A 144,179-nucleotide genomic window follows, 5' to 3' on the forward strand; every position below is an offset into this window, starting at 1 on the left:
AATAAAATGGACATCTTTTGGCATCAACGACTTGGCCATATGCCTTTTCACAAAATGGCCTCTATCCCTTTCTTATCAGATAAAGTATCTTCCACACAACCTTTTGTCTGTCCAGTTTGCCCTATGGCTAGGCAACAAAGATTACCCTTTCATGATAGCACAATTCACTCAACAGCTCCTTTTCAACTGATCCACGTAGACAGTTGGGGACATATAACACTAGGACTTATAATGGGTTTCTGTATTTTTTGACTCTGGTAGATGATTACACAAGAATAACCTGGACTCACCTCCTTTCTTGCAAAAGCAATGCTCTTGCAGTTCTCAAAGCCTTTACCTCCATGGTTACTGTCCATTTCAAATCTAAAGTCCAGACCTTTAGGTCAGACAATGCTTATGAGCTTGGTAGTAGCACTGAAGCTGCTGCTTTCTTTTCCAGCAAAGGGATACTTCATCAAACTACCATTCCACACACCCCACAACAAAATGGGGTTGTAGAAAGGAAACACAAACATCTTCTTGAAGTGGCTAGAGCTTTACTTTTTCAATCAAACCTTCCTCTCAAATATTGGGGTGATTGTGTCCTTACTGCCACATACTTAATAAATAGAATGCCTTCCCCTGTGCTAAACCAGATCTCTCCCTTTGAAAAACTTCATCATCTTCCACCTACTTATGACCACCTTAGATCCTTTGGTTGTCTCTGTTTTGCCACCTCTCCTAAGGCTGGTAGAGATAAATTTCAACCTAGGGCAATCAAATCTCTCTTCTTAGGCTATCCTTGTGGTAAGAAAGGCTACAAACTTCTAAATCTCAACAATCACTCAATCTTCTACTCTAGAGATGTGATTTTTCATGAACATATCTTCCCTTACTCTTCCCCTTCTACATCTCTGTTCCCTCCACCACCTGCTCCTCTATTTGTGGATTCCCCACCCAAATCCTATGCTCCAGTTCACCCTCAAGCTCCTTTTTCACCTCCCACATCACAACCTCCAGCTTCTTCATCTCCTCCTACACAAACTACACCTGTTTCCCCTCCTGGATTTCCAGTTTTACCAACTCAACCTCCCATTGTTCCTCCTGTCCCTCCACCTAGGGCTTCTACCAGAACCAAGTCCCAACCATCTTACCTTTCTGATTATATATGCTCTTCAGTTTCTGGTCCATCCAAGGTTCCCGGTAATGCTCTTCATGTCAATGAACCTCAGTTTTATCAACAGGCTGCCTCTCAGCCTGCTTGGCAAGAAGCTATGTTGAAAGAATTTCAGGCCCTAGATGCAAATCACACTTGGGATATTGTCCCTCTCCCCTCTCACAAGAAGGCCATCCCCTGTAAATGGGTTTACAAGATTAAGCAGAGGGTTGATGGTTCTATTGAAAGATACAAGGCTCGCCTTGTCATTAGGGGGGACACACAAAAAGAGGGCATTGACTTCACTGAGACTTTTTCACCTGTCATCAAACTTACAACTATCAAATGCTTACTCACTCTTGCTGTTAAAAAGGGTTGGACTGTTTTCCAATTAGATGTGAATAATGCTTTCCTTCATGGTGATCTCCATGAAGAGGTTTATATGAAGATCCCACCTGGTCTTACTGTTTCTTCCTCCAACACTTCTACTGTCCCCTTGGCTTGCAAGCTTCGCAAATCATTATATGGTCTTAGACAGGCTTCTAGACAGTGGTTTTCCAAACTGTCTGAGGCCTTGATTCACGAGGTTACACTTCTAGTTTGAATGATTATTCTTTATTTACAAAGCAGTCCTCTGGTTCCCTGATAGTGTTGGCCGTGTATGTTGATGACATTCTCCTGGCTGGGGATGATCTAGTTGAGCTTAATTCCTTGAAGCAATTTTTGGATGCTCAATTCAAAATCAAGGATTTGGGTAATGTGCATTACTTTCTTGGCCTGGAAATAACTCCTACTTCTGTTGGATATTTTATGAGTCAAACTAAGTATACCACTGATTTGTTACGCGAGTTCAACTGCCATCATTTTTCCCCAGTGATTACTCCCTTGGATCCTTCTACCAAGCTCAATTTGGACATGGGGGAACCCCTCTCTGATCCTAGTGTATACAGAAGGCTGGTTGGCAAGCTCAATTTTCTTCAACATACAAGGCCTGATATTGCCTTCTCTGTCCAACACTTAAGTCAGTTTCTCTAGCAGCCCCAAGTCCCACATATGATGGCTGCTTTGCATGTTCTTCGATATCTCTCCCACAGTCCAGATCAGGGTATTTTGCTTTCCAGTATCTCTGATTTTTCTCTTCAAGCATACTCAGATTCTGACTGGGCTGCTTGCTCCATCTCTCGCAAATCTGTTTCTGGTTACTTTATCACCTTGGGTGGCAGTCCTGTGTCTTGGAAAAGCAAGAAACAACCCACTATTTCCTTATCATCTGCCGAGGCTGAGTATAGAGCTCTTCGAAAAGTGGTTGCTGAACTTTCATGGCTTGTCAGGCTGCTGGCTGATCTTGGATTGCATATTCCTGATCCTGTTCCTATTTTTTGTGATAGTCAATCTGCCATACACATGGCCAAGAATCCAGTCTTCCATGAGCGTACCAAACACATCAAGATTGATTGCCACTATGTTCGTGAATGTTTGTCATCTGGATTGATCACCTTACACTACATCTCCACTGCTGATCAGTTGGCTGATATTATGACGAAACCTCTTCCTGGTGCAATCCATCATGGCATCTTATCCAAGCTGGGTGTGTCCCCACCCTCCAGCTTGAGGGGGGGTGTGAAGACCAACACAGAAGGCCCAATCACTTAAGCATGACCCGGCCCAATTATATTTCTTTACTGTGTTATTTTAATTCACTTTAGTCTCATATTTTGTATATACACAGATATTTTGGGAATGACAACAACAAGAAGTTCATTTCATTATCTGACTTTCTCTCTCTTCTCTAACCCGTTAGGGCTTCTCCTTATTTCTCCGCCATTGTTGTTTGATTAAGCTCGATTGAGCATCTCAACAGGATACTTAAAAGCAATTTTGGCTAATTTTGACTCATACAAGAATTTGTCAACTATTAATGTAAAACTTTGACTACATTTTGGTCTTCTTATTATTCATTAAATTGTAAGGACGACAATAAGCTCAAAGCACACATTAGCAATAATTAATTGATTGGGTAAACCAAGAAATTAATGCCTTGATTCAACGCCAGTCAGGAATCTCATATTTTATGCGCTTCTTCATAAATGTATTTGAACGTCAAAATAATGTTTACCAGTCACTTTTTAATTGTTTCTTAGAAAAATAGCTAATATTGTGGAGTTTTAAATTATCCTGCAATTTTTATATATAAAATTTGAGACTCCATAACAATGACTATTTTCAAAAATCATAGCAAAAAGTGGCTATTTGTGAATTTTACCCCATCTCAACATCTGGGATTAGAAAACATAAGCACAAAACACAAGAACTCTACCAAGTTAATTTTTTAGATAATCCTTGTCCTAGTTGACTTCACCATTAAAGGATTTAAACTCATGAAGTTCCTTATCACATAAAGCCTTCATCAATTTGTTGGATTGATTAATTTGCTCATCCTAAAATTATGTCCACGCTCTGTTTTAGTGGAATATAATTTTACCACGTTCATCAGTCAGGCCATTTTAATGCACACCACACATATACATTCCTTGTTTAATTTTTTCTTCTTATTTTCCCTCTGTGTTGCTTCTTGAAGCTACCTTTTTGTTTTCTTGTCTGTGCATTATTTGAATGGGCGAAAAAACGAGTTGTAAAATATATCCATGAGGGAATGACAGGTAATAACAATTTTAGTTTTGAATGGTGTATTTTCTAATGTCCATTTTTTTTTTCATGATCTCAAAAAAGCTGTTGCCACTCCTTGTGAGGTCATTTGATTTATCAAAGATAATATTACCTAAATTGAAGCATTGAAGCATACTAATAAGAGAATAAAATAGTCATAAAAGACAATTCATGAAATGTTAAAATTTTGCGAAAGAATGTGAGGTAAAACTTTACTCCATGATGCATGTAAAGCCTGATAAATTTAATAGGGGGTTACATTAATTTGAAACTACTTAGTAAAAGGAGGATTAACGAGCAAAATTCTCAAAATATAACGGCAGTTTCTCATAAATGATTCTATTGTCTAGACAATATATAAAAGTGTGTGAAATTTTATATAACGGTGAAAAAAACAAACATAAGCATTCTAGATATGGAGAAGGTATCCTTGAAGTTGGTTTATACCGTGAGACTTCTCTTTTTATTATCGCAATAGGTTTGTAACTCTCTCTCACTATCTCTCTAATTTTCTCATAGATCATAGATAAAACTACTAACGATATTTGTTTATTTACAGATTTTCAATGTTACAAAGCGACAGTGGAACGAATGCGTCAATGATGAAGATTGTGAATACCTGCATCGTTTACATCATTGCACACCTTGGTGTCAAGGCGCTGACGTGTGTTATTGTGAAGCACCACCTACTAGAAAAGTCCGTCGGTTTACAAATGTAGAAGACAACCTAAATATATCCCCAGTGTAATTTTCATTTCCAAAAAAAAAAAAAATTGTCAGTCACATAACAAACATTACTTATACGAGTTTAGCTTATTGTTTCACAAATGGACTCATGGGTCCCACAAATTTATTCTTAAATATAAAATAAAAAATACAATGTCAAAATTTACTTTTTTCCTTATTAGGATGCATGCCTATAAGGAAATTAACAATTAAAGATCTCCAATTGGCTATTGACGACATACTATGAGGGTGTTTGAATTGGCTTTTTAAAAGTAGCTTATAAGTTAAAAGCTAAAAGTCATAAGTTGGGAATACTCAATTTTTGGCTTTTGACTTTTTTTTTTACTTAAAAGTAGGTGCTTATAAGCATTTTTTATCTTTCTCAAACACCAAAAAAAGCAAAAAGCAGAAAAAGAGTTTAAAAGCCAAGAAACACTTAAAATAAGCCAATCCAAACACACTCTAACAGATTCGTTTGTGTTGAAACTTTTACTTGCTGCTAGGTCTCCCTTGCTTTTATTATAGTTTTTAATTGAAGTTCTTGCATTTTTAGGATCCAATCTAATTTAAAAGCACGAGTTAATTTTACATTTGTAAAACTTTTTTTCGTTTTTGCTAAGCATTTGTAAAACGTGTAACGTATTTTTTGCAATCATAACTTTTCGCTAGTGATGATTCATGAATCATGATCATGTAAATATCATATTATTTTATTCGATTTAGATCACTTTACTCAATTACTATCATATTTAATTTCTTTATACATGAAAAATATATATTATAAAACAACTGATATTTTAATTTTCTTTCCTAGAAGATCAAACTAAGACAATGCTTTTGAAAAATCGAGACTTTTTTTTTAAGAATGCAATTAATATTAATACCTTATACAAATAATCCTTACAGGTTCTTTTGCATAATAAAATTATAATGAAAGCAAAGTTTTTACATCCTTAAACACCTTGCATATCCATAGCCGATTGGAGATATTAATTAATTGTTAATTTCCTTATAGGTATGCATCCTATGAGGAATAAAGCAGATTGTAATATTGTCTTATCTATTTTATATTTAAGAACAAATTTGTGTTACCCATGACTCCACTTGTTAAATAATAAACTAGACTTGCATAAATAATGTTGGTTAGGTGACTACAAAATAAAATTTCTCTTCATTTCCCTTATGTTTTTTTAACTTTTATGAATAGAAAACTAATAATATCCTACTATTTATTGAATTTTGTATACAAGGGATAAATGATTTATGCATTGTTTTAGATCTCTACCGTTCACTGTAAATCATGCTTCCTCGGCGCCTCCTTTTCAGCAGTTTGTCATATGAAGTGAGTAATTAATTTGTAAATTTATGAGAAAAAGCAACAATAGTAGTAGGAGTTAAAAGTTAAAGTGCCGATATATATCATATCTAATCATCATTAAGTAATAAATAAGTGTATAATCATACAGGTGATTCTTAATACCCAACTTCGTTAATTTTGACTGTAGAAAGCGCGAGAAAATTCACTAATTTTAAAATAAAAAACGATCAAAATAACGAAGTTGATTATTTAGAATCAATTACTCTCTTTGTCTTAATTTATGTGTCATCTCTTCCGTTTATTGAGATTCAAGTTCCGTAAATTTTTACTAGCATTTCATAATATAATTTTTATTATATTAGTATGAGAAAAATTTCAACTTATAATATTTTTCAGGCAAATTTTTAAAATTTAAATTTTACTTTTAAAATATTAGATTGATCTAATTCAATTTAATTTATAAAGATTAATTGAATTGACGCACATAAGTTGAGCCGAAAGGAGTAGTTTTAGTATTATACAACAGGTATGTGTATTTTAATCTTTTTTCCATTGTGACAATACGTATGAGTAGTGGATATTTTTTTTATGGAATTATGAGGATCCACATAATACGAAATTGTCGGCTTATGATGTCAGTTGTAGATACTGAATTGGTGGGGTCTTATCCCAAATATACCGACCTGGCAGTGGACACAGTCATGTACGCGGTGAAAATGCAAATGGCTAACTGCCAAATAATGCTAAAACCGATAATATAGCAATTAACCAGCTCATCCAGATGCCCATTTTTTGGATTATTTTTTCCAACTAAAAACAATCATCTAAATCCAATTATTCAAAATTTCAAAACATGACAAAAAAAACAAAATAGAAAATGCCGACGCAAATACACGCAGGCAAGACAATAAATAATCCTTAATCCTCTCGATTAACCCAAATCAGATCAGACAGATAGCAGCCTGCATTATGAATTATTACTCCTTCAATTCATTTTTATTTATCCAATATTTCAAAAATAAATTTTCACTTTTATTTATCACTTTTAATGTATCAAAATAAGATAATTTATTTTTTTATATTTTATCCATAATATTAATTACTCAATTCAAATTATTTTTGAAATTTAATAAAAATATGCACCAATTAATATGAATACATTGATAAATTATGTACTTTATTTATTATTTCTTAAACAACATGAAAAGATCAACGTGGAAGTAAAAGTGAACGGAAGGAGTATATGATTATGAGTCTGTTTGGATTGGCTTATAAGTTGCTTATAAGCTGTTTTAAGTTTTTTTGAGTGTTTGACTGGTCAGTTTAAAGTCATTTTGTATTTAAAATAAGCACAAAAAAATAATTGAGCCCATTTAACTTAGCTTATCTAAAACAACTTATAAGCAGCTTTAGATTATAAGATGTTTCCAGCTTATAAGCTGTTTTTTTTAAGTCTATCCAAATAGGCTCTATATCCAAAACCAGAAATTTAGGATTTGTAAAGGAAAAATAAAGTGAAAAGAAAAAGGGAAATTTGTTTATGGATAAAGCTCAGAGTTTTATCTGAGTCATTGTCCCTACCTAGTCCTTCTTTTTCACTTTTTTGACCTTTAATAATTCTTTTTTCGTACCATTCTTTTCTTCTTCTATTTGTTCTTCTCTTCTCTTTTAAGTTCCACAGAGAACACAAAAGCCACAATATATTTTGCCCCTTTTTCTTTCCTAACCACCAATACATATACTGGTCCAAAAGAACACATTTTTTGGTTCACATCCTTCCTTTTTCCTATTGAAAAAGTTGAGTTTTTTGTTCTTACATTCTTGTTCTATTCAAACAAATTGGTTCTTGATCCAAAAGGGTAGGTGGGAATTTGTTGTTGGATGCTATATCCTTGATTAGTCCTTGCATTTTTTAGGAGAAAAAAATGGCTTGTTCATTGAAAACTGTTTTTTCTGTTTCTGGCTCCTGCAAGGGCATTTTCGACAACACAGAAAAAGTCTCTTCTGCTATGCAAGTTACAGCTTTAACACCCAAAGAATTTCTAGGCAAATCTTTGGATGTATCAAATCAGATTGGTATGAACCACTGGAATGTTAAACCTCCAAGACCTATTTCCATTCATGTATGTAAAGCTTTTTTTAACTTTCTTTTTTGTGTATTTTTAAGCCTTTTTTTTTTGTTCAAAGACTGAATCTTTTTGTTGTGTTATTGATTTTAGGCACAAGCATCAATATGTATAAGCAAAGCTCAAAGATGGTGGGAAAAGACCCTTAAACCCAACATGGTAGAAATCCATTCTGCAAAAGAATTAAAGGATTCATTGTTAAATGCTGGGGACAGATTGGTCATTATTGACTTTTATTCACCTGGTTGTGGAGGTTGTAGGGCTTTACATCCCAAGGTATGTTTAATTTTTACCTAGAATGGCTTGTAAATTTTTTTTTCTCCATTTGTTTGTGTTTTAAAATCTGACCCTCTTTTTCTCAATATTTTGCAGATATGTCAACTGGCTGATTCAAACCCTGATGCAATTTTTCTAAAAGTAAACTATGAAGAACTCAAAGCCATGTGCCATGCTCTAAGGATACATGTCTTACCTTTTTTCAGATTTTATAGGGGTGCAGAAGGCAAAGTTTGTAGCTTTAGCTGTACTAATGCAACTGTAAGTTTTAAGAATTTTAGTTTCCTTAAGTCAAAAAAAATTAGTACTAATGTTTAGTTTCTCATGGCAATTTTTTTTTTATTGTTTTGCAGATCAAGAAATTTAAAGATGCATTAGGAAGGTATGGGACAGATAGGTGTAGTCTTGGTCCAGCAAAAGGTCTTGATGAATCTGAGTTATTAGCTTTGGCCTCAATTGGTCAATTATCAAGAAATGAATTATCAATGGATTATCCAGTGAAGAATGGATTTGAAGAATTTGTGCTATCAGGGTTGGATCTATCTGATAATAATTTGGGGCTAAAAGAAAGCACTGAGTTGTTGATGGCCTAACATGGAGGATCTGAGTAGAAGATTTTAGCAATTTTTTTTGGAACAAATTTGCTTTGAGATTTGTAATTTGTAAATATTTAGATGGGTTTTCCGTAAGCAGGGCTGGGTGTTTTTTTGGATAAGCCCTGACATATTTGGTCAATCTTGTCATTGGATTAAAAATAGTGATTATGGTGTGCAGATTAATTGCATTGTGCCTATCTTTTCGATTACTGTTCCATTCGATATCCTTTGTAGAATGCAATTTAAAAATCTTCTTGTCTTGTTAATAGGTGATTCAAGCAATTCAATTAAATCTTTTAACCAATTTCAAAACTTGTAGCCTTAATAGCAAATCTTATGAAAAATAAACTACGAAAAGGAGAACATCCACCTAGACATTATTCAAAAAAGTTAAAACCAAATATCTACAACCAAAGCTTCTGGATAGAGAATTGGAAAGGCTATTATAATAGACTAGTAGCAAGTTTGAATTCAGAAACCATCAGCGCTGGTCCATGATAGCGTTGAACATAAATTTGTTGATAGCTAAGTGTCACAAATGTCATTGTTAGCCTTAATAAAATACGTTGGTGTTTGATTACATGTTTGAAAGCTTTGAGAAGACAAATTTGTTGCTCTTTTATCGTTTGACAATGTCTAGATACCATGTGTTCAACGCCGGCAAGAGTATACAACTCAAGAATTTAATTTTCTCCAAGTCACTTAGGTTTGATTTTAGTTTCAACTTACTCACTCCGTTCCCCGGTAATTTTTAATGGTTTGGCACACCCATTACAAATGTTGTACTATAAAGTATTAACTACATAATACGTGGGTTATTTTACTGAAAGACCTTTAATATATGTTTAGAAAAATGTAATGAAATTTTAAAAGACTTCTTAGAAATTTGTTCTAACACTCGTTAAACAAAAGTATTTTTGAAAAAAAATTGCTTGTTTCTTACAAAAACTACTTATTATGGAACAAATTAAAAAATCTAGAAAAACTTAAAAGGAAATGGAATGAGTAATGGACTTGTTGCTAATTGCTATATGTGGACTTGGAATCAATATAATTGTTGGAGACTTAAAAACCAAAATTGAGTTTTCCATAACTCTTTCTCAATGTCCTTATCAATCTTTTATTTGTAAAACAATTTTACTAAAGACAACCTCTTCCCCCTTCGTCTCGTTTTCAAACATGTAGTTCTTCATAACTTTTGCTGAATATCACGTTTTAATGGTATTTTTTTGAAGAATAATGTCATTGTAATCCTACAAAATTGGGGCGTAACCCGTGACACAACACTAGAGCGTGCACAGCTAGAAATATGGAGTTCTTTCACATTTTTTTCTGTCCATTTTCTTCTCAGTAATTCTGTGCCAATTCAGAATTTGAAATTTATTTATTATATTTACATATTTAGTGGATTCTTCAATAGTCAATGCATATATAGAATTTGAGTTGAAACTAATAGTTTCTACTGGATCTGTATCTTATACTATGTATCCGCCTCTGATTCTACTTGGGAATTTAGACTTGCTCAAACATCTTTACATTATGAAAGCTTGCTTCTTCTATTTGAGCGTTCATGGAGTCAACTAATTCCTGTGTATATTGAATTGATTTCCACTGTAATATTCTAACAAAACATAGTTGTTGTTCTTTTTGCTTTCCACATGAAACTTGAAAAGTGTTTTTAGTTTTTATCCATTCATCCTACTAACTCAATATGACAGTTGGAGTCGTGCTTAGATTTTTTTTCATGCAATACAAGAATGAATATATCTATTTACGAAATAATGCATGTGCTAAAAATTAAAGTATATAGACATAGTAATGTTTATCGTTCTCTCTTTCTTAAGGTAAAGCTAGAACAAATGGTTGTTGTTTGATAAATCATTACTCTCAATTGTTCTACCAAAAAAAAAAAAAAAAAGGTTCAAAGTTGAGGTTTGTACTAAAATATTCCAAATTTCAAATCAGATAGACAGCTTAAATAGGACCCACTTAGTTTTGATAAATTACAAAGTAAGGGCAACATGGACCATTAAAACACTACTAGTGGTGAATCAAACATAAAAATGGAGGTTACCCTGGTATCAAGAAAGTCTAGTGGTGCAGTTGTTTTATGGAAAGAAATGGGCCCGACATTACCCACAGAAAGAGTTCCAATTTAGGTGGGTTGCCGTGGAGCTGACGAGGATAACATTCTAATTCTAATTCTAACTATATAGAAGCACCAGTTCGGGTGCTTTTTTGTGGTCCGTTTTCGTCGTCCGTTGTGAGCAGCTGCAAGATCTCATTAAATCTGTAAAATAGTTTTATCGAATTTGTGAATATTAAAAGTTACCTAAAAATTAGATGGTTTTGTTTCTCTTACAATTAATTATTTGACTTTTTTGATTTTTTTTTCCTTGAATTTGTTTTTTGTTCTATAGCTTTTCTCCTATTTTAAGATGTCACAAACCTTCAATTTAAGTGTAACTGTTGGTACCAAATTAAGAAAGGCCGGTTAACAAAAATCTAAAATTATTTCTCCTAAAGGTAACACTAATTATGAATAAAAATAAAAATATGTTTCATGAATAGTATCGTATGAACCACAAATCAATTTTTTTATTCGTCACTAAGTATCCACAATTTTTTCCACTTTGTTTTTCCCGTGAGTTTGGATATGGTGGGTTCCAGTTTTTTTTTTTTTTTTTTTTTAATACTGGTTGTATTTAATATGAGGCCCATAATTTTTTTTTAATATTAGTTGTTGTTTAATATATATGGGGCCCATAATTTTTTTTTTACAATTTTTTTTATTATGGGCCTGTTTAATATGGGGCCCAAATTTTTATTTTTTTTCATGGGGGGCCCCACAACGGTCGACGAAAAGCACCCAATCGATGCTTCTAATATAGTAGTAAAAACACGATTAATATAACATTGTAATTTGTGCTCCGTATTTAAAACTTTATTATATTAGTATTTGCTACGAATACGCATGGTGTTTAATATGGGGCCCACATTTTTTTTTTAACATTGTTTATTTTTTTAATATGAGATTCACTTTTTTTTTTTAATATTGCTTAATTTTGTTAATATGGGGTCCACTTTTTTTTTCCCGTGAGTTTGGATGTGGTGGGTTCCAGTTTTTTTTTTTTTTTTTAATACTGGTTGGTATTTAATATGAGGCCCATAATTTTTTTTATTATTATTATGGGCCTGTTTAATATGGGGCCCAAATTTTTTTTTTCATGGGGGGCCCCACAACGGACGACGAAAAGCACCCAACCGGTGCTTCTAATATAGACTAGACGGCTTATGCCCGTGCTGCGCACGGGCCCAACACTTTAGATTATAGGACATCTATGTGTATGTAATTGTCTTTGAATAGTGATTATATATATATATATAGAGAGAGAGAGTATATGTTATGTTTAAAACATGATTAATATAACATTATAGTTTGTGCTCCGTAACTAAAATTTTATTATATTAATGTTTGCTACGAATACAAAATTGGCAAATTTATTAATATTTTTTAAAAGAGAAGACTTGTTGTAAAAATTGATTTTCTATCTAAACGAACAAATACTATTTTTAATTGTTGGTAATATTCTCCGTTTAGCTCATTTTACTTGTCATGTTTTCTTTTGCATTAAATTCTATCTTATTTTAAAATATAAATATTTTAAGTATATTTAGTGAACATAATAACTTGATATTGTCAATATGGGATACTATGTTCAAAACACGATTAATATAACATTGTAGTTTGTGCTCCGTATTTAAAAATTTACTATATTAGTGTTTCCTACGAATACACATGGTGTTTAATATGGGGCCCACATTTTGTTTTTAACATTGTTTGTTTTTTAAATATGGTATTCACTTTTTTTTTCAATATTGTTTGATTTTGTTAATATGGGCCACTTTTTTTTCCCGTGAGTTTGGATGTGGTGGGTTCCACTTTTTTTTTAATACTAGATGGTGTTTAATATGAGACCCACAATGTGGGATTCATTTTTTTTTTATATATATTGCTTGATTTTGTCAATGTGGGATACTATGTTCAAAACATATAACATTGTAATTTGTGCTATGTATTTCAAACTTTATTATATTAATGTTTTCTACGAATAAGCACGGTGTTTAATATGGGGCCCACAATTTTATTTTTTTTAATATTGCTTGATTTTGTTAATATGGGGTTCACTTTTTTTTTCCCGTGAGTTTGGATGTGGTGGGTTCCACTTTTTTTTTTTTAATACTGGATGGTGTTTAATATGGGGCCAACATTTTTTTAATATTAGTTGTTGTTTAATATATATAGGGCCCACAAATTTTTTTTATAATTTTTTTTAATGTTCCTGTTTAATATGCGGCCCAATTTTTATTTTTATTTTATATATACTATGTTCAAAACACGATTGATATAACATTGTAATTTGTGCTCCGTATCTAAAACTTTATTATATTAGTGTTTGCTAAGAATACAAAGTCTGCACTTTTTTTTTTGACATTGTTTATTTTTTTAATATGGGATTCATTTTTTTTTATATATATTGCTTGATTTTGTCAATATGGGATACTATGTTCAAAACACGATTAATATAACATTATAGTTTGTGCTCCGTATTTAAAACTCTATTATATTAGTGTTTGCTACGAATACGCACGGTATTTAATTTGGTGCCCACAATTTTTTTTTAACATTGTTTGTTTTTTTAATATGGGATTCGCTTTTTTTTTTAATATTACTTGATTTTGTTAATATGGGGTTCACTTTTTTTTTCCCGTGAGTTTGGATGTACTGGGTTCCACCTTCTTTTTTAATACTGGATGGTGTTTAATATGGGGCCCGCATTTTTTTTAATATTAGTTGTTGTTTAATATATATGGGGCCCACAAATTATTATTTTTACAATTTTTTTTATGGGCCTGTTTAATATGGGGCCCAATTTTTTTTTTTTTATATGTGCTATGTTCAAAACACGATTGATATAACATTGTAATTTGTGCTCCGTATCTAAAACTTTATTATATTAGTGTTTGCTACGAATACGCATGGTGTTTAATATGGGCCCACTTTTTTTTTTAACATTGTTTGTTTTTTAAATATGGGATTTGTTTTTTTTTATAATACTGGTTGGTATTTAATATGGGGCCCACAATTTTTTAAAAATATTATTTGTTGTTTAATATATATGGGATTCATAATTTTTATGGTTTTGTACTCTGTATTTAAAACTTTATTATATTCGTGTTTGCTACGAAAATTTATTAATACCTTTTAAAAGAAAAGACTTATTTAAAAGTATTTTCCTCTATTTGATATAAAACAATAGCAATATTTAAGCATCAATTGATACTTTCAATTTTAATTCGATTAATTTAAAGGTGTAAAATACTTATTATTTTTTATCAAATTTTGATTTGGATAATTCTAATTCAAATTATTAAATTAATTTTACATGTTTGAAACGAAACAAAGATTTTCTATTTAAACGAAGAAATGCTATTTTTTAATTTTTGGTAAATATTCTCGGTTTAGTTCATTTTACTTGTCATGTTGTCTTTTGCATGGTTTTTTAAGGAAACGTGAATTAGAATTAGAATTTGACTAATTTACCTTATTCATTAGTTGATCTCCATTTGATATTAATCTCTTTTCACATTTATTAGAGTAAGGATAAAAATAAAAAAGTAATTAAATAAAAGAAAAAGTAGACAAATAATATGAGACAAAGAGAGTAACAAAGTTCGTGGCGACAGTAAGCATATTTAGAAAACATCCTTCAAATTGTAAATTTGTCTTTCTATATCGTGTAATTTAAATCCTTTTGAGTTATAAAACTTGTGATGTACCTTATTGTGAAGTATAAAAAATGTGTTCTGCATATTAACAACTTGTACTGTTGTTTGGACATGATTTGATTAAAATTTGGAGAAAAAAGTATTTGAATTTGAAATTAAAAGAAGATATTTAAAGTAAACTGTTACAATTGTATTTCACTTACAAAAAAAAAATTTGTAAAAATCATTATTTCACTTAAAATAGTCTGTAAGCTTGTTTTTAGAACTTTTAAATTATTTTATTATAAATCTGAAATCATAATAATAAATCAGATTGATAAATAAATACTCCGTACTCATTTGAAATAACTTTAAGATATTATTTTCAATAGTGAAAATTATTTATCAAGCGTGAAGGAAAAAGTCTTGTCATAAAATTATTGTAGAGGGGTACACTGGCCCATATTTATTAGCACTAAACTATTTGACAAAAGTAAGAAACACTTGTCGTGAAATGTTAGGTTGATGGTGTGTATATTGATGTAAACCCCTTTAATTTGGCCATTTTTTTTTTTTGACGACAAGCAGACGACGAAGAGTGCGTAAGAACTCACTCTTCTAAATAGTAGTAAAGTAAAGTAATTTATGGTACAGGGATATTTTGGTAACTCAGGACGAATTTGCTTTTCCTGATTGGTCAGTAGTGCTTGCTACTGTAGTTGCTTCTTTATTTTTGGGTTGTGAAGAATTTACAATCCTTTACAATAGTGGGCCCATATGAGTTTATCATTTCAGTCTTGATCACCGTTGTAGCTTTGTACACGTGCTATTGTATACCTTTTGAGTCTTTGACATTCAGTTGCTAATGCCATCCTACTGATCAAATAAATGTACATCATTATTAATGAAATTTTGTTTAGTTAACGTTAATTTATTATATTTTCATAACGATGTACCTCATAACAGTATATAATCTATGTAAAAATACATAGATTATGAAAATATAATAAATTAACAGTATATAAAACATAACTTGGGCCCCATATTAAATAGGCCCATAAAAAAAATTGTAAAAAAAAAATGTGAGCCTCATATATATTAAACAACAACTAATATAAAAATAAAATTGTGGGCCCTTCTATATAGTAGTAATATATCCGTTCCAATTTAATTAAAAAAAATTGTAGGCCCCATATATATTAAACAATAACTAATATTAAAAAAATAGTGCAAATTAATAATGTCCAAAAAAAAAACTCATATTAAAAACTCAAACAATATTCATGTAATTTTCAAAGTATCTCATTAAGTTAATAATGATGGATTCATTGTCATGTGCGTATTCGTAGCAAACACTAATATAATAAAGTTTTAAATACGGAGCACAAACTATAATGTTATATTAATCGTGTTTTGAACATAGTATCCCATATTGACAAAATCAAGCAATATATATATATATAAAAAAAAGTGAATCCCATATTAAAAAAACAAACAATGTAAAAAAAAAAGTGCAAAAAAAAATTATGTGCCCCATAATTCTAATATATATATATGCATAAAAATAGTGCAAATTAATAATGTCAAAAAAAAAGTGCAGACTTTGTATTCGTAGCAAACACTAATATAATAAAGTTTTAGATACGGAGCACAAACTACAATGTTATATTAATCGTGTTTTGAACTAGTATATGTATATATATTATATGCATAAAAATAGTACAAACTAATAATGTCCAAAAAAAAAAGTGTGGGCCCCATAATTCTAATATATATATATATATATATATATATATATATATATATATATATATATATATATATCGTTCCAATTTAATAAAAAAAAATTATGGGTTCCATATATATTAAACAACAACTAATATTAAAAAAATAGTGTAAATTAATAATGTCTAAAAAAAAAGTGCACCGCATATTAAAAAATCAAGCAATATTCATGTAATTTCCAAAGTATCTCATTAAGTTAATAATGATGGATTCATTGTCACGTGCGTATTCGTAACAAACACTAATATAATAAAATTTTAAATACGGAGCACAAACTACAATATTATATTAATCGTGTTTTGAACATAGTATCCCATATTGACAAAATCAAGCTATATATATATATACATAAAAATAGTACAAATTAATAATGTCAAAAAAAAAGTGCGCTCCATATTAAAAAATCAAACAATATTCATGTAATTTTCAAAGTATCTCATTAAGTCAATAATGATGGATTCATTGCCACATGCGTATCAATCCATTAGTGGGAGCAAATGAAATTGTTTTTCTTCAAAAAGTTAAGTAGTCAAACTATACAGTTTTTTTTTTTTTTATATTAGCCTGAGATCTAATCTAGATATTAAACTGTTGTATTTGCTATTCCGCCATGTCATTTATTTGTTATGTTCACTAAAATAAATATACTTAAAATATTTATATTTTAAACTAAGATAGAATTTAATTACTTCTTTATTTTTATTCTTACTCTAATAAATGTTAAAAGAGATTAATATCGTAAAAAAATAATATCAAATGGAGATCAAATAATGAATAAGGTAAATTAGTCAAATTACAATTCTATTCGGCGTTTTCTTAAAAAACCATGCAAAAGACAACATAACAAGTAAAATGAGCTAAACCGAAAATATTTACCAAAAATTAAAAAATAGTATTTCTTCGTTTAAATGGAAAATCAATTTCTACTTTGTTTCATCTCAAACATGTAAAATTAATTTAATAATTTGAATTAGAATTATCCAAATCAAAATTTGGTAAAAAGGAAAATAGTTTCCTTTTAAACATGTCTTCTCTTTTAAAAAATATTAATAAATTTACCGATTTTGTATTCGTAGCAAACATTAATATAATAAAATTTTAAATACGGAGCACAAACTACAATGTTATATTAATCGTGTTTTGAACATCATATATATATATATATATATATATATATATATAATCACTATTCAAAGACAATTACATACACATAAATGCATTATAATCTAAAATGTTGAGCTCGTGCTGCCGTCTAGTTTAATGTGAAATGTGGGAATCTCATAGATTTTCGAATTTAGACTGGGATGTGTATGTGCTACTGACAATTCATTTACTCACACTCTTCACCACTTGTTTCGATATACAATATTTCCCTCATTATTCAGAGCCGATAAAAATACCTAAAAACACTTACTTTTAAGCAAGAAAAGTATAAAAATAAGTCAAAAGCTAAAAGTGAGGTATTCTCAACTAATGATTTTTTACTTTTAGCTTATTAGCTACTCCCTCCGTCCCATAATAAGTGTTACCTTAACTAAAAACACGCATATTAAGAAACTAATAATGCAATATGAAATTTACCAAATTACCCATATATAATAAAAATAAATTATTTTTACCTTTTAATTAGAGCATGCACAAGAAGTAAATCTTTTGATATTGGGAATCCAACAATATAAAGTCACTATGTGACTTTTTTAATCATCATTTAAATCTTACTTTTGTTGTCTAAGAGTAGAATTGAAAAAAACTAATCAATTTGTGTCCTGATCTCCTAAGGTGACACTTATTATGAAACAAAAATTTTTTGCTAAGATGACATTTATTATGAGACGGAGGGAGTACTTTTTAAAAGCCAGTCCAAACACCCTCTAAAAGTCATTTTTAATTTATTTGAGTGTTTGATAAAAATAGAAAATAGCTTAAATTAAGTTAAAAAGTGCTTAAAATAAGCCAAAATAAAAAAATTGTTCAATCCCAACTTTTTTTTTTTTGGCTTAAAAACCATTTTGGTTTGATCAACAACTTTACCCTTTTGTCCCTTATATTTTCCGTTAATTCCAATACTACCCTTACTTCTAAAAACCTTTTTAAGCACTTTTATTCAAACACGTAACTGCTTATTTATAAAATAACTTTCAGCATTTAAAAGTACTTTAAGCACTTATGCTTAAAAGTCACTTTTTTTTTCAGCTAATCCAAACGGGCTCCTAATGCACTTTATTTACGGGAAACTTCCGCATTTAACCATTCCTCTAAGATACATGCTCCCTCCCTCTATTTTTATTTGTCCACTATATTAAAAATATATATTCACCTTTATTTTTTCAATTTTAAAAAATTATCATTTTATTTATTATTTCTTGAGGGGTGTGCAAGTCAAATATGGACAAGTAAACATGAGCATAGGGAGTATTATATATAGGCTTATATATATGTCCCTTATTTTTTTAAGCGGATGGTTATATAAAGTGATTTAAACTTTAATTGGATCAATTTTTTAAGACTGTAGTATTTAACTCATTTGACAATGAGCTTTATGAATTTAAACATTAATATTTATTGAAATATTAAAAGTTTTCACAAACACACTCATGTATAAGCTCCTCATAAAAAAATGTGTGATTCAATTAAAAGAATTTGAAATACAAAGTGTTAAAACGGTATAATTTATGTGTGATGTGTGAATTTGAGTTTACTTTACAGGTTTTTCCGAAACATAAAATTTACGTATTTTAGAATTATGCTACTTATAAGTCTGCAAAGTTAACAAGTTAAAAGATTTTTAAAGAAATCGACAAACTTATTGTCATAAACAAAGTTGTTCGACCGTTTAACTAATAATATTGTGACGTAAAATAAGAGGGGAAATATTTTTGTATCGTTCAAAATCGAGTCCCCCTGACTGGTGTAGTCCGAGAACACAATACGTTTAAGAACCAGACAAGGACCAGAAGACAATCAAGAATACAAAAGTTTCATTACATTTACATTTCTAATTGAAATTTTTGCTTTTTCCAATTGTTTCAGATTAATGTTTTAAGTCTTTTATAATTATAAAAATTAAACCATACCAAAACAAAAGTTTCATTACACTCACAATTACTTCTTAAGTCTATCTTAAGATTAAGAAAAATGTTATATCATCCGTTAGTTTATGTTAAATAAATATCTCAAACAAATAATATTGACATGTTTGTCACGCACTTAGTCTTGAACTAAGCATATCATGTAGCACTTGATAATTTGCTCACGATCTTACACAACATGTTCATGATCTTGTTTTGTTTAAGATTTAAGTGTTTATTTTTTAAGGTTTTGATTTAAGCGTGTTATTTTTTAATCACGACAAAACATTATTTTGAATATAAATATAATTCTAAAAACTATAAGGAGAAAAACTAGTTGTAAAGTAATCAAACTTTAAATGGTTATAACTTTGCGCTCGGACGTCCGTTTTACGCGTTTTTTATTTAACTTGCGTATTTTTTCGAGATCTATGCGGACAAACAGCCATAAGGCGGTTTGACCGAGTCGATTTTAAAAAAAAACACCTTTTATCCCATTTAATTTCAATTTTCCCCAAATTGGCGTAAAATTTTCAATTTTATTTACTTACAAGATGATGATACGCAATAGATTTCAACGTAAAAATCTCGGGGTAATGTAGCTGTGAATGTCATTTTCACTTCTGCGGTTTCAATTTTTGAAAATAAAGCTGACTAATTTTTCTCGACATATAAAGTTGATTAAAATAACCTTACAGTCAAACACTAAATTTTTTCAAACAAAACTTATTTCGGGCTTCAACCCCTAAAATGACGATCCGAATGTATACGTATCCTTGATGTATTGAGCCTACATTATTGTACGCAGAAAAAAAATATCAGGTTCTATATAAAATATTGAAGTCGTTTCGGAGTCTTGACATACGACTAATCGTTGGTCAAAGTATGCAAAAACACACTAAGTGTTACAAAATGACGATCCGAACGTCTACGTATCCTTGATGTATAGAGCCTACATTATTGTACGCAAAAAAAATATCAAGTTATATATAAAATATTAACATTTCGGAGTCTTCACACACAACTAATCATTGGTCAAAGTATGAAAAAACACTAAGTTTTTCAAACAAAACTTACTTCGGACACTTTTTCAACCCCTAAAATAACAATCCGATCTACTACATATCCTTGATGTATTGAGCCTACATTATTGTACGCAGAAAAAAATATCAGGTTCTATATAAAATATTAACGTTTCGGAGTCTTTACACACGATTAATCATTGATCAAAGTATGAAAAAACACACTAAGTGTTACAAAAAAACAAATTTACTAAATTTTTGTTAGTGCTCGCTAAAAAAAAAAAAAAAAAAAACTTTAGAGGTAAAACGAGGATCAGTCCACGCTTTACTAAATATATTTGTAAAACGTGGATTGATCCACGTTATACAAAATATATTGTATAACGTGGATATACGTTCAAATTCTTTTTTTTAATTTTTCATTGATTTGGATCTGAGAGCCGAAAAAAACTTTGGGGTATATCGTGGGCCACGATATACCCCTTTTGGTATATGAATTTTTGAGCATCCCTTTTGATAAATACCATATATTTTTATATCCTTTAAGCTCCGAACTCTCTCCCGCAGCTCTGTTTTCTCAATATTGGAGTCATTCTATTTAGTACTCCTATTCAGTTTCGAAATCTTGCTTTAGTGGTCGTCTAATTTATCTCATATCTTGAGACTATTTTATTCCATCTAGGAGATGATAGAAAATAATCCCAGAATAAGTGATATAAAAAAGTATATCCCAACTTATACCATGAAAGGCATTTTATACTTTATTTGATATAAGATATATATTTATCTCAAACATGATACAAAAATTAGTGCTAAGATATGTCAGCTTATACCTCCTACCAAACGACCCCTTAATTCCCTATTTCCTCACCTTGTTCTTTTGTTTCTTCCAAATTGAAAGGAGAAATGTTCTTATTCTTGTTGCATTAAGTACTGTTCTTATTCTTACTGTTAAAAGAACACACCAACCACAGGAGAATTTTATGGAGGATGCCTTGAATTTTTACTTCATTATACCAAAAAATTAATATAGTGACTTTCATCAAAGCTCATAGTGCAACATCAATTGTTGCTCCCACGTACTTAAATCTTCTAATAAAAGAAGAGACTAAATCGTATGAAGCTCCATATCCACATATGTTGCTTTCATTTCATTACGAGTAAATGAATTAAAACTAGTATAGGAAATGTAAGAAGTTCGGTAAGCAGATATGTCGACTGTAGAACAACAACCGGCCAGTAAACTTCTCAAATTAAATTCATGTAGCTACAGCCACATTGGCAATCAAGATGTTGGGTACTGAATTTCACCCATCTCTTGGTACAATGTAGCTTTGGATCCAGTCATATTTTTGGAAGAATAGACAGTTCTAACATAGCATGTTCTAAATCCTCAACAGCAGTATTTAAGAAGTGGCAAATACAGGGTCCTAGACTACAAGAAACTTTCTATATTTGGGAGCAAAAGAAGCCTGTTGAATGAAATTTGGTACTTGAAACATGTGATCAGTCCTATTATTCGAAGATATGGTTCACATGTGGAAATTTTGTTAGATTTCTCTCTCTTTTCAGGTGAACAAGCTAAACACTATAGAGTGAAGATATAAAACAGCAGATAAACATAGAACACAACAAAATAAATGATTTATTACCAACATGAGTGAATATATAAAACAAAGAACACCAAAATAAATCATTCTAAAGAGAAACAAAGAACCAAATGAACAAATGTAAGATGGGATTGATTGTTTGCCTCAGAGGTAGTGACAATTGCAGATCATCATCCTTGTCTCTGATAATACGTGCAAAATATGAATACATCATTAGCAAACAAGAAAAAATCCAACAGGATTTATTTTTTGAAAAAGGGAAAACTATTTTAAAATCAACAAAAAACCCAAAACAATTAATCAGCCTCAGTTACTGAGGTGATTTAAAATGCTCTATCACCCTTTTTTCTGATACTATATGCAAATATGAACACATCACTTGCAAAAGTCCAGGAGAATGGAGGCCAAAATGAAACTAAGTAAAGAGCACTTCAAAATCCCAACGTGAAAACAAAAAAGAAAACATCAATATAGCCTCAGCTGCGATGATTCGTTGACATGATCATGAAGAATCACAAGTCTTTTTTGGTAACATCATCGGCAAATATGATACAAATTGGTTTTACAAAAACATCAATTCCAGGTTTTATTACTTAATAAAAGGTAAAGCTGCCAAGAAACAAATTTGAAATTAAAAAGGACTAGTGCATCAGAGAGATTCCCATCGACAAATCATCATAACCTGTAGGTTCTGATGTCCCTGTCTGTTTTATCATCACTTGCACGGGCCATAATGAAATACTTTATGAAATAAAACAGAAACAATAATGGTAAAAGATGGGTTTTACATGTAGTTGATTTTGAATGCACATGCCTCACTACAAAATCAATAGAATAAAAACAAATAATGTTTCACTGTAAAGTATGAATCTTTGATATGTCAAGCCACACAATATAAGCTAAATTGCATCAGAGAGATTCCCATTAGACTAGTCATCTTTTCCCCCAATAATGGAGTTCTGATGTCCCTGTCTGTTTTATCATCACTTGCAAATTAACAAATCACACATTGATATGATCATATATTTTACTATTAAGAATACTAAAGAAAAAAAAACAAGATCTATCCCATTTTAATACAAAAAAGAGTTTGGAGAAAAGAGAATAGAGCCTCCAGCCTCAGCTTTAAGTTATTTTCATGCTAAATAATCAAAGTATATTTAATGCCATCATAGGCAGAGGCACACAAATATAAACAAACTAATAAAAGCAATTGAAAGGGAAAAACGAAAACAGAAGAAAACGCATCAGAGATTCTGATTTCCAATGTAAATAAAATTTCATCTTTCTCCACAAGGGAGTATGGTGTATTAACTATCATCACTTGCGCTTTGCTTTGCTTTGCTATACCAATAAGTGGGGTATTGAAAACCCAGAAACAAAAATATCTAAACCAGAAGAAAAAAAAACACAGTTAAACAAATGGATATGATTTGTCAAGAAGCATCAGTAAAATGGATCTTTTAAAGTAATTCTAGACTCTTAATACACCACAAATCTCATACAACAAAACGCAAACAAAAACAAAAAAATGGAGAAATGTTATACTGCTAGGGTTTAAGATGTGGGGGGAAGAAGCTATGTGGTTGTGTTTATATATACACACATGGATGACATATACTCTAGACGGCTCGAAACTAGGGTTTTAGAGAGAGAGAGAATGCATTTGCACTTGTACCCCTACAAGTTTGGTTTCTCTCCTATTTAGTTCTTCTTTTTCTCGTTTTCTGCCTCTTGTGTGTGTTTTTTTTTTTTTTTTTTTAATTTTTTTTTTAACTTAATACATAGGTAGCCCCTAAAACTTGTCAAAATATTTCATTTAGATCCTAAGCCCTGTTCTGATTGAACACCTCGACTTCTAATAAAAATGTTTCAATTAAACATTTGGAAAAAGAAAATTTAAGTGTGCTTTCATTCGTCAATAAAGTAGTTAAGTTAACCACATATAATATATCATCTCTTTTAATTATAGGCATTCGCCACAATAAACCGTAAAAATCAAGGCATTTTCTACTTGAAGTTGATGGGTATAATTAAAGGAGATTACATATTTTATGTTATTAACTTAACTACCTAATTGACGAATGAAAACACACTTTAAAAAAAATCCAAATTTTGAACCGAAAATGTTATTGAAACACTTTATTAGGAGTTCATGTTTTCAATTAGGACATGACTTAGTTTGAGTGTTTAAATGAGTATTCTGACAAATTTAAGGGGCTGACTATGTGTTAAAAAAAATCGTGTAAAGAATTACAGTCAGACCTCTCTATAATGGCATCCGCGTATAATGCACTTCTCTATAATAACTAAGAGTTTTTGGAACCGATTTTTTATATTATATTTTACTTCTCTATAGGAGCATTTTACCTATAACAGCAACAACCAACTTTATAACAGTACGTTCTTTGTAAAATTACCCCAATATCACAATTATATGCATATTTATGATACAATATTACATATGTGGAGCTTGATGCAATACGATTGGATTCTATGAAACAAGCTAAAATTATAAATTTCTCCCATCAATCTTGAAAGAATTTAATTTCAAGTACTGTATATTTAAAATGTGCGTCATAGAGCTTAAAACTTTATACATTCAGTAATGAATTTATTGAAATTGTATTAACTTTCTTTATTGTTTAGTTAGTGAAGCATTCATATCTTTGAGATTTAAAATTTAAATAATTCGTTGTTTCTTTACAACATTAAAAAAATATAAATAAAAATAGATTTTATGCATTTTTTTTTTTCCTATAATAACTAACTATTATTTAAATGGCAAATGTTGTTATAGATGCATAACAGCAATTCTCTATAATAGCTAAAAAATTTCGAACTCAACGATACTGTTATAGAGAGATTTGACTGTATTGGTTATTTTGCTTTCCTTAAATGTTATTATCCTATATTAATTCCTAAGAGCAAGTAGAACTTAAATAAATAAATTGTATCTAGGATTTTGAATCTAGTCTGACCTTTGTGGAGCTTTCTCCATGTTAAGAAACATGAATATATGTTGACCTAATTGTAAATTGGAGTAATACCTTAGATATTTGGTCAAAGTCATAGACAACCCCCAAACTTGTACATAGATTCCTAATGGTCACCTAAACTTAAGCTTGTTTCAATTGAACACCTGCACTATTAAAATGCACCTATTGGACACTTTTTGCTGATGTAGCCAAGTCTGTGTACTACACGTGAAACAAGCACGTGAATTTTTTTTATTTTGATAAAAATAATTTTTTATTCCTCTTCTTCTTCATATTTTCACCCTGCCATCATCCACCACCTATTTTCACCATTGTTGCCACCGTTATCATTTCTGCAAATACACACCAATCATAATTTTAAACTGACTTACACACCAATCATAATTTTAAACTGACTCTCATGTCTTTGATATCTCTCCCACTAAAAGAGAATAAGAAAATTAATTTGGGTGTCAAAAAAAATTCTGTGAAACTCCACTTTTTAGTCCAAGAATCTGTCCCAACATGTTACTATAATAATGTAATCTAATGATAATAGATCATACCTATTAAGTAAACAAGAATAAAAAAAAGTTCATCCAGAAAAGAAATCAGATTCAGGTTCAAGAAAATTTCCGGCAACACTCAATTTTTTCCGGCAGCGTTCATTCGAATTTATTAATTTGCCCGGTGAAACTCCGTTCTTAATTCTTATTTCAGTGGGAAATGGAATGGGGAAGAAGATCCTTATGCCAATTGAGAAATGGGAGGGAAGGTGGAGTGGGGGTTTGGGCTTCGGCTTCTGGATGAGGATTCTGGGGAAAGGGGGATAGAGGGGTCGAGTAAGCGGGGGTGGGGTTTTAAAATTACCTTTTTTTGCAAAAAATAGTTTTTCTTTTATTTTTCCTTATAATTAATTAATTAATTATTATTGTGGACCCAAATGCCACATGTCAGCTTTTGATTAGTCATTACGTCACGTCATTGCAAGTGTAATACACACACCTTAAACTTTTGGCTGATTATTAAAAAAGTGTCTAAGTGGTTCAATTCGGAGTGATTTAGGTGTCAAATTGAAATAAGCGTCAATTTAGATGGTCATGAAGAACCTCAGGACAAGTTTAGGGGCCCTTATGACTTTGGCCTAGATATTTTCTTCCATCTAGATAAGATGCGTACGGAACATATTTCATTACATCGAATTTCATTATTCACTTCTTAACTGATTGTGTGATTGGTTGTTTATCTGATTCTCTAATTATCTGTTTAGTAGGTTGTTTATTCTTTTAAACTAAGATGTCTCAATATGAATATACAAGAGGTGTTTCGCTTGGGCCTTTGGGGTATTAGTTAGGAAAAAAACAATTGAAGTGCAAGAATTTATATGAATTCATCATGGATTTGGTTGACATTTTTGCTTTGGTTATAAACAATAGGTACTTTATATAACGATAATAGTTCATGTGCTATTATTTTATGTTCTAATACAATATGAGATTTTTGTGGATTAAAACTTAGGGAAATAACTCATATATACTACCCACAAATCTAGTTTGCCATCGATATAATCCATTGTATCATTGGTGTATAGATAGTGTATTTGTTATGTATAGCTATATATATACATTAATATACTTTTTATATATACAATGTATATGTTTTGTATAAACACATGAAATCAACTCAAATTACAGTGTATAGATAATGTATTGGTTATGTATAGCTATATATAAATATTAAATATACTGCAGTGCCAAATATGAATCATCGGAATATGACAATGAAATATGTCAGTGAATGAACATGACAATGAAATATCCTTAACAAAGCTAAAGAATTCATTCAAACACTTAAACAAGCACCTTACGGGCAATCGTTTTTTTGCCTAAAATTGGGCATTCTTATCAGCAAGATCACACCGAGCGCAAAGATTCAGAAAGAACCAATTCAATACCATTACCAAATAGATTTGGAAGAATAGTCAAAATACGGACCACCAAAGTTGAATCTTTCCGGCAAGATCTAAACTTCCATGGCTTGTTAGCCAAAACGGAGAGAGAGGGGTAAGGGACGAAGCTCGGGGTGAGCTTGTGCTATTGCGTCTAATGTCGGCCCTATTGGAGGTTTTTCCGATATCGGAGGGTAGTGACTATGCACAGTTGCGGCCGAATGGGAAAATAGGGATAGATGGGTAATGAACTTATAATTGGTTAGTTAGATGTGCGGGCGGTATCAACCAAGAAATTATCCCTAATTTCTTTTTTTGCGCGGATTGTCCCCAAAGGCGTTGGTCTTTAATTTTTTCCCTTCGCCTAAACAAGTGACCGAAAATATCCCGAGATTCTGGGTTCGAAGCCGTGCTTAGTTAAAAAAATAAAATAATCGCAAGGCAAGGTTTCGTGAAAGTTGTGCCTTATAAGAGAGAAGAGAATTTAGGTATGCCTCAAGGCAAATTATGCCTTATAAGGCAACACTTAGACAAAAGTTTGTCTTGCGTTTTTTGTTTTTGTTTTTTGACTAAGCTGGGGTTTGAACCCAGAACCTCATGGATGTTTTTGGCTACTTTTTTAGGCGAAGGGCAAAAATTGAAGAACTCCAATTTGATGGACTAAAATTAAAGGCCACCCCAAAATAGGGGCAATCGTGTGAATTGACCATTTGCGCGATTAACCTTCAAACGCGTTGGTCTTTAATTTTTGGGAAAAGGGCCTGATTTACCCCTCTACTTTGGGAAAAGGTTCATATTTACCCCTCGTTATACTATCAGGCCATTTATACCCCTACCGTTACAATAGTTGAAATATTTGCCCCTATTTTTAACGGAGGGGTAAATATGAACCTTTTCCAAAGTAGAGGGGTAAATCAGGCCCTAAAAAATAAAACACCCTAAAGTTTCCAAATAAAACTTACTTCGGGTACCTTTTCAACCCCTAAAATGACTATCCGAACGTCTACATATCCTTGATGTATTGAGCCTACATTATTGTACGCAGAAAAAAATTCAGGTTTTATATAAAAAATTGACGTTTCGGAGTCTTGACACACCACTAATCATTGGTCAAAGTATGAAAAAAAAACTAAATTTTTTCAACCAAAACTTACTTCGGGTACCTTTTCAACCCCTAAAATGACGATCCGAACGTCTACGAATCCTTGATGTATTGAGCCTACATTATTGTACGCAGAAAAAAATATCAGGTTCTATATAAAATATTGACGTTTCGGAGTCTTGACACACCACTAATCATTGGTCAAAGTATGAATAAAAAATAAAAATTGGCCAACTTTATTTTTTGCAACACTTAGTGTTATTTTCCATACTTTGACTAATAATTAGTCGTGTGTCAAGGCTCCGAAACGTCAATATTTTATATAGTACTTGATATTTTTTTCTGCGTACAATAATGTAGGCTCAATACATCAAGGATTCGTAGACGTTCGGATCGTCATTTTAGGGGTTGAAAAGGTACCCGAAGTAAGTTTTGGTTGAAAAAATTTAGTTTTTTTTTTCATACTTTGACCAATGATTAGTGGTGTGTCAAGACTCCGAAACGTCAATATTTTATATAGAACCTGATATTTTTTCTGCGTACAATAATGTAGGCTCAATACATCAAGGATATGTAGACGTTCGGATAGTCATTTTAGGGGTTGAAAAGGTACCCGAAGTAAGTTTTGTTTGGAAACTTTAGGGTGTTTTATTTTTTAGGGCCTGATTTACCCCTCTACTTTGGAAAAGGTTCATATTTACCCCTCCGTTAAAAATAGGGGCAAATATTTCAACTATTGTAACGGTAGGGGTATAAATGGCCTGATAGTATAACGTGGGGTAAATATGAACCTTTTCCCAAAGTAGAGGGGTAAATCAGGCCCTTTTCCCTTAATTTTTTCCCTCAAATTGCTGGTATTTAATTTTTTTCCTTCGCCTAAAAAAGTGACCGAAAATATCCCGAGGTTTTGGATTCAAACCTTGGCTAGTAAAAAAAAAAAATTTGAAAGACAAGGTTTCGCGAAAGTTAGGCCTTATATAAGGAGCCTTATACCTTAAGGCCTAAATTTTTCCCGAATATGCCTAATTTGCTACGAAATTCTGCCTTGCATTTTTTTATTTTTATACTCTGCTGAGGTTCGAGTCTAGAATCAAATGGGTATTTTCAACCATTTAAAGTGCCGAAGGGGAAAAATAAAGATCAACAATTTGAGGGACAAAAATTAAAGACCATCCCCAAACAGGGCATTCCTGAGACTGACCCATTTTTTTTTCCTTTTTCAAAAAAAGAAGGAGGCCTCTGAGCTCTGACCCAACTCGCTACAAAAGGCCCATATAGATGGCCCAGATCATGCATTTGTTTGTTAGGCCCAATAATTACTACTGAGTGGGCGCAATGGGCTACTGGGGACTACGCACTATGGGCTCTCACAACTTTGGCCCCAAAAGGCCCAGATGAAAAGAAAAGAAGAAAACTAGGAGAAGGAAAAGCAATGGTTGCTTTGAACCGCTAGTCTTATCATGAAAAGTGCTAGTCAAAATAAAATATAGGGCAAAGGGTCAAATATACCCCTCTACTTTACTTTATTAGTTAAATATACTTTCAGTTAGCCAAAGTACTTAAATATATCCCTGCGTTAGCCAAAGTTGTTAAATATACCCCTACATAGATGGAAATGCCCAAATCAGATGAAATTAACCATTTAACTTAAAATAAATCATGCCCTATAATTTTAACCCAACCTGACCCACAAACCATGCCCGAAATTGGTAGCTTATCTTGGCTTTATTCTTTAAATCTTTCTAAAAATTTTATGGACTAACTAAACATTGCTTCAAAGAATTTTTCAAGAACAGTGGTTTAAAGATTTTGCCAATAAATCGAATTCCTTGGAACTATAATAAAATAGACCCATCAGTTTAAATAAAACAGTAACTCAACAATTTTTAATCATTGATTAATTAAGTTATAATAAACTCTCGAACTATTGTTAATTTTTTATGTCATTCATTTAATTAACTTAAAAATTGACATAAAATTCCTTTACAATAGTATTTCCTAGTTCCCGTGCACAATGCATCTTTTCAGAAGATTTTTTTTTTTATCAACTTATATACAATATCAAAAAATTTAGTCATATTCAATTGACTTTTTATGTCTAATTGCAAGAGCCGAAAGTCATTTTTCATCGTTCTTCATTGTAGCTTTAATATGTGTCAACATTGCTAAAGCTTCACCCAAAAAGAATTCACATATAAGATTCTCACCCAATTAGAAAGTTGATTATTAACAATGTTTTTAGAAAGGTTTAAAGAATAAAGCCGATATAAGCTGCCAATCTCGGGCATGATTTGTGGGTCGGATCGGATTAAAATTATGGGGCATGGTTTTTTTAAGCTAAATGGTTAATTTCATATGATTTGGGCATTTACATCCATGTAGGGGTATATTTAACAACTTTGGTTAACAGAGGGGTATATTTAGGTACTCGGCTAACAGAGGGTATATTTAACCAATAAAGAAAAGTAGAGGGGTATATTTGACCCTTTGCCCTAAAATATAATTTGCAAGCGCCTAGCCAAGGGGAAAATTGATTGGTAAGATGGTAGAAAAATTGAGCCATTCGTGAATTGGATACTGTTTCCACTCTCCTCAATTCTAATACTAGTGAATCTATCCACTTAAAGATGGGGTAAAATGGGGGACCAAAAAGGAAAGAAAGATGTGAGATTTTACAATCAAAGTTCAAAAACAAAAAAATTGTGGCGTTCAGATTTAAAACTGCATGCGCATGCAATACCAATGTCGACTGGAATATCGCAAATTTCAGGTTATATATTGGAGTAGTACGCTACAGGCCTGGAATTATTATTATTTGTTGTTAGCTGTTGGAATATATAAGGCGCACCTTGATGATATCATATGGCACGAAGAGGATGTAAGAGGAATATACACATTAAACTCATTTCATAATATACTAAAACTCTACTCTTCCATAATAACATTACAAGTGCTAAATGATGATTCTAGATATAAAGCTACTATAAACTTGTCATATTAAGTTAAGTAACCAAAAAAAGAAAAGTCATATTAAAATCATCAAATTCATGCATCTAGATTTCCTAATATTCATAAAGGTAACACCAAACATATGAACCTAGACATTTAACATTTAAGTTTACTATTTTCAATATGACCCCGCAAGCATGCTATCTTTAGGAGTTACCGGGATCGTGCATGAAAATGGGTGCAGACTCAAATTGAAAATTCGAAAGAGACTCATCAACAAGAGAGATATTTGAGATTTGTCACTGCATGCGTTTGTTCTATTGTCATCTAGGGACTTGATATTTTCCTGCTAGCTCTTTTTGCAGGCCCCGTCTCTATATGTAATTCCATGCAGAAAACAAGTTGCTGCAATTTTCGTCAATACAATTTTCCCTTCAGTTCTCTTTATCACGATTGTTTGGAAACAGAGGCGAATCTAGGATTTCTGAAGCATGGGTTCACCACTAAAAAAAAGAAGAAAAAAATGTATTAAGCAGGAATCAATCCCTAGTCCCCTAGGTAAAGAACTCAACTTTCAACCAAGTGCACCATTTAGTCTTTTGTAATATATGTTCCAGTAGGTAGTATTATACTACTTTTAGAAAATATATACATAAAATATCTAGTTTTACAGCGAGATCATGTGTTCACGTGCTCCAAAAATAGGGCATAAAATCGCCCCTGTTTGGAAATCCCCTGCTTCCATTTTGCTTCATTTTTCATTTCCGTTAATATTTCTTTTTACTTGTTTCAATTGGTTTTAGAGGAAATGAACAAATACACATAATGTTGCCGTCAAAAGTATATAAAAGCGCCCACAGAATAAAGATGCATGTGTGTAAAGTAAATATGAAGCCGTCAACCGCAAGTTAAAAGAGAGTAAGCTATTGTTGAAGCATGTTGTTATTATCCTTAAAGCTGGACACTTTTACCGAAAGAAAGCATTATCTCTGCATCGATGCGTCCAAAAGTGATGATATACAAGATCACCGTATGAGGAGAAATATCTTAAATTTCTAGAGGGAACTTATAATGACGTTGGCTCTTTTATTCTTTTTTCTACTCGTATCCGTTCGGGACCATCTCGTTTTTGGAGTAAAACTTTTCCTACTAAAGGTACCTCCAATTCTAAAGCTTAAATTCGAGATCTATAATTAAATATGAGGAGTATTTAACGCACCTGCCCCCCTTCCTCCCTCCCCCCTACACAACTAAAACCTTTGACGCTGATTTTGACTCTAATACTCTCTTTTTATGCTTGTTATTGTGTATATGCATTTCGTTTTTCCTTTTACTGTTAAAAGAGATAAAAAAAACTTTTTTCTTTTCATAATGCGTGGCGATAGAATTTGTATCATTATCATGTGTTAGCTGGATCTTGAAGTACTATTTCTGCATCTCCCTGACCAAATCCGTCTACATTAGAATTACTCGTTAATGGTTGATCAAATTTGATAGATTCGCTCTCGGGACTATTCGATAAAATTGGAACGATATAGAGAAGACACTACAAGAAAGTATAGAAATGGCAACAAAAAATTTAATATTTGGCAACAACTTAGTTTTATTGTTGGCAAAGAATTTAATTTTGTTGCCATAGTATTGATTATTGTTGCAAAAAGTACTTTTGGCAACAAAAAAAAATTGTTGCAATAACAACAGTTGGGAAAAGTCTATGAAACAAAAAAAATAATTTTGTTGCCAAAAGTATTTTTTGCAACAATAATCAATCTATGGCAACAAAAATAATTTTGTTGCCATATATATTTTTTCCTGTAGTGAGATTAGTAAGATACACATAAATCGTGAAATGGTTCAAATTGAAAAAATATCATTATCATAAAATATACACTTGAGCAACAAGAAAACTAGTTGCTTAAAAGTACCAGTCAATTAGGAAAGGAAATAAGAATGGCAATAAAGAAAAGCACACCCTAGATTAAAAGGATAGTAAAATTCAAATTGAAGCCCCAAGGGTATGGCGTCTGAAAGGGCGGCGATTTAATTGCATTTTCTGGTAGATGTGTGACCACACACCCGCTGCAGCGCTCTTTCTTTTTCACTCAGATTTGGTATTCATTGTTCATATCTCAAATCCCATGCACCACCTTACCATAATCTATTTTTTCTGCTTTTTTGGAATTCTTCTTATTCCAGATGAGAGCTAGGTCCATGTTGTTTGATTGTTCCGAGGCAGGAATAGCAACTAGTAACCAATTGATCAAACAACCTTTTTCTTCCATAAACCCGATTCTCGTCCAAGTTGCACTCATTAGGAATTAACTCCGCTAACCCTAAATCACTCTGAGCACGTCAAAAGTTTAAAAAAAACATATTCTATGACAAATATTTAACACGATACTTAGCTTGAGCAACGTCTTGAGAGATTTTTTGGCTAAAGAAATGTTATAGTAGTAACTTTATATACGTAATAGTCACACAAAATTAAGTGATTTTTTCTTAAACTCTCTATTTCGGTCGATCTTTATTTCCATAGTATTAAATTTCCAAATTAAAACACGCACAAGTTATGTTTAGACATTGTTTTAAAGGACAAATTGCTTGTTATCAAACTTAAGTTGCAAAAGTTGTTAATTGAAAGAAGAAAAGTAATTTAACACCTCTCACAAGTTGCTTTCCCTAAAGCTAGATAGGGCAGGACGGAAAACGGGAAAAATACTGCTCGATTGGTCCCCTCTCAACTTGTTTCCTCTTTATGATCAATTTTTAGAAACAATATGTAATGAAATGGATCATGGGCCTAACTCAACCTCAAAAGCTAGCTTATGAGGGGAGGATTGCCCAGGTCCATATAAGGAGACCATCCATCTTATTAACCACCGATGAGGGACTTTTTTCATTCTCCAATGAATACACTACTACCACCATTTTCTTTTAATTGAAGAATAAAAAGAAATAGAAATAGAATAGAAGTCAAATTTTCTTGCAGCTAGCGGTCTAGAGTCTTACACACCGAAAAATACCGGTTTTTGCTAAAGCAACCCAAAAGAATAAAAAATAATATTTGCTCTCTTTAACTTTTTCCCCGTAACATCTATTTATCCCCCACCTCAGACCCAGCCTTTTCTCATTGCAAATTAAACTCACTCCTACTTCAACAAGGAAAACATCTCAAGAAAACCCTCAAATTTTTTTCCAAAATTCCAAAAAAGATCCTAAGATTTCTCACGTTACAGGAAAAATGTCAATCATGTGGTTTTCTATTGTTGGTCTCTTTTGTATATTTAATTGCGTCCAAGCCAATGAAGAAGGATGGGTTGAAGCTCATGCAACTTTCTATGGAGGTGGTGATGCTTCCGGAACAATGGGTATATTACTCTCTTCATATGCCTTTGCCTTTTCCATTTTGTACTAAACAATGTTATGTTTTGGCATTAATAAATTTATGTTCTTGTAATCTAGGTGGAGCATGTGGTTATGGGAATTTGTACAGCCAAGGATATGGTACAAACACAGCAGCATTGAGTACAGCAATGTTCAACAATGGATTGAGTTGTGGGGCTTGTTTTGAGATTAAGTGCGTAGGTGATTCAAGGTCATGCCTTCCAGGTTCCATAGTGGTCACTGCAACCAATTTTTGCCCACCAAATTACGCGCTACCGAACAATGCTGGAGGATGGTGCAATCCTCCCCTGCACCATTTTGACCTTGCTCAGCCTGTTTTTCAACAAATGGCTCAGTACAGAGCTGGGATTGTACCTATTGCTTACAAAAGGTAAGAGCCTATGTTGAATCTAAATATACCTCCTTTACCTGGTTGTTTTTTTCACTTTTATTCTCGTATTGGTTGAAATATTTCAACTTGTGAAAAATTGGATTGAGAAATGTGATTGATTTTTGAGTAGTTCTAGTGGTGTAGGTAATGTCCGATACACCATTACTCCCTCTGTCCCATATTACTTGTTCACATTATTAAAAATATATGTCTTAAATTACTTATCAATTATTAAAATTAATATAGAATTAATTAAATCTTTTCAATCCTACACTCAAGTGGTTAGAGTGCATTTATTGGACAGAGATAAGAGTAAAGTAGTAAAAATACACCTTTTATTTGTGATTTCTTAAGGGGGTGTAAAGAGGAAAGTGGACAAACAATATGAGACTGAGGGAGTATATACCAAAAATCCGCAAAACAAAAAATGAGATAACCCATCTTATGCTGGGAAGTTCACATGAACTCAATAGTTTTTCCTTAAATCTTCTTTATTTGCCTGTGAACCCAATTGTTATTATATATTATTAATTTGAGGTCACATTAATAATTCATAAACTTCAAATCCCGCCTCTCATACATATACAATTTTGTCGTCAAACTCTTTTATGCTATACCCAGTCAATTTTCAAGGATAAAAGATAAGTATAAACATTACATTTTAACTTTAAAATTGAAAAGTAGGTCCTAGTCCTTAATATATTGAGTTCTCACACTCCTTAAAATAATGCAAAATTTCAACAGAATATTGACTTGTCGGGAAAAAAAATCGATAGACTTTTCATCGAAAATCTGACAATGTTTAGACGAAAATATCTATTGAAAATTCACACACGTCTCGTGAATTGCTAGTAGTTAGTTGGTTTTGGCTCTGCACGAGCACCCTGCTGGTCACCTTTCGTGACAGAGATTGGACCTCTACTGATATTTATATCTGTGGTTGACTGGTTGGTGACATTTGCTTAATTCCCCAAAAAAAAAAAAAAAAAAACAGAAAGGGTCAAATTTTCTTAAACAAAATGCTAACCCAATTACAACATGTAGCATCGCGAGTATCAAATGTCGATGTTGGCATATTAATGAGTGAAAATTATGACGTTATTAATGCAGGGTACCATGCCAGAAAAGGGGAGGCATCAGATTCACAATGAATGGTCACTCATACTTTAATTTGGTGCTAGTGACCAACGTGGGAGGTTCAGGAGATGTTAATGCAGTTTCTGTTAAAGGCTCTAGAACAGGCTGGATAACTATGTCACGCAATTGGGGTCAAAATTGGCAGAGCAATTCATTCCTTGATGGTCAAATACTCTCCTTTAAGATCACTACTGGTGATGGCCGCACTGTAATCTGCAACAACGTTGTACCTGCTAGATGGTCCTTTGGTCAAACTTACACCGGCGCCCAGTTCAACTAATTAATAATTGGTGGTCTTCCTACAAAAAATAAATTTATTGCAAGTGTGACAAATTAGGATTACTAATTACTGGTATTGGGAAGGGCTTATTTTAAAGTGGCTCCGAAGTCCGAACCATTTTTCTTGTTTGCTTTTATGAAAGTAATTAAGATATGAAGTCATAAGTTTCTGTCTCTGGTCATTTTAGAAGGAGGGTAGAAATTGGGGCCGAGGTGGTGGATTTTATTGTCACCACCCGCCACAGAACTTCACAGTAGGGGAATACTGTTATTTTAGTGATAAAACCATTTTAGTTTTTGTTCTTTGTTTTGGTATGTGTATCAATTGAACGGTGGAAGTTAGAATTATGACATGGAAAACAGCTAATTCTGTTGGTTTTAACTTTCTGTGGCGGATGTAGCTCATTAGCTACTACAGTTCAATTGAGCCTACTATTTCGACTTGAAGGATTGATATAAATATGGAAGGCCATTAAAATTAATAAATACTATCTTCTGAATTTATAATTTCAAAAGTTAATTTAAATTCTGCTTATATTTTCTTATTCCTTAGCGGGGACCCGCAAAAGCCATGAAGAGGAGGGTGGGTGAACCCAGAAGTGTGTCCTTTTCTTGTCCTTGATATGTGTGTGATTTCAGATTATAAAATCTTGATGTTGTCTGTTTTTCTCAACAACATAGGGGAAAAAATCAATGAAATTCACTATGGCCAGTGGTGAAAAGAAGCAATCCTCTCGAATTTAACCTAGGAAAAATAACCTTCCAATAATTTCTCACCACCTTAGCTTTTTTTATTGGGAAAAGGATCAAATATACCCCTCTACTTTGTTTTATTAGTTAAATATACTCTTTGTTAGTAAAAGTTAATAAAAATGCTCCTGCCGTCTTCAAACTTCACACTTATACTCCTATTTGGATGAAAATTCCTAAATCCTCTCAAATTACCCAATTTCAAAAAAAATTACCCATTTTTTTTTATTGACCCGCCCCGCCTATCATCATCATCAAGCTCTAGCTTCATCTTCTTTAATGGAGAAAAGAAGAAAAAAGCAAGAACAAACTTAAATGATAAAATTTCAAAACTCACCTCAAATTTCATCTTTAAATCCAACTCCAAATCTTGGGATTGAAACTGTTGATTGATTTATTAGACTATCCAATTTTCGTACTGCCAACAATAGCGACCTGGTAGGAAATATAACTAACCAATTACTGCAGCAATATTTTGATTATTTTCTCCCTTCCCCCTTGGCCCAGGTATATAACGAACAACTTAAATGGTGACATGCTCGAGAAATGAGCTATGGATGGAAAAGTCAGCAGCAATAATATGTCCTACTCTAGATGTTTTACAGTTATAGGATTTAATTATGCAATAAGTAATAACCCCACTCGCTGAATCATCACTGCTACTAATTGGGATAAGCATTAGCAGTGATAAGTATTCACTTCAACTTTATAACCACATGAAAGGCTTTTGTTACTTGGCGGAGCTTGTATTTGTTTATTGTTTTTATTAAAATGGTAGAGCTTTTATTTCGCTAAAGCTGCTAACAGATCAACAGAAAACTTTATTATTCAGTTAACAGCTTAAAGAGGACAACATATCAAGTTATAGATTAACAACTAGAAAGGAAAGGGAAATGGGTTAAAGCTCCTTAGATACAGGTTTTCAACAGCTTGGAATCCCAATAGACAATGCCGAGTCAAATATGAAACAGAGACAACAAACTGTAAATGCTTTAGGGATATAGCAAGAATAGGAAAATAACCTACATTGTTTTATAAAAATTAATCAACCTCATGAAACAACATAAATAATTACTCTCGGACCAAATTTTGCACTTCTCTTCTTTCTTACGAGTCATTTGATACGTTAAATTCATTCATCAATTGAACATAACACCTAGAGATAAAGAAAGTAAATGAATGAAGTCATAAATAAGAAGTTTGTTGGCAGTACGGAAATTGGATAGTCTAATAAATCAATCAACAGTTTCAATCCCAAGATTTAGAATTGGATTTAAAGATAAACTTGAGGTGAGTTTTGGGATTTTATCATTTGGGTGGTTTTTTTTTTTTCCATCGAAGAAGATGAAGCTAGAGCTTGATGATGATGATAGGTGGGTCGGGCGGGGCGGGTCAACAAAAAAAAGTGGGTAATTTTTTTGAAATTGGGTAATTTGAGAGGATTTGGGGATTTCCATCCAAATAGGGGCATAAGTTTGAAGACGACATGAGTATTTTTGTTAACTTTCACTAACAAAGGATATATTTAACTAATAAAATAAAATAGAGGGGTATATTTGACCTTTTCCCCCTTTTTATTTCAATTTTGTTCACCGTCCTTTCCTTTCATATAAAGCTTTACATGTTACTCTCACTTTAAACATGAGATAAAAGACAAAATGTATTTGAATGGGTTATCATCAGAAAGCTGCAAGGTCCAACACGAAGTAGAACACTATTTAGCCCATTAACGGATAATTGAGGAGCTAATAATCTTTTTTTTTTTTTTTTTGCGCGGATTGTCCTTCATTTGGGTGGTCTTTAATTTTTATCCTTCAAATTAGTGGTCTTTAAGTTTTACCTCTCAAATTGGTGGTCTTTAACTTTTGCCTCCTGCATTTAAGGCAAAATTTGCATAAGGCAGAATTTGCATGGACAGATTTGTAAAATTCTGCCTTAAGGCAAAATTTGCATGGACAAAATTCTGCTTTCTGGACAGAATTTGCAAAGACAGAGGATAAAATTATAGAGCACCAAATTTGAGGGACAAAAATTAAAGACCACCCCCAGCGAAGGACGGGCAAATCTGCGAATTGCCCTTTTTTTGGGGTGGTATTTAAATTTTGCCCCTCATATTTGTGGTCTTAAATTTTACCCTTCGGCTAAAACTCATAGGTTCCGGGTTCGAAACCCCGCTCAGTCAAAAATTTAAATTTTTTTTTGCAAAGCAGAGTTTAAATTTCGCTATGCCCCCTCCGGCAGACTTTTAGTCATGTTTTACTAAAAGTCTGCCGGAAGGGGCAGACTTTGCCTTGAAGCATATATATGTATTTTTTTTTTTACTTTTCAAGGTAAAATTTTAGTAATGCCTTAACTAAAAGTGTGCCCCATAAAACATAACTAAAAGTATGCCCCATAAGGCGTAAGTTTTCCTTAAGGCATAACTAAAAGTTTGTCTTATAAGGCAAAGTTTAAATTTTGCTATGCCCCCTCCGACAGACTTTTAGTTGTGTTTAACTAGAAATCTGTCGGAGGGGGCAGACTTTTAGTTGTGTTTAACTAGAACTCTGCCGGAGGGGGCAGACTTTTAGTTGTGTTTAACTAAAAGTCTGCCCCCTCCGGCAGACTTTGCCTTGAAGCATATATATATATATATATATATATATATATATATATATATTTACTTTTCAAGGTAAACTTTTAGTTATGCTTTAACTAAAAAGTGTGCCCCAAAGACATAACTAAAAGTATGCCCATAAGGCGGAACTTTTCCTTAAGGCATAACTTAAACTTTGCCTTAAGAAAAGTTCTTGCCTTATGGGGCATAATTTTGTTATGCCTTAACTAAAATTCGGCCCCATAAGACATAACTAAACTATGTCTTAGGAAAAATTCTGCCTTATGGGGCAGACTTTTAGTTATGCCGGATCCGGCATAACTTTAGCTTTTCCTTAAAGATTGTATGCTGGATCTGGCATACACTCCCCTAGTCCTGCCTTGCGAAATTATTTTTTTATTTTATGCCTGAGCGGGGGTTCGAACCCAGAACTTCACGTATTCGCCCACCTTTTCAAGCAAAGGGCAAAACTTAAAGATCACAAATATGAGGGGCAAAATTTAAAGACCACAAATTTGAAGGGCAAGATTTAAAGACCACCCCAAAAGAAGGGCAATCCGCGCAAAAAAAAAGGCGAAGGACAATCCTACAAATTGCCAGCTAATAATTGGACTATGCCTGAAGTGAAGTGGCCCAATTCCTGAAATTGGCAAATAACCACTTTTGGACGGATAATCAAGTTTTAGGAAAAGTCACAAATACATTTTTCGAAATGATAATTAAAAACATCACTACTACTTTCAAAATTATATAAATACAAATTATTCAAAATTTTAACTTTTTAATTATAAAAATACAATTTTTTACATTCCTAAAATATCAATAATACTTAATTTTAGAAGTTACTACCATTAATAATATCTACTTTTTACTTTCTCCCCCCCCCCCCACCCCACCCCACCACACACACACAAAATCAAAAAAAAAAAAAAAACTCTAGGAAAAGGGCCTGAGAGAATGTAATATTTCAAATAAACAAAACAAAATCAACTTCAAATCCCATATTCCATCTAACGTTTCAAAAATAAATTTTTCTTTCGTTTCCTCCTCTTTATTCTTTATTCTTTTTTTTATTTTTTATTTTCATTTGATAACTGATGCAATTATTTTTTTGTGACTAAAAGAAATTATTTGAATATATTAATATTAAGAAAAGTACATGAAAAGATATGGTATGTGGTATAAGAAAAGTACATGAAAATATACCTAAAAAAGTATATGGTATATTCAAATTGGTAAATCTAATTGAAAAGATGATAACAAAATATTTGTGGATATAATAGTAGAAATTAGTATATTAAAGTTTGTATATTATACGTAGTATATAATATAATGATACCTTTTGTGTATATAGTATATAATATTGCAATATACCTAATATATAAATATATTACTAAACGTGCTCACAAATTCAACTCTACAATAACATATATTATATCCACACACACTCTCTCTCTCTCTTTTATTCATGAATTAACCTTTTTTTTTTTTTGGTTAAAATTCATGAATTAGCTTGTTAGTAGATAGTGCTGGAGCTTTTTAGGTAAGCAATTATTGTGTTTTTATACGCATTTAATTATGTTACACTAATATAAGGTATCTCCTTATTTTTAGTTTTTTATTCATAACAAAAAGTAATCTCCTTGTTTTTAGCTTTAAGTTGCACAATTTGTAATATCTAAATTAGTTGTATATTATATAATTAACTCTTATATATCTTGTATTTATGAAAGTTCTCCCAAGTTTTAACCACTATATCAAAATTATTCAACATTCACCACTTTTAGTGCGAACAAAATCTTTGGACAACAATATCCTTACCTAAAATATGGGAAACTCCGATATTGTTTGCTGCATTTTGAAATTTTTATAAGTGAAACTCCATCACACTAAGCTGGAGTTCGAAATTTCCCTATAGGTGAAATTCCAACATACTATGCTAGAGTTCCAACAGAACTTTTAAAACAAAATTTCCTACAGCAATTTATAGCAACGCTTGTTCGAATACCAAATATAATCATGGAGTTTCAACTTGTAGAGACTATTACTCTCACATTATTTCACTCGATATATATTTTATCATTATTTTACTCGTGATAGTTATTTTAAAATTCATTATTTCACTCATTGAAACAAATTTGATGAGAAATTTTTGGAGTTTAAATCTTTATAAGTTCAAATCCCGTGATTTGTTTATGGAGTTTCAAAGTCCATAAACTTTTTAAACTCCCACTTATCGAAATTTCAAATTCTGACACCATGTGTTGGATTTATTCTGTGTTTTAGCTGGGTGTATTTGTCGATATATATTCTTTTCGTACTAAAACATGTTAGCTTTCTAATTACATTTGAAACGAGAGCCAAAGTGTAATTGACGACTCAAAAGGTAGCCGTTTAACCTTTATTTTCTCAATCAAGTCCGAATAGTGAAAACCACCAAACTCTCTAGGTTAGATATCTTTTGCCAGGACGAACTTTGAGTCAACCAATTGTCACATCCTCATTGGATTGAAACATTCCACATGGCAAAGATCTTTCCACTAATAGATTTCCCAATTTCCATTCCCATTTTCATTTCCCTTCTTTAAAAATCCTCCTATCTATGTGGCAATTTTCGGGTCCCTCATCATCTTCTAAAACCAACAGAAACAAAGAAACAGATTTAAGGATATGGAAGGAGAGATAAGGATAAGATCCATTTCTTCTCATTGGCTACTATCAAATTCACAACCCAATCCAGCCGTTCAATTCCTAAAATCTTGTAGTCCCACTTGTCACTCTTCAAGATTGAACCAGAGCCACAATTCTACCTTTGAAATGGCAATACAAATGCATTTACAAAAGATACAGAGTCTAACTCACCTTAACTCCATTGCCATTTCTCTTGATACCTCCCAACATCACCTTAACTCTTCAAGTCAGAGAAATGGCAACCGTTACAACACAAGCTTCAGCAGCCATTTTCCGGCCATGTGCCTCAAAAACCAGGTTCCTCAGTGGATCATCTGGTAAATTAAACAGAGAGGTCTCTTTTAGACCCTCAACTTCTTCATCTTACAACTCATTCAAGGTTGAAGCTAAGAAAGGTGAATGGCTTCCAGGCTTAGCCTCTCCTACTTATCTTGATGGCAGGTACATACATTCAACATCGCAAGTTCTTTTGCCTTTATAAAATTGAGTTATTTAGTGGTTTCTAACTGCCCATTACATTTAAAAGCTTAAACATTTAGAGATAATGCACACTTTTTAATTATTATGTCACAACATGCCTCTTATGTGTAGACCTGATTCTTTTTATGAGCTAAACATGTGAAAAAATATTTACGGACCTTTTGTTTGCTCTAATATCAGGTTAAATTACGTGACTCATCTAAAAGCTTACCTGAGTGGAATAGCGCACGTTTAATTACTTAATTGTATTATGTCTCAATACTAACCTTGCTCTAATACCGGAATGGTTGCTTGTCTCAGTCTGCCAGGAGACAATGGCTTTGATCCATTGGGACTTGCAGAGGACCCAGAGAACCTGAAATGGTTCGTCCAGGCTGAGCTGGTGAACGGTCGTTGGGCTATGTTGGGTGTAGCTGGCATGCTGCTGCCTGAGGTTTTCACTAGCATCGGAATCCTTAACGTACCCAAATGGTATGATGCTGGAAAACAAGAATACTTTGCATCTTCATCGACCCTATTTGTGATCGAGTTCATCTTGTTCCACTACGTCGAGATCAGAAGGTGGCAAGACATCAAGAACCCAGGAAGTGTCAACCAAGACCCTATCTTCAAGAACTACAGCTTGCCTCCTAATGAAGTTGGATACCCTGGTGGTATTTTCAACCCACTCAACTTTGCACCAACTGCAGAGGCCAAGGAGAAGGAACTTGCTAATGGTAAGTCTTAAAGTCCTATAACTACCACAAGGATGTTTACTTTCTAAATGACTATATCTAATTTTCAACTGGATAATTTGCAGGGAGATTGGCAATGTTGGCATTTTTGGGATTCATAGTGCAGCACAATGTGACTGGAAAGGGACCTTTTGACAACCTTCTGCAGCACCTCTCTGACCCATGGCACAACACCATTGTCCAAACATTCAGCAACTAGAAAACCTCATGGAAACTGGATTGAATATATTGTGGTACTTTGTAACCATGTTATGGTTTTTGATAAAGAATAGAGCTTTGTGGTAAACAAGGAACCTTTAATGTACAGCGTTTCTTATCCGTGTTAATCCCACTAGATCATCAAAAGAATGTGATTTGCACTCTTGTTAGCATGTAAAATGAAAGAACAGCCTCCTTTAGCTAGTTCTAGATGCTCATTGAGATTTGGATCTGGTAAAGGGAAAAAACTTTCTTTTAGTAGCTCAAGTTGCATCTCAATTGCAAAACAAATCCCAGTAATTTATTGAGCAAAGTGAAATTGGTCTTTTACTCAGATCAATACATGAGCAAGCTCTTATTCTAGTTTCACCATGTGTGGTGACAGGGTTTGCCTTCAAAACACCTATACACGTTCGAATATAATTACCTATCAACAACCTTTGCACCTATTATAGATTATTCTACACAAGTAGGGCGACTTATCTCGACTGTCAATCAATGCGAACAGTTTCCTTGCTGCAGGAAATAAATCACACACACACAAAAAAAAAAAAGACCGAGTAAGAAATGTTGGACCAGACAGGATCATTTACATGACAGTATACTTGGAGATGGTGGTTTGTTTAATGGACTAATATAAGACTTGCATTCAGCATGTTCAACTATCAAAGAGAACAAGGAAACATGCATGGAGCAGATCAAGTCCATTTGTAAGATGGACCATTTATTCGTTTCTCCAATAATTAACTGTCACATAGTTGAGAAATTAACTGCTAATGGAAAGAGGTAAAAATACCTGTGCATATGATTTTTCATCAAAGCCCCGAACAGCAACGGTATCAGCTGCACTATTATTGACTGAATCCACAGACCTAGGCAGGTCAAAATTTCTTTGAATCTCATAATCCACCAAATATCCTTTGAAATTGACCTCACTCAGGATCCCATAGTTTACTTCCCAGCAGATTAAGATTATCATAGGGATTGCATGAATATTGCTCACTTAGTTGATGCCTCAAGCATGCTATACTATTTAGATCATCCAACACACTGTCATCTAGGATTGCAGTTGTGGCCTGTCTTGCTTGATCAAGCTGTAGTTCTTCTCCAGGGTCCATAACATGAGAAGATTCTTCAACGGATGTATCTCCAGAGTACCCTATATTTCTAAAGAGAAACAACGGTCATCAATTTGATTGTAAGATTATTTCCTAGAGCTGTTTCACGCAAGGTTGGCAATTACCAAAATCCAGTAACTTCAAGCATGAAATAATAAGATTGTAAAAGGGGAATAGCATAAAGGTGCTGAATAAATATGTTCGTGCTGAATAAATATGTTCTAATACTCACTCCTTGGGTAGAATGTTTGGTGCCTCAGGGAATGGCATGTGCTGGATTTTATTTGCTGGATGCCACTGAGAGGTTTGCCCATCTTGTTCATTGCTCATAGGAAGAGGCAAATGCATCGTGTTCTGGAGCTGTTATACGACGTTGAAGAGCAAAATCTTTCAGCTATTTACACATGGTATATTGTTTTTCCTGGACAACAAAAGCAAGAGAGTACTTGTTCCCCAAAAAAAAGAAAAAAAAACAAGAGAGTAAAACAGAAATAGAAGAATTGATTAAAATTAGGTGCAGCTAAGGGATTTGACACCTGGCTAGTGCAATCTAAAGGAAACAATAGGGGTCTTCCTACAATTTCCTGCTCAGATGAACAGATAAGTCAACAATATAGTTTAACCTTGATCACCATGACCTAATCATTCTTATAAAGGAGGGTGAACAGTTAGAGGAACCGACAAAGGATACATAAAAAATCGAAGTAGTTCAGAGCAGCCTTAAGTCTCCCAAAATCCATATTGATGTAAAAGTATATAGTCCATCAATATTATGAGTTCTCCAAAAATTGTTTCTGCACTAGGATCACTAAGTATCACCAAAACCAAATAGTAGCATTAATCCAGTTTTTGGAAAGATTTCATATATTACCTTCTGAACATGAACTGCATTAAGTGACTCCCTTAGTGCAGACTCCATGAGCTCGAGATCTTCTACCTTATTTATCTTATCAGGATTACTCCACCAGCTACAACGATGCAGAGGAGTAAGGTCAGTACAAGATGAATAATGACATGAGTCATTTAGCCAATTCTAGTTACAACTGCATTAGCTCAATCATGGAAGCAGCATATGATTAAAGCAACTGGTGGGCCCATAATAATTGCACAAAGTATTGTTAATTGGGCCTATAATCAAGCAGGATGCTATTAATTGCACATGGATGTCCAACTGAGAGAATTAATCAGATTTTCCTCAAAAGAGCTTTCAAATACATTCAAAAAACAAATGTTATCTGCCCAGAGAACTTAATAAGATTATATATATATATATATATACAACTTATTTTGTTGATAGTTCCACATGGTCACAACTTTTAAAGTGATCTGAATCACAACTAGGGACATGTTGTAGTTGCAAAAAATTGGCTTTCTATCACTGGAAAAGCTAATTCCAGTTCAGCTCTGAACTAGAAACTTCGGAAGAACATATATACAGGGAATGAGGGAAGGTTCTAAAGTTTGAAAATGTTTGCTACTGTCTGACTTCAAAAAATATATCATCAGCAGTTGATAAAGAGGTCAGTTTATGGAACCATTTGAACACTAGAAATAGAAAAGGAATGCAAAATTATACCTCAGTCTACTTTCTATATTAGTAAACCGAGATTGCAAGACTTTCACTTGGTTCTGCAATTCCTGTCAGCACCAATTATATAAAAGAAAATTATCCACAAGATTTAAGTTTTACAACCGTAGCCAAAATGGTGTTGAGAGAGTAAAAGAAAGCATACCTCAACTGATGGAGCACTGCAACAAAAGAGAAAAGGGAGAAAAGACAAGGTAGACGGTTAACATAATGCTTTATAAATGTGAAGAAAGAACCATTGTTTTCAATAGGTACATATTTGAAGGAAAAGATCCTCAAATTGATTAATAAAAGTATATACCTAGCATCGAGAAAATCTTGCACACCTATATCATGGTCAAGCTTCTTAAAAGTCTTCCTCAATGTCTGTAGTGTAACCATTAGCATTGTTATTACTTTCAACTGGATTAAGAAAATAAAAACAAACCATAGAAAGAGGAAAAAACAGATTGATGATGAATCTCAGACTTACTTCAAGGCTCTCCAACTTCCTGTTTTAAGTTCAAGATTATCAGAAACTGGTCATTTAGACTCTTATGTACTATTTGATGAGACTAATCCAAATAGGCAAGATTATTTTTGTACCTTTTTGCCCTTGCTTGAGGAGTCAATCGAGCAAATTTTGCAATTATTTCATCAAAATTGCTGAAGACAACAACAACAACAACAACAACATACCCAGTTAATCCCACAACGTGGGGTCTGGAGAGGGTAGAGTGTACGCAGACCTTACCCCCACCTTAGGTAGGGAGGCTGTTTCCGGAAGACCCTCGGCTCAAGAGAAAGCATAAGAAAGGTCAGATACGGGCAAACACATCAAAGCAGTTATGAAAATGAAAACAGTGAAAGTAAATAAGCCATATAAACCAACAGATACTCGCAGAAATCACGAGACAAGAAACTATAGAGCAACATAGCTACTCGTAAGAAAGAATAAACGCAACTACTTACTAGCCTTCTACCCTAATATGAGTCCTCCATACCCTCCTATCTAAGGTCATGTCCTCGGTAAGCAGGAAATGCGCCATGTCCTGTCTAATCACTTCTCCCCAATACTTCTTCGGCCTACCTCTACCTCTTCTGAAACCGTCACTGGCCAACCTCTCGCACCTCCGCACTGGGGCATTTGCATCTCTCCGCATCACATGCCCAAACCATCTCAACCTCGCTTCCCGCATCTTGTCTTCCACTGAGGCTACCCCAACCTTATTTCGGATGACTTCATTCCTAATCCTATCGCTCCTAGTGTGCCCACACATCCATCGCAGCATTCTCATTTCCGCCACTTTCATCAAATTGCTGAAGACATGCAACAGAAATTAGGGATTGAATAATCCTATAGCAGTATAGTTCACCATATATGATGAAGAACCTGTATAGCTTTTTTTTGTAAACTGGAAGGACCTGCATATTTATTGTCAGACCAATAAGAAGACAAGGACCAAATCACCACTCAAGACTAACTGTGATCAAATCCTAGCAGTAGAAAATAGCAGGTAAAGCTTTGAAAATAGATGTAACTCTATTACATGTATATACAATATCATCTTCTAGAGGAGTAAAAACTCTTCATTCCAGGTACTTTGACCTTTACATGCCCTGTGCGCGATGCTAGAAGTTTCAGGAACTTGCCGAAGATAGATAACAGTCACCAACAAAGTAAATTGCTTTTCCACATACCCCCTATGAATAGATCAATGATGCTATTTAACAATTCTAACCTCATAGATCATTAGTCAATGAAATGCAAAATTACATGAAATTAGAACCAAAGTACAAGTACTAATCTAAACCAGCAACTGCGCGGTAATGAACTTTGGCAGTGGGATTGGCAAGATCATATAAGGAGATCAATTACTTCTTCTCATCATCTGGAACGTAGCCAATATAACAGATATAGGGTCCCACATCGGTTAAACCACAACTCCAAAAGTTAGTGAGGTGAGAATGACCAAGACCATATAAGGAGATCATCCCACACCGATGTGGGACTCTAACACACTTCTCTAATTATATTGCTAACAGAGTGATGCCGTGCCAGGCATGTGACACTTCGGGTCATGACATACTAGCTGATCAAAGAAACAGGAAAGAAACTAGAATATAAGTCCTTCGTTTGCAGTAAGTGACCTGACGGTTACTACCGCTCTCCAATCGCTTCATGCTCAGCCTTACCCTTCCCATCCTATAAAAAAACCAGACACAACATTCTTATATATAGTGCAGAATCCTCATCAGGTGTCAACATTTTGCTATTAAACTCAAAAAGGAAAAAGAGACACTTGACTACCAAAAGGGAGGACATAGAGACTGAACGAAACGGAAAGGGAGAAAACTCACGAAAATAGAAAGAGTTGTTCGCCTGCTTGTCTCAATCAGAAATGCAGCCGTCGGAGGGAAAGAGATTTTACAGGAAAAATGTCATTCCATATATATACATAGCGAGAGTAGAGGTAACACAGGAATTTTTAGATTAACGGCTGTAACTTTCAAAGAGATATGGACGCACTTTGGAACTTGTCCTTGAGTCATCCTGTGAACTGATTCCGTCCCTGACAAACTTGCCATCTATGGATTTTTGTCACCGTCCAAAATATAATACAATTCCAAAATTGTAGTGTTGCAATTGTGTTAGAAGAATGTTGTAAATAAACTAAAAGGGTAGATTAGTCATTTCAGCTTTATAGTTAATTAAGTAATTTAGTCGATTAACTATAAATAGGACATTACATTGTATTGGGAAGACAACTTTGATTCTATGAACTAACGGCTACTTCTTCTTTCCCCTTTCTCTCTTCTTCTTCTTCATCATCATGATCTTAACCTAATCTTATTGGATTCACACATTATTTCATGGTATCAGAGCGAGTCATTGAAATCATTCGTGATTCTGAGTCTTAAAATTGAATTCAATTGCTAAATTTCAATCGCAGTTGAGGTCTCAAGATTGCTCAAGTTTTCGGTCAAATTTTCGATCAAATTAGGTTAAATTCAAGCTTTCACATCAATTTCAATGGCAAATACTGGAGTTGAAACTGCAAACAACAATTCGTCAGGATCTAGTGATTCTCAGACTCAAACATTGAATTACAACCATCAGCTATATCTTCAGTCCACCGATGCAAGTGGAATAGCGATAATTTCATTTCAATTGAAAGGTAATGAAAATTACACTGTGTGGAGTAAATCTATGAAACTGCATTGTTAGGAAGAAATCAGATAGGGTTTGAAAATGGAAAATGTAAGAAAGAAAACTATCCTAAAAGTTTGTGGGATCAGTGGGAACGTGTAAATGTAATAGTCCTCTCTTGACTTATGAATGTTGTAGATATCAATATAGTAGGTGGAATTCTACATGCTACGGATAAACAAGCTTTGTGGGATGATTTGAAAGAAAGATTTAAGAAAATAGATGATTCAAGATGTTTTAACACACATAAAGAAATTGCTACTGCAGTTCAAGGAACTCAGCCTCTGTCTGTTTATTACTCTCAATTGAAAGAATTGTGGAATGAATTTGAATCTATGGTTCCTGTCCCTGGTTGTAACTGTGACAAATCGAAGGAATTTGTTCTGTATGTACAAAGACGGAAACTATATCAATTTCTCACGGGACTTAGAGCCTGTTTGGCCTAGCAGTTTTGAGGCCAAAAGTGTTTTTTTTTTTTTTTTTTTTTTTTTTTTTTTTTTTTTTTTTGTGAAAAAGCACTTTTTTTTGGATGCATGAGGTGTTTGGCCAATTAGAAAAACTGCTTTTAAGTAGAAGCAGAAGCAATTTTTTTGCGGTTGGGGAATTTCTGCTTCTTGAAAAAAGCAGAAAATTATTTTTTTCAAGACAAAAATATACCTCCCATTAATACGTATTTACTAGGTATACCCCTCACTAATCCATTTATTTCTAATTAATAATTCTTTATTCTACTTTACAAAACGGATCTTCTACTATTATGGAGACATTGCGTGATAAAATTAGGGATGAAATAATTGAGAATCTTTGTGATGTATGAATGATTCAACTTATTTTTGTGTTGAATTTTAATTTATGGAATAATTTTGAATATTATTTTGGTTGTAATTTTTTAGTATATTTAAATCATCGTGTTGATATTATATCAATATTTAATATTTTTATGTGTTATTGAAAATTTTAATATGTATTATTAAATTTTAATTAAATAAAAGTAATAATTAAATTAAACTCTTTCATAATAGATGTTTAAAATAATTTCTCTCTGTAAAATAATTTTGATAGTAAAGTTCATTGATACATGTCCATTTTTGTAATTTGACACTCAAAAGCACTTTTTTAAAAGGAATAATCAAATACAATCTGCTTATTAAAAGTAGTCAAAAACACTTTTCAAATGAATTAACCAAACACAAATTGCTTCTCACCAAAAGTGTAAAAGCTTTTTTTTTTTTAAAAAAAACACTTCTCAAAATAAGCAGTTTTCAACCGCTAGGCCAAACAGGCTCTTAATGAGTCCTACTCTCAAGCAAGAAGTCACATATTATTGCAGAATCCTTTACCAAGTGTGAATCAGGCTTACTCTATGATAATAAGTGATGAAAATCAAAGGGATATAGCTAGTTCAAGCAACTCTACCGGTTTACTTGGATCAAGTTCTGGTAAGAATTTGGGAATGAGTGAAAGCGAAGCTGTAGCAGTGTATTCTAGAACTGGAAATCAAGGTCAGAGGTTCTAAAAAGAGATACAATCCCAACTATAATTCCAATGCTTTTTGTGATCACTACAAATTTAAGAGTCACTACAAAGTAGACTGTTACAAACTAGTGGGACATCCTCCAGATCATCCTAAATCTAATTAAGGAGATGGGAGATTTAACAAAGGGGAAAACAAATTTCATCACCTGATAATAAGTTCAGAACAAAATTTGGGAGAGGAGGAGGACAATGTACACACACATCTCAAAATGCAGTGTCTAAACAGCGGAGTCAAAATATGAATCCTCCAAATGTGAACACTATGAATCAGAGGATGATGAACTCCAACACTGACTACAACCACTATCAAACAAATGTTTCTCTACAACAACAACTTTCTCAGTTTCAAAGAACTAAAGGCTCAACACTCACACCATCTCAGTATGCTGAAATTTGTAAAATGATGGAACAAAGTCAGCTTGCTGCTTAACCATCTCAATTCAACAATCTCACTCACTCTGCAAACATGACATGTTCATGTAGTGCCTTGCTAGTCTCAAATAATCCAAAAGAATGGATCATAGACTCAGGGTCTACATATCATGTGACTTCAAATTTAGAACTGCGAGATAAATCTACCTTAACTAAACCAGAAATTGATAAGAAAATAGTATTTCCTAATGGTGAAGTTACTTATGTTAAGCATACTGGTACAAGTGCTATATCATCTAGAAACAACATTCTAAATGTGTTTTACATACCTGAGTTTAAATTTAATCTACTATTAGTGTCAAAGTTAACCAGACAACTGAATTGCTCAGTTACGTTTTATCCTGATTTTTGTGTTTTTCCGGATCTCTTCACTGGGAAAGTGAAGGAGATTGGTAAGGAAGATGATGGTCTCTACTATCTCATAAGATCAAAACTCAGACTCACTAAAGAACAAATCTTTGGTTATGGATTGTCTTCTACAAGTGAAACTGTTAATGATGAAGATCTTAGTCTTTGGCATAAAAGAATGGGTCATGTCTCAGCTAAAAATTTACAAAAATTGTTTCCTATTACAATGTCTAGTATTACAGCTTTACTAAATAAGTGCACATTATGTCCTTGTGCCAGGCAAACTAGGTTGCCATTTCCTAAAATTACCACCGTTAGTTCCAGGCCATTAAAGCTTGTACATATAGATGTATGGGGACCATATAAGACTGCTACTTTTGATGGTTATAAATCATTCTTAACTGTTGTAGATGATTTCTCAAGATTCACTTGGATTTTTCTGTTAATATTAAAGTCTAATGTTTTTCTACTTATCAAAAATTTCCTGTCTCTTTTCAGGAATCAGTATGGCGTAATGGTTAAAACTATAAGAACTGACAATGGCACAGAATTTGTCAATTTTGTATATACTGAACTGTTTACCAATTTAGGAATCATTCATCAAAAATCATGTCGCTATACTCCACAACAAAATGGAGTAGCAGAAAGAAAACATAGACATATTTTAGAACTTGCTAGAGCTATTAGATTTAAGGCTCATATTCCATTAAGGTTTTGGGAACATTGTGTTCAAGCTGCAGCATATATAATCAATAGGTTACCCTTTCAAGTTATTAGTAATTACGCACCATATGAGAAGTTGAATAATAGAAAACCTTCATTGATACATTTGAGAATTTTGGGTTGTTTATACTTTGCAAAGATCCTTCAACAAATAAATAAGTTACAGGCAAGATCAAGAAAGACAATTCATATGGGCTACTCTGAAAGTAAAAAATGGTACATATTGTATGATATTGAGAATAAGAACTTCTTTGTAAACAGAGATGTCATTTTTAAAGAAGAAATATTTCATTTTTCAAATCTCACAAATCCTGCTACAATCTTCTGACCTCCTATTCCTGTACCTGAGAATAATACCCGGTGCTAATAATCTTGATATGAACTTAGTATGAATACCAGGTGAAAGTACAGGTGTAACAAGAACCAGACAGGAGGAGAGGATCATACAAGATACTGTAAGTCAATCAGGAGAAGTACCGCCACAACAAGAAGCACCACTTTAAGTTCAACCTGCAGAAAATCCAGACCAAATACAAGTCATAAACTTACATAATGCAGCACAAGGGTAACCCTAGCAACATCAGCAAGTATAATTAACTAGAAAATCCAGCAGAGGCAAACATCCACTATGTTGGATGAAAGAGTTTTGTCACACCCTAACCTTGGTAAGGCATGACTAGCACTCGGCACCCTACAGGAACCGAGCGAACCAACTGTAACTCACGTTTTCTATATCTCGAAGGCAACATAAGACCAAGCTACTATAAGCCATAGGGGCACAAGCCCAAAAGATAACATACTTACGTTTTCAAACTAATCTCGAGTGCACGTGCCAGTAAGGCTATCCTTAATAATGATACAACATATCATAAGTCAAGATAATTATAAGATATCTAACTATGCATATCTGTCTACGAGCCTCTAAGAGAGTACATGACATAAAGTGGACAGGACAGGGCCCCACCATACTTATGTAAATGCATATACAACCATGTTGACTTACAGGGCAACTCCGAAGCAAGTGGAGCGCCACGACTCTGCCTGCTGAGCTGGTATCCTTTCGGAAAGATCCGTCAAGCTGTATCTCAAGACCTGCGGGCATGAAATGCAGCGCCTCCAGCAAAGAGATGTCAGTACGAGCAATGTACTGAGTATGCAAGGTGAAAAGTGAAACAAAATAGCCATATACTAAAGATGAGAAGAATAAGATTCAACCTGGTATTTCTGAACTACCGATGGAAATCTAGCATATGTATACATACCTCTTCATCTTCTTGTAGTCTTTACTAGGTCTGTATGCCCTACCATAGTCCTGGTTACCTGATCATCAAATGTTATCTGAACATGTGTTGCGGCGTGCAACCCGATCCATATATGATACATGTCTCTCTCTATACTCTCGCATGCTTAACCATATCTATGTACAATACTGTGCCTTTATCTTACAAATCATCCTATACTGACTGCCCAACTGATCAGTGGTAACTGCCCGACCGGCTGCAGCCCGGTGGTAATCGCCCATCCGATTATTGCCCGACGGTAGAGCGCAACTGCCCGACTGATTAGCGGTAACTGCCCGACCGGCCGTAGCACGGTGGTAACTGCCCGACTGGCTGCAGTCCAGTGGTAAATATATACATCTGCCCAACCGGCCGTAGCACGGTAGTAATAACTGCCCAACCAGCCGTAGCCTGGTGGTGAACACATATCTGCCCAACCGGTCGTAGACCAGTGGTAATTGTAATCCACATCATAACTAAACATCTACTAGTAATCTCTATGCCCTTCCCGTGGTCATCACTTAACCGTAGGGTCTACATGATCACATAAAACTCATAAGCACAACTCAGGTCATTAGTACTTCTTTCCACTTGACTAGGCTACAACCAAATACTAAGATACCACATGAACCTCTCTTCGACCATTTAAGTACCTCATCAGGGATCCTCTACTAGCACTCTATTCATGTCCTATAAAACATTCCTTAAGAGCCTGTTCCTAAACTCGTTGGATTATTATTATGGAACCGTCGTCATGAACACGTCTCACCTTGAAGGAACAAAGTCATAAGATGAGATCAACATCAATGAATAACGACAATAGCCATGAAACAAGCTCAAGGATATCACAAGAACGTCAAGAACTGTAAGCTTTGGTACTTTTAGAAACAAGGTTATTGAAGATGTCATATATAGGTTCACAACAAAGGAATCATGCCTTAGAAAGAAAGGTTTAGCCTTAACATACCTGGAACCTTGCTCATTGACCTCCCCACTTATCTCCTGACTTGTAATCTACATATAAAATCTTTCATACTATTATTAGGCTCACCATCATACACTTGTCTTAAGCCTTTAATTAAAACCCCTTTAGAATCTGTCGGAATTCGGGCAGCATCTCCTCTGTTTATATGCCTAACCCGAATTCTCAATTCAACAACCAACACCACAATAACAACAATACCAACATCAACAACACTATTATTCATACCAATATATTCCATAAACATCCCACACGATGTTTTTCAACTTCCATAACTAATCAATTCACTATACAACCATTTAATCGTTCTATCTTTGTAAATAAGCCAATATCAACATAAATAGGAATAGATCCATACCTTTCTCCCTTTAATATTGCTGTATCTTCACTTTTCCACGCTAAGTTTAGGCCACAACACGCCGCTATATGATTCTGCAACAATAACTATACGCTATCTGGACCGGAATTTGGAAATTATACCTGGTTTGGGCTAAAAAGTGGGTGTGAGAAGGTCGGGGAATTTTCTAGAGAAGTTGGGATGTTTTTGGGTGTCTTTGGCTGAAAAATAAGGGGTCTCCCCATTTTATAGAACGGTCCAGGTTCTGCCTGGACCGACTTACTTTTCCTTCAGCGTGTTTGCGCCGGCCCTTTTTTTTTGTCTGCACCTTCGTTCAGTAAAAAGATCATAATTCTTGATCCCAACATCGTGTAAGGGCCCACGACATATGGTTGGAAATATAATTAAATTATCTACAACTTTCATTCTTGGCGTTTTTCCAAATTTGAAACTTATAATATCGTTTTGGCCCCTCCAAGTCAGATCATCCGAAAATGTTCTCTTAAATCGTCCTTTTGAAGGCTTGTGCTCATATTTAGCTTAAAGGTCCTTCTTAAGACTTGCTCAACTTTCCATATAATACTCATATGTCTCTTCATATGTCCTTTATAAAACTCCCGAGGTGCGGGCCCCACTTAGCTTACTGTAATGAGGGCTTTTCGTCAAGTAACATATGAACCAATTCACACCATATTGTCTCCAAATGTCATATGTGTATATATTCTTAGACTTAGATCACCTAATCTTCATCCCTAATCCTTGTTTGACTTTACTCTTTTTCGAGCTCGTACCACGCTGTCTACAATTTTGTAGCGCAAAATTTTCCGAGGTGTAACAAGTTTGTATCACTGAATGTTCATAATGACATTTCCTATGCACTATCTAACTACTTGTCTTATGATCAACTTTTATCTAAATACAAAGTTTTTGTGTCATTTGTTTCAAGTATAACTGAACCGACTACTTATGCAGAAGCAGTTAAAGATCCCAGATGGTTTGAGGCTATGCAAGCAGAGGTAGATGCTCTTCAACAGAATAATACTTGGCAAATAGTTTAGTTACCAAAGGGAAAGGTTCCAATTGGTTGTAAATGGATCTTCAAGATCAAATATAAGGCCAGTGGTGAAATAGAAAGATTTAAAGCAAGATTGGTGGCAAAAGGATATAGTCAACAAAAGGGTATAAACTACTAAGAAACATTCAGTCTAGTGATCAAAATGGTAATAGTTAGAACGGTTTTGGCAATAACAACAGCTAGGAATTGGCACATACATCAAATGGATGTGTATAATGCCTTCCTTCATGGGGACTTGCATGATGAAATATACATGGATCTACTATAAGAATTTAAGAGTCAGGGGGACAACGGACAAGTACGCAGACTCATTAAATCCTTGTATGGACTCAAACAGGCACCAAGGCAATGGAATGTAAAGTTACAAGAAGCCTTAATCAGATTCAATTTTGTTCAAAGTCAGTTCAATCATTCATTATGCACCAAGAAGACAGAAACAAGAATCATAACTATATTAGTCTATGTTGATAACATGTTGATCACTGGAGATATCCTAGAGTCAGCTGCTTTACAAGAAGCACTCAAGATGAAGGATTTAGGTAAGTTGAAATATTTTTTGGGAATTGAGTTTGCAAGGTCAGAAAAGAGAATTCTAATGCATGAAAGAAAGTATACATTAGAGTTAATATCAAAATCTGGACTAAGTGTGTTAAACCTGCAAACATACCTATAGACACAAATGTGAAGTTTACCACTAGAGAGTATGATCAGCATATCAAGGAAACCAACAATCAAGAAGGTGAAGGACATAGAAAAGAATCAAATTACAAAGAAGATGAACTACTTGAAGATCAAGGAAGTTACCAGAGATTGATGGGAAAATTATTATACCTAACAGTCACAAGACCTGATATTGCTTACAGTGTACATATTCTAAGTCAGTTCTTACAACAACCAAAAAGATCACATATGGAAGTTGTATTGAGAATAGTAAGATATGTCAAAACTGAACATGGACAAAGAATTCTAATGTCAAGTACCAGAAAAGACATAGTTACAACATTTTGTGATGCTGATTGGGCTGCCTGCTCATTCTCAAGGAAATCAGTGACAGGATTCATAATAAAGCTGCGAGAATCATTTGTTTCATGGAAGTCCAAGAAGCAAACAACTATTTCAAGAAGCTCAACTGAAGCTGAGTATAGAAGTATTGCAACTACAGTGTCAGAATTAACATGGTCAACTGGATTAATCAAGGACTTAGGAGTACAAATACAACTACATGTATGCATTCACAGTGATATCAAAGCGGTCATTCAAATAGCAGCCAATCATGTGTTCCATGAAATAACAAAACATATAGAGATTGATTGCCACTTCATAAGAGAAAGATTTCAGCAAGGTTTGATTAATACTGAGCATATACATACAACTGAACAGCCTGCAGACATCTTTACAAAAGGGTTGAACAGAGTTCAACATGAATATTTGGTTTCCATGCTAGGATTACTTAATATTTTTATGGTACCCAGCTTGAGGAGGAGTGTTGAAGAATGTTGTAAATAAACTAAAAGGGTAGATTATTCATTTCAGCTTAACTATAAATAAGACATTACATTGTATTGGGAACACAACTTTGATTCTATGAACTAACGGCTGCTTCTTATTTCCCCTTTCTCTCTTCTTCTTCATCATGATCTTTACCTAATCTGATTGGATTCACATGTTATTTCAAATTGATCGGTCCAAAAGAAGAATGTATACAAAGTAAATAAGCCATGCAGAACGACAACCAGGGAACAACTAGCATCAAATTGCTAATTAGGTTTTGATGATACATATTAAATGAATTTTAAAAATACAAGTACAAAGTTCGATAGAAAAATAGGTTTGAGAAGTGGAAAAGAAATAATCTGGCTTTGGTAGAGTAATCTCTGTTCTTAAGAAATTTAAATCTCCCACTTCGTTGCTGCAAGAATAGTGGCAGAGTCCTCCAGGATTTTACAAAGACTATGAAGCTTAAGTTTCAGCAAGTAATTTAAAATTTTCCACAAGAACAGAATTGTGTTTTGTAATTAGTATTTAGAGAAAAAGAGAAGGAATTTGTAATTGTACATGCTTTTTTGAAGCAGTACAAGGTATTTATAATATCTTAGGAATCTGTTCACAGCTATTGAAAGATGACTTTTCATAACAGACACATCCTTTAGGAATATGCACTACAACTATAAATAAATAAATGTTTGAATTAATTTTAGACGTAACCACAAAGTTTTAATATCTGAAGTAACTTTCTTCTCTCTGAAAAGAGTAACTTTCTTTTTCTCTCGTAATTCATTCTCTCATATACTCCTATCAGCACTAAAATTATCGAGTATGCCGAATTTGGTGGCTCTGCCCTCAGGCAGAATCCGTAACTACATAAGGTGGTTCCGACTTCCGGCCCCTGATTATAATAGACTCTGATTCTGAGGAGGAAGTGCTTGTATGCTTTCAGAGAAGGAGACATCTCAAACCAGCCGCACATTAACTATTTAAAGATGCGTTTGGTGCCTCACAAGTAACGAGGTAGAAGATAGGAGTAACTGTTTTCCTATTATAAGTATATTCAACAAAGGTCAAATATTTGAGCTCTCAAAAAATACTACTCCCTCTGTCCCAAAAAGATTGTTCTCCTTTCCTTTTTAGTCTGTCCCAAAAAAATTGTCCCCTTTCTATATTTAAAAAGAATTTAACTTTATGAAATGATTTACAGCCACACAAATATCTAAGACTTGTTTTGGATCACACATTTCAAAAGTCTTCATTTATTTCTTAAACTTTGTGCCAAGTGAAAAGAGGGCAATCTTTTTGGGACTGAGGTAGTACTAGGTAGCAATTAAGTACTCCCTCCGTCTCAAATTATTTGTCATTTTTTTGTTTGTTTTACACGTACATTAAGAAATATTAGCTAATAGGGTATTTGACCAATTTTATTCTTATTTATTCTAAGTTATAATGTCTCTCTATTAAATGTTTTATCTATTTATATGTCATCTCCATTAATGACAAAATAATTAATTGTGCTTGGAACTTTTAAAACAACAAATAATTTAAAATAATTATTTATAGTAATGATGACAAATAATTTTGAGACGAGGGAGTATATCATTATCTGTAATTGTAATACCGTTGTAACATGTAACGTTAAAAAAGGAAAAAGATCTAGGACAGGAAAGGAAGATGTCATCTTCATTTCACTTAGCTTCACTCAAGCGCTTGGGCCTTCTCTCCTTTTGAGACTCAATATTTATAAAACTTAGCTTCCTGCAAACTGAAATAAGCAATAAGTGAAAATTTGAGCAAATTCCCTAAAAAGTCACCCATCACTACTAAAAAACTGTTGAAAGCGACCTATCGGAAAAAGTGACCTCATGAGGTCGGTATAAGCCTCCTTTTTATTTTCTTAATTTTTTTTTAGAGATTCCGACCTCACGAGGTGGGTATTTAATAATAAAATTCTGGAAAACTAAATACCGACCTCATGAGGTCGCAAATGTGCTCCAGAAACTTTAGTGACCTCATGAGGTCAGTACCTATTTCAAAAAAATTAAAAAAGAAATTAAATTTGCATCCTCATGAGGTCGGTAGCACAAAAAAATAAAAATAAAATAAAAATTTCAATATACTGACTACTTGAGGTCAGTAACTTCAAAAAATAAATGAAAAAATAATATTAAATACCGACCTCATGAGGCCGTTAATACCTTAAAAAGAAAGTGTACACGGTCGTCGCAATATAATTTATCCAACTATGAGTCGGGGTCGATCCCACAGGGAACAATATACTAGGCGATTTAAACAAGTAAGGAATTATCGCTTCGTAAGCTAAGCCAAACACTTGATAATATATTGGTTTTTAATTTAAAAACTAACAAAGCTAAAACTAAACTAGAAAGCAAGTAAAATGATCAATGACCACAAGAATAGATACAAAGGAAACTATGCTCAAGTAACGATCTCATGTATTTGATGATTTACAAATAATGGTGAGTTTATATTACCTAGCCTCGGATAATGACTCTAAATTAGCTTCTTCCGAAGACTAACTAGACTACCTAATTGAATATCTCTAAAGCAATTAGGAGCATTAAGAACACCCGAATATGGCTATAAGTGGTGTCGCCTATCCCTAAGTCGATTTCCATTAGATGAGGGTTAACTCTCCAAATTCTTGTTAATTATTCTTTCCCAATCTCGAGTTTGTCTCTTTTAAGTTTAAACCGAAATAAATGGGCGAGTCCTAAGGTTAGCAATTCCCTTAAGAAACATTAAGAACAGGAATAATTAAAACAACATTAACTCACTTCTATTAATTATAAAATTAGGCAAAACAAGAGATTCAGTCCAAACTTAAACAATGTATACTTCCATAAACAAGGTTCAAGTATTGAAATGAAATATTACACACATAAATATTCAATAAATAGCAAGAGATGAAGAAATGAGTCCAAATCTTCTCTTCCAAAGTGTGAGAATGAAACTCTAGTTCTCCAAAGCTCTCCAAGACTTGTGTTGAAATGTCAAAGCTGTCAATATTTACTCTCTTATCTTCCTTTTATAGTCCCACAATTCTGCAATCAAAAATATGTCCAAAGCAGCCACTGATTTTCGAAATTTGCAAATCTGTCCCGTTTTTGCAAAACTGTCCCTTTTTGACAGTTTTGCAAAACTGTGCAGTTTTTGTCCAATTTGACCTCTTTTTGACTTTATCTTCACTTGATTTCTTCCGATCACTTCTAAATCACATAAAACCTGTAAAATAGATGTAAACGATATTAAATGCATTATTTTCTCAATCAAACATAGCAAAAATATAAGATTAAAGGAGAGATAAGTTGGTATTTTACCAACTTATCAGGAATCCTGTGTAAAAGCATACCGATCTCATGAGGTCGGTTTTTTGCCACCTCATGAGGTCGGCAATAATTTGCGACCAGCCCATACCGGACCTATTGTTGAGGTCGGTTTTGAGGTCACATTTTTTCCAAAACCGACCTCATGAGGTCACAAATATCGATTTTTTTTATCGTTTTTTAGCATTTTTTTTAGTAGTGCATGTATTGAGATTTGCCTATAAATATCACTTATGTTTCTTTTAGTTCTAGATTATCACTCAACTATCACTATTTTTCTCAAAATATACTAAACACACAAAACACTCGTTCTCTCTAGTTGGCATGCCATGTCACATAAAATTTTATTTTCTTAATAATAAATTTATTTAACTCATCAAATCCGCTCAACCCAAACCCATTTAACCTCTACCTATTACACCACTTTCCCCTTAACCATTTTTTTAAATTCAGGCAATGAGACAAAATTTACAGTTCCATTATCCAATATCTTTAATTTTGAGAAAATATTGTCCTGTGCCTGATGTAAATTTAGCTTTGGAATGATTGGATTTAAATCAAAAAGTTGTTCTTGAAATTTGGCTGCTCCGGAAATCTATTTAATCTTCTCTAATTTAACCACCTCTTTAAAAGATCATATTTGTAATTACTAATTACAGTATCCATCAGTAAGGGTAACGAATAACAGCAGTGACAATTTACTTGACATGCTTCTTTGAAGTGTTGCTGCTACAATTTGATTATGAATATGTTTTGTTAAGGCATATGGTGAAAATTTGTTACTAGCTTAATCTATTTTTCCTTCTTGATCAGTCGTAAGGAACTAGTCTAATTATTTCCTCTATAGAGCAAAAACGAGGAAAATGGAATTGTTAATTTTCCTGCTCTCACAATCGACGGAGCCAAGCTAATTGAGGAGGTTAATGGAATACTTTATGTAGATAACGAAGAAAATGGAATTTTTATTATGTTCTCAGTGGTCTGAACTGAAAAAAATGATTACGGGGGAAGTGGTGTAATATGTAGATGTTAAATGGATTTTGAGTTGTGTTGAGTTAAATGAATTAGATGAGTTAAATAGATTTATTATTAGAAAAATATAATTTTATGTGACATAATATGTCAACTAGGAGAGAATGAGAGTTTTGTTTGTTTAGTATATTTTGAGGAAAATAGTGATAGTTGGGTGATATTCTAGTCTTAAAAGAAACAAAAATGATATTTTTAGGCAATTCTCAATTCATGGGTGACCTTCCAGGGAATTTACTCGTGAAAACTTATACAAATATATACTCAAAATCTGTAAAACTAGGTATAGAGGAGTCACCAAATTAATGCTTAATCCAAAAAAGAAAAGAAAAATATCAATCTAATCTAGCTCAATGTTTCCCATCTGATAATCCAATAGGAAGAAAGTAGGGATGTACAAAGAAAACCAATAAATCAAATCGAGAAAAAAATTCGACTTGTGGTTTGGTTTGACTTAGTTTGGTTTTGAGAAAAAAAAAATCGACCATAATTGGTTTTGTTTGGTTTTAACTAAAAAAGTCAAACCCAACCAAACCACCCGACATTACATATGTAGTACAATTTTTAAAAATATTTTATACACACAAATATTTATTTGTAATATAAGTTATAAATATTTCTTAAGTTTTTTCATAGTTTTTGTTTTTTAACATATTATTTCAAGCTTGGACATAATTAATTTTGAATGATCTAATAAGTTTTATAGCCCATATATGTTCGTAACTCAAATAAAGTCCAAAACAAAACTAAATCAATACTAATTATAACAAAAAAAAAATTAATTCTAATACTAGGAGTGACAATAACGTTCGATATCTATTATTTAGTTTTGTATTGGTTTAGACAGTGAAAACACTTAACTTAATTTTATTTTTTCTTTGTCATATAATTAATGTACTTATTAGTCGTACTTATTTTAGCATGACTTAGTATTTTTAGATTAAGATTATTTTCGTTATGGCTTGTCATACCCCATTTTAACCGTGTTAAAGTAGAAGTACGACATATTGGAGATTCCTGTTTTTGTTTATTTTAAGGAGTCGCCACCTAATTATTTATGGTGAATTAGGACACCTGAAGTTTATTAAAGTTATGTTTACAGTTAACTGTGTTTAAGATCTGCGAAACTTAAGATTCTAGGTAAGGGTTCAATTAGTCTAAAGGGAAGGTATTAGGCATCCTTTAAGACCCATTAACAATGGTTAACCGACCGGACTTAAAATTAATTAGGCTAAATGTAAATATAGTATTATAGGAAAAAGGAAAGTAATTTTGTAAGTATGGCTAAAGTTATAGATAAATATGTAAGAATGCTATTTAAAATAAAATTTGTAAAAAATAATAATAATTCGTATAAAAGAGTACTTTTAATGCTATTTTGAAATACGACTTATAAATGTGGTTAAGGTTTTAAGACGAAAGTATAATAGCGTTGTTCAAAATAATACTTGTAGAAAATAGTAAATGTACAAAAGAGCTTTGTTAGAAATAAACCAAAGAAGTGGGACATGTAATGTTTATATGTGGAGAAAATGACTAAAATTTAAAAGAGTTATTTGATAAGAGTTTTAAAGATTTATTCTAGACAAATATGTATTTCAATATGTATTTTTTTTTCTTAAGTGTTGGAAAGAACCTGAAGTGAAAGAGTTGTTCGTCGAAACTAGTTTGCCAATTTTTAGATAAAGCTAACGCTAATGTAAAGAATAGTAGCGTCTTAAAGTTTCTAAGATATTAAGAATGAACCTTGATCCTCAAAATATATAGTCATACTATTTTGAAATGAATTGTTCTAATAATAGAAAAAAGGATAGTATGGATATTATAAGTAGTTAAACTTATGCAATTAATAGTTGATTTTCTTTAGATTAACTACTTATTACTAGAACCAAACCCCACTAATTTTGCCAAGGTTTAATTAATCTAAGCAAATAAACAAGTAAAAGTATCAGTCATACAATTACCAATTAAATGCACAAAAAAAAAAAAAAAATGGAGGAGCAGATAGGTTAAATGGGATCAACCCATTTTTAAGGACTGCTGCTGTGCTACTGTTGCTGTTGGGCCTTGGCCCAGCAGATTTTAGTATGTCGTTGCGGGTGGCTGACGGGCTGACTCGATAGAGAAATTACGTTGGGCTTTGCCCAACGCCGAATGCGGAAGATGACGAGTCCCTTTGACTCGTATGCGAGATCATCATGCATAAAAAGGAAAGGAAAAGAATTAGTACATAATCAATGAACAGGACTAGACATGTATAATGTAAATTCAAAGAAATACCCAGTCCAAAACAAAAGCTTCAGCCGTAACTACTGTTTTATAAAACAAATGAAATGGGCAGTAAGTTTCCAAACTAACGACTCATGTATATACCGGGTGTATTCTCATATACGCATCATAATGGGCACATGAGTTTCACATTCATGAAGTGAACAACTGCTAGTGCCAATACAGACCAAAATAAGATGGTTTATCCGAGAGTAAAGGGATCTACAGTACTTGGAAAATGCTGATACTATGTTTGCTACAGACAAGATAGTTATACAACTAAACAAACACGTAATTCATAGAAGAAGTTTTTAAACTATTTTGGATATAGCAGGACCAAAGTATAATTTTAGTTGCTATGGTCTGAGAAATTTTGCTAAGTCTGAGAAATTTTGCTAAGTCTGTTCCCCTCTTTAGTGATATTTTGATTAACGGGTGTGATGAACAACTGAAACATGATTTCCAGTACAGAAAATGCCCATTGATAACGAGAAAATAAACAGATGCAGATTTTTACATTCCAATAACAACTAAGGAAAACATAACACTGAATAAAGAAACAGGCTGACACTCGAGACGTTTTACAGTTCTGTCCCTATACGACTAAGTTTTCTACGCAGCACTTCAGGGGGGGCAGAAGACAGTAAGCAATTATTCCAAGGTTCAATCCAGAGTCAAGCAACATCACTTGAGGCCTATTAATAATACCAATTCTTGCAGTTGGATATCATCCAATTAAGGAGATGGACAATCAAGCAACAATTCAAGTAACATTTAAAAGGGATGTTTCAGTCTGTGATATACTTATTAACTGGTAACACTACCTAGGTTGAGCTTAAGTGATCAGGTTCAAACTGAATCATTATCAAGGGATTGGGGTCGACACAGGGCAATACATTACATTCGTTAAAGTCGACCATCCTACGGGCGAATCACATATTCCCATTAGTAACTAAAACTAACAAAACTGAACGTGAAAACCAAGCCAAACAGGGGCGAGGAATATTCTGACTCTTCCAGCATATAAGCATGATAACATACACATTTTAGTTCATTTTAATTCCATAATTTGGACAAACAAAGGATAGATGAATGTGGAAACAGATCCAGCTCTAACTTAGCACAAAAGTTTGAAAGATTTAGAATCTTAAAGCTTTTAAAGATAAGCCAGCCAACTGCATAAATTCATGCATAACAAGCCAGTAGCAGGACAATCATTTCGATCTGAATTGAATACAAACAGTCTAAAGGGAAAAAAGGGAAAAACCATGTTCACCAGTAGCAGGTCCAAATAGCATATATGTTTCCTAGAGATTTTGGGATAAATTGATCACAAGCAAATGTATTTGGACCCAACAGAAATAAATTCCTTCTTGACTTAAAGGAGACATTACACTTTAAGCATAAGCCAACATGTAGGGATCTTTCATCCGAACTTATTAAAATGTATTGTTATTAAATCGTATCTAGACACAGGCTAACGGATCAGAATAAATTCTCAGCGCGCGAAACGCGGAAGGCCTTTACATGTTACTATATGTTTTAATCATATACACAATATACCTAAGATATACACACCACGATGTGTATATCAGATGTATATCGAATGTATACTTTCTTCTTACCTTGAGACCCACTGTATATCCTATGTATATTTGATTTTAAATAGGTTCCAAAGTTTTGGACATTCAATCTAAACATCCAAATTACAGTATACCTCTTTCAAATTCATTTCGGCGATTAACGTTTTATCCTAACAGCTCCCAAAACATCAGAAGATAATATGCCGACAAAGAAACTACATAACATAAAAATAGCAGAACCAGCTAAAAATTTAACCAAAGCAGAAACTAAAGACTCGAAGTAATAAATGTATCGAAGTTTACCTGTTTTGTGCGCAATGAACTGGGGCGTCGAGGCCTCGGATCTATTCTCTTGGTCGCGGCTAAAGTTCACCGGAAAGAGGAAGAATTAAGTGTGGAAGGTCATTCGATCTCTGGAAATTTTGAGTAATTCGTTGTTTTTCTAAGACGTTGAGTAACCCTCCTCGCGGCTAAAGTTCACCGGAAGATGAAGAATTAAATGTGGAAGATAGTTAGTGTCGCTAAGCTTGCGTATACAAGTACAGAGTAAAACAAGATGCTTCCTATTTCAAATCAATATCAGGAAACAAATGAAATTCGTTGGTATTTTCGGTGATTGGGGAAGCTAATCAATAAAAGCTCTTTCTCCCAAAAATCCCCCCCTCTTCAACTGAGTAACTAGGAGTATATTTATAGGGTTTCATTGGTATTGAAGAAAAGATAGGAGCGTATGAGAGAGACGAAGCGGCGGTAGACAACGTGGGGAGCAGGGGAGTGTGGAGGTGGCAGAGGCGTGGTGGAAGTGTCAGGAAGGAGGTGAACGTGATGCGTGGGGGGGACAAGGGGAAGTGGAAGTGCAGAGGGAGAACGTGAGGGAGACAGGGAGATGGGTGAGCGGCGGGTGAAGAGGAAGGGGAAAGAATGGGGGAAATGAAGAAGAAGTGAGGGGTTAGGTCTAGGAGTTGAAGTGGGTCGGGTCGGGTTGATAGTTGGGCTGGACCCGGTAGTTTAGGATATGGGTTGGTCTGTTGGGTAGGGGTTAATTGGGCTGGTCCGTTTTGGGATGGCCTATTAATTTAAATATGGGCTGATATAAATGTGGATTGGATATTAAAAATATGGGTTGCTTATTCGGGTAGGGAAATAATATTATATTTGTATTTTAAGCCATTAATTGGCTAAAAATTGTTGACCATTCTTCCTTTATTGGGCTTCTAATTTAATAACTAATACAAAAATATATTAGGTGAAGACAGATAGTAATTAACATGTAGAAAAGTTAAGATTTTACGAAGTGTTGTTTTTTTGTAATTAAATTTAACGAATCCGAACCCAAAAAATGAAACGATGACGAACCGTTAAAGTTTGTGATAAAGTAATGCTCATAATGTTGAAAATAAAAGTAGTGATATTAATAGTAGTAGCAATAAAATATTGTGAAAAAAAATAAAGTATTTAGCTCGTCAGTAAATTTAGAAACCCGAGTAAATTAAATAAAAGAGGGACAAAATTGGGTGTCAACATGGCTTATTAATTAGCAATATTTATTTTATGTGATTTCATTATCTTTTTTTGTTGAGTATTTTATTATAATGTCATCACTCGTCTCTCATTTTGCGTTAATTTCTTAAGAAACACCTTAATTATATAATTGTATCTTACTAGGAGTAAATAAATATTTGAAATAAAAGTTATATGTTTTGTATGAAGAGTATTCCGGGAAAAAACCCGAAAACCCCCGAAAACCCGAGGTTAAAAAATCTGTCTTATGTTAGTTTGGTTTGATTTGTAGATTTAAAAACCTGACACAATTGATTTAATTTAGTATTTAAAAAACCTTAACCAACCCTGTCCATGTACACCATAGAAGGAAGTATGATGAACCTAATGCCCTTTAGTAATCGATTGAGCATTTGATCCAAACTTGCGGTTGCCCAAAAACATAATCTGCAACCGCGCAAAATGTAGTAAGGAGTAATAGCTTATTAAGATTAGGCAAGTTGGGAAGAGCTCTCTCTCCCAGTTGGTATCACAAAGGCTTCAAAGGCCTTATAGTGTGGGAATAGATCAAAGGGGATCAAATAATGTACAAGAATAATTTGAGGAATTTTTTAGAGGAAAATTGAATTTGCTAAAACTGTATTGAAAGTCTTCAATGACAATTGACACTTAGTCGTCTAGCGTCTAGTTGTGGGATAATTGTAGTTCATATTTTAATATTATTTTCAAAAGAGTAATAGGAGCTTTGCAAAGTTGATGTGTGCAACTGATAATTTTTGGGACAAGTATGTATTTAAGTTTTCTCTTTAACCTTGTGTCAGAAAAAATAGGCTGACTGTGTCTGTACTAAAAAAATTAGATTGGACTTGATTGATGTGATTCGAACAAACGTATTAATGTTGTTTAATCTGTGACGAACTGACGATTCAACCAACAATTTTTTTTTTTTTTGTACTTCTTTAATAGATTTTGCTAATGAATTGCTTAAAGACGGAGTTTCTGAAACTTAATGCAGTATTTCTTCATGGGCCCAACACTTTGAATTATAGTGTAGATAAATATAATTTATGTATCTGTTAACATGACATGCTTCATACTACATTATATTCATTTGTGGAACAAAGTTAAAATAGAGACATAGTTTGTGGAACAAAGTTACATAGATAACTTGCTAGAAAGACACAAGTAGAAAGATTATAGGTGCTCCAACATCTGCATGAGATTGACACTTGAGCATAAGTATTGTTGACACCCAATTTTGTCTCACCTTTCCTCCGAAATATCTATTTTTCGCTTCCAATATTTTGACAACTTCAAAAAATAATTATTTGCATTTTTTTACTATAATTATTAGCTTTTATTAATACCGGCATTTCATTATCCTGTCATTATCTTTACTACCGTCACTACTACCGTTGTTATTATTATTACTGTTATTATTATTGTTATTATTATTTGTTATTATTATTATTATTACCAGTATTATCATAATTTGCGTTACAGCATCTTAACACCTTCTGCATACGCATCGCATTTATTTCGCACAATTAAATGATAGCGTTTATTTATTGTTAAAATATTATTGCACGGCTATTACAACATCATATAATTTTATTACCTGATCCCTAATAATTACATATTTTGTATTAGGTAACATTTTGTCGCACTCAGTATATGGTTAATTAAAATGGGTCTTTTATTTAAATTTAGAAGCCAAACTATTTCTTGCACTCAGTCCGTATTTTTGATTTATCGGATCCCAAATCAAAGTCCAATCAACTGATAAATATTTTTTGACCAGCCCATATTTGATCCCAATTTTTAGACCAGTCCAGGTTTTATTTCACTAGCCCATTCATTTAATACCCGGTTCAAAAGATATTGACCCAGCCCATAAAGGACCGGATCCGACCCATTCCATTTCGAAATAAGGGAAACCATTAGGGTTTCCCCTTTCATTTTCCTTCACGCCGCTCGCCCCTCCCGCTCCCTTCTCTCTCTTCTCTTCTTCCTCCTTCTCCACGCCACTGTCACCCCATTTCCCCTTGTCCCCCCACGCCACTGTCACCGCCACCTCCCTTTGTCCACACTCTTCTCTCTTTCTTCGCAAGCAAAACCCTAGTTAACCCCTATAAATATTGGTTTCCTAATCTGAAAAAGGGACCCTTTTTTTTCTTTGGCAGAGAATCATGAAAAACCCTTAGAACCTGAGGATTCTTTTTTTTTTATTCGGGAAACCCCCCAATAACTGAAGCTTTCGAATCGCGAGAACCCCCTGGAAAATTAAAACTCTGAAACAGTTCTGGGATCACCTGAAACCCTCTGAAATAAAGAGTTCTGAGTCACCCTAAAGTTTCCAAAATATCGAATTTATAGTGGTTTAAATAATTCAAAAACATAGAGTTCAAAATATTAGGATATTTGTTTTTCCTGTTTTTGTCTTCTTTGTTTGTTGCTGTGAATTCGAGCATCGCGAGCTCTGGTTCAATAGTCTTCGAGGTAGATATCGAAACCTTCGCCTCATTTCGCTGCACCCGAAGAAGGTAATACACCTTCCATTAGTTAACTTTTTTTAGTAATTGTTTGAGTGCTTCAAATTACTTATGTGATTTGCTTGGTTAATTATGTTTTAGTTCCTGTTTGTAGTTGTTGTAGTTGTATTATGCATGTTTAAGCTTAGATTAATCCTGTATCGAGTTCCGCGGCTGTTCAGTTCTATGTTATGTATCAACTTGAGTCAATCATGTGCTAGTTAGGTCCACATTGCTTAGTTATTCTTCATTTGATCAGTTCTATGTATTTAGTTTGTGGTTCGCTAATTATGTGCATGTGCCCACCTTTTAGTTGCTCTGTTGGTTCATTTTATGTCTTGTTTTGGTTAGCCATATGATATTTAGCTTATAGCAGTTTAAGTATATCACATGTTAGTTTAGCTAAGTTAATTTAATTTGACAGTTTCGATGTTAGTCAATTTATGTGGTTAAGTATGTTTATGCATGATAATTTAGTCTGGTTTTATTTTAAGTATGTAAACAACTCTCCCATATTTAGTTCAATATCGGTTAGTAGCTTAATAAGTGTTTGTGTGTTCGTATATGTTGGTTTGGGCTCAGTTTAGTGCTTTAGTAGTATCCTGCGTGCTACTATTTTTAGGATAATGGTATCTGCATGTTCATACCTTAGTTTGGCTTAATTTTCAGTTTAGTAGTTAATAATGTCTCTATGTTTAGGTCTCAGTTTGGTCTAGTTTAATCTTGGTTTAAATTGTATTTATGTGTTCATATGGGCTCGTGCGTGATTAATTGTGTCAACTAGTAATGATAGGCGATGCATCAAGCGGTAGCATGCTTAAGTATCGGCTTAAAATAAAGTCTGAGTCTATCCTGATCAGTGCTATGTTCTTTCATACAATGTTAAGTTAATGGCATGCCTCAGTTGTTTCTTTTTTGTTAGTCGTGTGGCTGAGTCTGATTCTGATTCTACCCTCCATAGCTCTGTTGCTGCTTCCGCTTCTGCTTCGCGTTTTCTTTTGTTTGTGGAGGGGATGGCCCTACCTCTGTTTTGTTCTTTTGAGGGGTTGGTTCTGATCTCCTCCCTGTTTAATTAGAAATATTCTGTTAGGCCGAGATTTTTGCTTTAAGGATTCACGTGATCCAGATATGTGATAGTTTCGTGTGCTGCTATATTAGTTGATTTATACATGGTTAGCTTGGTGTAAATGTTCAGTTTAATGGATAATAGGCTTACTAAAGGTTAACATAAGGTTCTGTTCTTATTTGAATTTGATATATTGTAAAAAAGGGCCAGTAAGAATTTTCTTTCTTTTGAACCTATATTGGTATCATGTTAGGGGGGTTGCCGTGCTGTTTTAGTTTAAAGTATAAGAATTGAGTTTGCCTGCCCGAATATCATTCGTCTTGCATATTACCTTTGATTTAAAATCTAGTATTCCCACTGTTTGGATTGGGTAAATAACATTTTTCTTTGGTGGATCTGTGCATTAGCCGAGTGAAATAATGATCATACTGAATGTTGATGATTTTTCGGGAAAACTGGTTGCTGCCCCATTCTTCCCTTTTTTTAATTTGCTTATGGGGCTGTCGGCGTGATTGTATGGTGGGATGGTATATATATATTGTATATGATACGTATATCTTACTTAATATGTTGATAGGGAGGTTAGTGGGGTCATTATGGATCAAGCTTAAACCCTCCCCGATGTTAGCCATGCCTGGGATTCATGAAATCCCTTGGAACTTGTGCGACATCGGGAAGGCGGGGGTGGAAGCTTTCCGATATTGACCTTCTATACATCCTTATGAGTGTGTATACATGAGATATATTTAAATATACGCAGCATATACATGATCTTTGATCTGTTTTGAAATTCCATCTTGGCATGTTCGACCTTATTCTTTCGATTATGTTCTAATCCTTTTCCTTTCATTGTTTTGTATGACCACCGCGTATGAGTCCGAGGGACTCGTTCTTCTTCCATACTCGGTGTTGGGCTAAAAGCCCAACATAATCTGCTCAAGGCGTCTCTGTTCCAGCCCTCAGTCCACAGCAAACAAAATTTCTGGGCCAAGGCCCAATGGCAGAAATAATCCACAGCAGTAGAAAAAGGGACTTTTGGGCTAAGCCCAACAACTCGCATGATCACAGCAGCCCTAAATGGGCTGAGCCCGTTTTTTTTTGCATTTCTTGTGCCTATATTTTATTTGTTGCATTTAACTTGTGTGGTTTTGACTAACATTTTTTTCCCTTATTTTAGATGAATTATAGGAGAATTTAGTGAAGTTTAGTTTTAGTAATGGGTAGTTAATTTAAAGGAAAACTAATAACTAATTCAATATGTCTCATTTTTTTTTTCTTTTTTCTTTTTTATATAATAAAGTTATTCATATACTTATAATATTCACTTTAGAATAATTAATTTTCAATAGCGTAAATTAATATTTCGAGTTAAAGGAGTTATATCCTATTCTTATTACCTTAGAAGCAAAATACCGCTAATACGCCAATATAAATTCAAATACACCCTTAACCAACTTCTTCAAAGCCTATCAAATTATACATATTTTTAGCCGAACATGGTTAAATAAAGTCAGTAAAAGAAAAAGAAAGCTCTATCACCTCTTGCATTCTATTTATAAAAAAAAAAAAACAAGTCTAGATTTTCTACATAGTCATACATGTATAACATAACTCAAAGTTAAAATTTGCTAAATCATCTCTTAAAAACCATCACCTATATGCAAATTATTATATTTTCCGCAAAATTTTATTTTAAATAACACTTTTAGTTAAAGCCTTAGCAAATTTTATTTTAAATAACACTTTTAGTTAAAGAATAGCATTTTTTTAAACCTTAGCAACATTTATAAAATATTATAGAATCATTATAGTCTTTCTTTAAAGCCTTAATAACCTTTATAAGTCTTCTTAGCCTTCAAAGTTCTTTTTTATATAAATTATTATATTTCCCTTAAGTCTTATTTTAACTGATATTACTTTTTCCTTTAAACTTTAGTGATATTTGCAAGCTATTCTTTTTTAAAATTTAAGCACTTATTTAACTTTAATTAATTAACCTAAGTTTGGCCGGATAACCGTAGTTAACGGATTCTAAAGGATGCCTAACCCCTTCCCTTTAGGATAATAAAGAACCCTTACCTAGAATCACACTGGTTAATCAGACTATTAACAGAGGTTTAGTTAGCTTTACCTTAGTTAATAATTAGGTGCCCTAATTCACCTTAAAATCAATTAGGTGGCGACTCTTTAAAACAAGCAAAAAATAGGAATCACCAATATGTTGTACTCCGCTTCAACCCGGTTAAAATGGGGTATAACAAGTATGCTCTTGCAAGATGAAAGTCTTTCATGACCTGGGAAGGAATTGAAGGAATAAACTTACACAATCCAGTAGATGGCAAAGTAATACTGTAAAGCGTAAAGAAAGTTTAACGACTCTTACTTTGCTTACTGGCACAAAGAATAGAACAAATGTTGATACAGAAGAAAATTAAAATCAGCTAAGAACTTGGGAGAAAAATTGGGATTTTAGCTTAATTCTTTTGAATTATAAAACTTAGTAATGTGAGTAAAGTGTACCTAAAGTAGGGTAGACCATTTCCATCCAACAATTTTGCTCTTCACATACACCATCAAACATTAATGGACAGTAACAAAATGAATTAAGGTACCATAATAATTATTTAACAAAGTTAACTTCTCACTTATTTAATAGAGTGCCTTTATGTGTTTCACCTATAGCTCCAGTGCCACAAATAATTACTTAACATGTAAACTTTTCCCTTTAGAGTTACACATATATCATCACATAGCCTTATCAGAAAAGAAGAAAACATATTTATGCATTTTAAGCTATTTTAGTCTTCCTCTGAGAGGTAGCATATTTTTGTTATTAGACTGGGAGCATATCAAGGTTCGAAAAATGAAGAATAGTCTTATCTTTTAGCTTTGTACCTGATAATAATCCGATGACTTTGTTTCCAAATATCTTCGCCCCAATATTTTCTTTTCAAGTATCTTTGTGCCGACATAAATCATCAAATTTATATACCATACCAACTTAGAAAATACTAATAATTTTAAATGGAGATTGTAAATGTTATTAATTTAACTTTGTTTAGTACAGTTGGCCTCCTTCTTTTGTACATCGACGGGTCAATTGGGTTGCATAGCTGATACATATTTGCACACCAGAAAATTGAGAAGTACGCAGGTTTTGTCATAACTGGCTAGGAAGGATGTCTAACTTGATTATGTGAATTCATACCTCTTCAAGACACTTCTTGTCAAGCTTTTTGTCTTTTGTGCATGTCTTATTCCTCAGATTCAGAATTTGTGTGTCCACCTACGTGAATCATCAAACATCAATTATTACCAAGAGATCAATATGCCGCGCTGAGCACGGGCCTATGCCAGATAACGTTGTTAGTGTTATTTGCACAATTTCAAAATTACCAAAAAGTTCAACGAAAATAATTTCATACTTGTTCAATTGTCTAGCAGGATTACTAAAAAAAGAAAATAATCCTACGCCAAACGTTGTTTAGAAATTTCAAATTTTTAGTAAAACATAACACTTGTAGATGGAAACATATACACACCGGAAAACTCCATATTCTTTATTTCGCAATTTGGCTAAAGCAAAAGAGAAGTGTTCCAATATCTAACTTGCTTCGGTACCTAGCTAAAATAAAGGGAAAAACAATCTCAGATTTGGCAGTCATTGTAACATAAGCTATTTCCAGCCTTTGCTTGGTAAACTTGATGTAAGTTCCATGAGTCCAACTCTGTGCTTTCCTTGCATAAAATGCTCATGTCTCCTGGCAGCTGATAAGATGTCTCTGCAAAATGGTTTGGATCCCGCCTGAATCCATGTTCAAATTTAAATAATAAGATTCAGCTATAATAGTCACAAATTCGAGCATTCCGCTATTCTTAATTAAAGAAATTTAAACTTGACAATTTTTTTTTTGATGACAAACTTGACAAATTATTTGGACACTGAGACATTACAAGGGAGTAAGAAATAGAAAGTAAAATGAAGAAAAAACAATGACATAACTAACAAAATAATTTAATTAGGTTCGAGCTCGTCACACCAGGCTTGCCTAGTACGGGTTATCTCTCCTGTGTGGTTTGCGACTACTATAATTGGGCACACCCGTACGAAGCACGGGCACTCTCCTCCATAACACCTACTTCCCATTGTTATGACTTAGCATTAGCATTCTAAATTATTAATTAACAACAAAAGTCACTTATTAAAATTAATGTACTTCAACATTTCTACTGTAACACATTATTATCTAACATTCAGAGACATCATGTCACTCTAACAACCTATGGAGACACCCTAACACAGCAACAAAACAGTGAACCAAACGTTGAGAATCACACAACATGGATGTGTTGGTATGGTTTCAACACCATGTAAACAACATGGATCTTCAACATAACTAAACTGCAAAAATTAACTCAAAAATGTAGATTTATTAAAAACGTAGAAGTAGACAACACCAAATACTCTTAACACACATGATTACGTTCCAACACGTAGAGAGCTATCATCAGCTTGAATAAAGAAAAGAAAATTGAAAATAAGGATATATGATGCATTAGATAAAGAAAATTCCACAAAAAAAAATTATGATAAGTCCTAATGAAAAAATCTTCAAACATGAAAAACAGTAGAAAGATGTTGAAATAGGAGAAAGCTAAAGACAGCAAGTAAATCCACCTGTAGAACTTTTCTAATTGATATCAAAAACAAATTTAAGTACTTATAAATTGCATGAAACTTGAAAATCATGACTACCACATTAAAAAGGGAGAAGACTTAGAATGTCTCAGAATGCTATATCAGGACAATTTCAACTGCATCCATATACTCGAGAAAATTTATTATTACAGGATATGCCATTATACTTTGATGCATATGCAACATATCTATACACATGGATTACCAACTATATTCAATTTTCAGTTTTTATATGCTTACTTCAGTTATGTACCAGTATTTTCTAAACAGACAAAGTGGAGTGGAGAAAATTTGAATGAAGAGCTATAGAATTTGACAAAGGACCGTATGTCCACAGAAGAGGATAAACTCCTAAAGCTATACCAGGTTACTGAATCTCAAATTGTTCAAGGCAAGTTAAAAAATAAAACATACTCCGAGAAAAGAGGGTTAGACTTTTAGGTACTGGTATGTGTGAAAAAATGAAAATGTGGTAACATATTGGCTAAATCCTATGATCCTACTGTACCCTCCTCACTCGCCCCATTATATTAAAACTACTGATCCATTTGAATTTTCTTTTTAATCAGTACTACCAACCCATTTGAATAAAGAGAGCAAATTATCTAATATGTAATCGTTTTAGATGGAAAATCTAATTTTATCGAATGTCCCCGAATAGATGAAAAATCTAACATTTCAACCTCAATCATAACATCAAAGCATTATCAATAAATTCCTAAATTGAGGGATAAGTCACCTGGAGGCTGGGGGATGACTCCCTGATCATTTAGGTTCTCTTTTACCGTCTTGGCTAATTGTTTCAAACTCCGGCAAAAGCTCCTGAGGTTTCAAACTAACAGAGTACCACTTAAGTTATATATGTGCCTATCAATTAAAAGACTACTCCGATTAGCTCAGAAACCTACAGTGCAGTAATGATTCCATTAAATGGGCAAGGAATAGGTCCAAAACAGCGTAAAGAAATACACAGTGCCTGCCAAAACATAAAGAGTGAAGGCATGCAATTTCAGTTGTTTTCTGCGAAGACTGGAATTGTTTGTTTGGGTACTTCAATGAAGTCAGTATTTATCGTGATTAGTAAGCCTACCGAGCAGCAGACAATATAGCCACACACAAAAAAAAAATCAATTGAATCAAACCGTCCTTATATACGGAGCAACACAGTATTATCACGCAGTAACTACACGAAAAATTGTTTAATAGGTTAAAGTTGTTATTAGGATTAAATTAAGTCATGTTAGACAATTTGAAGGTTGAATGCACCTGTCATAATAATAGGCAACTACATTTAACTTATAAAAAAAGCTATAAGTGAAGAGGTGCAAGAATACAGCAAGACCAAGCTGTTTATGTGTTCTTTTTAGTCAGGAAAACAATTCTGTTTACACAGGCTAGACTATGTAGAACCTTAAACTCTTGGATTTATTTACAATCTAATAACCAACCCCAAGGACCTGACTGCTACATATGAGCTTGATGTATTCAAACTCAGATGTCTAGAAATACTATCTATTAGTTACTACTGAACAAGCAGCTTCTATAAAAACTTTGAAAAGACAGAAAAATGGATCAAAAGGAACATAAAGAGATAATCAAATTGAAATTGGAGCAACTTTGAGTACAGTTTACGGATTTAACCATTAATTAAAGCTGCAGTATACTTCAAATGTCAAGAACTCAACTTTATTGATTGTCAAAGCAACCCATAGCTATCTTGGATTGGAAGGCTAACTAGTGTACCCACTTTATCGGAATCTTTTGGTGCTCAAACAGGGAGTTCTTAGTATGCAAAACACAACAGCCTTGTCTTTACCATATTGAGCAATAAAATAGCTTCAACTACTATCAACGACAAAGGCAAAATATTTCATCATACAGCCACGCCTCACTTTAAGCCAACAAAAGATTAAAATAAATTAAACTCTCCTATAATTTATTTTTGTATATTCTTGTACTGTTATATCATATTTAATTCACTCAATTATAGAAAACAATGGCTACATAAAAAACACAACCCCACATTTGAAATCTAACACTAAAGATCAAAATCCGCTACACATCCAGAGAATGGTAAAAAAAATTAATTTCTTGCAATCCCTTTTTGACTCATGTCTTGGTAATAATCAAAACTTTATGAAACTACAGAACTAAATCCATCAAATGCCCAAATACATTGGCAAATGTGAAGTTATGTATTCTGAGTGAAATTGAACATAATAAATAAACCCAAGAATCAGCAAGCGGGAAAACTAAGAGGAGAAATTTAAAACTGATCCAAATTTGTACTTTATTAGAAGAGTCAAAGCGAAAGACAAAATTGAAGACGAACGGAGAAGAGTTCAAAAACAAATACCTGAAAATTGCAGCAACAGTCTGAGATACAGATAGATTTATTTTTATTTTTGATATATAGCTTGTTGATTTGCTGATAAAGATTTGTTGATAGAGATTATAGCTTGTGCTGATAGAGATTTGGTGATAAAGATATAGCTTGTGCTGATAAAGATTATAGCTTGTTGATGATAGATAGCTTGTTGATTTGGTGGTAGATATTTTGCTGATAGAGATAGAATTGAGAAGGCTCTGAAAAAAAAAAAAAAAAAAAAAAAAGGGGGGGGGGCATGTGAAGAGGGTCAGAGCCTTCTGGACTTTTTTGGTAAATAAAATAAAGTAAATAACAAATGTCATAATTGGCCCTAGACAGACGACGATCCAACTTTTTTCACTCATAGCTTCTATATTAGTAGAAATGTGCCTTAAACTTCGCTGATTTTGAAATTCTCAAAACATAATCAATCTCAAGCTTAAACAAAACAGCAACACTACCATACAGTCATACACTGCTAAGATAACATATCCTAATTATGATAACCTTTTTTGTATGCTCTTTAAGACGTGCTCACCTAAATAAAATATGTATAGAGTTGAGTCTGTTAGATGATTCATATCACATGTGACCGATTCAGTTAGTTTGACAGTATGGTGTAGCTAATAAATTCATGGCCTTTTAATAAGCACTTTTAAGTGTTTAGGTTTTGACCCAACAAATGGAAACAAAAGGGTCAATTGATTTTGTGGCTCATTACAATTTTTTTGTTTTGCGTAGGATCTCCTAAAAAAAAAAAAACTTATTTGAAACGTATGAGATTTAAAAATAAAACACGAAAATTTAATAGGATCAATTTCATCTATACAAATTATAAAGGTTCATGTTGAATCATTTCCTCCGGTCTTTTAGGTCTTTGGTCTCCAATTCAAGCATCTTATAAACAAAAGGTGAACACTATGCAAGGTCCAGTTTTGGAACCAACACCAAATTAACCACTTTGTGCGAACACTATGCAAGGTCCAAATTTGTACTCAACACCAAATTACCTACTTACATCACAAAACCAACTAAACAAACATAAAAATCTACTTTGTTATTCTTTCTTTCAAAATCTGAGCCCTTTGTGGCTAATGGACAAAAAACATCCAGCATCTAAATTGGTATTTAGAGGCAATCCATTATCATTCACTTAGTCTGACAACTCCAATGGCTTTCACTCCATGTTCCTCCACATACATAACAAAATTCAGATCCACACCTGAATCCACAATATTTAGCATAAGTCATATGTAAACACATTGATTAGTTAAAAGCATAGGATTAAACAAGAAATTAACTAACCAGCAGGTTATGTGTATACAGCCATCAGCCTTCTGCACAAGGTGTTTGCAATGAGGGCATGTCATCCAATTAGACTTCTTAGAAAGTTCCTCAACCTTTAAATCATCTTCTCTGTTTTTTTCTTCCTTTTGGAACTTGTCACAATCAACCCCAGTATGCCAAGGGACACCACACGGCGCGCAGAGCAGCCTTTGGCACGAAGGACATACACACTCAATTATGTCCTGATCTTGATCATAAATAAGCAACTCTGAACAGTCTTTATAAGGACAATAAAATTTCTCACAAGCAAGAAGAGTCGCCTCGCTCAATCCACCTGCCCATTTTTCAAATACAATTTCTGGAATGATGGATTTACAAGAAACAGGCTCAATTATCGCGCGACACTTCAAACCTGGACAAGTGACAGGGAAAATGTGTTCTTGAATCTTGGATTGGACATATTGGCTTATGCAATCAGAACAGAAAGAGTGATCAGAGCAATTCTCGAGTTTGAACATTTCATTTGTAACTTTTGTATCCATGCAAATTTCACAGTAACCTTGAGATGATTCAGGGGATTCTTGGATTTTTGTTGATGACATGTGAAGATGGAAGCTACTGAAGGATTCTGCAAGAACTTCTTGGAACTGCAGTTCCTCTGCACACTCGTCATCTGATACCATGAGAGCGCGAAAATCTTCGTATTCAGCACACACTTTGGAAATTATATCTGCCATGGTATTGATCACTGGTTGGTTAATTAGAAGATTTCTTGGATGTCTTTATGAGACTATTGAGAAGGGCTTTATATTGTCCTTCTATTATTGGATAACAACGCGTATAAAATAAAAGACAAATAAGTCGTCTTCATTAGAGAGTACCAAGAAAATACTTGGAAAGGAAAACTTGGTACAATCTTATGTGACACAAGCAAAATGCTAAGCAATTGACGTTTGCAATTTTATCCTTTTCCTGTTAACTGCTTATGATTTAAGCTAATGACACGTTTCAAGCAGGGACCAAGAAATTGTGGTTTAAAAAGATTATGTGGGATGTGAAGGAACCTCCACACTTTGACAAAGTCTGAGTCAACATAAGGTCTTTCGAATAGAAGTAAAATAAGACTCCGTGTATAAACTAGTCATTTAATTCCACCGCCTAAACACGATAAAGAAAAAAGTTGGTATACAGACCAAAATCTTACTTGAGGATCTCAAGTTGCTACAGTACTGAAAAAGACTTAGGTGGCATTTAGTTGGTAATAACATTGAACCCAGAATCCGGATACACCTGTTTTACTGATTATATTATGGTTGCTAGCCCCTCCTATTTCCAGCAATATCACTTCTATTAAGTTCATGGATGTCACTCAACTATTGAAAATTGGTGAACGAGGTCACACTACTTTCTTTTGTAAAATACTCCCTCCAAATCAAAAAAAATCTACTTAGCCATTTGCACACTTCTTAATAAAACACTAATTCCTAGACAAAAATAGGTAATTTGACTAAATTACTCATAATTAAATAAGCATTGGGATATGATCATATAACACTTAATAGGAGCAAATATGAAAAAATATGATTAATTATTTCTTGGTTTGATAAGTGGACTCTTTTTTTTATCCGGAGGGAGTAATAAACTCCACTTGTATTACCATCATAATTCAGACGTGTCTTTCTTTTCTGAAATTTTATTAAATGGTAGTTAATTTGAAAAACTATACACGTTTCAAGATCGTCATCAAACGTTAATATAAAATGCTTCTTTAAAAGTATACAATCGTTTCTCTATGGTTTTCTAAGCTTTGCCGCATCCTAATTTATCTTAGTTCAATTTATTTAGCTTATAAACTAAGAAACAGATACAAAGTTGAAAGAGATAGTAAGACAATTTACCTCTGATTCTCTGGCTTTCCATTTGTTAAATGTTGACTTGTTGTAATAGCTTGTTAATACTACGAAGGTTGAGAAAGTTCTTTATTCACATTGATACTATACAAGGGTCTTATAATTGTTAGCGTTTTGCCCTGATTTTTTTACCATGTTTGAATTTTTTCTTTTTTTTAAAGGAAGGACAAAGAGTTTACCATAATTGATTTTACTTTTTCCAAAAGGAAAATATTCCACATTTGAGTAACTCTTTTTCTTGGATGAAAAGTTTTGGACATGTATAAATTGAAGAGAAATTGAAGACATTCTTACCACAATTAGAACACAATAGCATCCACAAAGTAGTCCTTTACAGAGTTTTGTTTAGGGGAAGCTAGATTTTTTCTCTCAATAGATTTTTATGCTTTTATATTAGTTTTTCATATGTAGATCAATTGATCAAATCATATTAGAATAATATATCTCTTTTAGTATGATTTTCTTTATTGTCTGATTTATCGTTGTTTAATGTTTGCAAATTATTAGCTTTCGCATGACGCCCTGTTATTTCAATCCCAACAATAATGAGGAATATGTCAAATTATGTACAAGAATAATGGGAAGGCAACTGGACTGAAAACTTAAAATGTCATTCAACTATAGCAAATTCACTATCAAAGTCACTTATATTTATTTGATATCAACTAGTTTAGTGTACGTGTGTTGCACGTGTATATCGTGTCAAACAATAAACATATATAGATTATTGGAAAACAAAAATTGACGTAGTTAATTAGATCGCGGCATGATAATAATTAGAAAATCATGAAGCAACAAATATATAATTTTCAAGACTAAATTCATGTATAACAACAATATAAATGAAGAAAATAAACATCATAACTTTAAACATACACGCAAATATATAATAATGGTATCAACATAAAAAGTGTAAGGTCAATATGCATAACAAAAAATAAAACGACGACATATACCTTGAACCTAAAATCCTAGCCAAAACTATTTCATATAAAAAAAAAAACAAATTTCTCCAATCTTCCCTGAATTGGGTTTTCTACGAAAGAAACATCATCATTCACCTCACAGTTGGCTCTGCACCAATCTGATTTAGTTTCACTTGTCCTACATAAAATTGCAAACAAAAACACACAATCAGTTTATCATGGTACACAACTACACATGTTCAATTTGAGTTGGAAAGTAATTCGGATCCCGAAAGCAGATTTTCTTTCATAAAAAAATAAGACAGCTTTCTTTTGCCAAAAAATAAGGCATTTTACCAAAAGTAACGACAATTTTTTATTGAAGTTTTTATTTTAACATGAAATTTTAAGTTGAAATCAATTATTGTATATTAACTTGGCATGTATATGCTTGTGGTGATGGTTACGTAAATTCAAAGTGGATAAAATTTTAATTCCATTCTACGCACTTTCAACATTAAAGTACTATTTTATGTCTCCAAAAAATTATTGTCCCAGTGTTTTCTTACATATCTTTTTCTTAAATTCTAAAATAATAAGTTTTAGTAGGAATTTTTATTTTATTCCAAATTATTAAGCATTAATAGAGGTTCTAAGGGGAAATACTTTTTTTAAAAAACACTAAAATAATAAGTATTAGTAGGAGTTCTAGAATTCTTCTATAATTTACCTTTTTGTTTTATTAAGCATTAAATTAATGGAAGCTCTAAGTGGAAAGATCTTAACATGCAGCAATCGAGTTAATAAAATTACCTACAAATATGCAACAAGCGAATAGGATCGAACTTATTTTCCCTTTGTAACGAAAATAGACTTCTTGAAGAAAAAAACTCGTCGAACAATTATGAGTACTCATAATTAAACACTTAATAATTTAAGGAAAATAGTAAATGAGAATTTTGTCTAGTTTAGTGTACGTGCAACTGTATTGCATTAAAAAATTATACATAAATTATTGGAAAACAAAAATTGACATTAAAATAAATGCATAATCTATTTAAATGATGAATAAATATTATTATGTTGATGCAAATTTGGGAAAAACTTACTTTTTTAGCCCCTGAAAAATAATTTATTTTCTCCCAAAATCTTAATCAAATACCTCACTTTTTTAAAATAAGTATTTTTTGGTTAAAAATAAGCACTTTTGACCTCCCAAAAGCTTGGCCAAACATGCTATTAGAGTGGTTTGAACTCACTTATCATCTTACCTATAACATAAAAAAGTTGGGACAACAAAAATTAGCATTGTACGTGTTAATATATTATAACAAAAGAAAAATATCTATAACCGGAAATCTTGTAAAAACAATGTAGAATCTAAAACATACCAATATTGTTGTTCATTCAGGCAGATAGTGCATTAGACAAAGAAGAAGAAAGTCACCATGTTAAATGAGTACTTCTGACTTTTTTTATCCTCAAATCTACAGAATGATTTGGGAAAAATAACAATTCATATACATACAACAAATAACATGATTTGTTCTTTGCATCGAAAAGTCACGATGAAATTAAATTCTTTTGTCTATTTCATCAACTAAACAAAATTAAGAAACAGCTATTCAATTTCAATATAAAGCTCCAATTTACTTTGATTATTACAAGTCAAAGACCGAAGAAGAATCACCTCTAAAAATAGCGGTTTTGAAGTTCTAAATATTAGAAAAGTAATTAAATATTTATTCCTAAATAAATAAAAAGAAAATAATTAAACTATAATTCTATTTTGATATATTTAATTATCTCAAACTCTATTCGTCCATATATCTATTAGAATCTGAAAGTTCTACAATTCGACTCCATCTTAATAACTCAAAAGTACACGGCTTTATTAGTTTGTGATACTTAAAGATATTAACCATTGAAGAGTGTCTTTTCATTCCTCCTCTGAAAACCAATTGTACTCCATTTATTATAAATGAGACACTACTTATAAGTAAAATATTCTCAAAACTTTGAATGATTAAAGGCATACCTGACCCTTTAGATTGGTAGTAAAAGCAAGGAGAGCATAAGCAAGAAATTTAACGAAGCGGAGTTTTATAATTGAAAGTCCTGCAATGAATAAAGCAAAAATAAAAAGTTAAACCTAAATCACACCAAAACAAACTATAAAATAAATCGGACAAACATAAATTTCTCTGGGTACGCTTATATAGCCGGCTTCTTCTTCAGGTCTCCAAATTTACTTAGAATAGCTTATATAGGACTTCTTCAAATCTCCAAATTTGTAATGAAATGAAAGGGAATGAGGACTTTCTTTACTAAAACTGAGCATAATTATTATAGAGTATTTTAAAATGTTTTCTTACTCGTGCAAATGTGCGTATAAATTTGGTTTCCATGGTATGGTAAACTTCATTATTAAAAGACTTATAATTAGATCTGAATTCTTTTTAGTCTATACTATATTAAAAGCACGAATGATTTTAAAAAATGTTGATTGAACTTTTTGTCCTTCATTAAAAGACTCTACAATAGATAAAATTGTCATTTACTATTTTCCTCAAAATATTATAAATTATTAAAATAGAGACTTAATTACTTCCGAACATGACACTTAATTACTTCCTAACATTTAGGACTTAGAAACTAATTAAATTAGAAGTCTTTATATTTTTCTTAGTGTCCTTTTTTCAAAAACATCCATGCAAAATTGGTTTCCATGTTGGATAACGAAATACCCTAATTACGTTTGAGTCTATTAAAATATCCATATCCCTTCACATTGGAGTCTTTTCAAAATAGGAATTCTTCTTCAAAAAAGTCAATAAATTTACATCCCTTTTTGGTATAGGAATTATTGTTGACAATTAATCTCATTTAGGTTTAGAATTTATTTTTATCAAAATTACTTTATGATACAAAAGAAAAGGAAGACCTAACTATTTATGTTGCCATTGGAGTCTTAAGTACCGTGTTTCTACTTCTAATTCCTGGTCCTTGCCTTTTCCTAGCTTATGTCGTGATCTTTCTTTTTTCGTGCTTTTCTTTAATGCATGTGTTGATTTGGAGTTACGACTGAGTATTTTTTTTTTTTGATTTTTTTTTATTGTTTACATTATATTAAAGCGTTTTCATTAAATTTTTCAGTTTTTCGCTTGCTGAAATTGATAATTATAACCCGAAGGTTCTTGATTGTAGGGATTTTAAGTATTCCTTGTGCCATGAATGAGAAATCCGACAAGGCTAGACGCTAATCCAAAAGTTTAAAGAATATTACAGATAAATTCAAGTATTCAATTTCATTCTGATATTTTTAATTAGCTCAATCTTTTGATATGCTCGTGTCTTGTTCAATCACCTAGTACGAAATCATCAGTGCTTATGCGTTTATGCTCAGGTTTGTTTAAAGTTTTTATTTTAATTTATTTTATCTTTGTTTGTTTTGTACCTTTTGTTTCCCTTTGTTGTGATTTAAGAGTTGATTTTTTGTCTATTTGAAACTCATGCCAATCTATCATATATAGGACTTTGTGACTACAAAGTATTGGTGGAATTGATTTTCTGATTGATTGTCTATTTATTATGATCAATTAAATATATAGCATTTATATGTTCTTCCGATTATATGAACCATAAAGTATGCAAGTGTTTAATAATAACAAAAAAAAGGAACATCTCAATGAACGCCATATTTCAAAACAAAATAACCATTTTTCTTAGTAATTAGCATCAAATAATTGATCTTTTTAAGAAAATTGAAATACAGATTTAAAAATGAGAGATTATATGACCAAAAAATGTATAATGTTTGGTTAAACTTTTTTCTCTTTATTGAAATACTCTACAATAAATAAAATTGTCATTTACTATTTTTGTCAAGTTATTATTTAATTATCTTTATATTAATTGTTTAATTTTATCCTAAAATAGAGGACTTTTTTCCATACCTTTTAGGTTTATAAAAATCCCTTATTTGTTAGGCAACATCATATGGAGGAGGAATCTACAAGAGTTGTTGTCAATCCCTAAGTCTAAGCAGCATGTGTGTGTCTATACAAAGTATATCTCTTTCATATGGGTTTGTATTACTATAGGATAAATTCTTTAGATGATAGAAACAGACTAGGTTAACATACCTATGTAATCTATACGTGAAGAATCCTGCAACTAAGATAAACATCTGATGCTTATTCTTTTATGTCTTCCATTTATTAAAGTAGATAGAATAATTTTACTTTTTCTTTCGTGGAAACTTTATTTGGCTCATCAATATGAAATTAACATCTCTAATCTATTCTTCATGTATGTTTTTATAGAATTGATAGGTCAAAACTATTGTGGATAGCAGGAAGAATTATAGTGCAGTAAATTTTTTTAACTGGTCTAATTTCTTTGATGTATCTTTTACTTTCGATATCTGCCACAAAATTGCACTACAAAAAAAAGGGTAATTTGTGAAGGTTGAAAGTTGTAATTCCCGGAGGTTTTAAGCTCCGCTAGCAAATAGTGGAGGCTAAAACCTCCGCGAATTGCAACTTTTAACCTCCATAAATTATCCATATTTTTGTAGTATTGTATTGCATCATTTTATCTACTTATTAGTGATTATGTTGGCATAAATATCATTTTTTATATTTACAATGTAATTTTTCAAATTATATATGTGACAATCGCTAGGAGACTTTATGTTACTTTGGTGTCGATATCTATATTTATGGTTTATCACTAACTCAGCTAAAGTAACATACAACAAAAAATCAACCACAAATTCTAAGAAATAAGAGAAAAAATATAAGGTCGAAATTGATAGCTTCAGCATTTGCGGATATCTTTGAAGCAAATACTTCATTTGGGGTGAAGTTTTTGTTTCTTGGTGTTTCAAAGATACATATACATGAGGTGAAATAGTAAAAGTGGCAAGGAAGATGAAAACAAAAACTATACTAAAGACAATAAAGAAGAGAAATGGGTGAAATACTGGAGGACAAGAAGTTAAAATATAATTAAAAAATTATTTACTAATGAAAGAATTACAAGAGAATACTTTTAGGAGCCATGTTAATTTTGCAATGGTCAAATATTTTGTTGTATTTAGGGTACATGGTGGTCGATCAATTGGTAGCAATCTTTCATGTTAAATTTTGTTGTTACATCTCTACACATCGATTTTTCAGTAGTGAAAATAATTTTTGTGATAGTTTATCTGTTAGGTAATTAGTAATATTTCAGTAACAATTTAATAATTTCTCTAATATTTTGAAATAATTATTTAATTATTTTTCTAATATTTAGAAGTAATCATATAATTATTTTTTTAATATTTGACAAAACACTTAAGTATATAAATTTGTTAAATAAAAAAAATATTAGCGGTGAAAGAAATTAGACATAAAGTGTCACGACCCAACCCCGTGGGCCGCGATTGGTACCCTAGCTGGGTACCCGTACATACCTACTTAACCGAATTTCGTATCATACAGATTTTTTTTTTTCAAACAGATGTTACAGAAGTAGGCCGATACAGATACGGCACGCGCGCAAACATATATATACTTGAACATACAGAAATTTACAGATAAGCCGATAAGGCTAACATACGAATAACGTCATACAATCGTACGTACCTACCTGAACAGATGTAACCCGTAACCCACACATCTATCTACAGGCCTCTAACATACATACAAAATCATATGACGGGACAGGGCCCCGCCGTACCCAGAATTTCCATACATACAGAACATACAGATACCAGAAGATGTATATACCGAAGTACATGCTCCAAATCAAAAGGATCTCTTCAAGATAGCAGAACCTGTGCCCTAGACTGGCGGCGGGTCACCGAGTACGTCTGTACCTGCGGGCATGTAACGCAGCCCCCGAAGAACCGGGGGTCAGTACAAAAATGTACCGAGTATGTAAAGCAGAAATATATGAAACAAAATCATAATCTGGACCGGAAGCGCAGAAATATACTAGACAGGCTCATAAGCCGGACAGACAGGGTCATAGTCCCGACAGACGGACAGAATCATGGTCCAGACAGACAGAATCAGAATCCCTACGGATATACAGAATCGGAATCCAAACGGACATACAGAATCGGAATCCATACGGACATACAGAATCGGAATCCATACAGACATACAAAATCGGAATCCATACGGACATATAGAATCATAACCAGTCGGACAGACAATCCGGACGGACAGACAGAGTCATAGCCAGTCGGACAGATAATCCGAACGGACAGACAGAATCATAACCAGTCGGACAGAAAATCCGGACGGACAGACAGAATCATAACCAGTCGGACAGACAATCCGGACGGACAGACAGAGTCATAGCCAGTCGGACAGATAATCCGGACGGACAGACAGAAGCGTAACCCGTCGGTCAGATAATCCAGACGGACAGACAGAAGCGTAACCCGTCGGTCAGATAATCCAGACGGACAGACAGAAGCGTAACCCGTCGGTCAGATAATCCAGACGGACAGACAGAATCATAAATCATACAGACAGACATAATCACACATAGGGTACAGGAACGTGGTCGCCACTCCTGCCATTGGCACCACCATACGTCAGATATCAGAAATTCTTCTCCGATCTCCGTCACACATCATAACATAACCACGGTACCCGGGGGCGGACAGATAACACAGCACCCCGATCCCGGACACATCATACTTCATAATATATCCTCGGTAACCGGGGACGGACATATACCACAGTACCCCGAAACCGGACACATCATACTTTGGAATTCACATATGGGGCTCGGCGGCCCATCCGCACGATATACATACCGGCCCGGGATCCGGTGAAAGGAATCATAGCACATGCACGAACTGATTAATGAAAAACCACATACGTACAGATCGTCGTACAGATTCAACGGAACAGAAATAGGCCAACTGGCAGATCGAATCAAAGTATTCAGATAGTTTTCAAACTACGCGCCTACACGTCACTTGGGGAGGCACGACAGATCATAACCAGAACTAGATTTTCAGATATCAAAACCATATTGTGAGATTTATATAAAAACAGTCATATTATGTTCAAAATGATAGTTCAGATGTTGCCTGTGAAAAACAGACGGAAATGAGGCAATTTAGATCATTCACGGGGTATCGGGGCTCCGTGGGCCCACCTCGGACCAACTCGAGGCAAGATACATAAATTACTGATAAAAGACCTTATGAGGTCATCCATAATCATTCGAAAGTATTCCGACTCCGTTTAGGAAGGTTTCGTACAAAAGCACACTTTAAAGATATTTTATAAGGACATGGTTTCAATCTTACTGAAGGAATTGGAGCAGATTTCCATATCGAATTCCGAGGAACGGAGTCGTATTTAAGGCTCGCGGCCGAGCCTATTATGTTCAGAACATGCCTAAGAATGAAGGGAAAGACTTTACATACCTTAGCTGCGTCTTACGCTTGTCCAAATTCAATTCCCGTTTCGCTCAAAATCTACAAATGGTCACATTTACCAATTGTCAATAGTAAGACTTTTAGCATTCTTTAATTCACTATTTGTCTACAGAAATTTGGGCAGCATCTCCCCTGCTTATTTGCCTAGCCCGAATTTTTAATTCAGCAGCCAACAACAACAATACCAACATCAATTATAATGTTTTCAACTCCAAAATATCTCATAAAACAGCCCACACCCTGTTTTCCAACTTTCATAACTAATTAACTCAGTATACAATTATTTAATCGCGTATTCTTCGTAAATAAACTAGTATTAGCACAAATAGTAAGCGATCCATACCTTTCTCCCCTTAATATGGCTTAATCTCCACTTTTCCACGCTAAATTTAGGCCACCACACACTGTTATTTGATTCTGCACCAATAATTATACGCTACCCGGACTGAAATTTGGGATTTTATACCTGGTTTGGGCAAAATTTGGTTTGGGGAGTTGGGGAGAACTCTCCAGATTTTTGGAGAGTTTTTGGGGTGTTTCCTTCGTGTTTTCAACTGAAAATGAGGGGGGTTTCCCCCTTTTGATAACGTTTCTGCCAGAAGCAGCTGGAAAAATACTCATCGCGATCGCGCTGCCTTCTGGCGCGATCGCGTAGAGTTAATTAATTCCTTCTGCGCGTTCGCGCCCCCTTTGGGCGCGTTCGCGCAGGGTTAATTTTCTGACTGGATGTTCGTTCAGTAAAACGGTCATAACTTTTGATCCCGATATCGTATGAGGGCCCACGACCTATGGATGGAAAGATAATTCAATTATACACAACTTTTATTTCTGGGCGTTTTCCCAAATTCCAAACTTATAATACCGTTTTTGCCCCTAGAAGTCAGATCATCCGAAAATGCTTCCTTAAATTGTCCTTTTGGAGGGCTTCCACTTTGATTTGGCCCAAGGGTCCTTCTTGAGTTGTGTTTAACTTCACATATGTGATTTATATAATTTGTCACATGTCCCAAAAAAAATCTTGACGTGTGGGCCCCACCTCAGCTTACAAATAATTCGACGTTCGAAAATGCAGGATATAACATAAAGCAAAATCGATTATAGTACGATGTTAAATGGCAAAATCGATTATAGTAAGATGTTAAATGAAAAATCGGCAAAATACAAATTTAAAGTAACAAGGATGAAATAGTAAAAATAAAATATATTCTAAATGAACTGTCATTTATTTTATTTTATTACACTTATTTAGACAAATAAAAACTCTCAAGATTTCACTACAGAATAAATATGAATTATCGGCGAAAAGTTAAACACTAAAATTCATCGCTAATCCTATTTAGCGACGGATTAACAACGAATTATCAAAAAATATTCTTAGTTACAAGCAATTTAGTGATAGCTTAACGAAGAAGTTCATAACTAAGTCCAATTTTTTCTGTAGTGTTTGCTGTCAAATGAAATACGCGCTTTGATCACGCGCAAAGCGCGTACGCTAAATTAGTTATTAGTAAAAATCTAATGGATGTTACGTTATATGCACCTTTTTTAACTAATAGAAAGAAGCTATTTCTTTACCAAAATCAAATAAGGAACAAATTCATTTAACCTAAATATACTAAAAATAACAGTGAGTTTTTTACTTTTCCAAAATATATATATTATTAGTGTTTATGAAAATGATAAATGACAATTTTGTATATTGTAGAGTCTTTTAATGAAGGGCAAAAAGTTTAATCAATAATTTCTAAAGTCCTTCGTGCTTTAAATGTAATATAGATATAGATAAAGTCACTCAACTTGGAATAGTATTACAACAAAATCATTATTATCACCAAAAAGCTAAGAATTAAATAAATCTCCCCTCAAGTTTGATTTTGTTTAATTTACCTTCTTTGCGGCTATTGCTTACCTCTATTATGTTAAAAAAAAATTGTAATTATTTTTAACCAAATTATTATTAATATAAAAAAAAACTATAATCTAACTAATTTGTCTTTTATGATATACTCTTTTGAATAAACCCATTCATTATTATTCTGCTTTCAACTGTTAACCCATTTCTTTTTGCAATAATCGGTCCTTAATTTGGTACCCAAGCCATGGTAAGGGTTATACAGGGATGAAATCTAAACTCATGTCTTAACCAGGTGCGGAGCCAGCCCCTCGGGTGGGGTTCGGCCGAACCCAATAACTTTTGTCCAAACCATATATTTGTATTAAAAAATTTGTCAAATATGTATAAATTATTAATGAAGAACCCAGTAACTTTAAAGAATTAGAACCCCGAACCCACAAACTTCGAATCCTGGCTCCGCCTTTGGTCTTAACCACAATTAGTTCTTGTGTAGGGTAAAATAAATCTAGTACCATAAAGATTTCTATTGTACACGTGGCTATCTTCCAACACCCTATTTGGAAAAACGGAGAGGAAAACTTAATAGAGGAGATCTCATCCATACGCATACACTTGTTAATTTTTAAATTTTTGAAATAATAAATGTTCAGAGGAGAGTTGAAAATAATAGGCAGAGAGCTAATGAAGGTACCACACACCGTGACAACATTAAACTTAAGAAATTTTTAATTATTGATAATAACTATCTTTTAATTTATTGATATTTAGTAGCTATAATAATTTTGTGAATTACTATTCGTAGCTACATTAAAATACATAAAGTTGGAGTGACTGAAGTGGTTATTGAGCGGGGCTCTCACCCTACCCGCCCAGGTTCAAACTCGGCCAATAATATTTCTTTTATATATATCTGAACTTTATTTGAATGTATGTCATATGTATTTGATAACGAAATACACTCAGGCCAAATACATATAGATACAAATATGAGCCAAATACATATAACGAAATACACTCAAATACAAGGAGATACACTCAAAATACAAGGAGAAGAAACTAGGAAAAATATGTAAGAAAAGTAATGTTGTTGGTTGGGTTCGAACCTGAGTGGGCATGGAGAGAATCTCGCCCAAATACATGCGAATACACGCGAAATACACATCTCTTGCTTAAATGTAAGCTACGAATTGTAATTTGGAAAATGATAGCTCATTGAAGGTACTTATATGTATGTAGAAAACATAAGTATCTCAAATAGAAAAGTGTCATAAGCTGACAAATAATTGTTACATAAGTGAGATCCTAAATTTAGAAATTAAAAAAAGACACTCATTGTTAAATAATTGTTTTAATCTAGATAAATCAAAACAAAACAAAAAAATTAATTTGGATATTTATATCACCTGAATAACAATGCAGTTGGAAATAGTTTTTCTTAGAAATTTATTTACAAAATTAAATAAACAAAAGAATATATCATAAAGGAAAAATTAGTTAAATTATATTTTCCTATATTAATAATAATTAGGTTATGAAATTTTACGAAGAAAACTAAAATAAAAGAAGTAAGCATAGTCACAAAAGAGGTAAGTTGAACAAAATTAAACTTGAGGAGAGATTTACCTAATTATGCTTTTAGCTTTTCGGTTATAATGACTTTGTTGATATTCTACTTTAACTTGAGTGATTTTATTGACATCAAACAAACATAAGTGACTTTGATAGTGAATTTGCTATAATTGAGTGACGTTTTAAGTTATTCACTCAGGGGAACCGTTTTTTAACATGTTAACTTCATCTTTTGAAGGTTTTATTGTATCCCGTAAGTTTTATTGTAAATTCGCAACGACAACATAGCAGCACACAATGTGATTCACATGGGCCAAAAAAAGGAGGAAACTCGTAATTTTACCCAATGTTATTGCGTAAATGACAGCATTATTAATGGATTTACACCTTTTGCTATGAATGCTTTATGAGTAGTAATCCAAAAGAGAAAAAAAATCAGTCTTAACTCTCCTCAGGATCCCGAAAGCTCTGTTCCATGAGCTTCAAAAATTCACGAAATTCAATTCTTCCATCTCTGTTTTCATCAAATGCCATAATCATCTTGTTGCAATCATCCACTGAAAATTCAGTGAAACCCATTCTCCAAATAAGTTTCATCAACTCACTTGCATCAATATATCCATCTCCATTTTCATCAAACACATCAAAAGCTTCCTTAATTTCTCCAAAACTAGGTTCTACTTCCTCAAATAAACCCGAAACCTCTGCCAACTCTGTCTTATCCTTTATTTTATCCCCATTTGGATTGCAAAAGCTCATTAGCTTATCCATAAGTACTACATCAACATCTTCCTTTAGTAATTCCTCTTTATCGCGATTTTGATCATGGACATAACTTTTCGAGGTGTTTGATGAATTTTTAGCATCAGCATTAGCGTTGCTATCATGCTTACCTCGATTCAACGCATTTCTGACAGTGATGAAGAACAAAAGAATTGCTCGGAATGGAAAAGAAAAACAAGAATATAAATCTTGAAATGTGCTTAGGATGCTGAGAATGGTACACCTTAGAAAAATACAAAAAAATTGATTGAGATCATCAGCTATCTTCTTGCCCATTAATGAAGGACTAATTGCTGATATTGAAAAAATGTTGTCCATTTCAAACTTGTATGGATTAATTTTTTTTTTCTTTGAAGCTATTAACTATTGTGGAATTAGTATTAACTTATGGGATGGTTATAGAGACGAATTTCGTGTCTATATATAGAGAGACAATTTAACAAGTTCAGTCTTTGTGGAAAATTTGTAGGAAAGAATGGTGAAAAGGAAATCAAGTTTCGTAATTCATACAATACATAAAAAAGTCATCATTATTGGCTCCTTCTTTATTGGATTCTATAGCTAAAGTCGGTCATGGTGATTTCCTGGTAATTCAGTAATAATAATTGTATCCAATAATGCGTGTGGCAGCAGCAATATAATACACGTTTAAGCGAATAATAAAAAGTGTGTTTACACATCTTAGGTTGTAGAAATGGTCGACAAAATTGAATTAGGATTGTGGATGCCATATTATATCTAAAGTTAGTTGTAGTACTTTTTCTCCCCAGAAATTAACGTCATATACATTAGTGACGGGCGCAGAAAATATGAGAGTGAGCTATTAATTAACTACTATGCTTGATCATTCTGACTCTAATTAATAGTTATTGTGACATAATAGAAGATGATGTCAATAATTAATTAAAAACTTTCGGAGTAGGGACCCAACAACAATATCAATCAACGAGAAAAATAATCCTTCCACCTTCTGATATTGTACAACAACCAACCAAAGTCCTATTTGTTTACAAATTTTATGAAATTTCACAGAAATGCAAACACACATGAACCTTTCTTCATCTTTGTGAATAAAATAACTATACTACGTTAATTTGCTCAACTGGAGGACAGAAAAAGAGATAGCATAGGCTCTCCAGTATGTAGGTGGGTTTAGATTAAGTAGTCTTTGAGTTGTATATGAAACAATTGTGTGGCACCATCAAGGGATGTGGTGGGATAGATGAGATCCATCAACTTTTTTATTAGAAGTCTCATGTTTTAGCTTTGGGAATAAAAAATATTCCTAGTAAGGAGCGTTTTCCTAAAATAGCGCGGCGTCAAGTATGAATTAGTTGAGTCAGTCTTCCGAATACCAGATAATTATGCCAAAACAAAAGTGTGTTAATTTTTTAATTTCAGCAACACTATGCAATTTACAGTTTTTACTTTAGTAGGCATATGTTCCCTTCTAAGCATATAAATGGACGAAAGAAGTATTCCAGAATTAGAACTTTGGAATATAACTAGAACAAGACTCATTCCCATTTCCCAAGCCCCAAATTAAACGTTGTTGTCTAAGTTCTTGGAAACGCTACGTTACGTACCCCTTAGTGCAAGGTAAACTTTTAAGTAGCCTGTACCATTCAACGAAACTCATGATAGTTCTATTGACGTCTTGACGACGGATTTAAAATTTGAAAATTTATGTGTTACAACAATCTAAAGTTAATATCATAATAGTAACTGGGTTCGCAGTCAAATATTTTTGGATGTTTAATGAACATCTTTTAATATATATACAAGATCGATCTGAGTAAAAGTTATTGAATTCACGTGAACCCGTAACCGATTCTCTAGATCCGCCCCTGTAATAACGTCAGCCAAACACTTCATTTCCTATTTTGAGTCCTTAAAAAGCTGAATACTGAAGTTGTTAAGTCACCTCACGATACATGCCCCATCTCACGGGTTATATATAGTTCTAGAGCATCCCACTGTATTTTCTTCTATATCACTTATTAGTTATTAGTCTCACATTAATGTATTTCTCACTCAGTGATACACGTAAGTTGATTTCTAAAGTCATAAGGTGTGCAAGACTAGTAACAAAGCATGAATTATATAATTAGGACTTAGGAGACTATGTATGGTTACACATATATAATTGATTTTAGTACTGAGACCTGAGCAAGGGTCTTTTGAGCTTATCACCAATATGAATCAAAAATCATTGTATTTGTAATTTTCAGCCCTGATTTTTTTTTTTTTTTAAAAAAAGACATAAATTTCACGTAGTATTAATTTTCTTAGATTGCGAAGTCCCTTTATTGTTTCCATAATTACTGGTACAGAAATTCATATTAATACTTGTGAAATCCTATTTCTTTCTGGGGTGAAGCTCTCAAGGATAATGATGATTTTCAAATGATATAATGGGCCATAGCCCATAATTTTTGGCAGCCATATCTTGTGAGGCTGTGAAAGTGTATCAAATGAAGTAATTGGACGGTTTTCCTTCAAACGGACTGGTCTTTAATTTTGGTCCTTCAAAAGGTCTGGTCTTTAATTTTTTTTTTTCTTTCACAATCTAACTTATGTCTAGCGGGACATAAGTTCTTTAAGAGCGCTGTCATAACTTATGAATATTATGATGCATAAATTTGACATTTGAAGGACAAAAATTAAAGACCAGTCCATTTGAAGGACAAAAATTAAAGACCGCCACAAAGTAGGCAAATCTGACTGGACTTACATTGGGCTGATCTTAAGACCAATTAGCAACTCTTATGCACTGTTTTCTACTGGTTGCTAACACAGTAAAGGACCTAAAGGTGAACAATTTTGGAGTTTTGAGGCCCAATCTGCGAACATTTCCCTGAAACAAAAGGCCGACCCATCAGCCAATCTTTGCACTGAGTTTATTTAAAAAACAAAAGAAAAGACTTTGCAAAAATTCGAAAGTTTAATGCGCGACGTAGCACCAAAAAATTGATTTTCCTGTTGGTATAATTTTCTGAAAAGGTTAGATTGAGTTGAATTATTTTATTATGTCACAAAAAAAAGACTTTACTTGATACTAAATTTAAGATAAATGACTATTTAAGAAATTAACTCTATATTTCACTACAAACATGGTTCGAGTTTTTTTATGTTTTGGCGTTCATTAGAATCTGTCTTGGAAATATGCAAGGTTCATGTTGGGACTTGGGTATCACATTTGACACTTTTGGAAAGTTGACACTTCACATTGATGGATATTTGGTGTGCACACTGAAAGGGCAAATTCTTTTGATGAATCCTGTGCTTGCATCTGCCTTTTATGTTAATTAGGACATAGAGTCTGTAAAGTTTTCTATTAAAATAGAGATATGTTTTAAGGATCATAATTAAAAAGCTTTATTCTCCAAATAATAGTACCATATGAAATATATGAATTATAGAATTCCTAATTGATCCGGCCAAGGGAAAAAGGAATACCGCTATCATTCAGTGACTACGTTCTAAAAGCATATAGTATTTGATATTCTTTTATCACCCACGTTTAATGAACTCTTTATTAATTCCATCAGTGACACCAGTGGCGGAGCCAGGAATTTTATTAAGGCGGGTCAATTTTTTTTAATTTTTTTTTTAAAAGGCCAATGACTGAAGTAAAAAAAATAAGCATGTCACCAAGTGGGATTGAACACGCAAACTTGTTAGCCTGAACCTTTAACGCCCCTCAACCACTCGGCTAAGCCCTCAACTTATTACAAGAAGTGTCAATAGTAATACATATATGTATAAAATCAGAATTTCACATACCTATACAACGTAATTTTTCGGCGAAGGGGTATCGCTTGACACCCCTCGGGACCAGGTAGCTCCGCCCCTGAGTGACACTTGGGCCATCGGGCTAAAGAAAGAATTCTCTGTTGGAAGTTTAATGCATGCCAAAGTCATAGAAAAGAGAATACATAAAACCTAATAAAGGAACCTCACTTTCTTGTTCTCACTTTCTTGTTTGTGAACTGTTATCACATATAATTGATAAAGAAGAAATTGGAAATAAAAGATCTTTTTTTTACAATTTTTCATTCCCTGTATCTTCACGACTAATTTCCTGTCAGCCTTCCCTAAGTAAAAATCCTTCAAAGATACTCTTTCCCTTTCACTTTACGTGAACACATTTTCTTTTTAATTTATTTAATAATCTCTTTTTAAATTTGAAAATAATTTAATTTAAACTTTTCATTTTATCTGAATGAAAATATATCTCTTATGCATATTTAAAACTATAAGCGGTCGTTTGGTTGGAAACAAGTTATTCCAAAATAACTTATCCTGAGATTAGTTATCTTGGGATTAGTTATTTAATCATCTCACAGGGATAAAACAGCACTACAATTTTGTGATAATTAACCTCGAAATTAGTTATACCACCATTTTATTTCAACCAAACATGGGATAAATCCATCTCAAATATAATCTTGGATCATTTATCTCTATCTCTTGTATCAAAAGAGCCCTAAGTTTTATAGAACTATAGCTATACAAATATTATAACATGTTTAAACTATAAATTAAAAAAAAAATCTTATTTTTTTCATGAATTATGTACTTAGTTAAATAAGTTCACACAAATTAAATCAAAAGTAGTACGTGAGTTTTGTTTAAGTTATCTTGTTCTGGTGCTTCTGGCTGCGGGTTAAATGGGAGTATTTGACTTTTGCATTGGTGGTGATCAGTGATAACATTTGGTCTACTAACAACCTTAACTCTTTTAAATTAATCTTTTTAGTCTTTGTCGTCTGTCCCCACTTTGAATTGAAATAAAATAAAGTTGAAAGTTGGACATCCAAGTGATGAATCTTTTTCTTACTTTTTGTTAGAAAGTGCTGAAAGGCATCACATCCACACTTGCCTTAATTCGCAATGTTACCTTTTTCATTACAATATCTACTCCTCTTCTCATGAGTCATTCATGACCAAACAAAAAAGGAAGGAAAATATCTATATTCACACTCTTAATTTACTACTATAATTGTTGTTTCAAATACTTCTAGTTTATACTTACCCAAATTAAAATACTAGGCGGGAAGTGTTTTGTGCCTACTAAAGTCAGCAGAGTTATTGTGGTTGAGACACCGACACTAGTACGCAATTCTTGAATGAATTTATGGGGTGGCAAATAGACGGGTAAAGCCAAATTTAACATGTTAAAACAGGTCATATTAATACACGGATCATGATCCAGTCGTCTAAAATTTATGTGGGTCAAACAATAGGTCATAAAACATGAAACCAACCTCACATCTTTTTAAAAAGAAATTGAAAACTAGTGTATTTTTCTTAAATTATATTACCATAAGTTCTTCAACAAATTGCATATTTTCAATCTCAAAATTTGATTTTGTATGTTTGCATTTCTGTTACATTTTGACTCGACGGATTGCACTATTTTGACCCAAAACTTGATAAGTCATTTCGAGTTAAATTTGTTGGGTCAGTTCAATAAACAAGTTATAACAAATCTCGCTTTAACTTTGGTCAGGTTAATTAAAATTGGATTAATTTTACCACCTCTAATGCTACTACTTAACAGCATGCTTTATGGATTGCCCTAAAATAAAGGGGAAAAGATTAAGTTATATATACATGTGTTTGCATATATGTTCAGTTATAACAAATCATTATATGTATGATATGTGTTTGCATATTGATTTTGAGAACTTAATCCCCGTTAAATAACATGCATACTTACCTCATTAATCAACAACTTAATTATGATAAATTTATATGGTTAATGTAAATACTCAATGCAAATAAATATTTACCGTGTTGGATATGCAGAATATCAATCATTTAATGCACTAAGATCCATTGAAGTGTTTGATTGAAAGTAATAAAGATGATGCTACTAACACGGTTTCTAAAGTAGCTTCATCTGAGAGTGAATGGTGGGTCACTATATGCACTTAGGGCTGACTCTTTGCTTAATTAATGTTTTTTTATCTTCTCATCCATTTTATTGTTAATATGACACGAAATGCACTCACACAAAGAAGGAGAGTAGTCTTATATCTGAAAATTTCAAGTGGTGAGATTGACTGTGGACTGTAGAGTTTGAACTTTGAAGTGATACAAGTAGTACTGTGGGAGAAACTTATACAATGGGTTTCTGTGGTTTAATTTTGATGATCATAACCACGGCTAACGCAGCTAAAAGGGAAAAAATGGATGACGAAAAAAAATAGGTGACATTAATTACTCCTTACGAATATGTTGTAGTTATGTTAGTAAATTTATTTAGGTCCAATGCATTTTAAGGAGTATTTTTGTCTAGATTTATATGCTAGTAAGAATATAGAGAATGACTTGAGATAAGTTGATAAGTTTAAATGGAGAAACATGGTCACTAAAGATTCATATTAACTGATCCTAACTTATTTGATTAAGGCTGAACAAATTCCATCCTTCAAATTGTAACATCGATCTCAAGACTTTACTTTTGAAAAAGAAAACAAAGGAGATCGTTAGTTTGTTTTTTCCTTCCATATTTTTGATGAATTTTGAAGACTTAAGTAAATTTGTTATTACTCTGAATGCAATATAACGAGCAGTGGAAGTTGGAAGTTGCGGCTTAGTTTCTATTGCAAAGAATGAGGATGAAGTATTCCTATTGGTTAGAATTTAATCGATTTTTGTATGCCACTCATGGGACTCTATTTTAAATCTCCACCTAATTCTGTCTTCTAAATGAAGAGCATTGCCATCCACGAAAAAAAAGTACTTCTGAAAAGTTATGTTCATTCGGTATTGATTTGTTAGAAAATTAAATATTTGCCTAACTTAACAGTTATAATAGGTTATAACAGGTAATCTGTTATTATAGGTTATAATTCACTGATATAATAAAAACTTCTATATTATTAGTACATATAAGCTACTGAGAAATGGTCATTAGTTAGAAAATGTACTGCCTTGGTGCATATAGAGGGCCAAATATAGAGCATGTGAGATATAGAAACAGAAGTTCTTTATGGAGCAATTATTTCAAATTTCATTCTATTAGTAATTTTTTAACAATTTGTAATATCAAATTAAGACAAGTTATAAGTCTTAATTTGATCATTAGTTTAAATTTTGTATTTTCATTAGCCTTTTGGCTAGAGTTGTACAAACTTCTGGATTTTTTGATAAAATTTATAAAATTAGCCCTAGGCCAAAAGCCTAGTGGACTTTTATTAAAAAAAAAAAAAAAAAGCTAAAAAAATTTAACAGATGTAAATGTACATCAGTTATCATTATCTATTTACTACTATTACTACGTACTATTTTTCTAAAGCAAAGAAATAAGGCGGAAACTGGAAAATCCCTTATGTTGCAAATACTCTAAAAAAAAAAAAAAAAAAAGCATTTGCTAAGAGTTTCTCTCAATCCCGTGGGAGTTGTAACCTGTAATATCCAAGGGCAGATTTTTTAGAAAAAGGAATGGCTAGAAATAGAAGAACCCTACATTGAACAACGACTTTGAATTATTAGTTGTCCCAAGAAACACAAGAGACAGCACATGCATTCATATGGAAAAAAAATATTGTCATATATAAATGCTTCTAAAAGGGAAAGGGCAAAAGCCAAAAGAAAGAAAGAAAGAGAGAGAAAGGCAAAAGCAAAGTGAAAATGCCATATGCGATTAAATAGCATATGGGGATTTTGGGTCCCAGACCCAACTAATTGCTAATATATATCTAGTATAAGATGTGGCTTAGATTTGCTCAGCCTTCAAAAATATCTACTTTGTTTTTATATTCAGCAAATTGCTAGAGTCCCCCAGGTGCACATAAATTGCTCTGATTTTCTAAGTGCCCTATTCCAATGTCCACATCACCACAACAGTTTAATTTGATTGTCAACTCATTCAGCTGAACTCTCCTCTTGAATCTTGCCTAACTATCAGGTAATTAATTATTAGCGAGTTTAAGTACTATCAGGTAATTAATTATTGAAGAGTTTGAAGTTATATACACAAATAGTGTAAAGAATTAAACCACTCTAAGGATAACTACAAGTAAACCTCCTTAAATGTGACTTTATAATCTTGAAAAAAGAACAGGTTACCTATTCCAACATATAAAAATGACTTATCGAATTTGTATATAACTTAAACTCATTCTTGAAACAGAGGTATTGATATCTGAGGTTGAGAAGCAGTTTAATATTAGATGACTTTATTATTAGTGGCCACTTCCAACTGGCTTTTGGGGGTTGGGAAAGTGAAGAAAAGAAAAGAAAATGAATTTAATATCATATACTTCCACTTACATTTTGCGACTTGCTTGGTTTGAAAATGAAAGGTACTATTACAACTTGGCTTTTTCTAGAATCCTCAGAGGCTGATAACTATCTGCATAGAAGTGAAGACTTTAGGCACAATGAAACTCCCTTACACTCCAAGACTTTGTGTTAGCTAAAATTCTGCTTTTGGGATTATTTTAATACATTTCTACAGCTATGAGCATAATCTTTTTAGGATTAAACTTCAGAGAACCATTCCAACTGATATTTAAGTCATGTTTGACACAATGAAGAAGCAGCACATTTATGTAATGATCAAGAAGATCTCAAAATTTGAACATAAAATCTGAAAAGAAGGCTGAACTATTATTCAAACCACCGGGAAAAATGGAAAAAACACCGCCTTCCCGACTAAACTTTGGCGGGTACATGATATACATCTAAACGTTTCTCTCTTCCCACTTTCTACTGTCAGTTGTATAAAGTTTATGTACAAGGAAAAAACACACTGACCAAGCAAAAATATGTTACAAGGGAAGGATAAACACTGCTTTGAACAATATAGCTTCCCAGTTTTAGTTGGAGTACTTGAGGAATCTTAAGATTCTCAGCCCTGGTACATACATCGCCGCCGAAATTATGCATAATTGAATGCTGTAATTACGCGTAATGGAATATTCATCAGGCTGGAAGACCACCAAACCATCTTCCGGAAGGTAAGTTGGTTAACAACTATGTACCCCAGAGCTGAAGGAGACAATTGCTCACTTTAGACTCTCTCCTGGAAGCTGAGGGACCTAGAAAAGGCTGCAGGGTTAGCCTGCAAAGCCGGGGACGTATTAGCAGGGTGATCCTTCTCACTGCTTTTCGGTTGCAACGCCTTAAAAAGCCCTCCCCTGCTAACAGAGTCGTACTTGATCCCCAGTGTTGACCATATAGAACTCTTTGCAGCTTCATCAGGATCATCAATCCGCAACGTTTTTGGTACTAAAACAGACCCCTCTGAGTTCTTTTGACCCTCGGGATTGTTTGGCTTAATTAATTCACCGTCTCTTGAATGCTTCCCTAAAGGTGAAGTAGGAGCAGAGCCTGATCCGTTTTGGTTTGCTGTTGGCGAAGGTGGAGTTAACCAAGGAAGACTCCATGGACCAGGCATATTGCAATTCCAATAAGGTTGAGGGCAGAATGGCATAGGATATCCAGTGGGGCTAATGGCAGGGAAAGGAACAGCAGCATATGGTAAAGGCCAAGGTACTCCGGGGAGGCAAGGAACAGGAGATGGAAAGCCGTTTATAGTTTGCATAACTGCCTCAGGCGGTCGATTTTTAACTCCTTCCGCCATTGAATTTGAAGTGGTGACTGTAGATCCACTAGAGCAGTCATCCCCATTTTCTCCACCTATGCAAGACGGATTCTTGTGTTCTGGTCTGTAAAAACCATTTCGGATCCCATTTGGTGTCTTATTGTCAGCAAGATTCAAAACAGAGGCCATAGAGTCACACAGTGGCGAATCAGGACCAAAAGATAGGACAGTGCCATTGGGTTTGAACGCTGAATCATGAAATCGGTTCGGAGGATCAATTCTTGCAGCTTCAAGGGCTTCAGAAATCATGATGTGACGACAATGCGACGCATTGTTCTTATTCTTGCGGCGACCAGCTCCCACAGGCACATTCCTCATGGTACCCCCAGCAGTCCAATATCTCTGGCAGCTCTTGCAGAAATGACGAGGCTGATTGACATTGTAATTATTGTAGTAACAGAATTTCGTATCCATACTATTGCAACGAGGGCATGGGAGAATCTTGTCTGGCTTCTTCAGAGTTTTCTGCTTTGCATCATTCTGATCATCCTCAGTCTTGGAAGATTTTACTGTGGTAGAGTCATCATCATTACTAGGAGATTTAGACTTGTTTTCTGAGTTCGATAGAGACTTAGGATTCTCCGATTCTTCCATCATTTGATTTTGGTCTTTCTCCTCTAATTTGGCTTCACTGAGCTCTCTCGTCATTTGATCCTAAAATTGAAAACAAAAACTTTGTGAGTTGCCTGTAAGATTCCCTTGAAAAAGCTACAGTCAATGATGTGAGCACAATGGAAAGAATCTCAAAGTCCTTGGCACGGACAAATTCGACTTTCCTACAGGATTCCCCCTTAAGTTGGAAAACAGGACAAAAGATAGAGAAGCCGATTCTTTCTCCAATGTCTTTAGTTACAACTACATCTAGTAAAGGGGGTGGGGTCCATCATAGAAAAAGATATTGAGCATAAATTACAGAGGACTTGTTAGAAACTTCTGGAAGGGCAAAAGAATGTCCAATTGCTAATATGATTATTCCAAACAAATGCTTAGACTTAGCACCAGTAAAAAATGCACATTTGTAAAACCAAAAACAATGGAAAAAAAGCCAAACGCAGAATAAAGTTAGTAACACAACAGAATAAGCATGGTAAAGCTGATATTCTGAATGATGCTAAATGTAAATATTAGCAATCTAGTTATCTACATCCATAAACTACTACTTTAGTAGTAAATTATGCACTCTACCAAGAGTGGAAACTTCCAGAAAGAATCCCATTTTTTGGTTATAAAAAAGGTTTGGCAGAATCAATACTGTTTGTCAGAAGAAACGGTATGGGTGATAACTAAAAAAACAATTTGGGGGCAATGGAGCTTTCTGGAACTTGTTAATAGCTGCTCCCTCCGGATCAAAAAAAAATCCACTTAGCCTTTTTTTTTGGATAAAAAAAAGAATTCACTTAGTAAATCAAGAAAGAATTAACCTTGCTTTTTCATATTTGCCCCTATTAAGTATTATATGATCAAATCTCAATGTCTATTTAATTAGAGATAGCTTAGTCAAATTATCTATTTTTGTCTAGGAGTTAGTATTTTTTCAAGGAGTGTGCAAATGACTAAGTGGGCTCTTTTTTTGATCCGGAAGGAGTAATATCATAAGATTCCGAAATAACCAATCTGTAATTAGGAAAGTAGAGCTCCAAAATAAAGAGTATGGAGTATGGAAATTAAAAGTTGTTTTTCCTAATTTCTCAATTTGACATACAGAACATTATCTGAAATAATAGAACAGTATGAAAAGTGACCCAAAAAAAAAAAAAAGGCATATAAGTACATAGCAAATGAGCAATTGAAATTCAAGATGTATTTTAAGAAATTAAAATTTATAACCCAATGAAGCGATTGAATATAAGCTAATCCCATAAACAGCAAATTACCAAATCTGACACTTTATTTCCATTTAAAAATCCTATAAATCAATACCATAATATCAAAAACTAAACCCTCTGTCCCAATTTAATTGTCTTAGCTTCACTGAGCAACGAAGTTCAACACAAAACCAGACTTTTAAATCTGGGTACGAGTTCAACACAAAACCAGACCTTTAAAACTAATGATCTTCATGTATGTACTCATTTAAATCTTATGCTTATAAACTTGACATATACTTCCTCCGTTCATTTTTAATTGTCCACTTTAGACTTTTCATGCTATTTAAAAACTAATAAATAAAGTGCATAATTTATCAGTGTATCTATATTAATTGGTGCATATTTTGATTGCATTTGAAAAATAATTTAAAAACAGGAAAAAATAAATTTTCTTTTCTTGATACACTAAAAGTGACAAATAAAATCAATTTTTAGTATACTAAGACAAGTAAAAGTGAACCGGGAGTATAACGATGGAATTGTCAACTAATCAAATATAATATAGAAAAACAACAAAGAAAGTGAGACGGGACGAAGGGAGTAATAATTGATTCAAATTAGTACCTTATGAGCCTCTTCCTTTACATATTCACTTCCATCGTCTGATTCATCAACACTACTTCCATCCTTATCCACTAAACATGGATCACGACCCGACCCGATACTACTTTCTTTGTTAGCAGTAGCAACAACAACATCACTACCCTTCACATATTCTCCGACACCGGAATCTTCGCCGGGAAAAAATAGCGGTAATATTTTCCCGTTCTCAGGCAAGGCAATCTTCTTGCCAAATAACTTAATCTCTGGGTCCCTCATTTTAGAACTCTCCGTTAAGTAGCCGGCGGCGTTACAAAAGTGAACGGTTTTTCGTTTTTTTTATTGCTGAGATATAGGATATTATTAGGAGTAAGGGATAGTTAAGGCCTAGTTGGCAATGTTGAGGAGTATGATTTTGATCGCGCTTAATTTAACGACAGGATGCTCGAATGTGGATGCCACGTCACCTCCCATTAATTTTCTCAGCCACAAGTTTTATTGTGGTCCTTCATTTACTGTATGTATCTTTCCATGCTTTACTTCCCCCTCTTTCTCTACATTTATTCATATTCATTATTGATTATTAATTGTTTGGAACTAGTTTTATGAAGTTAAAAAAATACTACTTATTTAATTGAAAAAAATGCTTATTTAGAAATTTAAGGTTTTTGGTTAAATTTTTTAGAGATAAATAAGTATTTTTAAGCAGTAGTAGCAGTTAGTTATACATATCTTAAAAGCTGATTTTTTTAGAACTCTGGCCAAACGCAGATTGTTGCTTTAATATTAACAAATGTATTTTTTAAAATTATTTACTCAAACACAATTTTCTACTTTGCAAAAAATATATGTTACGAAAAGTACTATAAACAAATTTCGAAAAGCTTAATTTACCTAATTGGTAATTAGAGTCATGAGTTGCATAGAAGTTGAGTGCACCTCTGTGAGTCTTTGGGTGAACCAAATCGTTGTGCTAAAATTTAAGGGATCATTTGGTTCACATATCAGTCATGCATGAATTAATTTATAGGGGTTGTGTATAAAAAAAAAAACTGTTATACATGAATTATTTTAAACATAGAATTTTGTCTTCAAATGTTTTGATTTTTATATTGCTAATACACATATTCTTATTTAATATACTATCTTGCATAAAATTCATAAAACTTGACACATGTATTATTTAAGGCATTCAACCAACTACTCCTTCCTTCCGATGTAAAATAAATGTTCACTTAACTTTTTTATTTTAGTTCAAAATATGTGTTCACTTACAAAATTAAGAATGAAATAACTGATTTTTTTAGATTTGTTCCTATTCACTTAACTTTTTTATTTTGGTTCAGAATATGCGTTCACTTACAAAATTAAGAATGAAATAACTTATTTTTTCAGATTTGTTTCTATTTACTCAAGGTAATAAATAAGCAAGAGTCTTATTAATTAAATATAATTTATTCAAATTACCCATTTTCTAAGAATTAGAGTTTTCCTAAGGATATGAAAAAAACTAAAGTGGACGCATATTATTCCAAATTATTAACAAAACGAACCCCCAACTGTCAATGACGTGGAGGATAGAACGACCTTTGATGACAACTTTGACGGCTGAAAGACACTGAAGCAGTGGAGCCTGGTCAATAATATTTGGGACTAAAACTAATGGCCTTTTCTTTGATATAATTTGAATATCCCTTAAATTCTGGAAAGTGCACTTTTAAAATTGTGTTGCCTAATTCTGATTGGTTCTGAATAATTACTTGAAGTTTCTTTTTCCTCCATAATTAAAAGATATTTTCTCAGACCTTTTTAAAAGTAATTTTCTTTTCCTTTTCTTCTCTTTTCCAAATATAAATCAGACGGACATGATCTTAAGATTCGTTCTGGTTAACCACTTATCACTTAGTCAAACAACGAAGTACTAATGGTACCATATTATTATCATAAATACCGTTGACAAACAAATGATATTTTATATGGCTTTTTTTAGCAATCAAATTAAATTAAATATATAATATAAAACAACATATTGGTTATTCTGTTAATTTAGGTAATTGTTTAACGAAAGCAATAACTTTTTTTGTGTCGAAGTGTTAGAAATTTTTAGTAAGTATTGTGGTCTATAAACTGGTTAAATAATTATGGGAAATTGACATTTAGGTGCAAGTCTTAGTAGGCGTTTGGACATGCGATTTCATCTAATGAGATGAAATTCCAAATCATCCAAAAAGGCATGATTTGTGATTTGAAATTATGATTTCAAAAAATATAAATGTAAAATTTGACTCATACGTTTATATTTTGTAAAAAAAAAGACCCATAAGTTGGTAGATATATTTACCAATCATGTTTATCAACCATTTTTATTAAATATTAATCTGCAAGTTGGTAAAATATATTTATCAATCATGTACCATGTGGGAGGGTTATATTAAAGAGTAGTTCCATTACTATTCATGTTAAATTTTTTCTTTTTATTGAACTAAAGTTTAATCAATTGATGTTGTATTCTTTAGAAAAGTCTTCTGGTAGCGTATTAATTTTATTTCGAATGATGATTTACTCATTTGGTAAGATTGTATGAGAATTGGGAAAATTTTGATGGTTTTCACAACTTTTGGAGTTTTTATGTTTATAAAAAAAATCGTAACTTGAGAAATCCAAATTGCATGTCCAAACATGATTTCATGTCATGATTTCATCTCATGAGATGAAATTATGTCCAAACGGCTCCTTACATAGTATTGGCATGCTTTTAACCTAGAGGTCTTTAGCAAAATTTAAGCCTATAAAAATTGGCACTATGTAGCCAAATGTTTCATCCGCATATTTTGTTTGAGCAAAAATAGGGAGAATATCTTTCTCTTTCCCTATTTCACGTTATTGAATTCTTAACACTAAGGATTCAATTTTTTTTTTTTTTTAATTTGTTACTGCATATCCATAAAATTAGGGATCTAGTTATTCATGTTGTTCCTTTTTATTTGAAGTATTAGTTAAAATACTCTAATTATTCCCTTATTTCATGTTAGATATCCCTAAAAATTAGGGAGCAATTATTTTGTTTCCCTTATTTCATGTTTTCGTAGCATCATTAAAAAAAAATCATATTAATAAAAGTTGTCTTTAACATCATAATATTTGATATATACATTTAATTTGCATACTAAATCTTTTAACCCAAAATGCAAACATTTATTGAAAACTATATATCAACTGTGGAAGAGTCTTTCATTTGATTAATACATTTAGTTGATGTATAAACTTAGTTGATATAAACAGTTTATGTATACATTAGGCCGACTGCATATAATATTTGATGTATACATTTAACATGGATACTAAATCTTTTAACCCAAAATGTATACATTTATTGATAAAAGTATACATCAAAGTGTGAAAGAGTCCTTCATTTGATGTATATATTTAGTGATGTATACATTTATGCCTTAAGACAAACTTTTACTCAAAAATAGGCTTTAAGGTCAAATCTCCTTAAGAGGTTTGCAAAATTCCAGCAATTTTTTTTTTTTTTTTTTTTTTTTTGCCTTTTCAAAATCAGTATCAGAAGCATGATTTTTCCTAAAGTTCTTTGAAAGACTTTTCTTCCCCATATTTGTAGTATAAATTAACAACAAGCTCCAAAATTTGATTCGAAGGTGTATACCTATTTTGAACTCCACTAAATCCATTTTTCTTTTCAAAACAAGATTCTTGTAGTGGAAGTTCTAATTGTAATTGAAGTTCTAATTGAATGATTTTAGGAGAAGCAAGTGGAGAGAGAATATGAAGCTAAGAAAATAAATTGGACAATGAAATGGAGAAACCAACTTATAAAGAGAACAAAGTAGAGAGAGAATAAGAAGGTGTGAGCTATTTTTTTCTCAAAAGGTTATGGGTCATGTTGTGCTAAAATATTTGACCCAAAACATATATATTGGCCTTTTTATACCAACTTATTAAAGATTAGCTAATATATGCCAAATTAGTCTAACACTTCACAAAAAAAAAAAAAAAAAAAAAAAAAAAAAAGTCTAACACTTCACACTGTGCCAAATTCCCAATAATAGTTGGTGGACATGACCAACCCCACTTAGCTTGTTGGATTCGATATTGGGTTTGTATCACTTCATGTATTCGTGTAGGCTTTTAGTAGAACAGGCCTTATCATAGACATAATAAACATATTATAGGAAGCCAATTAGGAGCCTGTTTGGATGGGCTTATGCGTATAAGCTGAAAACAACTTATAAGTCCAAAAAAATAAGTTGGGGTAACCCAACTTTTTTTTTTTGGCTTATAAGCTGTTTTCAGCTTACAAGCTGCTTTAGATGAGCTAAATCAAATGAACTCAATTATTTTTTTAAGCTTATTTTAAGCACAAAATGATTTTAAGTTGGTTAGCCAAACACTCAAAAAAGCTAAAAACAGCTTATAAGCAACTTATAAACAACTTATAAGCCAATCCAAACGGGCTCTAGATCAAGTTTGATGGCTTGGCCTCTCAGCTCCTTAAACCTACCCAACCATCTCATTAGACTGCCGATCATAGGAGAAGCAATGAGAGACAGACGTAATCAAACGTTCCATACCTCTGCAACGCGTTTTTACATTAACGAATAAAATTACTAATTTAAAGGTATGTGTTTTATATATCTTTGAGTTTATGATATTTTTAATCTACTCAATAATTCCTGGGTGGTTATAAATTTATTTACATGAAGTTCATGAATAATTTATATAAATATTATGGCTGTGATATAACTTGCAAATCTAATTTTAAGGGATGTATATAATCACTTGCAAATCTAATTGACATAAAGATAGAATTATTTAATAAAATAACAGAAACTACTGGCCAATCAAAAATGTCTGTTTGTTTTTTGTTTTCTATTCTCATTTATCCCACCTTTAAGCTACAATCCGCCGGACAGGTAGTTAAAAATCCTTTTCTCGTTGTCCCAGCTTGTAGACTCATAGCTTTCAAATCTTTAAATAAATAAATAAATAAATACGAAAGACAATATGATCTGTATTATTCTATGGTCAGTATGGCTACCTAACCAAAAAGGCAAAAAGGTGAGAAAATATCATCCGTCTGATAAGGTTACCTGATCTGATTGGATGATTGCAGATTAAGATTTTGCTGACGCTGACTCATACATAAATTATACTACCATAAATAAACCAATCAAGAAGTGAAAAGTGTACCTCTTTATTTATTGCAAAAAGTTGAAGCTCAAAACAGAAGTTTGGTTACTTTACTGTCTACTCGATTCATCTAGGCATGGCAATGGAAATTGGATGAATTGTTTGTCCAGAAAAAGGAAAAGAAGAAGCAAAAGGTAACACAGAGGAAACTGTGTGAAGTGGGAGTATGTCAATTTTGCCAACAAAGAGGAGTCTCTACTTGTTGGGTGAATGAGACATACTATCATATGAAATCATTACTACTCCGGTTTAATATGAGTGTCTACTTAGTATTTGCACACCCCCTAAAAACAATACTAATAATTTCTAGGCAAAAATAGATAATTTAACTAAATTAACTTTAATTAAATAGTAATTGGAATTTGGTCACTTAGCACTTTATAAAGATAATTTTTTTTTTTTTTTTTTAATTTGGTAAGTGAACACTCATTTTTAACAAAAGAATAAAGACTAAATAAACACTGTTTCTGAACGACAAGGAGTTTAAGATTAATCTGGCCAAACTACTTTAGTAATACTCATCAACCAATTAAGATTTTGAATATTAGTTTAAGGAAATTGATTTCAAAATCTACCAATCAAATTTTCCACGAATAGTTCTGTTAAGTGCGGTCTTTAACTTTGGTCAGTTTTGTTTAATCCTTGTTAAACGATTAATGTCTGTTTCAGCCACGTCAGCTGGACATCTCCACATTAGGAAGCTAAAAGTCCAGCATTATTCTTAAGCAGTTTCCTCATATTTGGAACAAAGAAAAGGTTGTTACACATGGAGCCATTTTGACATTAGTGTGTTAATCTATGTAATTAAGCAAAAGTCTCTCGTTTAAGTGGATGACATGTGTTAATCATCCGGTTAAACAAAACCTGACTTTACTAATCCAACATTTTTATACTTATCTAATGGAACGTTCAAGAGACCAATATGTGTCCTGTTTGGGTCTCTTTTTAAAAAATTCCAAAAAACACGAAAAGGCAACTTCCACGCGTAAAGATAATAAAGTAGCTGCCATGTCTTTTTCTCTTTCGGTATAAAGCCTTGCTGATTTGTCGTTTAAACAAATAAATCAGATTTTTATAATTAAGTTTAGCTTAGACCCAAAAGTATGGAATTTTAAATTGGGGGAGATTGATAAAATGATGATTTATTGTAATATAAAGTCTTCTCGAAAAGGGACCTTTTATTTTAATTATTCACTTTTCCTTTAATAAAAAAAAAATAGGTCGGCCATGTGGGGCCTGTACATGTGGGATTAATAAATTGGTCATTACTTTAAAAAGACAAATTGTGATTAGACATGTTGGGACCAAGTGACCACTGGACCAATGGAAAATTAGGGAGTAGTGACTCACTAGTCATCTTTCTCCCTCGTGTTTTGCTTTAATTTGAGATTTATCTCTAATATAATAAAAATATTACACCACTGTTGTGTTCCATCTGTCTTTTGGTACCACAGTAATCCGACAAATCGTTGATGTTTAATTGAACCAAATGAATTACTAGTATTTAAGTTTTGAGAGGATCAAATATAAGTTACAAAATTTATTTCATCAAAAATGTGAAAGAGTAATTTCTGATTGCCCCTTTTTTAAAATACGAAGATGAGTTTCAAGTTTTAAAAAATGATTTTGATCAATTTTCAAGTAGTTTTTTTTTTATATTCGCAGAATTTCTATTATTTGCAGGTTAAAATGATGTCCAAATATGAATTTAACTTCCAAATACCTTTTAATTTTTTTTTTCTCAAATACATTTTTTTTTCATTATCACATTTTTGTGTCCAAAAGCCCTTTAAGTTGTTTGACATAATTTGTAATATCTAAATCTCGATAAAAGGAAAGTGGCAGATACTTTGATGCATGGTTATAAATTTATAGCCAACTTTTTAATGAAAAGAGTCTCAAATACATATCATGAAATGGATGATACTTTTGGCCTTTTTAATTTAATATTTGTGAGTTGTGACTAATGAAAGACTGAAAACATCAATGGTAAATAAATTAGATAATTTTCAGAGAATTATGGAATCTTATTCTATTAATTACATAAAAATGCTTAATGGATCAACCAGATATTAAAAATAAACATAATAAAAAAGGTTCTCGCTGTTTGCGAGTTTTAAAAGGCAAGACGTTAATTATTTTTATTTTTTTTTAACAAAAAAACACTTTATTGCCACTTGAGAATAATCATGTAAAAGGGGGGTCGGACCTGACCTTTTACTACAAGATAAGAAATTGAAGAACCAAGTTTACAAGCTAAAAAGCCATTCGCAAAAGGCAGTAGCAAAGTGACAATAAAGCTGGAAGCATTCAAGGTGGGTCATAGGTGAGCATCCTTGCATTTTTCTTCTTGACTCTAATTGAAGGTAAGTCCATCTATCCGTGTTTAAAAGGCCCCTAATTTGTCCAGGTAGGCCAGCAAAAGTATTGAATATACATAGTCCATCTTGGCTGTGACTTTGAGCAGCCAATCTATTAGCAACTTTGTTTGCTTCTCTGTAGCAGTGTCTTGTGCTAATATCATGACTATTTACTAGTATCCTTATTTTATCCACTGTATCCTTGATCTTCCAAGGAATTTCCCAAGTACCCCTTATAGAGTTTTGGAGCAGTAGAGAGTCGGTCTCCCCTACGATCGAATTAAAACCATTGTTGATGCACCAGTCAAGCCCAAATAAGAGGGCACCAGCTTCTGCTTCACTACTTGTGCCCTGTCCCAAAGATATAGAGTAGGCCATAATGAGTTTACCTTTCCAGTTCCTTACCACTCCACCTCCTCCACACTTACCATTAATGCATGACCCATCACTGTTAAGTTTCACAGATGGTAAGGGAGGTTTGAGCCATGTCACCACAATAAAGCTATTAACATTCATAGAAACTTCATAGAGAGTGCAAATTTCTTCCCAGGTGTTTCCAATATCTATCTTCTTGAATTGAGTTCTAATCAATTGAGAAATGTTAAAAGAAATAAAATCCTTAGATCTTTGAAAAGAGGGATTTTCCATATCAAATTTCGAGCTACATCTGGATCTCCATAGCTCCCAAATAATGATGGTAGGAAGAGCTTTATGAATGTAGGAAGCAATGGGATTCTTGGCCTTGTGATTCCAGCATCTAAGAAGAAGAGTCCTCAAATTAGTGTTTCTGTAATCTATACCCAGATTGCCAACAAAATGGCCCCATATCCTTTGAGCATATTGTCCATCATAGAACAAATGGTTGGCAGTTTCCTGGCCTGGGATAATACCATTGCCTTTGCAACAGCTACACCTGATATCATTATCAATACCCAGTCTGTTGACTTTATCATTAGTAGACACTCTATTATGTATAGCTCTCCATGCCATGAAGGACATTTTGAAAGGCACATCTTTATGCAAAATATTGGCATCAAATGGACATATATCATTCTTCTTTCTGGTTAGTCCCCAGTCACTGGCAACAGTGAACTTTCCAGTTGTGGTGCCAGTCCAAATAGAAGTGTCTTCAATCTCATGTTGTAGATTGATATGCATAGTAGAAAGAGTCTCTTTAATGGTATCAATAGGTTGAATCTGCAGCACAGACCAGTCCCAACGATCATCTTTGAACACTTCATTCAGCTTGATATCATCAATATTAATCTCATCAGGCATGTTAGTATGGAGAGGTCCGAGAGGAGACCAATTATCAAACCAAAAACTTACATTTCCTTTCCCAATTTTCCAAAGTATGTTACTTTCCACATTGTTTTTAATAGAGCACATATCTTTCCAGCAATGGGACTGCCCTTTCTTCCATTCTACGCAGATAGGATTGGTCTCACTGCAATATTTATATCTCATGAACTGGGACCACAGAGAGTCAGTAGTTCTGAATTTCCACCAATGCTTTGCATTGAAGGCATTACAAATATCCACCAAACTCCTAAAACCAATCCCTCCTTCCTTGTATGGGGAGCAAAGCTTCTCCCAAGAGACCCAATGATGTCTCTCACCATTGGTATTTCCTGACCAGAAAAACTTGGCTAAATACCTTTCAATTATCTCCAAGGTGCCCTTAGGGGGTTGAATAGCGGCAAGCGTATGAGTATTGAGAGCAAGTAAGACATGCTTAATAAGCACAGCCCTACCTCCCGTTGAAAGAAATTTCAAGTGCCACCCTTTAATCTTGTTAATAACCTTGTTCACCATGTCAGAGAAGATAGAAAGAGTTTTTCTTCCTTTGTAAATAGACAACCCAAATACTGTATAGGCAATTTGCCCTGTCGCATGCCCAATATTCTCCCAACTCTAGTGATAGTACTATGAGTAGTTTTAGGAGCCATAGCAAAGCAACTTTTATTTTTATTGATAAGCTGTCCACTAATTTTCTCATAAGTTTCCAAAGTATCCAGGACAAGTTTGAGAGACTGCTTAATTCCACTGCAGAAAATGATGGTATCATTAGCAAATGAAAGATGAGTAACCTGAGGCCCTTGGTTGTTCATATAGTAACCTCTGAATTTGTTGTTGTTGTGGAGCTCGTTTAGCATCTGAGAAAGAAGCTCGGCACTGAGTATGAATAAAGAGGGTGATAAAGGGTCACCCTGCCTCAGTCCCCGTTCAGATTTGAAAAACCCATGTCTGCTTCCATTTACAATCAGGGAGTACCAATTGTTGGAGATAAATCTGTAAATTAAGTCAACCCACTCTTCCTTAAAACCAAGTTGTCTAAGCATGAAGCATAGAAACGGCCAAGATACTCTGTCATAAGCTTTGGTCATATCCAATTTAATCACAACATTCGTCCCTTTTCTAGGTTTGTTAATGTTATGCACAATCTCTTGAGTCAACAATATGTTCTCATTTATAGCCCTTCCCTTGACAAAGCCACTTTGATTAAGGGGGATAATTCTAGGCAAGATAGTGCTCAGCCTAACATTTATCAGCTTAGCAATAATCTTACTGAATACATTACATAGGCTAATAGGTCTGATGTCAGAGAATTGCTGAGGAGAATTAACTTTCGGTAACATGATAAGGCAAGTGTGGGTAATGAATCTAGGCAGTGCAGCACCATTAAAGAAGGCTTTAACAGCCTTATGTACATCATAGCCAATAATATCCCAGGCAGTTTGGTAGAATTTGGCACTTAGCCCATCTGGTCCAGGTGCGCTATCAGGCTCAATAGAGAAGGTACTGTCTTTGACCTCTTGCAAAGTAGGGATAGCAGTGAGAGTCTCATTGTCTGCATCAGACACCACTTTTTTTACCACACTAAGGACTTGAGAATCTTCAATGGTGTTTTCTGCACTAAACAACTTCTGAAAGAACTGGACTGCTGCTCCAGCTACATCATTAGTCCCTTCCACCCAGGTTCCTTCATCATTTTTAATCTTAAGAATTGAGAGTTTCTTTCTCCTGTCTTTTATCACACCATGAAAATATGCAGTGTTGGTATCTCCTTCAGTCAACCACTTGATTCTGGCCTTCTGTCTGAGAACACTATCTTGCAATTTCAGGAAGTTGTTGAACTCAGCTTTAGCACTAGATATCTTAGTTCTGATCTCCTGATTGTCGTTAATAGTGGCCTCATCTTCAAGGTCTTTGATGAGTTTTTCCAGCTTCTTTGGTTCCTCATAGATATCTCCAAATGTAGATCTAGACCAAACACTGAGAGTTTTGCACACATTCTTGGTCTTCTGGTATAGAACAGACAAAGGATTTCCCTGCACTTCTTTAGACCAAGACTGTTGGATGATATTCAAATAGTCTTCATGTTCTACCCACATGTTCAAGAACTTAAAATAGCTAATATGGTCATTGACAGGAATTCCACATTTAATAATTAAAGGGGCATGGTCTGAGCAGGTTCTAGAAAGATGAGTCACTGTTGTACCCCCAAACAAGTCAAACCATTCTTCATTATAAGCTAGTCTGTCTAATCTCTTCCAGATGGTGTTCGGGGGATCTCTATTATCACTCCAAGTGAAGGGAGTCCCAGAGAAACCACCATCCTGCAAATGACAATCTGTCAGGCAGGATAAGAAATCAAAACCTTCTTCAGACCTATATGGCCTTCCTCCGATTTTTTCTTCTGGACTAGTGGAAACATTGAAGTCACCAACCACGCCCCACGGGCCATTAATTCGGCCTGCTGAATCTCTCAGTTCATCCCATAATACACCTCTTAGATTCTCATCACACTTAGCATAAACAACCGTGACATAAAATGCAAAGGTACCTTGAGCTTGAGAAATATGAAGTAAAACTTGTTGTTCTTTATCTTCCATGATATTAACCTCATAATCAGAAGTCCAGAATATCCAGATCTTGTTAGAGCAATTATAAAAGCTGTATTGAAATCCAAGCTTTCTTTTGAACCTTTCAATCTTCCTTGCCATCACCAAAGGTTCCTGTAGGAAAATAATAGGGATGTTGTATTGATTTTTGATAGTTTTGAGTCTGTCAGCTGCTCCTTGGGACCCTATGCCCCTAATGTTCCATGATAATGTATTAATCATTGGAAAACATTGGAGTTAAGGTCCCATTGAGAATTCATGTGATTTGATCCTTCAGTTTGAACAAAAAAAGACTTTTCTCCATTCTGATCACCTAGGCCTCTTGGAGAGAGGTTATGAATACAAGCAATATTCTGTCTGGATATGGAAGAAGATTCAGGATTACATTTGATACGTAGATACTCTCCTGCTCCCCTCATTAATTCATCATCAGACTTAGAGTAGTTCATGTCTTCAGATGAAATATCTATAGCCATAACATGATCCCGAGGTCCATTGATAGAAACAGATTCTATGCCAAGAGTCCCTTGATTGTTGTCTCCTGGATCAAATAGCACTGTTGGTTCCTCCACAAAATGAAAATCATGCCCCCTCTCCTTATTCCTCCAGCTTGCATATTTTTCTGCAAGCTTAGGGTCCAAGCCAAAAAGGGGTGGTCTTTGAATGTTGATGAGCTCTGCATAAGCCCCCCCCCCCCCCCCCCCCCCCCCCCCCGTTATCAAAAACTACTTCACTAGGAATGGAAACTTTAGAGCTAAATTTCCTTCCCTTATGGTTTACCTTCTTCATTTCCTCCAGGTTCACATTTACCAGTTTAGTGTTCATGATTTGTGGATTGTCTAGGTCATCAGGGAATTCAACTTCTTTCTCTGGTGTAGTCTTCTTGTAGTTCTTTTTGTTTGTGGGAAGTTTAGTGGTCTTTTTCTTTTCTTTGGAAATCATAGCTTTGTCCCATCTGGTGGTCTTTTGAATCATGATGGAGCTAATTTGTTCTGTCTCTTGAGGTGCCTGTGAGATGTCTACTGATGAATCCTCCATGTTAACCTCTTCTTCAATATTATTGTGAGTGATTATCACATTGTTTCTTCCATGATTGGTCATGAGTGATTGTGTTGATCCATTTGCAGTACTCTTACCTTTCTTTCTTGCCACAGTTTGCCAGCCCCCTTCATCACCTACCCTTTCACCGTTAGTGCCCTGAGCTTCTCTTGTATCAGTGTTGACATTTGGGGTAGGAGTTATGTTGGTCCTGATGTTGTTCTGTCCATTAGTATTCTGATTGGTTTGTTCTTTCACTTGGTCACTTCTCTTGTCAACCTTACCAGTTCCATTTGAGCTAGAAACAGGTTTGGAACTCATACTGTCAACTCGTCTACCTGGTGCTTCTCTTAGCTCCGGATGTAGTATTCTGCAGGTTCTATCCGAGTGCCCTTGCATCCTACAATGGTTGCAGAATGCAGGAAGGCTCTCATATTCAATTTTTTGGATGAAATATTCTATTCTGCCTTTTTGGTTCCTTGTCTCAACTGTGACTTCATGAAGAGTTGGCTTAGCAAGATCAATTTCGATTTTTAACTTGGCAGTGGTTGGTCTTGTTTTTGATCTAGTAGCTTTGTCCATGACTAAAGGAAATCCAATAGGCTCAACTATTCTACATATAGCATCCCATTCGTAATAGTGCCATGGCAATTCTGGCAAAGTAATCCAGACGGGGGCCACAGTGATGTTTGGCTCGGGTTTGAATTTTGTGGTCCATTTTTCAAGTCTCATCACAAAATCCCCTCCAATAGTAATGAAATTCCTATCAGCTACATCATCATGGTCTTCCACATTGTCAAAATCAATGAATACATGTCTCATATCAAAGGCCCCAATAATAATGCATCCCCTTCCAGGGAATTCTTTTGTAAATTCTTTCCTAATAATATCAATTGAGGGTCGAATCTTAGTGAACTTACCTACAATGGTCCACTTGCATGTTTGTGCCAGAATGTCATTTTCCTCTGTGGTGAAGACCACCACTGGTTTGTCGTTCACTACTTCGAAAGACCTCGGTGGAAGACGAACTCTACTTCTTGGTTTTGGGATTTTGGCCCCCAATGCCCCAACATAATTTTGAAACCCATTAACTCCATTAATTTGATCTGGGGGGTTTGTGGGAGAGGTATTAGCAAGATTGGTGTTTCTTCTAGTAGGGTTTGGTGTAGTAGACAACTGATTATGGGTTAATAGAGGGAAATTTTGTTGCGTCAATGCTTCCAGATAATACGGTGAAGTTTTGTTCTGCACTATAGGAGGTGGGTCCGGTGGAGGGACCTCCATCGTGGATTGCTTCCACCAGTAGCCGGAGCTTAGAAATTTTGCAAAACCTTAGGAGAGAGGAGGAGTTGGGTGCTTGGTGCTTGCTTGGTCCCGCGTAAGAGACGTTAAATTGGGTTAAGCTTTGTGGTCCAATTATGATTACCTTCTCTTTTTCATAACTATACAGGATTTAAAAAGTTATTACAAATTTATAGCAGCACTATAAAAATGTCGTACAATAGCAGATTCTATAGCAACCCCACCCCCCTCCCCCAAAAAAAAAAAATTCCAATCATTTAATTAATTTTGGTGTTATTTTGCCATTTCATTTGGCAATATATTTTTATATATATTGAAAATCAATTCATGTCAAACGCAAGTGTTTTAACCGAATTCAAATTCTAAATTGTCAATTAAAGTCATTTACGACTTAATTACTGTAATTTGTCTGTATTTGCAAATAGATATTCCACTTTGTTACGACAAGAAGTTTAGTTTATTAATTATTTGTTATTTCATCTTAATTGGATTACTTTTCAAAGAATGGTTTTAAGTGAAAGAGAATCGATTTTAAATTGAATTCAATTTGGTTATTGTCAATACTTTAGGTTACATTTGTAACAAGAAAGGCTGTATTTTTAAGGACAATTCGCACGATTGTCCCTATTTTGGGGTGGTCTTTAATTTTCGGTAAATTACGTGTGCATACACACACACACATATATATATATATATATATATATATATATATATATATATATATATATATATATATTAAGGAGAAATATTTACAAAACCTGACGATAATTTTCTATTTACAAAACATAACATTACAAACCGTATAACAAACATACTTTTAAAAAAATATACATATATATTTTTTTTTTCGCTCAAAAATTTATGTATGAAATGTGTATATCTCGCTCAAGACTTAAAAAGTTCGCTCAAAATTTAGTGTATGAAAACGGTATGAAAATTGTATGAAATGTGTATATCTCGTTCAAGGCTTAAAAAATCACCTCAAAATTATATGTATGAAAACGTTATGAAATTTATACCTCGCTCAAGACTTAGAATTTCGCTCACATTTTCGTGTATAAAGTTCATGTTAGATTTCTCTAAAATTAATACAACTACAACAACATTGTATACAACTTTGATACAACATTCAAGACTTAAAATAATCGCTTAAATTTTTGTGTATGGAATGTGTATATCTTGCTCAAGGCTTAAAAAATTTGCTCAAATTTTGTGAATGAAAAACGTATGAAATTTGTATATCTCGATCAAGGCTTAAACATTACGCTCAAAATTTTATGTATGAGAATGGTATGAAATGTGCATATCTCGCTCAAGACTTAGAATTTTATTCACATTTTTTGTATGAAAAACTATATTAAAAATTACGCTTACACATACACATTTCTTACATTTTTCATACAACTTTCATACACAAAAAATTGAGGTAATTTTTTAAGCCTTCGAGCAACAAAAAAACCATTTTTTTTTAAGTTTAAAATAATTTTTTTAAAATAAAATTAAAAAACGAAAAATATATGAAAATTCGTCATGTTTCGTAAAATATTGTTATGTTTTGTAAATAAGGAAAACTATCGTCACATTTCGCAAATATTTCTCCTTAACATGTATATATACGTAATAAAAAAGTGACCGAAAATATCTTGAGGTTTTGAATTCAAATCTCAACAGAGTAAAAATAATAGCTAAGGTAAGATTTCATAGCAAACTATACTTATTGGGGCAAGAGTCCCAATTTTATAAGCATCAAACGTTGTTTTTTCTTAAAAAGATAGAAAAGGAATTCTAAATTTTATTTAAACAGAATTGTAGCTTAATAATGAAATGTTTATTTACTACATAATTTAAAATAGGAAAAAAATTACATGGTAAAATTTTATTTGATTTCGAAGTGCTAAATATTGGATTTCTTACATTGTTATATAAGGAAAGATTAAATAAGTATTAATATAATACTATTGATAATGAACACGTACAAAACTTATGGAAAGATAAAATGAGCCAGTTAATAAACATCAAGAAGGACTAGTACTACCCTTGCAAAAATATCCTATTAACCCACATAACTTAATATTATTCATGAATTACTTTAATATTTGGTTTCTACTGACGTTCCGTCCAAACCACTCAGGACTAGTACTACCCTTGCAAAAATATCCTATTAACCCTAACTAACTTAATATTATTCATGAATTACTTTAATATTTGGTTTCTACTGACGTTCCGTCCAAACCACTCATGTTTGATTAATGAGTGAAAATCTAATTTTTGTCAGTTAATAGTACCAGGCATGCCATTATTTAGAATGATCTAAATATGGAATTCTTTCTGAAAATCACAAGATCTTCAGCAGCTCGTTTTTAGAGGGCGAGCACTCTATTAACTTTGAATGAACAGGGGAAAAGGCACTGTAGACCTTTGTGACATGATCATCTATGCATCTTAGAACTGGATAAGATGAAGAGCTTGGAGAGTTCTTTTCATCAGAGACAAATTCCGATCTCGCTATGCGCCATTCCTTGCCTCCGCTCAGTCTTCTTCCAGGTAATGAGACTACAGCGTCATCTTTACAATACAATTCTCGATCAATGACATCAATATCGGTCCTGTCCCGTTCTTCCAGTGCTGAAATCACTTCAGCAGATAACTTTGACCGCAATTCTCTAGTTATATCAGAGAGAACAGCTGCGAGAGCAGGCTCTGAACTAATATTACGTCTAGAAAGAACCTTCATAATCAAAAACATATATCTCACTTGCAGAAACTCATGAACACATAAAAGTACCAATAAAGGGACACTCGACTAACAATTAACCTCAGGCCACTTCCTGGCGTAACGCTTAGTGACATCATGCACGCCGTCTTTTCCAATAGCAAACACATAGTTTAAACTCTTTCGCCATCTTCACAGAAAGGCTGAAACATAAAAATAAGAAGGCAGGTCGGCTAAGGTTGAAACACCAAAAATAAGAAGGCAGTTACAAAATTAGTGTATATGAATGGTAACTTGGCAACAATAGACCGATAATGGGATCTTAGTACCAGTGCAAATTTGCTCTTTAAAATATTTAATGAAACATGTGAGGTACTAGCTATAGTTCTCTAAAATATTTCATGAACATGTGATGTACTTGCCAGTACTTGCCATAATAAAAAGATTCCTAGTACTGAAATATATGCAAGATATACTGAAAGTTTCCATTGTTAAATTGAGCTTTGCTTCTGTTGTCACTAAGTTTGACACCCTTTCACGATTTCGAAACATGCTTCTTTTAAATCTTCAATGACTTCCTGATCGTTACAGTTGTAACAGATATACGCATGCCTGCGAAACTCCTAGGTTCTGGATTTACAGGCATGACATTATATATGTTAAGAAAGGCAGAGCAAATTTAATGGCAATACAGCACAATTAGAATTATGCGATTGCTATTTGCTATAATAGTTACATAATAAATCACATCTACTAAGAGGTCAAATTGCCAAAGAGAAAATAGCCGTTCTCATATAATAGAGGATTGTCATATATTCCTTCACAAGGATCAAGATGCATCCATCTGCATTATTTGGCCCAATCACTTCATGTTCTAGATCAGTGCAACAAATTTATTGAGCTAGCCTTGTGAAAAGATATTACCTTCCTAGAGAGGGCGAAAAGCACTTTGTCCAGACATGATCTGTGAAGTCTAAAATCTGGAAGGTGAAACAGCAGAAGTAGAAGATAAGCCAAACATGAATCTCTAAAACAGCTGATTTCCTTCCAAAACTCCTCCTCTTTTTTTTTTGGGGGTTGGTTTTGTTGGGGGTTGGGGGGGGGGGGGGGGGGGGGGGGGGGGGAGAGGAGAGCTCAATGGTAGAGGTTCCTTAAAGTCGTGCTCGGCATCAGAAGTTCAATATTAGCACTTAGATTTTTTTTTTCAGAAAAAGCACCATAAGGGAAGACATGTTTTCTCGCTAAAATCAGCATAATGCAAAGCAATTGAGTCTGAAGCATGTTGCATTGTTTTTTAGGCAAGCACACATCTTCAACGTTTCAGGTTTAGGTCAGTGTCCAGGATAGTCACTCCTTGCACTACTCTTCTAGATTCTCTATGGGGGGTTTGTTACACATTTTATTTGTTTATCTTTCCAGCTGGTAAAATTTATTCCATCTTTCCCTTCTATTTTCTTCTTCTTATTTGGATTTCTGAACAGAAAAAAGGGAAAGATTAAATTCACCTAGACCCATATTAGAAGATATAGCACTCCTATCTCATTCTCGAGCTAGTATTGTTTACCCCGAAATCGGATAAGCAATTAAATTTGTAAGTGGGTATAGGATATGTGCTTGGATCTTGGTTTATGTAGATGGAGAAAATGTATATGCGAGAGTTCTTCGATGAAGAGATCGAGGATGGTGACTTGCCAAGAATGTAAACGTGTATAAACAGTGTGAAACACTTTGATGGAAGAAACACAATATAAACCGAAACAAACAATCTTGGCCGGATCAGATATTGAGAGAGAGATTGCATATATATTTTTCTATTACAAGTGTTCTTGGAGTTCTTGGAGGATGAAGAAGCCAACCCTTCCAAAGGAGGGGGATGTGCTCTATTTATAGTGTGACCTCCATGGATCTCATATGATGTGAACTAATAAAATAATAGCAACAAGGACAGCTCTGCACGGATTTGGTGGGATTGGACTGACGGCGCCGTCTGACACACGCATGGTGGGTAGTTGACCAGGACAGGACGTTACTGGCGCGTGACCCCCGTGCAACGGCCACACGGACCAACGGCTACTCGGACCAACAGCCGTACGGACCAACGGCCACGAATGCTCGGGTCACCGGGCTTGGTCGTTCCAATGACGAAGAAGGCAGATCAGTCGGTCCCCTCGCTCCACCGGTTTGCCTCGCATCCGGTTTTTACCGTATACAAGTATCTCTTCGTAAAACTTCTCATACCAGTTCAAAAAGATCAAAAACAAAAAAAGTCCTGACGTGTATTTTCTGAGGAAGTTGGTGAAAAGATAATTGATGCAAGTCTTTTGTGAATTCTGTTTTAAAGGACCAGTACTCAATGGGTGGAAACAGCTCTGGGCTTCTCTAGAGCTCTTCACACAAATATTCAGCTATTTGTGAATATTTCTTCAATTTATAGAAGTTTGGTCCCCAGTCAATCAATTCAAAATGGCACTTTGTGGCTGCAGGCTCTTAAATGTTTTTATTTGCATATTTGTCAATCTAATTTTTATCATATGTACATGGAGAAATTCACCAGTCACTAAAGCTTCCAGGCCAAAACGAAGAACAATTACAAAGGATTTATGAACATTCAATTCACCATACAGTGCAATAGAGCGCAATGGCAATTATCTAAACATGGTTGGCGTCAAAATATTTTTTCTTGGAGAAGAAACTTACCAAACGAGAATCATAACCAAAAGCCCTACAATAGAGTGGGAAGCAATTGGCGCACTCCCCACACCGCCCCTTTCTCGTCTCTAGAAGCTGCATAAATGTCGGTCAGAAACTGTGACATGAACTCTTCCAGTAGCAGATGTATCCAACACCTTCAATAGGTCGTTTCTTGGGAAACGGGTGATATTTGAACACAGATTGCATCTGTGGACATTAGACATAAATGTTATACGACAACCATATTATTTTCCTGTTAAAAAGATATAGAGAGAAGAGGGAAGCCCATATCCTTACAGAGAGAGAATTTTAACGCTTAAAAGATGTCAGAATAGAAAAGCAGCTCCAAATGATTTCTTGCATGTGCAAAATGATGGGGTGACCAAAAAAAAAAAGTACATTAAAGCCAAGCTAGTAATGCTTCTTTGCTTACAGTTGACAAACCAAATGATGCCTCGATTAAACGACACTAACATCTGACAGTTGATTAAAAAAAAATTGCAAAACAGAGTACTAGTTGTGGACCTCTTGGTATAATTTTGGGTACCCTAAGAGACGGGATTTTTTCCTTTCCCCATAGCACACTGGTGTGCGTTACTAAAATAGGCAACGAATTTTAAGTGTACCCCTTTAGTCGTATAGAGCTAGCAGCGGTCTCAAAAGATTTCAACCGAGAAAAACCCAGCATAGAACGCTGAGAGACTATGCTATATCACAGGAAATACACTTTGAGCAATAACTTATCAAAAGAGCACGCTTTCAGTAGTTGATAAGGATTCCTGGGAGAAACCCACTGGCATTAATGTGGAAGCTTGTTACAAAAGTATACTTTCCTGTTTAGAACCTACCGGTTAGTTATTAGAAACCGAAATGATTGATGATCTCCCTTAGAACCTATCTAACACCACATAAAATGAAGGTAACATCTTTTCAGAACATACCAATAAAGTTCAACTCGAGAAGGACCATAAAGTGTTTCAGAAAAATTTGCAACTCCCATGCCTTGACTTCTGGTTTCATTACCACAACTATCACAAGGGGAGCATTTACCCACCTACAATGACATCGAAAAAGAAAATGAGCATAGTGTCATTATATCCTGAGATTGAATGTCATCGAAATGAGGATGCTATAATCGATGTGCCATCATATATAGTTTGGACAAGATTGAAAATGATAGCATCCAACAAAGGGTGCAAATAGCACATGCAAGGATACAGCGAGAGGTTGTCTGAGATGGTTTGACAAGATCTTACATAAACCTCTATATGCACCAGCATGTAGGTGCAGTACCATGACAATTTGAGGTTATAAAAGGGGGCAAGGTAACCCAAAATCACGTGGAGGAAAGTAGTCTAAAAAGGATTTACAAGATCTTTGAATCAACGCAAACTTAACTAAGAGTAGATCGTAATATATGCAAAGGGTCCGTTAAGGTGACACCAACTAGTTGGAACTTGTAAGTTAGGTTTAGGTGTTGTTACACTTAAATTAGTACAATGGTTTGTCGGGATTGGAGACTTATATGCCCATGTGAGGATAAGCTCTTGATTTACAGAACCCCAAATTTACCCTAAAGGACAGTAATTAATACTGCAATAAAGTTGGCTTTAAAGAGTGGAACTGATATAGCGAATTCATATAGTTGACCACAACTAGTTTGGGATTGACACGTAATTGATTGGTTGATTCTTATTTTAAGAAGACCCCATTAGTTACAAATGCACAACTGCTATGTATCAAAAGTCTTTTTAATAAAAGCAATTCATTTTTTAGGCAGGGAGAGAGAAGGAGACAGCTATAGAAATTTAAGGGAAGTTATGTGATGCATAAACTGTGATTTGCAAGAACTAGTCGGGCTTAATTAACTGATTTCTCTAAAAGCAATGTTCGCAAGGAAAGAAAGTCTCTCAAATCAGGTGTTTTTTTTTTTTTTTTTCCTTCTGAAAACCGAGAAATCCACAATTTTGCCTGCAACGCGGTTCGAACCCGTGACTTGTGCATAACCCGTGTTGCGCTCTTACCACTAGTACAAATCCCTAGGAACCATCAAGTGAAAAATATTGACAGTCAAGTGCTTACAGACAATATTAGTCAAGTTATTGGGTGAGGTTCAAAACAGCCAGTCAGCAAGGGTATATGATGTCATTGACTGCAGCCATAAATAGGGTCATGATCTTCCGCCAGCTAAGTACTCAAGCAACAGAGTGAAGATATTATAAAAGAAAAATATCTACATAGCTTCCGTCTTAAACAACTAAGAACTTTTCAGATGAAGTAAAACCATTTAGTTATACACTAAATTGAAGTCAAGGTTCCAGTTAGAGGTTCATCATAGGCTTTGTCTTCGGCAAAAACTAAAAAGGATAGCAGAAAACCACATGCAAATTAGATGTGTCGGAAGAATACTTCGATTGAAACATAAGATTTAAATGATTTAGACCCATAGTAGTTTCAATACTGCATTTTCAGCATTATAGATACGCATAACAACGTCACTGCATGGAAGTAGAATGAAGTGAAAATTTATTGAGTCCTTAATGACGAAAATTTGAAGTAGCAGTGGAGGCAAGAAATTACCGAAATGATTGCTTAAACCAGAATAGCAGCTGTAACTGGAAAGGATTATCTTGTTCAACACTTCAACTTTTGTTGGTTTGTAGTTTCCTTCCTGAGCATATATAGTACAGATGCCAGAAATTCTGGCTGATGTCAACCCACAAATTCTCATATTCAGACCGAAACTAAGCTCCCACTCACAACCAATGTAACAAGCGGCGCCAAGTATGGACTATAGAACCTTCTGTATCGATTTAAAATTTGTACAGAAAAACTTGTTCTTCTTGTTGCTAAAGCTACTATAACTTTTTTTTTCATTTCATTTTAAAAATCTACTCTGAGGCCCATAATAACACATTCAAATTGATTTCACAATCATCTTCTTAGCAGTAACAAAATTCAGATTCAAAGGGAAAAACTGCCAATGATAACCCCTTTTTTTTCTTTTTTTCTTTTTTTGGGAAAGGTAAGTAAGAACATAAACTCAATATTATTCAGGAAACGGGAAAAGGGAAACGAAGCCAAACTATTAAAAGATACAAATGAATAAGTTCATCAAAGTTTATCAGAGACAACAGATCAAGCAACATTGATTTCTTAAATTTTTTTATCTCTTGAACACCAGAAGAGATAGTAATATCTATGTTTGCCACTCTTGAGAAGGTTTCATTAACTGAAAGCAACAAAGGAAAGTAAATCTTATTACATGATGAATACATACTCAACATCCCAATCTATTTCTTAAAAAACAATATCTCATTCTTGAATTGTTCAAAGTTAAATATATATATTTGTTGAACACAGTTACCAATTTATGCACAACAAATAAACAACAAGATGATAGTACTAACCCTTGCCAAGGAAATCAATGCTTTCTCCTCAAGCTTATCCACAGGCACCGTCTTTTGAGCCATTTCTTGCTCATGTGGATCTTCATACTACAACATGAGGAAAGACGTTTATTATGTATCAACGGAAATGATTTTATTGTGTTTCACCTTTTCAAACTAAAAGTCAATGATGAATTACTCTATCCATCCCATCCCATCCCATGCACAGTATTAAGAGAAAAAGTGAGACTAAGGATATGGCATAATTTACGCACTTTAATATTATTGGGATAAAAGAAAATATCAAATTGATTATAGGATTTTGTGCGCACAGCTGGTATAGTAAAAGGAATCAAAAGGCATATAAAAGTAGAATCATAAAAGAATCTTGAATTCTTGAAACATGAAAAAACTGCTGAGAGTAATTAGTATTTATGGTATATATCCAAACTTTAAAGAAAATATTATTTATAAAACTTTGGGCTTTTGAAGTAAAATACCTAAAGAAAATCTCCTACTCCATCTACTGAAAAGGGAGAAACAACTACGGAACACAAGTTAAGATGGACAACAGAAAGCCACATAGAACATATACCATTTGAACTTGATTAACATATGGCCGTATCCGCTGTTCGACTTGCTCCTTATTTTCAGTAGCAACAAAATGCTGCATCATAAGAGCATCTTCTTCTGCCTAGATGCACATCACATGATAATAAATGAGTGTTATCAGCATAAGATGATAATAACAAGTTAGCGCTTGTAGTTTAAAAATGCAAAATAAAGGTTTTCTTTAACTCCAACTAAAGTCGTCATACAACTAAAATTAGTCTAAGGTGAAGAAAATGAAGGGTCAGTTGTACATTTGTTTCCTAATTGGCATTGATAAGGCATGCTAGATAAATATCACTATAGAAAATAAAAGTTAACCTAATTTAAGGAAAAAATAATCATATAAATGAAAAGGAATGTAAATTCTTTAGGTTCCTTTTATTCCTAGCTAGAAATAAGTTTTGTTTACTATGTTCGAGAAAATCTCATGTTGAAATAACAAAAGAAGAACTCGATACTTTGCTTAATGTTAATCCTTTCAAACTGCTCACTATGAAGTTCTTCAAAAGTTAGGATTCTCATTGTAATTTTATAAATCAAAGGATTCAAGACAGTAAGATTTACCCATAGATTAAGGTTAGTAAATCAAGACCGGAAGTCCAAATCTTAGTTGTTGCAAGGAAATTAATTCCAGCTTTACGCTCTAGCTGACGTCTATTTTGCTTACCTCGAGCGTCCCATTACCATCATCACTTCCATTTTTGTTACTCTCTGTGTCCTAATTTAAGTGCCTTACTTTGGGTGTCTCCTTCTTTATTTAGTAAGTTTTTCAATTCTAACATGGCAGGTTTAAAACCACAAGATTTAAAGGACTACACACATTTTTAATTTAAGACCAAGAGATTCGAAATTCTCCCTTTGGTTCTTAAACTCCGTGCCAAGTCAACCTAAGAGGCTTAAATTGGGAGTATATTTATTCAAAGTGAAACACATAGCTCAAGAATAGGCCTATTGCAATCACATTGACAGTTGAAGAAAATCAAATAACACAAATGTTTGACAAAATTCAATGCAGAACCTGAAGAAGTCTTTATCTGACATTGCCAGTTTTTCTTTCTCCTCAGCTGCTATTTCCTCTTCAACTCCATTAATTGATAACAACTGGATCATCTCTTCCCAATATCTTCTCATCAATTCAATTTTAACAAATCAAATGCTCAAAATTCAAAATGGGTTTCATTTTTAACAAAGCAAACACTCAAATGCGCTAGCATATTCATGCAAACACAGATCATATGGGATACATTCATCTCACTAGCAAATTTTATTATTTTTTTCAAGTTGATCAAATAATTGACGAACTGTATGATACAATCTTATCATGAATATTGAAATTCACAAGCAATACTTATCGAAATTAGAATCATCAATAACATAGACATAACACGAGATAACGATCAACAGATCACTGTTGCACCTTGCAAAATCTCGAAAAGTAAATGCAAAATATATATATTTTGTTGATCAGGAAGAGCTGGTACTTGAGGACCTGAAAGAAAAAAAGGCCTGTAAATGAAACGGTAAATTGATTTGAATGACAGCAAGTCATACTTTGGAACTTGTTCAATATTTTGCAAGTCGGTTGGTTTCTAATGGAAAACGAATAAAATTGCAGCTCTAGATAGGAACAAATCTTCATTCATATACTTGCTCCGTTCATTTTTACTCATCCAGTTACCAGTATTCTAAACATAATTTTTTTATTATTTTACGTATAACATTAATTACTTACTTCAAATTATTTTTAAAATTTAATAAAAATATGTACCAGTTAATATGAATATATTAATAAATTATACACTTCATATATTATTTGTTAAATAGCATGAAAAGTTCAAAGCGAGCAAATAAAAGTGAAGGGAGGGAGTATATCTGTACAATGCTTGCTGCTTTTAGCGTTGTGCATGTTAACGGTTAAACCAATAACCCGAACCGATTATTAGATTATTGAATTAATGGTCGGGTTAATGGGTTATTGGTTCGGGTATCGGGTGGTGTTCTCTAGTTATTGGAGTATCGGTTCGGGTCTCGGGTTCACCACTTTTGTTAACGGGTGAACCAATAACCCGATAACCATTTATTTAATTATAATTATATCCTTCCATATATAACCTTTCATATATAATTTGTGGAGTCCACTGTCCAGCGTTCCATATAACCCTTCCATAAATAATTACTATGCCTATTATAGCTAGATATGCTTTTCGATTTAACTTTGTGGATGATTTCTGTTACCTAAAAGAGGAACTTGATATATTGTATAATCACCATCGCTTGTAAGTGTGAATGTAGGTGCAAGGAGTGCTTGCACAATGAGTCTAAGGACTAAGATGCCTCAATAGTCTGATAAAGTTCTAATCATCAACACCGGGACTAAGAAATAGAACTAATCTTTTTGGCATGGCTCCAATTGATCGAAATTGATCCCCAGCCTTGCCACCAAGTTAACACTTGCTTACCAGTAGGCTAATAGTGTCTTGTGAGTTGTGATGGAGCAAAGCTGCAATTGATTTCTTTGAATGGTTCATTTTTATAGCTAACTGCTGCAGACACTTTCTTTTGTAGCTACTTTATTCATCTCGTTAATTCATTTTTTATTTTTCTTTGGAGATGGGTTCTTTGTTCTTGAAAATTTTTTGTGTGATATCTTAACGATTAAACCTATAACCGAACCGATAACGATAAAAAACCGATTAACCAATAACCCAGTAACCGATATCTTAATGGTTCTTTAACGGTTTAACATGTCTACAAACCGATAACCGATAAGTTTAACTGATAACTTGCAAACCCGAACTGAACCACCCGATACGCAGCCCTAGCTGCTTTATACAAGTATGAATCTATGTAAACGTCATAAATGACGACTCGTGGGCTAGAAGATGGGCCGCACTAGCTAGATGGGCTCATCTTAAGTTGCTGGGGCAATATGTCCTTCAAACGCGCTGGTCTTTCATTTTTTATCCTGTAATGCGTGGTCTTTAATATTTTCCCTTCCGAGCTAAAAGATCGATCTTACTACCTCTACCTAGAACATATAAAAGCCTAAAATAGACCTCAAACCTCCAATTAAACCTATTCATCGTTCCAACAGCAAACCTATCAATCGTTCCAACGTTTCACCAGAAAAATCTTCATTGATTTTGCTGCTACGAAAAAAGTAAATACATAATATATAACATTTGAATTGAACGCAATTCAACTCAATTTAACGCTTTTATTAAGTTTAGATTTGTTAATATTTGAAAATAACAACAAATCATCTTCTATGAACTAAACAGTTGAAATTCAACATTGTGGATGATAATTTTACTCAAGTTTGCCGGAAGGGGAAGAACTTCAGTTTACAAAAGTAAAAACTACGCCGTGAGAGGCAAACTTACATTTTTCATAACCAAAACAAGAAATACATAAAATGTTAAAAGTTTTCTGATTTTGATTAGTTTATACATATCTTTGGATTACTATACAATGCTTATTGAGTAGAATTGATCAAATCTACTACTTATATCTGATTTGATTAGTTTATATCTGAAAGGTAGACCATACAGAGTTTTGAGCAAGTTTGGTGTTTATCTTTACCGGAAAGAGCAAAACATCAGTTTACAAAAGAACAAAGTTTGTCGCTGGAGGCAAACTTTCATCATAATCAAAACAAAATTCTTGCCTGATTCTTTGTAACCTTGTCATTCTTCTCCACTGGTATTTCCCTAATTTGTGGAGATTTTCTCACAAACAAATGAGTCACAGCATCACTGTTCTTGCAGACATCACGTATAAGCCTCTGACCTTGAAGTCTCTCACAAATACGAAGCTCTTCTTGTCCATCAATATCTCCTCCTAAAGTATAAGATACGTTAAGTGACGGATTATAAAAATCAAACAAGTTATATTGAATGTTTATGATAATTGACAATAATACACCTATTGTACCTGTGAATGCAAAGCACAATGCTCCACCCCTGTCCACCAGAATCAAGTAGGGCATTGACATATAGTAAAACGTGTCTTGTCCTGGGTTATTAACGAGTGGAGAATAGGAAAAATTTCAGACAAACCGCCGACTAGCTTGAGTCAAAATGGTAATCTTCCTCGGCCGCCAGCATGGCACCGTCCACCGTCGGTGGTGTTAGCAGCGGGAAGTGCCTTAGCACTAACATTTTGATTAACAGGTCTAAAATGGCTTTGAAGAGAAAATGCATGCGATATTGTAGCAGCGAAGGATGAAGGAGATGATTCTAAATTGACATAAGTCCACAAATTTACACAGAGTGTTGTATCCGAGTCGGATCCATCGCCGGAAAGTATTTGGGCATCGCATTAAAGTTCAGATTGGGGGAAGGAGACAGAAATTGCAAAGAGGGAAAGTAAAAGCAAGCAGCAACTCGAAATGGCTTTTCCCATTTTTTTTATAGAAAGGAAAACTGGTTGGGAAAGAGCAAGTGAATGAGAGCGGGATGTTTTAAAAGGTAGGGGCGTAAGGCAGAGCGTTTTACATTTGTCTCGGTGAGGCGTAAGCCCCGAGGCGTAAGCCCCATGGGTATTTAACTTTTATATTTCATAAAATAATATAATTATAATAAATATTTTTAAATAGGTAAAATTACATTAAAAAATTAGTGTTGCCTTTTTTATTTTTCATACTTGTTGTCTTTTACTTCATATCGTAACATTAGTATTTATATTGGTGAGGATCAATTCAAGTCAATAAGATATTAGCCATGTGTTTTAAAGACATTACCTCAGATGTTATTGTAAAAACTTTATTTAATAATATGAAGATTTGAGTAGTTTAGTACAAAGTTTTAAAATATTGCTCTTAATACATAGCTAGTGTTTTTTCTTTCTTTTGTTATATATATTTTGTATCTTTTGTACTTCTTTTTACAATCTTCAATATTATCTAAGAGAAATTTAAACCCAAAAATTCATCGATAAAATTTTTTGGCGCCTAAAGCAAAAGTTTTACTAGCCGCACACTCTAGCCACCCTGCTTACAACTTGTAAATATATAACATAATTTTACAAGTATAGACAATACAATGAAATAAAAGCATAAATAATACAATGAAATAAAAGCTATTATGAAATACATATCTACTCTAACATCTTAACTTTCAAACAAAAAATCATAATTTCTTAAAACAATATTACCGTTATACTGTTCATTTTATAATTATATTAATAAACTTTATTAGTCTTATAATTAAAACGTAACTCCTTCATGAATAAAATTAAATTTACTTTCAAATAGCTTAATAATAAAATATGATAAATTTGATACGTAGGACAAAAGACAATGACAAGTGAAAATGTACAAATGGGTTATGGTATTTTTAAAAGAAATATTAAGTGATATTCACCCTCACAGTTTTCTCAAATAGTAAATATGCAATACTACGACTTGTTATTTGAGTTACACCCAATCTTCTTATTTATATAGATGAAAATCTATTAAGTATCATTCATTTGTTAAAGAATTATGAGGATTAGATATTTTAATTAAGAAATTTAACATATAATTTGTGTAAGAACTGTTAGGTGAACCTCGAGCGTTAGACGTTTTTACGACATACAGTCAAACGCTTAAGGCGTAAGCCTCACAGGAACTAAGCCCCAAACGTGATCCTCGGAATGTTTTGCCAGTGCATCACCTTAGGACGAGTTCTGAAATTCCCTTTTAAAACATTGAAGGGAGAGCTTGGCAATATGAATAGTGAGTGGGGGTCATAAACAGTTGAGTATCTCAACCGTGCGCGTGGCGGTGATGTAAACACACGCGTATTACGTTTTAGGCCAAATATTTACCGCTGGTAGGCGGGGGTGGCAAACGGGCGGGTCGAGTCCGATATGGGTCGGGTCGAAAATGGGTTAACAAAAAACGGATCAATTACCCGACCCGCCCATATTTAACATGGTTAAAAAATGGGTTATCCGACGGATAATATGGATATCCATATTATCCATATTATCCAAAGTTACTTCAAAAATGTTGGCTTTATGTAGCCAATATGGAGAAGATTAATTTACCATTTTGTCCACAAATCCAATCCCTAGTACATAGTTGCGCCTCAACATTTTTGGGAAGAATAGAACTATGATCCTTTTCAATGACACGACCTCAAAGAAAATCTTTTTTGGAAACTATCCACCCAACCCCACCCCCACCACCCACTCCCCAACCAAATCCCAGCCCCACCCAACGACCACCCTCGAATGCACTTCATCTTCACCTGCCCACCCCCAACTCCACCCCATCCCACACCACCGCTCCACCTAACCCTCACCCACCCCCTCCCAAAGCGTCTATTTCATATATGACTACTTTGCACTTTGAAGACGGTTCCAAAAAGTGACTATGTTTTTAAACTAGTCACTTTTTAAAAGTGACAAAAAATGGCTATTTTTGTAAATTGATCATTTTTGAAAAGTGACATAAAAATGGTTATTTTTGCAAAACTATATTTCTTGCAAAACGATTGAAAATGCAAATTTGCAAAATAGCAACTTTTTTTGCTTTACAAAAGTAGTCATTTTTGTGTCCCTTTAAAAAAATGACTACTTTACAAAAGTAACCACTATCTTAGAAAAGGCGTATTGCAAAAATGGTTATTTTAATACTTTCGCAAAGAAGCTATTTTAAAAAATGGCTGCTTTTGCAAAGTCGTTAGTTTTTAAAGTAACTACTTTCAAAAAGTGACTTTTTTAAAAATTATGTACTTTCACAAAGTGGCTATTTTTTAAAGTGACTACTTTTACAAAGTGACTATTTTTGAAAAGTAGCTACTTTTCGCAAGTAATATTTTGAAAAAGCGGCTACTTTTGTAATGTGATTACTTTTGTAAAGCTGCTATTTTTTAAAGTTACTACTTTCACAAAATGTGTAGTTTTGCAAAGTTGAGAGAAGTGGGGTGGTGGTAGGGAGGTGAGAGGTAGGGGTTGGGGGTAGGTAGTGATAGGGGTAGGTGGATGGGGGTAGGTGGTTATAGGGGTAGGGAGGGAGGTAGTGGGAGTGGGGGTAGGAGGGGGTGGTTAAGTGGTGGGGTGGGGTGGGGGTAGTGAAGGTGTAGGGGTGGTTAGGTGGTGGGGTGAGGGGGTAGGAGGGGGTGGTTAAGGAACTTGTTTTTCTAGAAAAAATATTTTTTAAAATATTTTGACCAACCAAATATGGAAAAATTGGAAAACATTTCCTCCATACCACACTCACTCTATATGTTGTGAATTTTATCCATTTTACCCATTAGTTTACCCATAATTTAAGTGGATAATATGGGTTGACTCATATTGGACCCATATTAAATGGGTTGGGTATCCAACCCGTTTAAAATGGATTGAATCGGGCGGATAACCATATTTTTTACCCATTTTGCCACCTCTAGGTAGGAGTAACTTTTCTCTCTCATCTCTTTTCATAAATTTCACTGAATTGATATTCGCAACTTCCTTTACTTTCTGGACACTATGTGCAATATCATTAAATAGGATATACTATTAAAGACCTCTTATATATGATTTTAATTCTATATTTTACTTGAGAATTTGCGTGTTATTTATCCCGGCTGGCCACTTTTGTGGCCATGTATTTTCATGTTGGTCATTTTTTCAAAACCAAACATATGGTCTAATATTATGCCGTTTGTATATGATATGAAAACCAGTAATTTAATATCAGGTTGATTTAAAGTTAAAATTTTATTTGGACATACAATTTAAATATCTTAAGTTCTCGTAAACTTGAAAACCTACAAGTTGTCAAAATTATAAAAACTTTCCCAACTCTTATACAATCTTAACAAATGAGCAAACCACAATTCATAACAAAGTTAAGACGCTATCAAAAGACAATAATAAAAAAATATAATATTTATTGATCGAACATTAGTTTAATAAAAAAGAAAATTGAATATGAGTTGTAGTGTAACTACTCTTTACCATAATCCTCCCACATGGAACGGACATTCTCTTCACGTCAAGCATGCATTTTCGATCAGATGATCGAGAAGGCGAACCGATATTGTTACTTTGAGTCAATTTTTAAATTTAAAAAATATATTTGTCAACTTATGAATCTTTTTTTTTTTTTACGATATATAACTTATGGCTCATTGAAATCATGATTTGGAATCCATATCCTACTTTTTTTAAGAATTTGAAATTTGAAATTTGAAATCATGATATAAAGTTGAAATTAAAATTTTGTGTAAATTTTTTAAACAAACGCTAATTTGAAATTAAAATATAAAATCATGATTTCAAATCGCATGATCAAGAGCCTACGTAGTCTTCAATTTATATTTCTGATGATGTACTACTACTACTTTCGAATTTTGGTTCACTGGTCTAATTTTCCCGAAAGGGCTTACTTTAATATATGAAGTCACAAAAGTTGCAATTTGTGCAGAGCAGACAAAATTAGCGACCACCGCTCGTCAGATTTGTAAAGGAAGCACCACGAGAGTTTGTTGGGCTTGAAAACCTTATTTGGATTAATTGTTTTTGCACCGATTGTCCTTCAAAGGCACTGATCTTTAATTTTTGCTCCTCAAATTGTTGATCTTTAATTTTTGTCTTTCACCTAATATATCGAGGTTTGGGGTTTGAATCTCGGCTCAGTTTAAAAAAAAATCACAACATACAGTTTCATAGCAAAATTAGACTTATTCGAGTAAAAATTAGTCCTTAAGACAGAGTTTTGCAAAATTCCAGTTAAGTAAAAAAAACTGTCTTAATGCAAGGTAGAGCTTGTCTTGTGCCTGAACGTAAAATTCTACCTGATAAGGAAGAGTTTTCAGTCAAACTCTGCCTGATAAGAAAGAATCTGCAGTCAAACACTATCTTGTGATTTTTTTTAAGAGTTTTTAACTGAGCGGGGGTTCGAACCTGAAACCCAAGAGTTTTTGCAAAGGACAAAAATTAAAGACCAGCAATTTGCGAAAATGTCTAGATATGGCCTCCGTTAAAAGTTTGGCTCACCAGTGCCCCTGCCATCCAACTTTTGGCACATATATACCCTTATGAACGTTAGTTGCATATCTGGAATTTCCATTACCATTAAATCTATATATTTTTTAACATCAGAAATTTCCACGTGGCATTTAAATTTAAAATACCCCTGCCATCTAATCCACCCCTCTAATAGCCCGACCCACCCTCCCTTTTAACCCATCTAATCCATTTACCTTCCCTCTTCCAACACCAATGATGGATGTATCTCCATCTCCATCTCCCATGATCAAAACCAGCAAAACCACCACTGCCGATACCCCACTCCCATGGGCAAAGACCACCTTCATCTAGCAAAAGAGACCATTAATACATCATATTCATCATCAACAACACCAAATTTTCTTTGTAAACAAATGGGTATTCATTGAAGTATGGATTTGAACCTTTGAACCTCCACTACTAATAGAAGATTTATCTCTTACTTGTAGTTTTAGCTGAAAGATTTAAACTTTTCAATATTTTATATCAAATCACACTAAAAAAAAAAAAGAGATAATTCGGGTCTCAAACCTAAAAGAAGACTTACCTTGTTGAGTTTATCACTAAAGAAATTAGAATCGGATTTTTCAAACTGATTCAACAGAAAACTACACTAATCCATTTCAATCAAACAACAAATCACAACAATTAATTGTCCATAGAAATCAATTGAAGCATGACTTGAAATAGTGAGAAGAGTCTAGATGGACCTCAAAATATTAAGTAGCTTGTTACTTTGCTCGACTAGAAATACCTCTACTTAAACCGGAGAAGAAAATTGGCAACTATGTCAATGGAGGTTTCAGGTGGTATCAGTTGTCATTGATGGTTGTTTCTGGTGGTGGTTTTGCTCTGTTTTTGTGGTTGTTATGGTGATTCTATGGCTGAAACATGATCGATGAAGGTGAGATGGCCGGTAATGTGGTGGAGGAGCGGAGAAACAGTGGATCACCCGGCAATGTCGGGTTATTTTGTGGGTCGGGTATTGGAGGGGTGGGTTAAATGGGAAGGGTCTTTTAAATTTAAATGCCATATGGCAATTAAAATGTCATGTGGCAATTTCAGATTTAAAATAAAATAAAATTAAAAGGTTGGGAAAATCCAGATATGCAACTAACGTCCATAAGGACATATATGTGCCAAAAGTTGGACGGTAGGGGCACTGGTGAGCCAAACTTTTAACGGAGTGCATATCTAGATATTTTCGCAAATTTCAGGGGTATATTTGACCCTTAAGACCACCCCCAAATAAGGAAAGTCGTGCAAATTGTCCATTTGGATTTGACGTCTATCAAATTTCAATTTGTTGCTTACGGATTGGTCTTTAATTTTGTCCCTCAAATTGCCTGTCTATAATTTTTGCTTCGGTTTCTCATTCAATAAAAATTTGTTGGCCAACGTATTTTTATTCGCTGGTCTAGAAAATAGAGATTCTAGATCCGATACCCAACAGAGGTGATGAATTCGCTATTTTCTTAGCAAAAACAATTTCGGAAGACAAAGTTTTATAAAAAAAATTTCCCTTTCCGGTATAGTTTATGTAGGAATTAAATTATCGGCATAAGTTTTATAATAACTAATTCGCAAGGCATGAGTTAATAGAAACTTCGCCTTGTCCGAAATAATTTCTGTAGGAATTAAATTTTTTGACACAAATTGTGTAGTGCCGATCGAATGAGTTACTACACAACTTATGCCGGAAAATTTAATTCCTACAGAAACTACGCTGGACAAGACAAAGTTTCTAGAAAATTACGCCTTGCGAAATTAGGTGGGTAGACCGATTTTTTTTTTTTTCCAATGTCAAGAATATTTTCGATCATTTTTTTGCTACTAAAAATGTCGAAGGACAAAATTAAACATCAACAATCTAAGGGACAAAAATTAAAGACTACCGAAAGATAGGGCTTTCGTGCAAATTGACCATCAACTTCTAAAAGTGACGTAGGGGAACTGTCATAAAAAGGCCCAAGAAGAGACATTAGTGTAAATGTTGGATGGTTTAATCATTTTTTGGACCGGTATTGAAAGTTTATTCGGTGTTTAAAATGTAATTGAGTTTGAATGCAAAAAATAAAATTTGGATTAAAATGCTCAAAGCTAAAATACGAAAAAACTCCAAAATGGTGTTTTGAAGTTCGAAACTTTTACAAGTAAAATCACTGGAGTTCGGAAACTTCATTTTATGTGCAACTACAAAATACTGTGATGAAATTTCGAACTTTTATGAGTGAAACTCCAATACATTGTGCGAGAGTTCGAAAATCTCCTTTTATTTATGTGCAGCAACAAATTGTGACGAAATTTCGAACTCTTATATGTACTCGAATGTGGTAACTAATGCCTCCCATGTATTTTTGACTTGAATCTTAATATAATGATAATTTTTCCTGCCAAAAAAAAAATAAATTGCTTTACTTCTTCTATCGCTTTTGTCATCTACTTGAAATTTGGTTTAGTATTATTCTTGTGTCGAATTATCCATGTCAGAAGCTACATATCTACTTCTAATGGAATACATACACCTATTTCACTTCACAGAGTTCACACTTTTCTTTTCTTTATTGCTTGCCATCAATTTGTTCATACCAATACGATCTGAGAGCTCATAATCAGTGAAAGATCCAGAATTTGCGAAAGGGGGTTCAAAATATGAAGTAAACACATAAAAAAGTTCAAGGGAGTTCAATATATACTATCTATATATAAAAAATAATTTTAATCATATATAAACAGCGTAATTTTCAGCCGAAAGGGGTTCGGCCCACTTAGCCGTATGTGGCTCCGCCCCTGCTCATAATCAGTTCCAGTCTAAAATACTTCTTTTTTCGTTTTTGATAATGGGCATGGTTTGGGAAAAGTGCAGTAGTGAGATATGTATTGGTGAAAAGGCCAATTGATTTGGTGTCTATTAATTCACTAGGTACTGTACTGAGATATGTACAGAAAAGAAGTTGGAAAAATTGCAAAACTCCAGCATAGTGCCTCATTTGTAAAAGTTCACACTATCAGTACATTATGGTGGAATTTTTCCGTGTTTCAATTAAGGAATTTTTGTTCAAATTTATTTTCTCATTAAAATTAGGAATTAAAAATACTTAAATTTTAATGAATATATATATAATCAAAAGCAACTAATATTAATTTAACTTATATTTAGTCTATGGATAAAAATGTTCAACCAATTAATCACCTTTTGCCGAATATAACTCCATCCTACCATTGTGTAATACTTCCTCCGTCGTTCATTTTTACTTGTCATGTATACTAAAAATAAATGTCCACTTTTACTTATTCAGTTTGAAAAATCAAGAGATAATTTACCATTTCATACCTATTTTACCCTTATTATTAATTATAGAGTTGGAAAGTTTAAAAATTTCTTAGTGGCTGCACAATTTTAAAGTATGTTTTATTGATTTCAATCATTAGGTTACTTAGCAACAATTAGGGGTAATATAATAAAATTGTCATTCTATTTTTCACTCTTTAATAAGCATGTCAAGTCAATACATGATAAGTAAAAATAAACGGGGAGTAAAATTTCAGAGACCTCCCCTCATGTTTTGCTTCGTTTCACTGACCTCCTCTCACATTTGCAATATTACGACTACCTCTTTATTTTAACTTTTTTGTAACAACTAATTTATTCTATTTATTACTAATAAAAAAATAATATGTCTGGACTGATTTGCCCTCCCTGAGATCAGGCACTTTTGATTAAATTTTATTTTATCAATATCTCCTTTAAAAAGTTATTTCCTAGGTATTAAAATGGAATGCCATGGGTTATTCACCCGTTCCCCGCATTAAAATCAAATCCTACTTCTACAATAAAAAATTTGCATTGGAGAGTAATCAGATTCCGCAAACGCTAAAATCAAATTCAACTTCTACAATCACATTACAATAGACGACTATGTAACGATTAGGGGCGGGTCCACAGTACTATGTGGGGGTTTCCAGGAACCCATAATCTTTGCTCGGATCTTATATTTACACTGTAAAACCCGGTGAAAATATAAAATTTTTGAGCTGGGAACCAATACAAAAACTTGATGTTGATTCCTCGGTGAGAAAGTAAGCAGCGAAATCCTAGTTACCTCATTGGCCAGGGATCGATTCCCTTTGTTTACATTTTTATAATGTACTTGTTTCTACTTTTTCCTTCTAAAAACCCCATAGTAAGTCAAACTAAAAGAGTTATCTGTAATACAATTTCTTCTTCATTCTTTTGCCTCATTTTTCTTCTTTTTGTTTTCCTCTTATATTGTAATATAATTTCTCAAAAGAATTGGTTATTATTATTATTAGTTTGAGATTGTTGGGAAGTAGGGGTGGGCGTTCGGGCCATCGGATTGGATATGAAATTTTCGGTTTGGATATTCGGTTTTCGGATTGAAGAAATTCCAATCCAAATCCAATCCAAATAAGTTCGGATTGGATTGGATATTTTAAGTTCGGTTTCGAATTATTCGGTTTGGATATTTTGAATTTTCGGATTTGACTCTTGAGACTTAAGGCAAACTTATTAGGAACGAAATTTATGTGTTAGTTCCACAGAGGTAAATCTAAATCTTAATTGCTCAGTAAAAAAAGTCTTCCAGTTCAAATTAGGATTAAAAAATCGAGGTCATGTCCAACATAGTAAATCCATACCAAATAAAAGCATTCTAGAAAAGTGGAAATGAACAAAATAAAATCTACAAAATAAAATCTAAGTAGTCATTTGGAAAAATAACAAAGAACTCTGCCGTGGGTGACACTAACGTGAGACTTTGAGACTTGAGAAGTAAGAAAACCCTATATTATATTTGATTTAGTAGAGAATTGTATATTGGACTTAATATTTTAATGGGTAGGGCCTTAGGTACTAATCTATTGGACATTTAGAAACTAGACTTATTAGTAATGGCACATATGATATAGGTAGGGCTAGATAAAAGGTATAAAAAATTCGGATTTTCGGATATCCAAAAATCCATAGTACTAAATCCATATCCAATCCGAAATCCATAAATTTTAAAAATAAAATCCAAAGTCCAATCCATAATCCAAATATTAAAAAAGTTCGGATTTCGGTTTGGTTTACGGGTTGGCCCAAACTGTGTCCACCCCTATTTGGAACCCATAAGTTTCAAATTCTGGATCTGCCTCTGATAACGATGTGCAAGAAGAAGAGAACAACAAGGAATCCTTTCAATACTAATAAATGTGAATTTTCAGTTGCGCCATTAATCGATAAGGAACTCGGTTTGCATGAACTATATCTAAAGCTATTTCTTGACACAACAACGAGTACACAAGCTAGCTGAAAACTAATTCATGCTCATATCGTTAATTACACAAATCTATGATGATAAAGTCTTTTAGATTTTGCACTTTAATTTGTCTTATTTTCTCAAACAAATAGTTGAGCTATCACAATGGAGAGAGAGAATCATAATGGAGCTTTACCTTCTTTTCTTTTTTTTGGATAAAAAATGAAGCGGATGAACAAGGGATTAAGAATGACATAAATTGACTGCGATAAGTCATTTATATTTTTAATATACAAAATTTAGTTTCAAAAAGTTAAAACATGGTTACTGAAGAGAAAAAAAAAAAAGGTAAAATATTGGGAAACGGTGAATAACCCATGCTATTCCATTTTAATATTCCTAGGTAATAACTTTTAAGGAGATATTAATGATAAAATGAAATTTAATCAAAAGAGCATGATCTTAGCGAGCGCAAATCAGGCCATATATATTATTTTTTCATTAGTAAATAAATAGAATAAAATAGTCACTACAAAAAAGTTAAAATAGGAGAGGTAGCCGTACTGCTACAAATGTTAGGAAAGATCAATGAAACGAAGCAAAACGTGAAGAGAGCTTTTTGAAATTTTCCTTATATTTTATTGAGAAAAAAAAAACTAATAAGAGATGGACCAATATTCAGAAAAATTAAAGAAGGCACGTGAGGAATGGTAAAAA

The 144,179-nt window shown here is 33.5% G+C and overlaps 7 protein-coding genes, 5 non-coding genes and 1 pseudogene across 20 annotated transcripts; 3 read left to right on the top strand and 10 right to left on the bottom strand.

Moving 5' to 3' along the window:
* Positions 1–7,505: 7,505 nt before the first annotated feature.
* Positions 7,506–9,027, top strand: LOC132632928 (thioredoxin-like 1-2, chloroplastic). The gene is made up of 4 exons (XM_060349080.1): positions 7,506–7,969; positions 8,066–8,248; positions 8,345–8,509; positions 8,602–9,027. The coding sequence occupies exons 1-4, from the start codon at positions 7,772–7,774 to the stop codon at positions 8,839–8,841; spliced, it is 786 nt and encodes a 261-aa protein (XP_060205063.1). The 5' UTR covers positions 7,506–7,771; the 3' UTR covers positions 8,842–9,027.
* Positions 9,028–21,673: 12,646 nt separating this feature from the next.
* Positions 21,674–21,764, bottom strand: LOC132634543 (small nucleolar RNA snoR109). Its single transcript, XR_009580262.1, has one exon. It is a non-coding gene; the product is annotated as a small nucleolar RNA snoR109 (small nucleolar RNA).
* A 474-nt stretch (positions 21,765–22,238) lies between these two features.
* On the bottom strand, positions 22,239–22,317 carry LOC132634555 (small nucleolar RNA snoR122). Its single transcript, XR_009580273.1, has one exon. It is a non-coding gene; the product is annotated as a small nucleolar RNA snoR122 (small nucleolar RNA).
* A 424-nt stretch (positions 22,318–22,741) lies between these two features.
* On the bottom strand, positions 22,742–22,824 carry LOC132634539 (small nucleolar RNA R44/J54/Z268 family). Its single transcript, XR_009580257.1, has one exon. It is a non-coding gene; the product is annotated as a small nucleolar RNA R44/J54/Z268 family (small nucleolar RNA).
* A 177-nt stretch (positions 22,825–23,001) lies between these two features.
* On the bottom strand, positions 23,002–23,092 carry LOC132634538 (small nucleolar RNA R44/J54/Z268 family). The gene has a single exon (XR_009580256.1). It is a non-coding gene; the product is annotated as a small nucleolar RNA R44/J54/Z268 family (small nucleolar RNA).
* A 117-nt stretch (positions 23,093–23,209) lies between these two features.
* LOC132634537 (small nucleolar RNA Z267) lies at positions 23,210–23,280 on the bottom strand. The gene has a single exon (XR_009580255.1). It is a non-coding gene; the product is annotated as a small nucleolar RNA Z267 (small nucleolar RNA).
* Positions 23,281–34,186: 10,906 nt separating this feature from the next.
* LOC132632929 (expansin-A15-like) lies at positions 34,187–36,648 on the top strand. Its single transcript, XM_060349081.1, has 3 exons — positions 34,187–34,443; positions 34,538–34,850; positions 35,961–36,648. Exons 1-3 carry the CDS (start codon positions 34,317–34,319, stop codon positions 36,265–36,267), a joined length of 747 nt encoding a protein of 248 aa, XP_060205064.1. The 5' UTR covers positions 34,187–34,316; the 3' UTR covers positions 36,268–36,648.
* A 5,808-nt stretch (positions 36,649–42,456) lies between these two features.
* LOC132632930 (chlorophyll a-b binding protein P4, chloroplastic) lies at positions 42,457–43,976 on the top strand. The gene is made up of 3 exons (XM_060349082.1): positions 42,457–42,744; positions 43,084–43,499; positions 43,583–43,976. Exons 1-3 carry the CDS (start codon positions 42,539–42,541, stop codon positions 43,714–43,716), a joined length of 756 nt encoding a protein of 251 aa, XP_060205065.1. The 5' UTR covers positions 42,457–42,538; the 3' UTR covers positions 43,717–43,976.
* Positions 43,977–44,130: 154 nt separating this feature from the next.
* On the bottom strand, positions 44,131–48,605 carry LOC132631458 (agamous-like MADS-box protein AGL65). The gene is given in 10 exon segments (XM_060347032.1): positions 44,131–44,653; positions 44,655–44,882; positions 45,066–45,193; positions 45,705–45,801; positions 46,410–46,471; positions 46,567–46,582; positions 46,723–46,835; positions 46,837–46,912; positions 47,007–47,158; positions 48,519–48,605. Coding segments are annotated over 10 exon segments (1,131 nt in total). The 3' UTR covers positions 44,131–44,481.
* A 24,808-nt stretch (positions 48,606–73,413) lies between these two features.
* LOC132632931 (E3 ubiquitin-protein ligase RSL1-like) lies at positions 73,414–80,414 on the bottom strand. Of its 9 annotated transcripts, none has more exons than XR_009579500.1 (4): positions 79,509–80,414; positions 74,758–74,941; positions 74,345–74,422; positions 73,414–73,430 (listed from the first exon to the last, which is right to left on the bottom strand). XR_009579500.1 is itself a non-coding variant. In XM_060349084.1 (3 exons), exons 1-2 carry the CDS (start codon positions 80,225–80,227, stop codon positions 74,785–74,787), a joined length of 876 nt encoding a protein of 291 aa, XP_060205067.1. In that variant the 5' UTR covers positions 80,228–80,413; the 3' UTR covers positions 74,155–74,422; positions 74,758–74,784. The 9 variants fall into 9 exon arrangements, 3 of the variants coding, with proteins under 3 accessions (XP_060205067.1, XP_060205066.1, XP_060205068.1); XR_009579504.1 differs by lacking the exons at positions 73,414–73,430; positions 74,345–74,422 and adding exons at positions 76,575–76,702; positions 78,192–78,421 and having other exon boundaries at positions 74,540–74,941; positions 79,509–79,648; XR_009579503.1 differs by lacking the exons at positions 73,414–73,430; positions 74,345–74,422 and adding exons at positions 76,575–76,670; positions 78,192–78,421 and having other exon boundaries at positions 74,672–74,941; positions 79,509–79,648.
* Positions 80,415–93,410: 12,996 nt separating this feature from the next.
* LOC132634282 (probable calcium-binding protein CML45) lies at positions 93,411–94,421 on the bottom strand. Its single transcript, XM_060350554.1, has one exon. It carries the CDS (start codon positions 94,281–94,283, stop codon positions 93,624–93,626), a length of 660 nt encoding a protein of 219 aa, XP_060206537.1. The 5' UTR covers positions 94,284–94,421; the 3' UTR covers positions 93,411–93,623.
* An 8,150-nt stretch (positions 94,422–102,571) lies between these two features.
* LOC132632933 (cyclic dof factor 3-like) lies at positions 102,572–106,405 on the bottom strand. Its single transcript, XM_060349086.1, has 2 exons — positions 106,020–106,405; positions 102,572–104,241 (listed from the first exon to the last, which is right to left on the bottom strand). Exons 1-2 carry the CDS (start codon positions 106,272–106,274, stop codon positions 102,994–102,996), a joined length of 1,503 nt encoding a protein of 500 aa, XP_060205069.1. The 5' UTR covers positions 106,275–106,405; the 3' UTR covers positions 102,572–102,993.
* Positions 106,406–121,749: 15,344 nt separating this feature from the next.
* On the bottom strand, positions 121,750–133,210 carry LOC132631462 (peptide-N(4)-(N-acetyl-beta-glucosaminyl)asparagine amidase-like; annotated as a pseudogene).
* Positions 133,211–144,179: the final 10,969 nt, after the last annotated feature.

Source organism: Lycium barbarum, chromosome 3, assembly GCF_019175385.1.
Source record: "Lycium barbarum isolate Lr01 chromosome 3, ASM1917538v2, whole genome shotgun sequence".
Classification (NCBI taxonomy): domain Eukaryota; kingdom Viridiplantae; phylum Streptophyta; class Magnoliopsida; order Solanales; family Solanaceae; genus Lycium; species Lycium barbarum.

What these genes read in the sequence shown, in the direction of transcription:
- LOC132632933 (XM_060349086.1), bottom strand. Translation starts at nt 106,274, where the DNA reads ATGAGGGACCCAGAGATTAAGTTATTTGGCAAGAAGATTGCCTTGCCT. An exon ending in TAAAGGAAGAGGCTCATAAG is followed by an intron (nt 104,242 to 106,019) that starts GTACTAATTTGA and finishes TTTCAATTTTAG; the next exon opens with GATCAAATGACGAGAGAGCT.
- LOC132632931 (XM_060349084.1), bottom strand. Translation starts at nt 80,227, where the DNA reads ATGGCAGATATAATTTCCAAAGTGTGTGCTGAATACGAAGATTTTCGC. An exon ending in TGTATACACATAACCTGCTG is followed by an intron (nt 74,942 to 79,508) that starts GTTAGTTAATTT and finishes ACATGGATTCAG; the next exon opens with GCGGGATCCAAACCATTTTG.
- LOC132632930 (XM_060349082.1), top strand. Translation starts at nt 42,539, where the DNA reads ATGGCAACCGTTACAACACAAGCTTCAGCAGCCATTTTCCGGCCATGT. An exon ending in CCTACTTATCTTGATGGCAG is followed by an intron (nt 42,745 to 43,083) that starts GTACATACATTC and finishes TGCTTGTCTCAG; the next exon opens with TCTGCCAGGAGACAATGGCT. An exon ending in GGAGAAGGAACTTGCTAATG is followed by an intron (nt 43,500 to 43,582) that starts GTAAGTCTTAAA and finishes GATAATTTGCAG; the next exon opens with GGAGATTGGCAATGTTGGCA.
- LOC132632929 (XM_060349081.1), top strand. Translation starts at nt 34,317, where the DNA reads ATGTCAATCATGTGGTTTTCTATTGTTGGTCTCTTTTGTATATTTAAT. An exon ending in TGATGCTTCCGGAACAATGG is followed by an intron (nt 34,444 to 34,537) that starts GTATATTACTCT and finishes CTTGTAATCTAG; the next exon opens with GTGGAGCATGTGGTTATGGG. An exon ending in GTACCTATTGCTTACAAAAG is followed by an intron (nt 34,851 to 35,960) that starts GTAAGAGCCTAT and finishes TTATTAATGCAG; the next exon opens with GGTACCATGCCAGAAAAGGG.
- LOC132632928 (XM_060349080.1), top strand. Translation starts at nt 7,772, where the DNA reads ATGGCTTGTTCATTGAAAACTGTTTTTTCTGTTTCTGGCTCCTGCAAG. An exon ending in CAAGACCTATTTCCATTCAT is followed by an intron (nt 7,970 to 8,065) that starts GTATGTAAAGCT and finishes TATTGATTTTAG; the next exon opens with GCACAAGCATCAATATGTAT. An exon ending in TTAGCTGTACTAATGCAACT is followed by an intron (nt 8,510 to 8,601) that starts GTAAGTTTTAAG and finishes ATTGTTTTGCAG; the next exon opens with ATCAAGAAATTTAAAGATGC.
- LOC132634282 (XM_060350554.1), bottom strand. Translation starts at nt 94,283, where the DNA reads ATGGACAACATTTTTTCAATATCAGCAATTAGTCCTTCATTAATGGGC.